The following is a 140,832-nucleotide window of genomic DNA, read 5'->3' as shown; positions in this document are numbered from 1 at the left end:
CCTAGCCGCCAAGACAATGCAGATGTGCACCAACGCAGATGCTGCCAAGCTGGTGAGGTTCGGAGCCATGTGGCATCACCCCCATCACTCCACTTGGGCCTCCAGAGCCTGGCAGACAGCACCCCTCCCCCTCATGGACCCCACACCCTTGTCCCTCACACCTTCCATCAGGAAATGAATCTTGTGCAAGCTTTCTCATTACAGACATTGATAAAGCAGCTGGATGCTGAATTCATAAGGAAGCAAAGCAGCAGCTTCAAGGAGGGAAAGGCTGGTGGGGCATGAGCTGGCCATGCCTGGGGGTCCCACAGAGAGAATCCCAGCCTCTCTGAGAGGAGGCCCCTGTCTTGGTCAGCGTGGGTGGGCATAACAAAGCACCTCAGATGGGATGGCTTAAGCCACAGACATTCATAGTCTCACGGTCGGGGGTGGGGGCGGGGGGGGGGTGGGGAGGGGGACAGGATGTCCAAGATCAAGGTGACACAAGGCTGGTTTCTCCCTGTGTCCTCACATGGTGGTTCCTCTGAGTGTCCGTCCTGATCTCATAAGAACGATAGTCCTGCTGGATGAGGGCCCATCCTAGTGACCTCATTTAACTTAATCACGTCTTTAAAGGCCTACCTCCAAATACAGCCGCATTCCGAGATGCTGAGGATCAGGGCTGCAACCTAAGGAACTGGGGGTGGGATTTCGCCCTGGTTCCAGGTGTTCAAAGGTGTGGTGGGAAGGCCCCGTTCCACACGCGTGCCCACTCCCACCCACTGGGCTCACCAGCCCCTCCCCATGGCCACTGACAGGCCCGCCCACCCTCTGCTCACCCTGCGTGTTCACCAGCTCCTCCTCCCCCAGCCTCCTGCTTGGCTGCAGGGGGCCCACACCAATGTTGTAACCACTTTTAAAATCATAAGAAAAACAACTTCCAGCTCAAAGAACATGTTTCACGTGTAATATTGATACAGTGGTTTTCATAGCAGCACAGTTATAACAGAATTTTTACTATTTTTTATAGAAGGGAGGAGCCCCTCACTCAGCCCTCAGAGCTCGGGGGGCCCACACCTGCTTCGTACCTCTCAGCTTTCCGGCAGCGGCAGAGGCAGCATGGGCCCCCTGGTTTCCAGAGCATCTACCTGCCAGACCCTCCCCCTTAACTCCCTGGTCCCTGGCACTTGGCAGGAGCCTAAAGCCCTGTGTCAAATTGAGTTTCCCCAATTCCTGTTGAACCGAGTTCAGGAAGCTTCCTGATTCGGCGAAATCCCTTGTGAGAAGAGGCCACAGCTGCCCATTCTTGCCTGCAAAAAGGTGCAAATTACTCCCTGGTCCCATCGGGAGGTGGGCGCAGCTGGCAGGGTTCAGAGCCAGGGGCTTTGGAACAGAGCCAGCAGGCAGGATGCCGGGGCTCCCCCAACCTTCAGGGGTGGCAGGGGGTGCTGGGGAGCCAGCTAATGGACAGGGGGTGGCTGCACTAAGGCTGACCCTCCGAGGAGATTTACAACCGCTGGGCCAGAAGGAGGGTGGGCACTGTGGTCTTGCTGGGAGGGTGTGAGCTCTCGGGCCCAGGCCTCCACGGACGGGTGCTTTGCCAGCCCATGGAGGCTGCCTGTCGGCGAGGACAGGGCCTCTTCCAGGTCTCTGTTCCTGGCAGAGATGTGAAGCCAGCAGACCTGAGAGTGCGTGTCTACATTTAAGGAGAAATGGGTGCAGTGGAGACGGCTGGGGGACGTCAGAGCTTTATTAAAACAAAGCAGCAAGCCCGGCTGAGGAAGTGGGGGCACGCAGGTCTGACATTTGGAGTCTGGCCCCGCTCCACAAACATCATCAGCGATGCTGACTCTCGCAGGTCCTCTTTACTGGAAGAAGGAAGGCCTGTGCAAGTTCCAGGCATATGTGGGTGCTGACTCACCAGAGGCACTGACGTCCCACAGAGCTCAGTGATGTGTTATTGTACTAAAGCTGGTCCAGCTGGGCCTGGTCTGGGCAGAGGCGGGACCTAACCTCCCATCTCCCATCCTCGGTGAGGCCCAGGTGAGCTGGGAAAACACTCCTGGGTCTCCTTTACTCTTACACAGAACATCTCCTTCCTGACACCGCTGGTCACCAAATGTCGGGGGTTTTCCCCACCAAGCAATTCTCCAACTCCAGCTGGATGTCCCACAATTCAATTCAGTTCTGACACCATCTACCTGGAGTTACCTTCAGATCCCACAGGTTCAGGGCTCCGTCCCACAGGACTGCCCCCCCCCCCCCATCACTTCAGATGCCAGTCGAAGGCCCAGGCTGTCACCTGTGCTTCTGATCAACCAGCTATAGGTCAGAGGTCCCCCGACCGCTCCTCGGGTTTGATGAATTGGCCAGAGCGGGTCGGAGCTCAGGGAAATACCTGTATTTACCAGGATATTAAAGGATATAGTAAAGGACACAGGTGAACAGCCGGATAAAGAGATGCACAGTGGGAGGTCCCTGAGCACAGGAGCCTTTGTCCCCTTGGAGTTGGGGTGTGTCACCCTCCCCACGTGGATCTGGAAGCTCCCCGAGCCCGCTGCTATTGGGATTTTATGGAGGCTTCCTCACGAAAGCATGATCAGTCATTAACTCCATCTCCAGTCCGGCTCCCCTCCTCAGAGGCAGGTGGCCTAGAATGCCCACTGCACCTCCTTTACCTCATTGTCCCGGAAGGACACACGGCAGGACACTGTCCCCTCAGCCTGTGGCAGCTGCTGGTTGGTGCATGTGGGGGACAAGCAAGCAGGGAAAACACAGGAGGTGGGAAAGAAACCCGTGCGGGGCCACCCGGAGGCTTCACCAGCCCGCAGGCAGAGATGGCCCAGTTGTGCTTGGCTGTGTGAGAATGAATGGTCCCGGCAAGGAAGGAGGAAGCTCGGCCTGAAAGAAACCCTGGCAGAAAGTCAGGAGAAAGGAAGAGACAGAGATAACAGAGGGAGTGGGTGCAGGTGGGAGGTCCAGAGAAATTAAAATGCAAAAGCACGGGCTAGGTGTCGAACCAGATACTGTGGGAATCAGGTCAAGCGGGGTGACCGATGGCCTGCATTCTAAGGAGAAGGGAGGTGGTGGGTGAGGAGACACATCCCACTCAAGCAAGGACTGTAGCTATTTTTGAAGGATAAACAAAAACAATTTTATTTTACTTTTTTCCATTTTTTAAATTAAGGTATTATATGTGTACATATCTTACCATTGCCCCCAGCCCCCACCCCACTCCCATACATGTCCTCACCCCCCAGTGTTTTGCGTCCATTGGTTATGCTTATATGCATGCATACAAGTCCTTCGGTTGATCTCTTATCTCCCCCACCTCTCCCTAACCGTCCTGCTATAATTTGACAGTCTGATTGATGCTAACAAAAATAATTTTAAAGGAAGAAAAACAGAATCAAAGACATACCTGGGAATACTTCCCCTGGACTGAAAAAAGATCCGTCTACGCAGGTGGAATGATCCTGAGTTGGTTTAAAGCGTCAAAGCAAAGAAACCCAGATGAGCGTAGGGAACCAGGTTAGATTACAGGTGTTCTGAAAGCACCTGTGTGTATTCGATGAAGAGAGAAAACCCAGAGCTGGATACCAAAGGGCAGGCCAACGAGGGAAGGCCAGCCCAGCGGGCAGCTCTGTGCACCTGCGGAGAGAGACGCGTGGCGTTGGCTAGGCGGAGGCTCAGTGGTACCCAGCCCTCTCCTCCTGCCTGGGGACCCCTGCAGGTGGCCCAGCATCTTCAGGCTTGTCTCCTCTGCAGATGGAAGTGATGACATTCCCAACCTCATAATGTTGCTGGGAAGGGAGCTACTGCTGTGAAGACCTCTCACACTCGATGCTCCCCACCGTGGGGCCAGCCCCAGTATTATAGTTATTCTTAGTGTGAATGAACCAATACAGAATCAACTTCAGTGGCGTGAGAGGTCAACGTACCCTCTAGTTATAGAAAGTGTGCTTCCCTGTGCTCGTGCTAGATGAACCCTCTAAGTTCCAAGAAACAGAACAGTCAAGTCAAACTGGGTAAAATCTCAGATAAAGCGGGCTTCAGGCACGATGTGATCAGGTTTCCAGCATGTCTCTACAAGTAGCTTTTATGCAGTCCACTACCCATCCATCTGATCCTCAGGGTAACTTCCCTCATGATGTCAAAGTAGCTTCTAGTTCCAATACTCACAGAGAGAGAGAGAGAGAGAGAGAGAGAGAGAGAGAGAGAGAGAGAGAGAGAGAGAGAGAGAGAGAGAGAGACTGCTACCCTAGAGAGCAATGTGAGTCACCTGACCAGACCACATCCCTTGCTGGGGGAAGGGTGAGCATCCCCCATGTGGGCTGCTTGGGGTGGGGTGGATGCCCAGCAAAATTAGGGTAGTTACTAAATGATGGGGGAAGGTGGCTGGGCTGACAAACCCAGATTCCACACAATGCAGCCCCCTCCTCAGATAAGATGGCAGGAGTCCAGCCAGTGGGGCCACCAGGCCTGGTGGGGGCCTGGCCTCCTCCTGCTCTTTACTTTCACCTCTGTCCTTCCCAGGACCAGGAGTTGTCCTCAAAACATGTCCCTTACCCCAAAGTCCAACTTAAATTCCCCACCGCTGCTGAGGCAGCCCTGGTGCTCTCTATGGGGCATGCTGCTCCCCCCCACCCCCCACCGTAGCTAACCTCTGACCTCTGACACAGCCCATGCTCTCCAGGAAAGACTTCCTTGTTCTCCCCTCCCCTCCCCTCACCCCCAACCAAGCAAAACTGCATGGCTAGGGAGTGTCCAGCCTTGTATATTACAGAAAATTGGGGTCCTTCCCTTTTCAACTTCATGAAATCCTCAATCTGAGTCCACAGAGTCCTCCAAGGTTCCACCAGAGGGAGCCCTGACCTGCAGGGAGGAGAAGGCAGGGCCCAAAGAGAATCCATCACCTCTCAAGGTCGGGCAGCACAAACGGAGCCCACCTCACCACAAACGAATTCGTCTGCACAGCCTGGAGCACAGGCGTTTCCGGAGGTAAGGGGCACCCGCACACCCACCCTTCTCCACTTCAGGTGCGGGAGGAAGCGTGTGCGTTCAGAGACCCACCCGTGTCTGGGAGGCCGCCTGCTCCTTTGGGCAGGAGAGTGGCCGGCCTGGGAGCCCATCGGGTCATCCTGGGAGGCCTCTGGTCTTGGTTTCTGGGCAGAAGTGGCGGCTGGAGCACAGGGCCTGGTCTCACACTGAAATCCAAACGCCTCCTGGGGATGCGCGCCAGTTCTAGCCTTGGCAGCTGGGCGAACCTGGCAACCGGAGCAGCAGAGGCCCATTTGACAAATTAAAGACATGACGAAGGAAAAAACGTCTCTGGAAATTTCCATCTGAGTGCTGGGGACTAAAGCTGGTCACCCCCCATCGGGACGGCTGGGACCTTCCTGCCAAGGAGCAGCGGCTACGGAAACGGTAGCTCTTACGCGGCTTCTTTTTTAAACATGAGACATGTTCAAAGAGAATTCAGAAGATGTGTGTTTGTCTTAAAAGTTATGACTTCCTCTATCCAAGCTGCATGCTGCGCAATGAGATTGGATGAAACTTAACGGCACAGCTTCTGTTGGTGCCTGCCAATTTAAATTATTTGTGCTGTGGGTTTGGGCATTTTCAAAGTATAGTTATCATTTTAAAATCCAGACAGAACGTTCACACACTTGGAGGTAAATGCAAGAGGCAGCACTGGTCTCCGGCTCCCCATGCTGTCCTCTTGCCTCTAACACCGACAATTCAGATTTTTAAAAAATACTATTTTTTTTATTGATTTCAGAGAGGAAGGAACAGGGGAGAAAGAGACTAGAAACATTAATGATGAGAATCATTGAACAGCTGGCTCTTGCACGCCCCCTACTGGGAGTCGAGCCCACAACACAGGCGTGTGCCCTTGACTGGAATCGAACCTGGGACCCTTCAGTTCCCAGGCCGATGCTCTAGCCACTGAGCCAAACCAGCTAGGGCGACAATTCAGATTTTACCCAAACCCACGATTCCAATTTCTTGGATTGCTATGAGTTTTCCCCTGCAGGTTTATTGGGAACACAGATAAACTGCACAAGTTAAAGTGAACAGTTGATTTCACGCACTTGTGAAGCAATCACTAAAATCACAATCAAGAACGTACTCACCCAAGTTCCTTCCTTCCCTATTGCCACCGCCCCTCCCCAGGCCACTGCCAACCTGCTCCCACCACCACTGACTGATCTGCATCTCCCAGGATGTCATACAAATGGAGTCATCAGTTTGCTCACCTGTTAGCTAGGTGTCATACATGACTTGGCGTGACCACTCCAACGTCCCCGTGATGCTGTGTGGTCAGCAGTTCTTTCCTTCCTCTGCTGCACAGTCTCCCCAGTGTGGATGCAACATCCACAGTCCCCTAGTGACAGACACTGGTTGTGCTGATTTCAGGCAAGTACAGATCAAGCTGCTCTGGATGTACGCTTTGTTTCTCTTGGGTAAATGCCAGGAGTGGTATGGCTGGGCCACACGGAAGGTGTGTCTTTAACTGTGTAAGACAATGTTCGCTTGTTTCCCAAAGCAGTCCTGTCCGTTATCTCCCCATCATGGGGGATGGCAGTGCCAGTCGCTCCACCTCCTTGCCAACACCTCAAACGTTACTCTTGTCCATTTTAGCCATCTGGTGGGCCTGTAATGCCATCTCATTGGGGTGTTAGTTTGCATGTTCATAATGAATATTGACATCTTTTCATGTGCTTATTTGCCATGGGTAAAATCTTTGCTGTTTATCCTCCCCCCCTTAATATAGTTTTTCCTTTTTAAAAAAATAAAGCTTATTTTTATTACAGTCTTATATAGATAAATTGTGAAGATAATCCAAAGGTTTTCCATGTGGCACACTCCCAGTTTCCCCTTATAAACATCTTCCATTAGCGTGGTACACTTGTTACAGTTAATGAATCAAAACTAACTCAATAGAGTTAGTCAGTACTAACTAAAGTCCATGTGTTACTCAGACATTATTCATTTTTATTTTATTTTTTTCAATTTTTTTATTAAGGTATTATATGTGTACATATCTTACCATTGCCACCCCCCTCCCCACTCCCATATATGCCCTCACCCCCCAGAGTTTTGCATCCATTTCATTTTTAGATAATGTCCTTTTTCTGTCCAGGATCCCATCCAGGACACCACATGATGTTTGGTCGTCTTGTCCCATTAGATGGCCTGTGACAGTTTCTCAGAATTTCCTTGATGACCTTGACAGTTTTGAGGAGGGCTGGTCAGGCCCTTTGTAGGATGCCCCTCAATCAAGATTAGCATGGTGATTTCTCATGACTGGACTGGGGATACGGAGCGTTGGGAGGGAGACCACAGAGGTGCAGCGCCCTGCTCATCACATCCTTTCTAGGTCCTGCTGTCAACATGACCCGTCCCCCGTGGTGTTGACCATGGTCCTCTGGTGGAGTTTGTCTGTCAGGCTTCTCCACTCCACATTACTCTTCCCTCCCACACTGTCCTCTGTTGGGCGTCTGAGTTGTTGGCAGATGGTGCTATATGCTGCTCCTCTCTGTCCTGGGCCACATGTAGGGTCCCCAGGAACCCCAGCAGGCCAGCTTCATGGATGGCCACAGCCTGTCCTCAGGCTCCAGAGTCCCAGCACCCATCCCATAATCTTGGTGGGTCTGGGTGGGCCATGTCACAGCCCTCAGAAGGGGTGGATTTGGAAACCACCATGATGACAGTGGAATTAACCACTAAGACAAGGCTGGGAGCAAGGATGTGGCAGCTGTTTAAAATATCAAGCCAAGGTTGCCATTAGATTCCCTGTCAGAGCACATGCCCAGGTTCCAGGCTCCATCCCCAGTGGGGGGCATGCAGGAGGCAGCTGATTGATGCTTCACTCGCATCCATGTTTCTCTCCCTCTCACTTTCTCGCTCTTAAAAAAAAAAATCAATAAAATTATTTTTTAAATATATACATCGAGCCAAAACACACTATCACCTCACACCGGTTAGAATGGCTGTTATAAAAAAAGACAAGAGATAACAAGTGCTGGCCAGGATGTAGAGAAAAGGGAACTTGTGTGCGCCATTGGTGAGAATGTAAATTGGTGCAGCCACTATGGAAAGCAGAATGGAGGTTCTTTGAAAGATTAAAAATAGACCTACCATATGATCCAGCAATTCCATTTCTGAGTATGTACCTGAAGAAAACAAAAACACTCATTTGAAAAGCTATGTGCACCCCTATGTTCATCGCAGCATTATTTACAATAGCCAAGATATGGAAGCAACCAAGTGTTCATCGATAGACCATTGGATAAAGAAGATTCCATACATATACACAGGTGGGGAAAAAGTAGGTTTATATTATGAGTATGCAAAATACAGTTTATTCTCATATTATTTTTAAATTATTGTATTGTTTTTCCATACAAACAACTGTAAATCTACTTTTGTCTGGCTCTGTACAATGGAATGTTACTCAGCCACAAAAAAGAGTGAAATCTTACCATTTGCCAACAACGTGGATGGACCTAGAGGGTATTATGCTAAGGGAAATAAGTCAGACAGAGAAAAACAAATGCTGTATGATCTCATATGTGAAATCTAAAAACACAAAACAAAAGAATAAACAATACAAAACAGAAACAAACCCCCAGATACAGAGAACAAGTTGATGATTGTCAAAGGGGAGAGGATGGGGATGAGAATAAATTTTTTAAAAATTGTGAGGGGTAAAGTGAAAGCACCTATATATAACAGCCTAATATGCAAAGTGAGTTTGGGAGACCGGGAGTTTGATCACTTGCTATGACGTGAGCTGACCACCAGGGGGTGGCGTGGAACAAAGGAAGACCCTGGCAGGCAGCCAAGGAAGGGAGGCCTCGGCTGGCAGCTGGCAGCCTCTAGGGACCCTACTCGTGCACGAATTTTGTGCACTGGGACTCTAGTGAAATATAAAAAGAAAAGAAAAGAATAAAGCTTATAGTAGGAAAATAGTACAAATAAATACATAAGTAAAAAATTAAGCCACTTAGCAGCCTCATTTTGAAAACATGACCCTTAAACTGTCCTTAATTAGGTAGCCTCATGGAAATAGTGACCAGCCTCCTCTTCATTAGACACAGGAGCCTTCACCCTAATTCTCCTGCCTGGGACTCAGGGGGTCAGGCTGAGTGGGTGACGTCACCACACACACCGTTTTTCTCGAGGGGGCAGTCTCTGTTGGTGCTGAGAGGGTCTGTGTTGTTAACTGAGCTCCTGTCCTGAGCTGTGATGCGCTCTTCCCTCCTGTCACCCCGAGAATCATGAAGTTCCCCCAGGAAGGAAGGGGGCAGAGGCAGGTGAGGATGACTGTCACAAGGACCCTGACTCCTCCCAGGGAGGGCAGTACCATGCTGTGTCTGGTGGTTCACCCCACGCCAGCTTGTCCCTACCTGTGCCAGGTGAGTCAAGATTTAGTCACTGGAGGGAAAAGGCACTCTCACAGCTCCATCCCGCAGTCAGCCCGAGGTGCACAGAGGGGCACCAGGTGGGCAGAGGGCCCTGGGCAGCAGCAGTAGACGTGGCTGGGCTGAGGGAGGTCGCTTGGTATTGAGGCCTTTGTGGAGGGCCTGGCCTAGGAGGACAACTGTCCCAGAGAAGAGACAACGGTGTGCGCAGGTGGCCTGGTGCAGGGACCACCCATCTGCAGGTCTCCCCATGGTTCCCACCCCATCTCCAGCAACTCCAAAGCGACCTGCTTCTGTCTGGTGGTTCCATTTAAATATGACTGGTGGTGTCCGTTTAAATATGTTGGTGTGGCCAAGAGGCATCAGTAACAGCTGCACTGAGTCCTTGCTTTTCTATCTCACTGTCCTGGGCGCTCAGGCCGGTCCTGGCTCAGGCCCTTGGGTCCCCCCCACAGATACCCACCTGCCTGCCCATGGCTTGCCAGCTCATGTGGTGTTGGGTGGTTTAGTCAGCATGATATTTTGAAAAGAATTCAATTAGTTTTAATTAGTACAAATTTAGTCAATTTTAATTAGTTTTAACTAATTTAAATATTTTTAATTAGTTAAAAATCAGGGCTTTCAAATAAAAGTGTCAGATTTTCAGGCTTCCCTTGAGAAATGAGCAGCACCAACACAAGCCGCATCCCAGTGGGGGAGGTGGGGTCAGCGGAGCCAGCAGGCAGGGTCATCCAGCGGAACTGCAGGTGGGGCAGCCCTGGTCCCGGCTCTATCCAGCCTCCGGTCCCTGTCACCCCTGCAGCTGGAGACTTCACAGTTTTGGGTGGGGCCCAACAGTTTCATCTGGGCTGAGTCACTGCCACAGACAGAGGGTTGTGATGGATGCCGGACAAGTGACAATTCGTGTGCAGAAGGCACCTCCTCTGGGGACAACTAGCGAATTCTCCCTCTCTTCAGGGGAGCATGGATGTGGCCTGAAGGCACACTTTGGTGGCTGCCCAGATCCCCTCTCTGTGACCCCATTCCAGCTTCTTAGAGGTTTGAGGCTCTGATCTATGACCCGGATGCCCTTGGGCACAGGCTCCTGCCCACACAGAGCAGCAATAGTTCACCAATTCACTCTGCCTCTCACCTAATACTCCCCCCACCCCCGCAAAACAAACAAACAAACAAACAAAAACACAACTCAGGGGCAGCACTGCCTGAGTCTAGACAAGCTGTGAGATGCTCCCCTTGGGGTCATGAGGAGCTGGACACTGCCTCTGCCTGGCTTTCTCCTCCTCCCTGCCCTGTTCCCCCTCCCTGGCCCTGGCCCTGCCAGTTTAGGGGACGCAGTTACCACATAGACTCACCATAAAGAAGAAGTGGAGCCCAGCTGGTGTGGCTCAGGGATTGAGTGTTGACCTATGAACCAGGAGGTCACAATTTGATTCCCAGTCAGGCCACCTGGTGGGTGGCAGGCTTAATTCCCAGTGTGGCAGCCGATCAATGATTCTCTCATCATTGGTGTTTCCATACCTATCTCCCTCTCCCTTCCTCTCAGAAATCAATAAAAAAAATATTTTTTAAAAAGAGGAGGTGGAACCCACAGCCTCAGGTGGTGGCCACCCTCAGGGCCACAACTGCCTGGCCTGGCTGCTGTCAGCTCTGAGGGCCCCAGGGGCCTGGGCATCGAGCGTTCCAGAGCCAGAGGGCAGTGAGGACAGATAAAGGTCAAGCTCTCACCCATACGGGCAGGTGAGGGTGAGTGAGAGCAGATGAAGACGATGAGAACAGGTGAGAGCAGGTCAGAACAGATATGGGTAGGTGATGGCAGGTGAGGTGCAGGGAGGGCAGGTGAGGGCCGTGTGGGATTCTTCCAATCCCATGTCCTCCTGCAAAACTTGCTTCCACTACTGTAAGATACTGTCTGGTATCTCCTTGTAGATATATTTTTAGACACAGTTGCCAGGCACATCATCTCCACCACTGAGCAATGTTATCACCCACGGACCCCTCTGCTGACCGAATCTGGCCAGTGACCACTACCCCTAGGCTCCAGCCTGAAGGTCTGTGACCCGCCCTCATTTACCTGGACCTGCAAGGCTCGCCCACAGAGACCTTCACAGCAGCCCTGGGTTCCAGTGCAGCCCAGCGTGACAGTGTGGACCCTGTCGACTCTGTCTCCTACACGCGAACCTACACAGCTTGCTGGGCCCCTTGGTTCCCGGGGGAATCCCTGTAGGTCACTTTGTGCCACATTCCCTGCCGTTGAGTGGATCCCACTCTGAAATGCAGGTGCGTGGTGACGTGCCCCCACATCTGCACCCTGCCTGGCAGGTCTCTGAACCTGCCTGCCATGGGGCCAGGACTGGGTGCGGACACAGCGGGGGAAGGGGGACATGTAGGGCTCATCTGGGTGGCCCGAGGAATAGTGCCCACAGCTCTGGCTCAGACAGGTTCTGCCTCCATGCCCCCTGCTCTGGGCAAGGCACATGCTTCTGTCCTGAGAATGATGGTGATTTGATTGTCCCTCCACCAGGACCCTAAGGAGGTCCTGCACCCTGGGGCCAGGTTTCCGCACATTTGGGAATTGCCCAGCACCGGTCTTGGGCCAAATTCCAAGTGGGTGGCCTGTCCTCCCCAGCTGCGCTTCCTGGGCAGCTGTGACCAGCCTGGTGCCCAGTGGTCCTCAGAGAGTCCCCAGGACCAATGGCAGAGTCACACTGCCCCCAAGTGGTGGCTGTTCACCACCCTCAACCTGAGGCTCTTGCCAACATGGGTTCATTCTGGTTCCTCTTGTTATTGAACGGACTAGCAGACCCCATTCGCAAATAGCACAGGAACCAGATGCACTTGTCCTGAGCAAGGGAGTGTTCCCGAAGAGTCACTCACACACGTTCGTGTCTTTCCACAATGCCAGGTTTACTAGGGGCGACCTCTCCAATAAGCCAATAGAGTCACACGCAGGTTACACAGGGAATGTGTATGTGATAGAAGGGAGCAGAGGTAGCATCCAACACGAAGTCCTAGTCCCTGGCGATATCCGAAAGCAGAGAGGTGGGTCTCAAGCCAGGCAGCTGCAGTGGCGGCACGCGTCCGTGGAGTGCAAGTCGGGCAGAGCTCCAAACGAGACCCATGGCACAGCCAAGCTTGAGCATTGGGTGGTCGGAGCTCTGAGTTCTTAATGCCCACAAGGGGTGGAGTCCCATGCATATCAGTCCTGATGGAGTACTTACCCAAGTGTCCAGACTTGTGGTTGGGGCTCTCCCATTACACCCCATTACCTCAATCTTGACATAACACTTGACATAATTGTCATGGCCGAGAGTGACTCCATATAGGATTGTCAAAGGAGTCCCAAAAGTCTGCCCTCCTCTTGCTCTATACAGCACTCCATCTTAGGGCTTATCCTGGGGGCCAGCACCTGCTCACACATTCTGCATGTGTCCCTCTTCTGGGTCCCAGGGCCTGGTGGGGGATAGTCCCTGCCCTTGTGGGGCTGTCAGGGGGCTGGTAGGGGCCAACAGGTGACATGTAGACCAACCAGTGAGAACCAGAGTCAGCACCTGGGAGAAGGGAGACAGGGAGAGAGGGAAGGAGGAAGGAGGGAGTGAGGGAGGGAGTGAGGACTGCTGCCCTATGAGTCTTCGGGCTAGACCGTGAGTTCTCAAATTCTCATTATTTTACACACACACACACACACACACACACACACACACACAGGCATCTCACACACACATATGTGCACCTTGGGGTGGAAAAGTTGCTTTCTCCTCTTCTAAGTTCTTCCTGCTGGATTAATAATCACATTAACATTATGCAGATTAACAGAAGTGCCCAAATTCATTGTTGTGCCGCGCCAGCATGGCCAAAGGTGAACCTGAGCGGGGGCGGCTGAAAGGCTTAGAAAAGACAGACAAGAGAATGAAAGCTGAGTCTCGGTGGGACTCTACCTCTTGAGAGCGCCACAGGCTACAAGCCGTGTCTTTATTTTACAGATGCCACGAGGCAAAGTAAGGGCGTGGTCAAGATGTTTACAACATTCTCGTGAGTTTCGATCCTACTCAACTACATGCACCTGACCAAGCTTTGTTTACTTGCAGCCTCTATCACTTAGGCATGTGAGGCCACCTGTTTGGACCGTAGGTTCAAGCTGACAACTATAGCTGTTGGCTATAATTGTGCCAGGAGGGCTCTGCCCTCCAAGCTGGGACTTGCACGTGGCAATGAAAGGACTGTGCCCTCTCATCAGTCCATACTGGCTTGAACCTGTCCAAAACACTGTAGCCGCGCCACACACATTGTGTATATACATAGGGGGGGGGGGGGGGGTCCTAAAAAAGGTGGGACTTCAGGGCAGTTGAGGCTTTCGTGCCACCTGGAGGTAGGGGAGGCAGTTCTCAGGCAGACGGAAATGCCAATGTTTGGTAGGTAAATGGTTGCTGGGCCACTTTTGACCGTGGAACACAGAGGGGGCTCTGATCAAACTAGGTTCCTCCCTGTCGCACTAGTTCATCTGTGATGGTAGCTCCCCATCCTGGGGCAGGCCTTCTACCTAAATCTCTTTAGACAGTTAGGGAGGAGGTCAGAGTTTCTTCCCGAGTCTTTTGTTTCTTAAAAATAAGCAGCTTAAAATAATCAATATCCCAAAAGGTATGTGTGGGGGGTGGCAAACTCTGGCCCCCCTCAGCACATGCACGTACACACTGAAAATACATCATGGAAGGGTGTCCTGCAGTCACACTGTGTAATATTACACACTCGATGTTCCTGCCTCTTCCAGACACGGGCACAGCGGATCCTGCATACATGTCCTGGACTCTTCCACAGTCTCTGGCGTTTCCCTGTGTTGGGCACCACCACCCGAGGAGCCGGGGGCCCACCTGAGCTACACCTGAGTGGTGGTTGGTCACCAACGTTTCCTTTTAACCAGCACCGTGCTGCTGTCCCAATGGTAGGTGCCTCTGTTCAACTCTATGGGGTGTTCTCGGCCCCAGTGGTAAAGTCTTTAACTTAATTTTTAACACAAGCAGATAATGAGGTTCGTGCTTGTTTGCCCTCTCAGCATGGAGAAGTGCCTCTCTTCCTACCCTGTCACCCCACTCCCCCAGCTCTGCAGAAGTGATGTCTGGGTCTCACACCCCAAAATAGCCCTCTCTTTCCCCTGAGGGTCTGGATGCTTTGAAAATAACAGAGAGAGCTGCCCATGCGCTTGGTCAGTGCGATGGCCCTGATCCACTCCCCAACCCCCCCAGCTCATCTGACATGTTCTGACAGGCGGTGGGCAGCAATGAGTCTCAAAGGTCTGGACTGGAGGAAGGAGAAGGTTATGTGGGTTGTTGAGGGAAGAATGTCCAACCTAAGAAAAAATCTTTTAAGAGTTTAGTTGAGCCCTGGCTGGATAGCTCAGTTGGTTACAGTGTCATCCCCAATATGCCAAGGTTGCAGGTTCAGTCTCCAGTTAGGACACATAGAAGAATCCACCAATGAATGCATAAATAAGTGGAACAACAAATTGATGTTTCTTTCTCTCTCAAATCAATCAATCAATCAATCAATCAATCAATTTTTAAAGAGTTTATCTGAGACCATTGCTGGGAAGGAAAATCTCAATGGACTAAGAAAATGCTCCAGGGAATGGCAGTTTTACAGCTTATTTTTATTTTAAAAATATTTTTATTGATTTCAGAGAGGAAAGGAGAAAGAGAGAGAGAGAGAGAGAGAGAGATAGAAACATCAATAATGAGAGGGAACCATCGATCAGCTGCCTCCTACATGCCCCATCCTGGGGATTGAGCCTGAAACCCGGGCGTGTGCCCTGACTGGGAGTCAAACCCTGACCTCCTGGTTTATAGCTCGATGCTCAACCATTGAGCCACACTGGCTGGGCTTTTGCAGCGTATTTTATACATTAGAATCAAAGGAGGAAACGTGAAATTTAAGGAGGTTTACGTAAAATTTATTGGTGGTAGATTAGGGATGCAGGAGAAAGCAAAGCAGGGAAGTCCCTGGGATTGGATAAAAAGTAAAATGAAGAGACACATACTTCTTTTACATTGGTGGGTGCAGGATAATGAGTAACTAACATTTACAGCACAGAGAGGTGGTAATTGGGAACCAGGTAACAATGGGACGTTCTGTGACTTCCTGCTCTGGTGGCAGTTGTACCCTGGAGGGTCTGTAAAAGATGATTACTCTGACATTCCAAACGTGTGTTATCTTAGGTGCACAAAGATCATAGCTCATTTCAAAGGTGTTCAGGTAAGAAACGCCCAAACCTGTATGAGTTATGAGTTTATTTGAGCCAAGCAGATGACAATTACCGGGAAGCAAAAATCTCAGTAGGTTGAGAAATGCTCCCCCCAAATGGCAGTTTTACCACTTATTTTATGCATCAGACTCAAAGGAGAAGGCGTAAGGAGGATTATGTGAAATTGGTGATGGATTAGAGAGGCGGAAGAAAGCAAAGCGGGGAAATGTCTGAGATTGGTGGGTATAGGATGGTTAATAATTAACATTTAAGATGGACCCCACACCATTTACACGGACTCCTCCCCCAAAACATCCTAACAGTCCACTGTTACAAATTGATGGTTGAATAGCCCATCTAATGAGAGAAAAAGATCATTTAAACCTCTTGGGAATCACAGTGAAGTTGTTTAAAATAATGATGATGATGATGATAGCAAATAACAATAGGAAAGTGTTTAAAAGACATTCAAATAACCAGTGGCAAAAGGACTTCTGCAAGATGGAGTTTGAGTTGGGCCATTTCCGAAGCCTGACCTGCCTGGCTTCCATTTCCAGAACAGAGAAATGCGAATCCTCCCACCCTGCAGAAGCATTGGCTTCCTGGCCTTGGCTCCCCCGTGCAGTGACATTCTGACTCCATGAAGCCTCTGGGAGCAGGAGGGGGTTTTCATCCAGTCCCCAAACCATTGGCAGTGGATGCTGGTAGCAAACAAGCTATTTTTAAAAACGTACACGTAATGTTATTCTTAGTGGCAAAAGACTATAGATGCTTTGCCTCTTAGGCTGGGAATACAGCAAGGATGTTGGCTCTGTGAGATCCAATGTGATAAGGCAAGAAAAAGAAATAGAAAGTATAACAATCGAAAAGGATGCCATAATTGTTAGTGCAGGAAATACTAAAAAATCTATCAAAAAATAGCTGAATTAATAAGTAAACTTAGCAAGTTTATAGTGTACAAAGTTCATATACAAAAATCAACTGTGTTTTTATATAAACTAGCCACAAATAATTGGTAAACAAAAAATTTAAAATACCATTTACAGTAACATTAAAAGCATAAAATATTGCCCTAGCTGGTTTGGCTCAGTGGATAGAGCAACGGCCTGCAGACTGAAGGGTCCTCAGTTCAATTCTGGTCAAGGACACATGCCCAGGTTGGGGGCTTGATCCCCAGTAGGGGGCGATCAGGAGGCAGCCCCATCAAAGATTCTCATGATTGATGTTTCTATCTCTCTCTCCCTCTCCCTTCCTCTCTGAAATCAATAAAAATATACTTTAAGAAAGCATAAAATATCTAAGAATTCATGTAATGAAAGATGTGGATGTTTGTACACTGAAAACCATAAAACATTGCTGAGAGAAATTGAAGAGGAGCTAAAGAAATAGGGAGATATGCCATGCTCCTGGGTCGATAGGCTCATAATTAGGGTGAAAATTATCCTCAAATTGACCTATAGATTCAGTGCAATCCAATCAAAATCTCAATAGACTTTTTATTTTGTAGAAATTGAGAAGCTGGTTCAAAATGTATATGGAAATGTAAGGGTCATTCAATAGTCAAAACAATTTTGAGAAAGGAGCAGAGTGGGAGGGCTCATACACAGACAATCAAAGGGAAAGGATAGAGTCCAGGCGTAGACTCCCATGTACATGGACAACAGATTTCAACAGAGGTGTGGACATGATTCAGCTGGGTGGGGCAATCTTTAGATCAGATAGTGCAGGAACAACTGGGAATGCACAGGTCACTCACAAACAGTTTGAAATGGGTGATGGACCTAAGTTTAAAAACAAAATCTATAAAATGTCTAGACCTGTGTTGCCCATTGCGGTAGCCATTCGCCACACATGGTATTTACATTTGAATTAAGTTAAAAAATAATTTATTTTTTAAAATGTATTTCTTTATTGATATCAGAGAGGTAGGGAGAAGGAGAGAGAGAGATAGAAACATCAATGATGAGAGAGAATCATTGATCTGCTGCCTCCTGCACACCCCCTACTGGGGATCGAACCCGCAACCCAGGCATGTGCCCTTGGCCAGAATCGAACCTGGGACCCTTTAGTCCGCAAGCTGACGCTCTATCCACTGAGCAAAACTGGCTAGGGCTAAAAATTCAATTTCTAGCCACATTTCTCGTGCTCACATGCCGCTAGAGGCCACCAGGTTGGACAGCACAGGTATGGAGCATTCCCACCATTGCAGAAGAGTCCATTGGCTAGGAGCTGTTATGGATGAAAACACAGGAGAAAATTTCCCCAACCTTACAGTGGGCAAATGATAATTGGGATACAGCATTCTCAACTGACATTTGGAAGAATAATTGAACATTTTCAACTAGTTAGGCTGTATTACATATTTTTGTTTCATTAACATTTTGTTTTATATAGAGTTAAGTTCAGAGAATGTGGCCTAAGTGATTTTTCATTTTTTGAAGTTGTTTTGAGCTTCGCCTGAGATCCTTTAAACTTTTTCATGGGATTTTGGAAAAAATGTGTACTCTGTACACAGTGCATTTTATATGAAAATTCAAATCAAATCACCAACAGTAGGATTTGTCTTTCCCACCCTCATTTTGCATTTTCTATGCAATCTATGGCATTTGCCCAGAGTCCAGGTCTCCCGTGGCTGCACTCTCCTCTCATTCCACAGACTTAATTCTCACATCCTCAGGCATACATGTTTCACCCACGTAAGGTGCATCCCCTTACCCATTTCACTCCACTTTCTGTGGTATGAACACCGTGTTGTGCACATTCCTGGGCTGTGCTTTTCAGACCTTCACCCGCACACTTCCTTGTCATGTTGTTGCTGGTATGTCCCTCACCAGTTTGGCTTTTATGCACAAAAGCAGCCCACTCTGAGCTCCTGACCTTGTTTCCAGCCAGCACCTGCCCAGGTCACTCCGTGAGGCAGGCTGTGCTGGGCACCTGTGGCTTTGGCAGGAGGAGCCTTGATCACCCTGGGGGGGGGGGAGGGGCATGACGTATCAGAGGAGCCAGGCCCAAGATGGCAGGTCTGAATGCTGTGCCAGCCCCACACAGTACCACTGGCTAGAACCTTGGGAAGGCTGGTCCAGCGCTGGGGAGACCCAAGGGCCCTTTTGGGGAAAGGCTACCCACCCGGCTGACCTGCTGTTGGCAGGAGCTGGCCGTCAGAAGCCTGGTGGGCTGCACTGAAGGGCTGACCCACACCCATTTCTTCAAGTTCAGAGAGGACATCTGCAAGTTCATTTTCTTCTTAGTAGGGGCTCCTTTTCCCTTTAAAGTCAAGGCTGAAATTCCTGGCTATGATTTTGCTGTGTAACTTTGCAAGATGTCACCATTTGGGAAAACAGGGGGAAGGGGACATGGGCTCTCTCTGTTATTTATTACAACTCCATATGGATCTATAATTATTTAAAAATAAAAAAATTAATTAAAAGATGAATAAGCCTGACAGATGACAGATTATGTAATTAAAAAATAGCTACCCAGATGTAAGAAAGTCCAACTATGCAGTGCAGAGTAGTTTATTCTGCTTTATTGCTGTATCCAGGTAAACTGTTTATATACAATTGTTTGAATTCTCAAAACTTTTATTGACTGGTTGATCTCGACTCCTTCCCCACATCACAGCCAGCTGTTGTCTCTACAATGCCATTCATAGACAGTCCAAACTCAGTAGCTGTCAGGAGAAAGCATCCTTCCCCATCCACAGAGCAGTGGGTAGCCCGGGGGTTGGCCTGTCCAGCTGGGCTCTGCGCTGCAGGGGGTCCCACTCCTCTCTGGTCCTCCTTGGTCACCTTTAGAATGAGAAGCCCAGACTGGAGGGTTGGCCCCTCGCAATACCTATTCCAGGAAGGGTGTCCAGGAAAGAATGAGTATTGGGGGCACGGGGGATACTCTGGAAGGGGTGCCAGGAGGTGGTGAGTTGGGGGCGCCTCTTCAGGGTAGGGGGAAGCAGGGCTGGGTGGGCCAGGGTTGGGCGGAGTGCTGCTGCACACAGTACAACAGCAGAGACTCTCTCAGCTCCTTCGAGAGGGGACAGGGTCTCCGTGGGCCTGCACACAGACCCTGAGCACCCTGTGAGCAGGTGTGACTGGAGCCCATGGGTGGGGACGCTCGGGGGTCAGTACTGCTGGGCCATCCCTCCATACCATGGTCTGCCCAGGGACCAGGTCTTGCTCCCTCCATGACTCTTGCAGCAGCTACCCCCACCCTCACATGTCTGAGGAATACATTATTAAGCATAAAGAAACACTTAAAGCTACAGTGACTAAAACACAGGTTCCATTCCCCAAAGCGAGGCTCACTTCTAAACATCCGTTTCTGCACATCTCTAGATTTAGCGATTACACTATCAGCAGCACCTCCGGAGCCTCCTGAAGCCAACACCCTGGCTCCTGTGGCTGCTCCAGACAGCAGGGCCACCCACTCTTCCCTTGGAGAGCTGCCTCCAGGTTACAACGCCCCGGAGGCACTGTCACCCAGGCCTTGCCACGCCCTGTAGCCCTGGCTGGCTCTTCTGGGAGCAGTGGTGATCAAAGCCTCTCCACCTTCAGCCCTCCAGGCATACAGCTCCCGTGGGAACCCTGGGCCTTGTATGGCCAGGAAACTTCTAGAAGCCCTGCCTGGCATGGCAGCTTCTGTCAGCTGCGGGATTGGAGAAAGGCGTGGTCCAACCAGAATTTTATCTGACTCTACACATGCCAGTTAGAAACCACCAGGGGAGGGACGGGAGGGAGGAAGCCATGGGTCCTCAGGTCCTCATTGCGGGGGCAGGAGGTCATGGAAAGACTACTCGCTGGGTATCTGTGCATGCCTGTGCTTGTGGGCAGGACCTGACCTGTTCCAAGGCCGTATCATCCAGCCCAGCACCCAGCTCCTGTGGGCAGGGTCCTTCTCACTGAGCCCTCATGAGGGTCAGTGACCTACCTGCTCAGGGCCCTTGTGCCAGTCAGTCATCTTGCTTTCCCCCTCCCTTTTCAAATAGCAGCCCCCTGTTGCTCCCCTAGGGGCTGCACTGCTGGTCTGGCCCATCCCCCAGTTGGTCCCCAAGCCCATGGGCCAGATCCCTCAGGTGGGACCTATACACAGGCAAGGAGAGGAAAAGACAGAGGCCCTTTGCTTTGTCCCTTCAGTTTGCTGAGCAGGGCCTGTGGGGTTGGGCTCCCACGCACTTGTGGAGACCTGTGTGGAGGAGCCAGCACAGATTGAGGGGAACATGGGGGGAGTGCTCCAGCCGGGGGATGTGCTCTCTCTTCAGGTCTCCTTACCTTCAAAGAGCCGCTCCAGGCCCCACTTAGAAGCCCTTTTGAAGGCCTCGAGACAGTCCAAGGCTGGAGCAGCAGGTGGCCACTCATGCACAGGGTCCATGGCTGGGTTCCTGGGAGGAGCGGGGGTGGGGGGGGGCGGGGAGGGAGGGGAGAGTAGGGGCTTGGACAGGCACCCACACACTAGGAGGCCCAGTAGTCCTCACACAGCCCTGGTGGGTCTGCTGAGCACACACTAGTCTCTGGACAGATGACAACCCAGGCCCCAGTGCTCCTCATGTGTTATGGGCCTCACTGCACCATGGGCAGGCTCAGTCCAGAGGGGTGAGCTGGCTGTGGGGAGTAGGGAGAAGCACAGGCACAGAGACTGTGGGTGTCCTCACGTGGGACCTGCTATTCACTTCTGGGGGAATTCAAGAGGGCAGCCACCTGGGAGGGGTGCAAAGACGCACCCCTCCCCCCATCTGTCTTTGTTCCTCCAGATATGAGGTCTGGGTCCTGTGCACATTGGCCAGACTAAAACGACCTCCTCCTGCGTGCTGCGCATTGCAATGGAGTTCTGGCCTTCAGGGCCTCTCTAGATTAGCTGGCGCCAGCGGGCCCCTCCCTTCTCCCGCTGTCCTCCTCCCTGCATGCTTCCCACAGCCACCAGCTACCTGCCCAGTGGTTCAGCCTGGGACCTGCAACGCTGCTCTCCCCAATTAACTTTCCTTGCTGAGAGGTGGGGAGGGGTGTGGATAACCCTGGTCACATTTGAGCACCACACGCTCCCCACTTCCCCTACAGTCCCTCCGCTTCCTGCTGCTCTGCACAGAGGTTGACTGGTTCATGCTCAGTCCTGACGGGGCAGTGAGGGGATTCTGGGAAGCACCAGTTGAGCTGGGTGGGGGGCTTGCTGTTTGTGACCCCAAGAGCAGGTGTCTGTGCCTGGCTGAAGTCCTGAGGCAGCCACCAGACCGAATGTGGGTCAGGCTGTGCTTGTGACCCGCACAGGCTGCCGCTGGCTGTGAGGGGGAGGGAGAACTCGTCAAACCCCAACAGTCCTGCCCTGTCTGGCACAATGACCAGTGTCTCTGGCTTGAGTTTGGGGACTAGCCAGGAATGGAACGTTTTAAAAATGAGTCTAAAAGAAAAGAGGGCACGAACTTGCTTAGGATGGCAGGCGGGGCAGGCAGACGGCAGGGGTCACGCGGCCGGCACTCATCCAAGGAGCGGTCACAGCTGGGGTGGGGGTTGGGAGGGCCTCCCTCCAGGTGGGTAGGAGACAGCTACAGGACCGGGCGTCTTCCCCTTGTGACCCAGGCGCTGTGTGGGTAGGCGCGAGGGGACTCGGGAGGGGACTCCGGGAGGGATGGTCCAGCAAGGGCTGCGGCTAGAGGGGGCTGTGGGCGAGGTGGGGGTGGTCCTGTAGGAACTCTCAAGGGGGCTGTGGCAGGGGCTGTCCAGCGGGGGCTGCAGCCGGGGTGGGGGGAGTGGTGAGGGTGACCCAGCAGACTCCGGGAGGGGACTCAGGGAGGAGTAGTCCAGCGGGGAGGGGGCTGCAGCCGGGGCCCGAAGGACGCACAGGGGTGGGCGGGTGCTCCACATTCGGCGCCCAGACCTGCTCCACCAGGGAAATGCGCGAACTGGGAGGTGACGGGGGCGGGCCGGGTGGGAACCAAGACTCGAGACCGAACCGCACGCGTGTGTGGCCTAGACTCACCTCCAGGAGCGCGCCAAAGGGCACCCTCCCCGGGGCACAGGGGGCGTGGCCAGCTTCTCCCGGCAGCGCCCGCGCCTGCAGCCGCGGGGAATTTTGGTCGCTTTTCGTCCAGCGCAGCTAGTACGAATGGGAGCTGGTTCCCCGGCGCTACTGCCCACCTCTCAGGTAATCCACCTGCAGGGCCGGGGATGTAGGAACGCGGGCCGGAGACTGGCCGGGGGCGCGGGTTCCCGGTCCCAAGGGGCATGCAGGGGGCGCGAGTTGTGAGTCTTAGGAATGAATGCAGAGGGATGCGCGGGCCCGGGGCGCAGGGTAAAAGCAGGTAGCACAGGCTCTGGTTCTCAGGGGTGAATGCAAGCCGGGACAAGGGGATCCTGGTGAGGCGCCCGGGCTGCGGGTGCCTGCGGGTGCCTGCGGGGGTCTTGAAGTAAATGCGGCGGGAGGGGGGGGATCAAGCATGTCAGAGGTGAATGCAGGGGGCGCAGGCTGGGACCTGCGTGCAGGAAGCTAGGCGCACAGTGATACAGGCCCGTTCCCTCCAGCTGTGACTGGGCTCCACGCGCAGCACGCACCTCTGCCCCTGTCCACGTGTTAGCCCATCCCCCGCCTGCTGCCACCGCGGCACTTCTGTTCCGTGGTCCCGGCGCGCGCACGCTCTGCGATGCGGCAGGCTTACCTCGGATCAGCTCCCCACCGGGTCCAGCTCGTTGGTGCTGTGAGCGCTGCCGCGATCTTCCCCTGGCACGAGCAGAGAATCACGGGGACATGGCGCGCGCTCTGGCACCTTGTCGCCGCGTTGTGGCTGTGGAGCCCTCTGGGCGCGCGCTGGAGCTTGTCCCAGAACCTGCACGGCGTGCCTGCAGCCCTTTCCAGAGTGGGCCCTTCCAACCCTTGAACTAGAGACTATTCCCAAGGGTCCTGTTTACTTCCCCTGGAGAATCCAGCAGAGTGGCCCAGGTACACACTGTGTGGTCATATAGTAGGGTGCCCAAGTTGAATAAGACTTAAGGCAGGTGAGCCCCACCCAGGGTACAGGTTAGAATCTGAGCCAGCTCAGAAACCCAGAATGCATCTAGACGGAGCTATTTTCCACGCTGCCCAAAGTGCAGGAGGAATAAAGTTCATATAGCTGAGATTGGGGCACTCTGCCAAGAGGTGACCAGGTGCCCCTTGCCCCTAAAGGAGATGGAGGGCCCCCGGCAGCCCAGACTGAATCTGCAGAACCAGGAACCTCTGGCCCAGCAGAATTGCCTCCCTCTGTAGGTCTGGGAGCCCTGTACCCAGGCCCCAGCGTTCCCAGATGGAGTGTCACCCAGATGCCTCTGTCGGACTGCATCCCTCCACCCTTTGTCCTCGTGGCTTGGCACTGCTAAATTGCTCTCTTTCAGAGGGTGCCTTGGTGGATTTAATAACCCCAAATATTAGTTATCTGTGCTGGGCAAAGGTGATCAACACCTCCAGGGTGTTTTAAACTTGTAAGTTGGGTGACAGTGGGTTTAATTTTACTCCTTGGGACACAGAACTCTGTCATATAACCTGGGAGGGTGCAAAGATTTTGTTTCTTTTTTTACCAGTAGGTGTTTTTTAAAATGTGAGAAACCTCCCTGGGTAACCTGGGAGAGTAGTAGCTGGTTTACTTTTTTTTTTTTATTTTTTATTGATTTTTTAGAGAGGGAGGGAGGGGGGAGGAGAGATTGAGACATTGATTGGTTGCCTCTGGTACATGCCCCGACTTGGCATCAAACCTGTGACCTTCCGTTGCAGGGGTTGACGCTCCAAACAACTCAGCCATACTGGCCAGCGAGTAGTAGCTGGTTTAAAACACAAAATGAGAGAGGTGGTGTTTGCTTTTGTTTTGCTTTTGGGTCTCCAACTTTCCTAGGTGCTCGGAGGACAACGCCAGGGGGAGCCACTGGTGCTCCACACTCCCCCAGGGCAGGTGCAGAAAGAGTCCAAAGGGGAACTGAAAGTGTTCTGAGGTCAGACGTACAGGTCTTGGGGAGGCCGCCCCATGATCCTCTGGCTGCCCCTGAAGAGGCCTCAAGTTGCAAGGGGCTGGGGTGGGGTCAGGACACGTGGGGTCCAGGCCTGGCTTGCTGCTCACTGGCCCCGAGCGTGGGCACCTCACTTGCCTTCTGTGCCCATTTCTGTGCTGTGTCCCTTCCCCTCATCTTCCTGGAGCCCAAGGCTGGGCCGGGCCTGTGTGGAGTAGAGCAGTCTGGGCTTTTCAGGCCGAGGACTTTGAGTTTTATCCAGGGACGCTGACTCCCTGCTAGTGTTGGTGATTACACTCACGTGAGCTGAGTAAACTGACAGAATAAGACTTAAGGCAGGTGAGCTCCACTCTGGACAGCAGGGCCCAGCCTTGGTGACTTCGGGCCTGGCTTCTGAGTCTGCTCTTTTCTTAAAAAAAAAAAAAAAAAATGTTTATTGATTTCAGAGATGGAGAGAGAAAGAGAAACATCAATGATGAGAGAGAATCATTGATCCTGCTCGCCTCCCACTGGGGACTGAGCCTGCAGCCTGGGCATGTGCCCTGACCGGGAATCAAACCATGACCTCTTGGTTCATAGGTTGACGCTCAACTGCTGAGCCACACCAGCGGGGCCTGCTCTTTCCTTTGAACATCAGTCCCCACACAGGTGGCCTTTCCTCTTGGAGACGCCGAGTAACGGCTAAGCCGCCCACTGTGTCCTGGACTGGAAATCTGTTAGCATGTTTTGGCTCTGTGGTGCTCCACATTTTTTCCATAGTTAAAAATGGACTTCAAATAAGACCCTGGATTTTTGGCCACCGCTCCTGGGATGAGGCCAAGCTCCTCAGCATGACCCTTTTCTGCCCAAGCTCACTTTGCAGTTTACCCGGCCATCCAGTCTTCACTTTTTCCACAAGACTTTGCAAGAGTGTGTACAACAGTGTGGGAAATGCATAGGAGAGAGGCACATTCCCTAGGGCATATAAACCTCAGTCCCAGGGCCATCCTTTAGTTCAAAGACATGTAATCACTAACTGCCCCAGGGAGTCCCAGGGTGTACTTTTAGTTGTTCTTGCCTGGCCTGCTGTGCCGGCTCGTTATGTAACTCAGCAGGAAGGTGGGGGCTTGTGGTAATTATGTGACCCAGCAGGTTGAGCCCTGCACTGGGCAGTGTCCCCAGACTGCAGAGGTGGAACTGGAGGGCTGCCTGTGAGGTCAGGTGCTTGATGGGTCAGCCCTGGGGGTGGGGTGGGCTGGGAGGGAAGGGGCAGAGTTTGTAGGACTCTGAGGAGGTAGTAAGGTTGCTACCACCAGAGGCCCTTGTGAACCCCGTCCCTCTTGCCCTCTCTCTGTGAGGTCCACCCGTATTGAGGGCTTCCTGCCTCCCCACCTGCTCTGGGCTCTACCTCCAAACCCTATCTGCCCAGTCTTGTGCATGGAGTCCCCAGAGGCCAGTAGGACAGTGAGAGCAGGATGTCTCAGACACACCCCTCCTGGGGAGGGACGTGTGCCCTTAGATGTCTCCACAAGGCTGGTGGTTACCTCTGTTAGAAATAAGGCGAGCCCCCCAAGTCAGGGGTTCTGGTAAAATACAAAACACTCGGGAGCCAGGCAGCAAGGCAAACATATTTACTTCTACGTAGAAGGGTGCACACACATGGTCTGGAAGCGCGTGCACACCAAGCAGGCAGTCTGCTCCGATTTATAATTCCTTACGCACATGACCTGTCCTTTGCTTTTGATTGGAGCTCAGGCGCACAGTCTTTCACAATTGGCTAATTCAAAGGGAGGGGTTGGCCTTTGCTGTTTCAAGATGGCAGCCCCCAAGGGAGCTGCAAGCCATGCGGCCAACGTGGCGGCTGCCAAGTCACATGGTCCGAAATGGTGGCTGTCTAAACTGTTCTTTGACAGAAAAGATGACTTGTTTATTCTCACACCACATGGGACCCAGGAAGCTCTGGAGACTCCCTGGTCTGGGTGGATGTGGCATCTGGATTGTTGAGAGCCCCATCCAGGTTGAGAGCATGGGACTGGGGCCTGTGGGCCCCTCTCCCCAACTCTGTATGAATGTGGGATCCTGACTGAGTGAGAGAGGGAAGGTGGCCCTTCAGCCAAGTTCTGGGGAAGAGGGGAGGTGTCTGTGGGCTGCTGAGTTGCCCTGACTCTCTGCTCTTCCCTCCAGGGGCAGCATAACCTTCAGTCCCTCTAAGACCGTGTGGAACCTGGGCAGCATGGCATCCTCCAGCCAGAAGGTGGAGAAGCCAGTGTCCCCGGAACCCCAGCCAGAGCCTGGGCCGGGCCGCGAGCTTCAGTCCTGGCGGTGCCTGGTATTCTACCTCTGCTTCTACGGCTTCATGGCCCAGATGCGGCCCGGCGAGAGCTTCGTCACCCCCTACCTCTTGGGCCCTGCTAAGAACTTCACGAAGGAGCAGGCATGTGGACGTGGGGATAGTGGGCAGGGGTTCCCCCTGAATGGGGAAGCAGCAGGGGTTGTTGAGGTTAGGCAGCCATGTGGTGTCCTGGGTCCTGTTCCCAGTCCTTTAGGGGGCACTGAGGGGCCTGACTCTCACTTATTAACCAGGCCAGTTAAAGACTGACAGTGACCGCAGAGGGGGTCCGAGGCTGCCACGGGTCTCTGAGGGAGGAGTGCCAGGTGGGGAGAGTGAGCCCACCTGCCTGGCATCTGCTTCCAGCAGAGACTCAGCAGCTATTTGCCTAAGGAGATTATTGAAGGAATTTCCTTCACTCGCAAGGAGGACAAAGGACCTTGTTGATAGCTGACTAAGTAAGCTTATCCCAGAGGTGAGTGGTGGTGGGAGGAGGAGGAGGCAGGACAGGCTGTAGCCCTAGTGCTTTCCTTCTCCAGCGTTTGCTATTTCCTTTTCCATAAAATAAAACCAAGAAACTCAGAGGCTGTTGGTTGATGAGGCGCTCAGTCAGGGTGCCCATCCAAGCTCTGGTCACCACCCTGCTTTCCACCTGAGGACCCCGGCACTGCCCCAGAGCTGGTCCCGGTCAGAGCGGGTCCTGATCAGAACTGGTTCTGGGCTGTTCACCTCCATTCCCCCAGCCTCCTCTGCCCTTCCCATGTGGCCACCAGCCTCCCCACCCCCTGTCACCATAGCTGGATCTCCCTGGGTCCCACTGTGCCTTTGATTTCTTCGGGAAGCCCCTGCCTTTCCCTGGCATGGAGCGGGGCCCTTACCCCTTGCATACCCTCAGATTGTTTAAGTCCAATGCAGTGTCTGTGCGAATGAGGCCTGTCCCCTCCAAGTAGCCATCTTGGAGATAAGGAAATGGCCGCGTACTGACCCACACGAACTCAGAATCTGTCACTGCGTCTGATCCCATGACCAGTGCTGACTGCTGGAGCTGGTCACTTCCCAGGTGAGGCTGGGTAGGGGGCTGGGGCCTATGGGGCTGTCTCCTGTGCCCCCCAGACCCTCCGGGACTCCTCTGAGTAACCATCCCTCACGTCCCTCACTCACTGGGCAGCCGAGGGCTCTCTCCTTCCTTAGAACACTGATCAGATCTTAAAGAGGGGCCATCGTCTGCTGTGATCACAGGAATCATCATGGATACAAAGCTCTAGTAAGATAACAGGAAAAAATCTCTATAGCAAAAATTTTACAAGTCCCATTCACCTGCCCTCTCTGGTTGCACATTAAATGATTATATAGTAGGTTCCAGAAATGAAGCCATTCCCCCAAGCTTGGGTGTCATCAGAGAGACGACAGGCTTGTGTCTGGGCATGAGCCTGCCTGCCGGGCCTGGCTGGGGAGAGTTACCCACGTGGGTCAGAGACTGTCTTACAAAGGGCGCACCCTAGGGGATTCAACCCGGTGTGTCTGCTGTCAATGGGTCACCCCGAGGGACGATGCTGCCGTATCCTGGACACCGACACCTGCTCCCTCTGCCCGAGGCCACAGCTTCCAGTTTCCCTCTTGCCCCTGTTGACCTTCTGCCCATCTGATAGCTACATGAGTTTCCTCGATTTCTGCCTTGGCGTGTTTCCTGGCTGTTCCCATGCCAGGGCTGTGAGTAAGCCAGCTGGAGCAAGAGGGTCCAACCAGCCTCGCCGTGGGCCCCGCGTGCTGATGGGGCTGTACTCTGGCCCTTGGTTTCCCTCTGTCAAATGAGGCCTTGGAGCCTGCTGGCCTCTTGGGGCTGAGGGCTACCTGTGCTGGTCTTAGCAGACAGTCACGCTCACGGTGTGGTTCTGGTGAGGGGGCTACCAAAGGGCATTGGTGGCTACGGTAATGAGCTGCATGGGGTCACGAGCCTGCTGTCCCACAGGTCACCAATGAGATCACGCCGGTGCTGTCCTACTCCTACCTGGCAGTGCTGGTGCCCACCTTTCTGCTGACGGACTACCTGCGCTATAAGCCGGTGCTGCTCCTGCAGGGCCTGAGCTATATCTCTGTGTGGCTGCTGCTGCTGTTTGGCCACTCCGTGCTGCACATGCAGTTCATGGAGTTCTTCTACAGCCTCACCATGGCCGCCCGCATAGCCTACTCCTCCTACATCTTCTCGCTCGTGCGCCCCGCCCAGTATCAGCGCATGGCCGGCTACTCGAGGTCCGCAGTGCTCCTGGGCGTCTTCACCAGCTCTGTGCTGGGCCAGCTGCTCGTCACCGTGGGCAAGGTCTCCTTCACCACGCTCAACTACATCTCGCTGGCCTTCCTCACCTTCAGCCTGATCCTCGCCATGTTCCTGAAGCGCCCCAAGCGCAGCCTCTTCTTCAACCGCAGTGAGCCTGCCCACGGCGAGGCCTCGCCCTCGGAGCTGGACAAGATGCACCCTGGCCCTGGCCAGCCCACGGGCAGGAAGCTCCGCGGGACTCTGCTGGCGGGCTGGAGGGACTGGGTCCTCGTGCGCATGCTCCGTGAGTTAAGAGCTAGCCTGCGGCTGCCACAGCTGCGCCTCTGGTGCCTCTGGTGGGTCTTTAACTCGGCCGGCTACTACCTAATCGTCTTCTATGTGCACATCCTGTGGAACGTGGTCGACCCCACCAAAGACACCACCAAGGTCTACAACGGTGGTGTGGATGCCGCCTCCACTCTGCTCGGTACGCCCCAGCCAGCTCCGCCCGCTCCGCCCGCCCTGCCCGCCCTAGGAGGATGGCAGACAGTGACCGTCCTGTCTTCCCCAGGCGCCATCACCTCCTTTGCCGCGGGCTTTGTGAAGATCCAGTGGGCTCTGTGGGCGAAACTGATCATCGGAGGCGTGACAGCGGTGCAGGCAGGGCTGATCTTCCTCATGTACAGCACGAGCAGCATCTGGCTGTGCTACGTGGCCTTCGTGCTCTTCCGTGGCTTCTACCAGTTCCTGGTGCCCATCGCCATGTGAGTTGGGCTGTGTGGGGTGAACGAGAGGCTGAGCAGCGTAAAGCAAATTTGGTGGTGGGAGGAGCGGTGAACCCTGGACACCTTTAGCCAGGGACGCAATGTCCCCTTGTCCATAGCACATACATCCCAGCTGCCTGCCGTGGCCCTGAGACTTAGCAAGGAGCCCTCCCGTGCGGCATGTTCTCTGCTCCTCCCGCCAAGGCCACTTGGTGTCCACAGGGACTGGTCCTCGTGAAGTTTCTCCTCCCAGCCTCCCGCCTCGTTTCCCAGGCCCCAGGAGCTGCTGCGGTCCCATCTTGGGTAGCCCCATGGCCTTCCTCACCCTCTCTGTTCCCACTGTGGGGAACAGCAGCTCCTGGCCAAGGAGTGACCCGGTATCCCAGCTTACCTTCTGTCCAGGACTCTCTTGTTGCCCTCATGTTCCTCACAACCCTGGGGGCCCTCCTGCATCTGCCCAGGGACATCCTGAGACCTGCCCACCAGCTCCCCTGTACTTCCAGAATCTTCCCCTGCTCATGTTCTGCTTGCTCCTATGACCCTCTGTGTTCCTTTGAACTGACCTTTCACAAAGCCACTTATTCACACCATAGTGCTCACACCATATGTGCTAACACCACAAAGGCACACACCACACATGCTCACACCACACATGCTCACACTACACGTGCTAATTCCACACATACCCACACTACACATGCTCACATCATACAGGCACACTACACGTGCTCACACCACATGTGCTCATACCACACATGCTTACACCACACGTGCTCACACCACACAGGCACACACTACACGTGCTCACACCACACAGGCACACACTACATGTGCTCACACCACATAGGTACACAGAAGCCTGCCTCTCTGTGCCTCCTGCACCTGGTGGGTGTGTCTGTCACCATGGTCCCCCTGCAACCCCCAAAGTGGGGCACCTTCTATCCTCCTTCTACTCACACCCATGTTAGAAGATCCTTCCCCACCTCGTCTTCAGCTCGGACAGTATCCTCTGTCTCCTGACCCATTGCAGTTCCCACCTCCATGGAGTGGTGGCCTGACTCCCCTGTGCCATCTCACAGAAGCGCCCGGCACACGCTGCCCTGCCCACTTTCGGCCTGCACCTGCCCTGGGCTCAGAGCCTGGGTCAAACCTAGTGTCCTTCCTGTCCTCCTGAGGGCCAAGTTGCCAGACACCCTGACCACACTCCTGGCAGAAGACACCTTTCCATTTAGCTGGCCAAATGCAGGTGTAATTGGTCCTCTTGGTGACCAGTGACATGCCACATAGCTAATCCCCAACTGACGGGGATGACGCCTTCAGTATTTTGCTATGACAAGCTACACTGAGATCACTGTCCTCTCAACCTGCATTTTCCTTTCCAAATTCTGATGATGGCTTCAGATGTTCCTAGAAAGGAACTGGCCAGGTCAAAGGGCATGTGCTTTGGTAGAGAGGGGGTGTTGGTAGATACGGCAGATGCCTGCGGGCAAGCGGGCTACCCTGTGACCTGAGGGCAGCTTGCCTTTTCTTCGTGCTGCTGGGCTGGCTCCTCCCTGGTGTTAGTGGACACTTCACACCTGTGGGCTCTCTTTCTGCTGGGATTTCTTGTTTTCCCTCTTTATCCGTAGCACACTTGCATCTACCATATGTGGTAGGTATGTTATGCTTTGCCTTTCATCCTACTTACAGAGTAGGTGTGCCATGTGAAACACTCGTGCAGAGGGTGTGGCGTGTGGGTGGTGTGGCATTTGCTGTGCGGGTGGGACCTGACATCCTAGGAATTAATCTGTCCTCTCAGACCTTTGATTGACATGGCCTTTTCTCAGTTTGTGTGCAGTCTTTGTCATGGGATTGCTCATTCTGGCATTTCATATATTTCTTGCTCCTCGGACCTCAGTACAGCTCTTGGCCTCGGTCATTCTCTTTAAAAGCTTGTTGGGTATTTTTATTTGTTTAGTCTTCAGAACTTTAGAATATTTCTTTGTTTTGTTTTTTAAGAAATAATTTTTAAAAATATATTTTATTGGTTTTTTACAGAGAGGGAGAGGGATAGAGAGTTAGAAACATCGATGAGAGAGAAACATCGACCAGCTGCCTCCTGCACACCTCCTATTGGGGATGTGCCCGCAACCAAGGTACATGCCCTTGACCAGAATCAAATCTGGGACCTATCAGTCCGCAGGCTGAAGCTCTATCCACTGAGCCAAACCGGTTAGGGCTAGAATATTTCTTTTTTTTAAATTGACTTTAGAGAGGAAGGGAAAGGGAGAGAGAGATAGAAACATCAGTAATGAAAGAGAATCATTGATCAGCTGCCTCCTGCAAACCCCCCACTAGCAATTAAGCCCACAACCCGGATATGTGCCCTTGACTGGAATCGAATCATGACCTCCTGGTTATAGCTGGACACTCAACCACTGAGCCATGCTGGCTGGGTGAGAACTTTAGACTATTTCTTGTTTAGTCATTATTTTTAAAGGCACTTTGGGAATTTTAATTGGAAGTACGTTCAAATGTTAATTTCTTTGCAGAGGATTGGGAGCTCTGAGAATATTAATTCCTTCTTCTCTCCTTATTTGTTTAACTGTTCTTTCTCTAACTTATTGAATCACTTAATGACTTTAAAATCATTAAAGACTCTACTATCATTAAGGACTTTAATTCTAGAACTTTCCTCATGATGCTCTGCCCGTTCTCCTGAGGATGATTTTCTGAGAATGCTGCAGTGAATGAGTTACTCCGTGCCAGGGTTACTAGGAGACTTGTTAAATGTCTTCCCGAGTTTGCATTTGACACCATTTTGCACTCACTTTATGAGTCATTGAGGGAGGATGCAGTGGGTGGCCGGGGTGCTGGGCTGGGTTTGCTGGTCTCCAGTGGCCTTAGTAGGCATGGCCAGTCATCAGACCACATAGCTGTTTCTGGCAGCCAGTGGCAGCCTAGATGTCACCTTTGTACTTGTGGGCACTTCTTGTCCCTCCCAGCCGAGGCTGATCTTGGCCTGCTTTCCCTTTAAGTTTTCAGATCGCGTCCTCTCTCTCTAAGGAGCTCTGTGCCCTGGTCTTCGGAATCAACACGTTCCTCGCCACTGTTCTCAAGACCATCATCACCCTCATCGTTTCCGACAAGCGTGGCCTGGGCCTCCAGGTCCATTACCAGGTCAGCCCCTGCGTTGGGTTCGCTTCCTCAGGGAGCGAGGACTCGGTAATGGGTGTGGGGGGGTGTGGGTGAGGGTGGGGATAGGGGAGGTGTCTGGGCCAGGGTCTCCTGGTGTTTACCCAACCAGCAGCATTGTCCCTTCCATGGGCCCCAGACCACAGATCTACTGAGGTCAGGGGGCATGCACAGGGCGGGCCGGGTGTCTCCTGCTGGGTACACTAGACTTACTGAGTTGGAGCAGGAGTATGAAGTGAGAGGCCCCAGGCAAGGAGGGAAGGATCAGAGGACTGGCGCCAGGGAGCCATGATCTGGCATCCGCTGTGCCGGCCTGTCCTGCTGCCTCCTGGGGCCCAGGGTGGAGCTGTAACGCCGCCCGACTCCACTTGGAACATGAGGCCTCTTATGAGTCTGGATGCAGGTCATTTCTGGAGGTCTTCCTGGCCCTGGGCATCGCCCAGGATGGCTGAGGGCCTCCTCACGGGAAGGGCGGAGGTGTGCCAGGAGTGAGTGGTGCGTGGGGCTGTCTGGAGGGCATGAGCCCTGTGCCCAGGGATGGGCGGGTTGAGGTCTCTGGTGCAACATCACTACCAGATTATTGATTTGTTAGGGTCAAGAAACAGAAGCTTCCCTCCCATCGGGTCCCTCAGGCTGCTCTTCCATGTCCACACCACCAATTCCTTTCACTTCCCCAACCGCGCGACCACATCTGTACCCGCGGTTTTGCCCACTGCGTTCTTTTGCCTTCCTGTGTGGCAAGTTCTGTCTCGATCACCCCCTTCTGGCCCAGAGAACCTCCTTTAGCCGTTACTTTTACTCCTGAAGGCTTCTGGAGTGACAGGGTTTTCCCAACAGGTGAAAACTGTGCCACTTCCTTGTGGCCTTTGTAGTTGATGATGAAAAATTCTGCCATTCTAATTGTTCTGCCCCTAAGGTGTCATTTTTTTAAGTGGCTGCATTCAAGATTCTTTTCTTTGTCTTTCGCTTTCAGAAGGTTGACTGTGGGGTGGGGTGTCCTTGCCACTGGGGATGGGTGGGAGCAGGGGATGAAAGTCCTGAGTCCGCGGGGGGTGGAGTTGGGTGTCGGCACCAGCGGTGGGTGGGAGTGAAAGTCCAGACATTCCCTGTGAGCTCCCCACGGGGCCTTGAGCAACACTCCCCCATGGGGCAGGGGCCTCCTTACAGCCTGGGTGACGAGGGTGGTTCTAGCTGGAGCAGGGCTGTTCCATCTGTCACCTCCTGTCCTGCTGGGTGTCCCCCTCCTGGTCCTCTGGTAGAGAGAGCAGCTTTGTTGGGGCTTTTTCTCCACACATGTTGCCATTTCTGGGTTGCTGGCATCTTTCGTTTCAAAATACCTGCAGCAAAAAGGAAATTAAGCCCGAGACTCATCACACGTCACCATGCTGTGCCTTGGGCTCTGGGGTCCCAGCTGGGCTGCCCGCCCTCCCCCACCCCTCCAGTCACTTTCTGTTGTTACTCTGTGTGGCTTCCAGGGCTTCAGTCATACTGGGGAAGAATAGGGGAACCATGTGACTCCATCTTCCTGGAGCAAAGTCCTCCACGGTTCCCTTCCGGCTCTGCTTTCTAAATGAGCAGGGTTCCTAGAGGGCTGAGGGTGCCTGTGTCACCAGGGCCTCAGGGAGGGACTTGAGCCCGGTCTGGCCCACAGTCGCCTCCAGACCATCCGGACCTCCAGGCCCCCGGGTGCTCATGAGAATCGGGAGGGACATTTTTGTGGGCGGGGTGTGCATCTCTTTGTGTCACTACTGGTCCGTTTTGCCTGTCACCAGGGCGGCCACTGGCTCAGTGCGTGGGGCTGCCCGTCCTTGACCGGCTCCACCGCACGCACGGATGTCTGCGAGCCCTCGGCAGTGTGGGAACTCTGCCCATGGTGCGAAGTGCACACGCGTGGTTCACGCAAAATAAGCAAAGCACTGGGGGTAGATCACAGAGGCCACACAGAGACAGCAAAAGTGCCGGGGTTCTGTGAGAAAGTGGTGGGAGCTCCCCCAGGGCTGTGCCGTGTGGCGGCAGGAGCGTGGAGGGCAGGAGCGTGGAGCGTGTGCAATGTGTGACCTGCTCCTGGGCTGGCCTCTGACCCCTAGTGCCCACCCCACTCTTGCAGTGTTCCCGTGGCCTCTGAGCAGGAGGGAAAGAGAGGGAGGATACACATCCATGTGGGCTGCCTCCCAACTGTCCCTCCCCTGTCCCCCACCCACTCGTCTGCCTCCCCTTCCCTTTCCAAAGCCCCCTCATCTCCCTGGCTGCCCCTATTCCCCACCCCCACTTGCACCTTTCTCTGTTCCAGTTCCTGGTCTACTTTGGGTACTTTGTGGTGCTGTCTGTTGCCTACTTCTTGGGAGCTGTGCTGGGGACCCTGTGGCACTTCCTGGGGAGCCACCACCAGCCCCTGCCCCTGGGCCAGGAGCTAAGGAGCCCCTCGGAGGAGAAAGCTACTCAGGTACTGAGCCCGCAGGATGGGGCCCTCAGCAACCTGCAGCCCGAAGCCACAACCCTGGCCCCGGAGGACAGTGCATGGGCCGCAGCACCAGTCCTGAGGGACCAGTGCGAAGCCAAGGCCTGACCTGCCCTCTCTGTGAGTGGCCAAATTCTGACACCAGAGGCAATCTGCTCTGCATCCTCCAGCATCCTCACTGAGCTGGGCCCTGGCATCTCAGAACTGTCCATCCCTGGCAGGGTGCCGGTCCCTGTGAGCCTGGGTCCTGACATCTCAGAACGTCCATCCCTGACAGGGTGCCGGTCCCTGTGAGCCTGGGCCCTGACATCTCAGAACTGTCCATCCCTGACAGGGTGCCGGTCCCTGTGAGCCTGGGCCCTGACATCTCAGAACTGTCCATCCCTGACAGGGTGCCGGTCCCTGTGAGCCTGGGCCCTGACATCTCAGAACGGTACATCCCTGACAGGGTGCCGGTCCCTGTGAGCCTGGGCCCTGACATCTCAGAACTGTCCATCCCTGACAGGGTGCCGGTCCCTGTGAGCCTGGGTCCTGACATCTCAGAACGTCCATCCCTGACAGGGTGCCGGTCCCTGTGAGCCTGGGCCCTGACATCTCAGAACGGTACATCCCTGACAGGGTGCCGGTCCCTGTGAGCCTGGGCCCTGACATCTCAGAACTGTACATCCCTGACAGGGTGCCGGTCCCTGTGAGCCTGGGCCCTGACATCTCAGAACTGTCCATCCCTGACAGGGTGCCGGTCCCTGTGAGCCTGGGCCCTGACATCTCAGAACGGTACATCCCTGACAGGGTGCCGGTCCCTGTGAGCCTGGGCCCTGACATCTCAGAACTGTCCATCCCTGACAGGGTGCTGGTCCTCAGAACCAGGAAGCTGGGTGTTTGGCATTGTTTGAATTCCACTGTTCACATTATGGTACCAATGAACAATGGGGCCCCTATGACACACACCTCGAGGGCCACCTACCTCGGCCAGGGGTGTCTTAGCTTGCCCTGCGGTGTCCTCAAGCCCTGCGCCTCTCAGGCCTCACATCCACACTACGCTCTGTAGCCTGCTGGGGACACTGTGGCAGCTGCCGGGCATTGTGGGTTGGGTTGTGTCCCCTGCCTACACATGTCCAGTGGTGGGGTTCCACATGCCCACCAGGCCTCCCCGCCTTCACTCCCCTTGGGAGGCAGATCCCATTGGTCCCTGGGGACTTGGGAGATGGCCCCCTGTGCTAGCCCAAGTGACACCAGCCCCTGCAGGGTGTCGTGGGCCCTGTAGGGTGGCGGTGGGGGCCTGGGTTCCCTGGGCTCATGGCTAAACTGACATTTCTAGTTGCCCAGGTGCTCACGTTTTAAACACTGCTGTGTTCCCTTTTTTTTTTTTTTTTTTTAAACGGTCGTGAATGAGAACCCTTATTGGGCCTCTGTTTCTGTGGGAGAAGCTGGTCCTGGGGCAGGCAGGTGTTTCCCCGCTGGATGAAGCGGGGGTGCTGAGGTCTTTCGGAGCTGGCTCCTGGGCCCTGGGCCCTGTCGTCCTTCCGCTTCCTGATGTGGGTTAACCCTGGTCCGCCTCGCTGGTGATGGAGGCCACCTGGGCTGCCCACACACCAGCCCAGAGGACATGCCACCTGGGGCTCTAGGAACCAGTCATGTGAAAATGTAAGACCTGAAACATTAAATAAACCACATGACCTGTGAGGGGCTCCTGATTCCAAACTGGTGGTGTGTGTGTGTGTGTGTGTGGGGGGGGGGTGCTGGGGTCTATTGGGAGGCCAAGAAAGGGGACCAGCCCCTGTCCTAGGCACAGAAAGGGACCCAACCTGGGCCCACCATGTCCTTGATGTTGCTCCTCCCATGACCCTCTGTCCTCATGCCGAGTGGTGGGGTCCGGTGGAAAGGCCGCAGCTTGGAACCGGCTTGGCAAGGAGGGTCAGGAACACTCCTGGCCTAGGAAGGGCTGCTGGAGCTGGCTGAATGGGGCATCTCGGGGCACCATGAGAGTCGTGGAGAGTGCACAGGGTTGGCCCAAGACATGGCCAATGGTGTGGGCCAGACTGATGGATTGGTCCCCGGGGTGTCCACACAGGCCACTGCTGGCCCTCTGACCCTGCTAGGAAGGCAGCACGGAGCCCAGGGCCCAGCACCATTTCCCAATTGTGCTTAGAGATCGAGCAAGACTTCATGGATTGGTTGGGGGGTTGGGGAGATCTCCTCTGGTCACTGACTCCACAATCAGGGCTCTGTGCCTTTGCACTGGGATAACCCCCCGCCTCGCCCCCTACCCCCCCAAGCAAGAACACCATCAGCAGCTGGCTCAACTGCTCCCTCTGAGACCCTCCATTTGCACTGTGCTGCTCAAACCCGGAACCACCTTCAGGCTCCCAGAACCGCCTTTCTCTGCTCCTAAGCACCTTGGCCATGAGGCAGGGGTGGCATCTGTTCCCAGGGCACAGTGAGGCCTTCTCTGTGTAGTGTGCACAGCCCCTCGGGGTCAGACACCTCCCAGAGCCTGGCCGGCTGCAGCACCTGTGGGGAGAGCATGGTGGTGCTGGGTGTGAGCCCAGGGCAGGCCACCTGCATGGGCCTGGGAAGCCTGCTGCCCCAGGGAGACCTGAGAGGAGAAAGGTCATCCACATACACCTGGTACAACTGTGTACACCTGGGGATGTCCATACCCATGCACAGCCGTGTGTATCTTCATATTGCACACCTGGGCTCCCTCAGGGCCCACCCACTTGGGTGTGTGGGGACTTAGGCTCCAGAGAACTGGTCTCAGGACAGTGCAGGCCACCTGCAAACCAGTGTCTATGTACATAGATGTTTTTATTTGGAATCAAAATAGCTCCAGGACTAGCTCCTCTGGTTTATGGCTGCAGCGCATGGACAGCAGACCTCTAGGGGTTGGGCTCTGGCCTGCCATCCCTCCCAGCATGGCCACCAATGGGGACACCTACCAGCTCTCCCAGAGACACACATGCACCTCAAAATGTCTCCCGAAGTTCTCCAACAAGGACAATGATGTGGGTTTTGAGATGTACTGTTATGGATGGCGGTGAACAAGGCAAAACAAATGGCCTCATTCACTCATGAGCATGGAGCTAGTCTGTGGACATGGTCCAGTCCTGTCCTGCCCCTGCTGCAGCCCCTCCACCGGCCTCCATCCAGGGCTCAGCAGGAGGCAGTCTGGCCAGGGACTTGGAGTCCTAGCAGATGCTCCCAAGCAGAGCTTGGCCTGCATGGGTGTTGGGAACTCTGAGCCTGGAAAATGGGGACTGGGCCCGGCCAGTGTGGCTCAGCTATTGAGCATCGACCTATGAACGGGGAGGTCATGTTTTGATTCCTGGTCAGGGTACATGTTCAGGTTGCGAGCTTGATGCCCAGTGTGGGGTCTGCAGGAGGCAGCTAATCAATGATTGTCATCATTGATGTTTCTATCTCTGTCTCCATCTCCCTTCCACTCTGAAATCAATTAAAGCATACACACACACACACACACACACACTAGAGGCCCAGTGCATGGATTTGTACAGTGGGGTCCCTCGGGGGATGTCAGACTGTGGTTTTGGCCCAGTCCCCACAGGCCAGGCCGAAGGACCCCATTGGTGCACGAATCCGTGCACCGGGCCTCTAGTATGCATATAAGATCTTTGGTTAATCTCTTCCCCCTGCCCCCTCCCCCTCTGGGGGACTGGGGTGCACATACTGCTCAGGGGAGTGAGTACTAGAGGTCACAAGAGAACAGCCAGGGCGGAGCATTATCTCAATACGTTGCGATTCTGCTTCCTGGCAATTGTAGACAAGTGCAAATAATCTCACAAAAAGTCTTGAGAGAGAGAGAGAGAGAGAGAGAGAGAGAGAGAGAGAGAGAGAGAACAGGGCTTGGTGCGCCCCCTGGTGTCTAATCTGAGGACAGCGCCCTGCATGACCAGGAGAGGCCAGCTGGGGCTTGGAAGTGGGCAGGGCAGGAGAAAGAGTTGGCACCAAGCTTTCTGTTTTAAACTTTTTAAAAAATACACTCTTTGGCTTTCTTTTATTTCTGGAGGATTACATGAAATGTGAACCACACAGGAATGTGTCCCAGCCAGGTCCCCTGTCTGGAGTGCTGGCTGCCGCTCCCTGCCCGGCACTGGGGCCTCTCCGCTCGCCCTGCCGCTTGGCCTCCTCTCTGGCCGTCGGTCCATACACCACGTGAGCTGGCAGAAGCCCTACTTGGAGGAGGTCATGAAGCTGTTCTCAATGCAGAGGACGATGAAGGCGTTGTGGCAGCTCACGGCTTTCTGTTCCAACAGCCTGCCCGTCAGCAACGAGGAGGCCTGGCCCGTGGCTGTTGCGGCCTCAGTCCGCCACGTCTCACAGTAGCTCTCGGTCAGCCGGCGCCCGCTGGGGTCTGAGCCGTGCCACACACTCTTCTGTGGCCTGCAGGACACAGGCTGTCAGTCTCCCCGGGGCCCTCTCCTCCTGGGACAGAGGCCACCCTCAGGCAGAAAAGGGCAGAGGCTGCAGCTGGATGTGGAGGTGGTAGCAGGGACTCGGGCCATCCCTAGCCACCGGGCACGGGTGCGCCCCGTGCTGCCACTGTTTTGGGGGGCACAGTACGGGGAGCAGCCTCTGTGACCCTGATGACTGGTCCCTTGGGGCTGGGTGCTTCTCCGTGAGGGCGGGGCACCTACTTGTCTGACACATGAGCCACCTTGGAAGAGCATGCACTGGGGGAACAGGCACCCTCACACCAGGCCGGCAGAGGGACGAGGGATGTGAGGGCAACCTGACAGCTTCCACCGGTGTTTGAAGTACACACATCCTCCAACTGGGAAATGCCATTTGGGGGAATTTATAGGAGCAATCACTCCCTGTGATGTCTGCGTGACAGACAGTGAGAGCTGGGTGATCCTGGCAGTCCCCTGGGGCACCCACCATTGGCCAGGCTCCCAGACAGCAGTGTGGGGGGTGGGGAGGCCTGCCCAAGGAGCAGACTGGTGAGTGTGTTCGTACAGCACACGAAGAATGCTTTGTATCATTAATGCTCGTCTGGATCTTGTGAGTTTTAAACAGTGAGCACGTATTAGGTAGAGGGTCAGGCAAGTCAGGGAGGTGCAGCGTCAGGGGCCTGCACTAGGGCCAGTAAGATCCAGAGGGCGCCCCCCTCCCCCCGCCCCAGCTACTGCACTCACGTGGGGGGCACTTACCAGGCGGGGTGCTGCAGCACGTCTCTGCCGTCAAAGGAGAAGATGCGGGCCCCCGGCTTCAGCTGGCCCTGGGAGCCCGAGAACAAGGCCTCCCAGTTGGGAAACAGCTCCTCGTCCTGCGGAGGGAAGTGGGGCGGTTTACCCATCTCTGGTCACCCCCCGACAGACGACCATTGGCTGGGCGCCTTAGCAGACCAGGCACCTCCCCGACCCTGGACCCCGGGTCTGGGACGAGTCCACCACCTGTGGTCCTGAAACATCAGGAGCATCGGCAAGCACACGGTGGTGGCAAAGAGCCATGAAATAAAGCCACGTGAAGGGCACTGTGGTGCAGGGGCCTTGCTGGGTTCTCAGGGGTGTGGCCAGCCCAGTGCCCTTACGCCCCCCCCCCCCCGACTCCCAGGTCCCTCATCCCAGCTCTGGGAGCCCCACACACAGGGCAGTGCACCCACCCTGAGGTTGACGATGGGCACGGTGGCACGGTCGGCACGACGCACAATGCTGTAGAGGTCCTGTAGGCGCGACGACAGGAAGGCACGGAAGGTGCCCGCCAGCCCCGCCGCACGCGCCTGCTGAAAGCACTGGAGGTCGGCGCCACGGATGCCACGCAGGCCGCCAGGCTGTGGCCCGTTGAGTGCGACCAGGTGCAGCTGCAGGAGAGTGAGTGGCAGTCAGCTGCAGTCAGCCGCCAGTCTGGGCGCCCCCTCCCCGCCGGCCCTCCCTCGGCCCCGGCCCTGCATAGACAGTAGGGTTGAGTGTCAGCACAGACAGGGCTTGGGAGAGCTGAGTGCACCCACTGGGGCCCTGGAGAACCAGCCTGGGGCCCTTCAGCCCAGGGCAGCAGAGGTGCGGGGGCCCAGAAAGCAACGCCCAGCCTGGGAGTGGGCGGTGGTCAGCTTGAAGCGGCCACCTCCTCCATCTACCTCCTGAGCAAGTCCCTGTCCTCGGGCCTCGCCAGCCACCTCTGTGAAAAAGGCTCTGCGGGGCCCCATCCCCAGGGACCTAAGCAGAGACTGGCCTCAGAGGCAGGTGCCAGAGGGCAGTCCCAGGCCCCGAGAACCCTCCCTGGGAGCTCAGGGGCGGGTGGGCACGTGACCCCGGGGCCACTCACCACCGGCTGGAAGTCCTGGTGGGTGTGGGCGGGAGCGCCAGTGGGGTGGGCTGGCCGGGAGTGCACGTAGGAGCCGTGATGCGGCACTCCAGGGTAGGGCTGGGGGTCCAGCAGGCGTGGGGGCCTGACCAGGATGTCATCTGCCCGCCAGGGTCGTGCGGTGGAGGGGGGCAGTTCCCACCGGGGGTGCGGGTTTCCCTCGTGCAGCTGCACCAGGGGGGGCTGCAAGGCGGCCACTTCGTTGTCCTGCAGATTGAGGGGTGGAGAGTAGGTGGGATGGGGGCTCCGACACCTGTCAGCACCACAGGGAGGCCCCCTGGTGCCCCTCAGGCTCCGCTCTCCTGCCTGGGCCTAGGTTCCTGGCTACCCGTCCCAGAGCACCCCTGTTCCTCTTCACCCCAGCTTGTGCTCTTGGTGGGGGAGCCCGGCCATCCTGTTCATGCCTAAATCAGGTGGATGTCCTCTGCTCACACACCCCTGGCTCCTGCACACCCGAGCCACCTCCTTGCTGTGGCCTGGGGGGCCTCAGGCGACCACGTCCCCTGACCTCGAGGCCGCCTCCTCGCTGTAGCTCAGATGCCCGGTTATGACACGGCGGGCCCCTGCTCTCAGTTCCTCAGGCCTTTGCTCCATCCCCACCGCAGAGACAAGGTGACCTTCAAATCCCAACTCCTGCGCCCCCACCCACTTCCCAATTATTTATTCCCACAGCGCCAAAAGCCTTAGGACACACCCTATAATGTATTACTGTTACCTATATGCCTATTACTAGGTACTTAGTACCCATAGATAGTTTATATTTATAGTTCATATAATTAACATATACTAGTATTTACATAAAAGATTTGTATCTGTATAACTATACTTCATATCATGCTTCAAATATTGACAAACCTGTTCTCTTTACTGCCCGTCTCCCCCATGTAATGTAGCTGCAGGGGGCAGTGGCTTTGCCCCTTTCCTGCCCAGCTGTACCTCATGCCTAGAACAGTGCCCAGCGTATGGGAGGGACCCAGGACTATGTGCTGAATGAATGAATGAATGAGAGAATGGACTCCCATTCATTCATTGGACTGGGCCATATGAGAAGTCATGCTTTTTCAAAGGAGCCTACAGCTGTGAGACGTAAACTCAAGTACTCACTTCAGCCCATTCATCCCCTATCTCCGTCTCCCGTTCCCCCTCCGTCCACCCTAGAAGGGTCTGTCCGTGTGCCCTACTCTCTGGATGGAGGACAGCAAAGCCTCAAAGGAGCAGCGGATTCTGGCCCCAGGAGCCTGGGGAAGATGCTGGGCACCATCTCCCCAGCAGGGGAGGCCCCAGGATGCTAAAGCACTACTGGTAAGTGTTGTTCCAGAAACGTGAGGCAGAGTGCAGCCACCACTGCATGCCCCACACGCCCTGGCCATCCACCAGGCTCGAAGGCTTGCACCCCAAAACTGACAGCTGGGAAAGAACAGGGCTCCTTACCGTCCCACGCGGGAGTGGCGTCCGGGCCTCCAGCTGGAAGAAAACACGGGGTTTACTTCAATGACCCGATTCACCAGCACCCACAGTGGACAACCCTCCCGAATCCACGTGCCCAGCCTGGGCCTCCCTCCCCATGGAAGCCAGCACGGCTGCATCCGGGGCCTGCCCGGTGCCTGGCACACCACACGTTTTCAAAAGGGTGAGGGCTAATTCTCTGTAAGCCTAGAACTCAAGAAATTCTACTCATTAAAAAAAAAGTAGCTGAGGAGCGCGGGCTGTCACTTGTCCCTGCGGGGTGTCGCCCTAACAGGATGGTCCTGACCGTGGCGGAGGGGGCTTGCTGTGGGTGCGGGCAGTGGCCTGGATCCCTGTGCCCCTGCCCATAGGCCTGGGGCCTTCCTCCTCCATGCAGCGCTCCCCACCTTCTCCCATGTCCGACCCCCACGCGCGAGGACAGGAGGTGCAGGAAAAGGCCACCCAGAGAACTCACCAGGACCTTCCGGAACCCATTTCGGACGCGGACGTACAGCTCCTCCCTGTCAGCCACGAAGATGAGCCAGCCCTCGGGCACCTCGGGCACCTTGTCCAGCATGGTCTGGTACGTGGGCCAGATCCTCACCTGCTGGAGGCCCGGCCCAGTGGGGCCCCACTGCGCTCAGAGGCGGCACTTGGGCTCACCAGGGGAGTGGGGGGGGTGGGGGGCTGGGGACAGGGACAGCAGATGATCCCGACAGGTGTGGTGTTCAGGGGACCGCATTTGGACATTTCCAAGTGATGGGGTGAGGACATGGACACCCCGGACAGAGGACAGTCCTTAAGACTTAACTGGGCACCTTCTTGTCAGGCTGGCCCCAGGGACTCCCCATGAAGGCGGGGTGGGTGAGGCTGCCCTCGGGAAGGGGGAGAGGGCACTCCGCACGGTCTCTCGGGGACCCACGAGTCCATGAGTCCCTAGGCCTCTGCGCATGGTCCTGCCCACCAGGACCTCCGCCATGGCTGTCCCCTTCCCCCTGCCCATCTCAGTCATGGCCCCCAGGCACCCCACGTCCACTTCAGAAACCACATTTTAGGGCAAAGCAGGGTCCCTGTGGGGTCTACCCAGGACTCATCAAGCAGCCCCACCCACAGGACTCCAAAGGGAAGGGTGGTTGGGCAGGCAGCCAGGCAGTGAGGGACAGGGGAATGCTTACCCCTGAGGAGGTGCCCAGGGTTCCAGGGGGGCCTGGGGGCCCAGGGGGGCCTGGAGGGCCAGGAACGCTGATAGCTACAAGAGAGAAGCCAGAGTGGGAACACGCCAGCCCCAGCGGTACGAGGCTGGAGCCCAGACCACTCCCCACCCAACTTACTCTGCCTGTAGGGGCCAGGAAAGGAAGGCGGCCCTGGGGGCCCTGGGGGGCCAGGCGGTCCCGGAGGCCCCTGGCGCCCTTCATAGCCAATGCCAGGGGGCCCCTGAGGTCCAGGGGGGCCGGGCTGGCCCCTGATGCTCTCTCCTTTAGGACCCTAGGACGGACAACAAGACATGTGCTGATGTCAGCCAGGGCCCTAGGCCAAGGGCACTGGAGTCTGAGGGGCCAGGAGGCATCGCCAAGAACCTCTGCAGGAAGCACAGCCTCTGAGCCATAGCACCTCCCTGCCCGTGCCCCAAGGCCTGGGAGGACACCCCACCCCTACCCCAAGTCCCTGTTGCTGGCGTTTGACCCCAGCTGGTGCACCAGAGCAGTCCCTGAACACAGGTGTGGCCCCCAAGGGCCCCTAATCTCCCTCCCATCCCAGGAAGAAGCTGGCCCACTGTTCCCTGGAATCTTTCAGGGCAAAGGGTCTCCCTGAGGGGACTTGGTGGGGTCCCGATTAGGAGGAACCTGCAGAAGATCAGGCAGGAGAGCTGTCCCCCACCTCCCTGCTGGAGACACTCCCAAGGCAGTGTGCCCACCCTGGTAGGGGGCCAGTGACTGTGCACCCACTGGGCCTGCCACATGCCCCCCATAGGGCAGAACCAGGGTGGAAGTGTTCGGGGCCGTTTGTAGGGCGCAGCCTGTGGGTCTCATTGGGTGTTCATGACCAGACTGGCCCTATGCTCGGCTCCTGGCCCCAGGGGCCTCTGGGAACACGCACAGGCCTGGGTCTGTGTGCGGGCACCTACACGGTGGCCTGAGGCCCAGACTTACCGGAATGCCGGGGTAGCCTGGCGGGCCGGGGGGTCCAGGCACACCAGAGCCGAAGAATCCGCCACCCCCGGGCTCCCCCCTTTCTCCTTTCTGCCCGGTGTCCCCTCGGTCACCCTTCTCCCCCTGTGGATGGAAATGCTTGTTTCAGACAGGCCAGCTCTCGTTGCTGGTGTGGGGAGGGGTGGTGCTGACCCCCCCCCCCCAGCCTGGAGGGGGCAGGGTGAGGCAGCTGGGAGCGTCTGGAGCCCAGGCCTGGCAGGCCTTTCGTTGCACCCCAGGGAGTCCCCACCAAACCAAGCCAGGGATGGCCAGTGCCCCATGCGGGGTGGGCAGAGGGGAGTGCTGGGAGGGCCAGTAGACGGAGGAGGGCTCAGCGCAGGGATAAGGGGTCACCCACCTTCAGTTCAGCTTCTAGCTGGAGGAAGTCGAACGGGAACTGCCCTACAGGAGGTTTCGAATGGGGCCTCAATGAGACGGCTGTACAGCCTCTTTCATTTATACACGCCCCCCCCCCCCCCCCCGCAACCCCACCCAGACACACGCACCCATCTGCATCTTCTTTCATCTCTTTCTATAAGTTTTGTATTTCTGTAGATTCTTTGCCTATTTTATTACAACCTATTGCCAGTTTTGTTTTGTTTTGTGTGTTTTTTTTTTTTTGGGGGGGGGTATGTGTTTATTAATGGTGCCTTTTTACCCCTTTCAGTTTTATTGCTGTAACTGACACACAGCACTGTTGGAGTGTAAGGCATACAGCAGGATGACTAGATTTACATATACTGCGAAGTGATCAGTAAGTTTATTAACATCCATCATCTCATACGGGTACAAAAAGGAAAAAGTTTAGCAAGTTTGTACCCTTTGACCCTCTTCGTCCAATTCTCCCTCCCCCCACCCCCCAACCTCTGACAATGACCAATCTGATATCTTTCTAAATGGTAACTTTTTAAAATTTCCATTTTGTTTATGACTGGTCATGGATTTTGTAAATTGCCCTCATGACCTTGATTAACTTCCTTATTAATTCTAACAGTTTATCTGTGATTCCTTTTGGGTTGTTGATCAAAAACATGTTGTCTTTGAAAATGGCAGGTGTATTTCTTCCTTTCCAAAAATGTGCACCATGTATTCCCTCCCTGCCTCTCCCCTGGCCAGGCCCTGCGCCCGCAGCAAGGATCACAGACATCCCACCTGGACCCCGACTCCGGAGCCGCACAACCCCACTGAGGGTGGTGGGTGTCAGTTCCCATGGACGCTCCGCCAGCTGCAGGGTAGCCCCTTTCCCAGCACGACGCTGCACCTCTCTCCTCCTCCCCACAAGGCCCCTCAGCATCCCCATGGGAGGGCTAGGTCGCCTCTGGGAGACACACCCTGGGTCCAGCCCTGCTTCTCAGCAGGCGGGTGGTAGGACGTGCTGCCCGGCCACTGTCTTTGCCGCCCTGGGCCCTGTGGTGGCGATGGGGCCAACCAGGTGTCCTTGAGCCCAGCCCGTGCCCTACAGCTCCTGTGAAGGCCCCCCGAGCCCAGAAGGGGCTTCCTTCCTTCCGGAGGGCAGGACAAGCCACCCCAAGAGCAGCCCCTCAGCCCAGGGCCGCCCAGCACTCTCACCTGGTGGTCCGGGCGGGCCCACTTCTCCTTTGTCCCCCTTTGGTCCAGAAGGCCCCTGGTGCCCTGGAGGGACGGAGACCCCAGCGCCCATTATGGAATGTGTGAGCGGAACATGCCCTCTGGAGCCCAATCTACATTGTGGGCAGCAAGTGGGTGGTCACTGAGTCCACTCCCACCCAAGGTTAGGTCCCCAGGGAATTCATGTGGCCTCAGAGCCGGGTGAGCAGGGGGTACCAAATCCTGGCGCATCCAGCACCCCAGTAAAGGGCCGCCCACCCCCAGCTCTTCCAGGGCCGCCAGGAGCCCTCACCTGGCAAACCGGGAGGTCCCGCGGGGCCGGACTCCACAAATGCCTGCAAAGAGTAGGCCAAAGGTAGCTGTTGAGGGGGACACTGGGAACTGAGGTCACCACCCACCCAGGGGTCTCTGAGTCCAGAAGCCCCAGCACCCTCTTCGAGGGCACAGAGGCACCCTCCACCCCCACCCCGAGAACTGGGGAGCAGGGAGGGGGAGGAGAGGACACGGGGTTTGGAATCAGGAGACCTGGTCATGACAGGAGGAGCCCCTCATGAGTGTACTTCACGTCTCTGAGCCTCGTGAAATGTCATGTCCACCTTCCCAGGGACAATGGGTCTTGGGGCTTAGGTACCCAGATCCAGAGAGCTCCCCCCGTCCCGCCGCCTGTACTTTCATGGGGGCTTATCTTCTAATTGACTGTGGCCCCCAAGGCAGGCAGCCTGGTGCCCACCACAGGGCTCCCTCCCAGAAGGACCCCATCTCCCTACTCAGAGGGGAGGAAGCCTCCAGGGGCTTGGGCTACCTGTCCCTGGGGTCCATGGGGGTTGGTGGTGGGAAGGTGGCAGCAACCGAGGACTCTGTCTAAGGACTGGGGAGGGGTGAGCGAGAGGTGCCAGGCGACTTACGTTGCTGTCATAGACAGGGGTGCCGGGAAGGCCTGGCGGCCCGGGAGGTCCTGGAGGCCCAGGGAGGCCAGGTGGGCCCTGTGAGGGACAGAAAGCTCGGGTCAGTCACGTCCACAGCCAGGGCAGACACTGGCCGGGGCGGCAGATGTGGGCAGCAGCGTTTCTGAAAGTCACAGTGGTCCTCCCTTAGCCACTGTCCAAGTGTGGCCGAGGAGGGAGAGACAGAGCAGAACCAGATGTGGGACGCCCCTGACCAGGGGCACATGCGCAGCCGTTTCATAGCCGCCTTTAAAACTCAACAGCTGCCTGGCCAGCGTGGCTCAGTGGTTGAACATCGACCTATGAACCAGGTCATGGTTCGATTCCAGGTCAGGGCACATGTCCGGGTGGCGGGCTCGATCCCCAGTGCGGGATGTGCAGGAGGCAGCCAATCAATGATTCTTTCTCATCATTGATGTTTCTATCTCTCTCCCTCTCCCTTCCTCTCTCTGAAGTCAATAATAAAAAATGTATATATAAAAAAATAAAATAAAACTCAACAGCGTAAACAGAATTCAAGAGCCTCTCTTCCTTATTCACAAATGTGACCTATTGTTCCATCACTGCGTCAGAACCCTGAAAAGTGTTGACTTCTAGTCTTAATTTTTCACAACGGCCCAGTCTTCGCCAACAAGAGGGAAGGAAGCTCCCAGGAAGAACCAGCAACAAATGAAAAACCGGAAGAGCGACTGCCTGGAGCACGGGCTCAGGACCACCGTCCTGTCCTGCTGAGCTGTGGGAGCTCGGGACAGGGACCAGGGAGGGGCGGGAGGGGCCCCAGGCTGAGATTTGGGGTGGAGCTGGGCTTCCCAGGGAGAATGCACGAGTGTGGCAGGAGGGGCACTGGGTGCCTGGTGTGTCAGAAGTAAAGCCCAACTCTCAGGACGAAATGGCTACATGCCCTACCCTGCTAACATTGCTAAAATAAAACCCTTGGCTCAAACAATGGCAGAGTTACTGCTAGTAATAACGTGGTGTTGAGTGAAGACAACCCTGGAGCTCAGAACCCACGCTAACCTGGATGCCCTTCTAAGAAAGGGTGTCTGTGCCCAGTGTGCTAGAGCTGTGTGCGTGCGTGCGTGCATGCGTGCACGTATGCGCATGTGAGTGAGAGGACAAGCATAGCGTGGTCGCACCACAGGGCCCCTCAGAAGCAGCCTCCTGAAGACGAGCCTGGGACCCGAGGCTGCTCCCCCAGGCCATTCTGGGTGCTGGGGGCCCCAGGCGTGCCTGTCTGCCGTGCAGGACACTCACCTGTGCACCAAACCCGACGCTGGTGTCTCCTGGCTCCCCTTTCTCTCCTTTGAATCCATTCATCCCAGGACGACCCTGGGGAGAGTGTAGGGAGCTGCTGGGTGCTGGCCAAGACTTCAGCCTCAGCTACCATCTCAGGCCCCACCAGGACAGACCCAGCCCACCTCCAGCCTCACACCACCCCAGCCCTCAGGCCCCAGGGGGCTGGGCCCACACGCTCCTGTCCCCACCCCCGCCTCCTGGGGGCTGTCAGCCCCTCCTGGGTCTGAGCTGTCCATGAGCAGGGCCTCCTCACCCGTGTCCCAAAGAGAGCCATGTTCAGGCAGGGGCCACCTTAGGTGGAAGGCAGTGGGAAGGATGGCAATCCACTCCCCTCAGAGCCCACTGCCCCCCCGGGGCCTGGGCCACACTCTACCTGTTCCCCCCCCCACCTATACCCAGCCAGACCCTCGATCCATACCGGTCGCCCAGGGAAGCCAATCTCTCCTTTGTGCCCAGGCCGTCCATACGGACCCTGCAGAGAGGAGGAGCCACGTGTCAGGTGAGCAGAGGTAGACCCCGCTGTGGTCTCCCACCAACACCTGTCCTGCGCTTTGAACGTGAAGCTGGGATGTAAACTCTGGTCACTCATGCTTTTCAGTATAGCCAGGCGGGGACAGGTGCTTTTCAGAGCACAGCACACGCATGTGCATGTCGGGGAAGTAGGGCCTACTCACCGGAGGTCCTCGGAAGCCGGGCTCCCCCTGAACAGAAACCAGAAGCACTGTTAGGTGACCGCACAGGTCATTCCCCCCAGACAACCCCAAGGGGTCCCTGTGCCCTTGTGGATGCCCCTTAGGCAGCCCCGCAGGGTCCCTGTGCCCTTGTGGATGCCCCTTAGGCAGCCCCGCAGGGTCCCTGTGCCCTTCTGGATGCCCTCCGGGCAGCACTGAAGCACTGATCACCGAGGAGGGAAGGAAACAGCAGAGAGAAGGTGCTGGATGGTGTCCTGTCCCAGGGGGAAGAATGGGGCGCACCCTGAGAGGCCTGCAGCTTGGGAGGCTGCCCTGCAGTGTCCTGGTTAGAGTCACCCTGGTCCTGACCTCAGGTACAATGGCAGGTGGGGCTGGCAGAGTATTCTCTGGGCATGGGACCCAAAGTCCCGCGGACATCCCCAACAATTCTGAGGGCTTCCAGGCCCCTGCAGGCCTGCACCTACAGCCACCCAGTCGGGGTCCAGTTACTCCCAGGACCCACCCAAGGGCCCGTCTGGAGAGTCATCCGCTGTGGGCAGGGGACGCAGGGCACGGGCCCCTCAAGGAGCCCAGGCCTGACCCCACCAGGCCCTGCTCCCTCCTGAGGAAGGAGGGCCAGGACCCCAGCAGCAGTCCCGAGGCCGAGGGGCAGCAGACACAGCAGGATGGGCAGCTCCCACTGGGCAAAGCGGGGGGCTCCATCCCCTGCAGGTGAGGCCAGGCCAGGGCGTGAGCCTAGAGCCGTGGCCGGGAGTGCCTCCAGGCCCCATGCAGGGCTGGCTCAGCCAACGGAGGCAGGCTATGACCAGGGCCAGCTGGGCCGCAGTGCATCTGAGCTGCAGAACCCTCCCAATGTGGTTGTGAAAGAGGAACAGACAGGGAAGGGCAAGGGGGCCCAGGCTGTGGAAGGTTCCAGAACCCATGCATGGACAGGAGTTGGCCCCTCTCAGGAAGCCACCTCTCCCTCTCCCCCGCTCTCCCCCGCCCCCCATGCTGGCTCCATGGTCCCTGGAAATCCCGCTCCCCAGCTGGTACAGGAGAGAAAAGCAAGGCCCGGTGGCTCACCTTGGCTCCTTTCTGGGCAGGGGGCAGCACTCTGCCGTCGGGACTGAAGACCATGCCGGGCTCACCCTTCTCACCCTAGAACCCGAGCAGCGCAGTCAGGGAGGGCAGCTCCAGGGAGAGGGCCCTCCAACCACCGCAGCAGAGCCCCAACTCTGGGGTCCACACAAACACCCACAACGGGTGCATGTAAGCAGGCCTGCTCTCTGGGCTCTGTGGTTGGGAGTCTTGGTGGGTCCCCCATGGGTCACACTGAAGTGACGAAGAGGAGAACCCAGGTCAGAATCTGTCCCAGACGTCAGGTAGGCCGTGCGAGCGCCCAGGTCCCCCGCCTTCCCAGACAGTGACCACCTGGGGGGATCAGGACTGCCCCTCAGGGTTCACAGAGGGGGCCGTCTCTGAGCAGGTGTCATCCAACTCCTCACCTTGGGTCCCGGGGGGCCCTGCTGGCCTCTGAAGCCCATGTCTCCCTTCGGCCCAGCTGGTCCCTGCAGGGAGACAGGCGGGAATGAAAGGCGGCTCGAGCGACCAGTCCCCGTGCCGGCCACTCACGCTCTCTCCCAGCATGGCTGCCCAGGAGGCACCTGCCTCGTGGTCCTGACCAGTTACAGGCCCGAGACCTCATGCTAGACCCCGGGGCTCCTGCTAAGGGGTCAGAAGGTTCTTCAGCCTAGCGGGCGCCCAGCCTGCATTGGGGTTCCTCACAACATGGAAACCCTGCTCCCTGCCAGGGCGGGAATGGGGCTGAGGCTACTTACGGGGAGGCCTGCGTACCCCGGCTGGCCCTGTGGGATAAAGCAACAGTGTCACGGGGGACGCCGACCGGCGCGGTGCAGCCAGACCGCGCTCCAGGCAGGGCGGCACGTACCTTGACTCCATGGGTCACGGACACTGCTCTCTGTCACCGAGGCGGCAGAAACACAAAACCATGAAAAGAAAACCACGTTTACAATTACAATCCCGCTCTCATCCCTGTCACAAGACAAACAGGACAACTCTAGAAGTCAAACATGGGACAAAGTATTGCTTTCAACCATCCTGGCTTGTGCCTCTAGGTCCCTCAGAGGAGAAGTGAAGCCACTTCTGGGAGCCGCCTCCTGGTCTGGAGAACCGTCCAGTCCTCTGGGACCAGTGCCCCCGCCTCCCCAGGTGTGCGATGGGGGCCGGAGGGGGTAACTCAGCCTCCAGAGGGGGTGCAACTCGGAGGGGGATGCTGGAAGGCCTGGCTTCGACAACGAGAAACCCCGCAGAACCAAGACTGGAAACCCCGATGTCCTTGGGGGTCATCCTATGGGGGGAGGGCTGCTGGCTCTGACCAACGTCCTCCTACATTGGAATCAGAGCGTGGCCCTGGCAGTTGGGGGGGTCAACCCTGCACTGGGAGGGTCCAGGCAGAGCATGTGCCCACCCATGCAGTGTCCTTACGTCCTGCTCCTCCGACACGTAGACGACGGGCCCCGGGAGTCCGGGGGGCCCGGGGGGCCCTGGCTGCCCCACTCCGTCCTTCCCTGGGTCACCCTGGAAGAAGAAGCCTGTGTCCAGTGCTTGGGTCGCTTGTAGGGGTAGAATTGTGTTACAGGGGCTCTGGCTGGGACCCCAGAGCTGACAGGGTGTGAGGAGAGCCCTCAGATTTGTGGGTCTTCACCTCAAGTCTCTAAGAACAGATGGGGCAGAGGGCAGACTCCCACATGCACCCACCACCCCACCTGTGCACCCAAGCCCCGCCCCCCCCCACTCACTTTCTCTCCCTGAGTTCCTTTTTCTCCTTTTGGTCCCTGCAGAGACAGGAAGGAAATGTTTCATTATAAACAGACCCCGAGCCACCCTCCCCCACCCCAGGACACCCCGGATGGCTGGGACCCGCTTTGAATGAGGTATGGAGAGTTCTTTCACTGACCAACTGGCCGGGGGGTGGGGGAGGGAGCAGGGTGGTAGATGAGCCGGGCAACCACAGGAAACTCCCTCAGGCAGCCTGGACTCCCAACTCATCCCAGGGAGTGCAGTCTCCAGGCCGCTTGGCACACAGAGAACTAAGTTGGGGGACCGCCTGAGAGACACACCGGAGTGCCAGCTCTCACTTTCGGGGTATCACCCCCCTGGCAGCCCTGGGTGGTCACCTACCTGGGCTCCAGCTACGCCCTCTTTGCCGGGAAGGCCAGGAAACCCAGGGGGTCCATCTGCACCGACTTCTCCCTGCAAAGGACACGAGGAGCAGACCATGCGTCAGACACAGCCCAGTGAGCTGGTGTGGGGGGGGTGGAGACAGGCTGGGGCGCAGCCTCCTGGAGACACTTAGGGGTCAGGAGGGCAGGAGGGGGCTGGGGGCCAGGGGTTGGAGGAGGGTCAGAGGACACGTGTGGTTCCCATGATTTCTGCGGCAGAGCCAGTAAGCAACAGGCGAGTCTAGGGGAGAGGGGGTGAGGTGGAGGTGAGCGCCCTTGGGACAAATAGGACTTAAATTCTGAGGAATGAAGTCAGGGCCGAGACGGCACGGGATGAACCAGGGGGGAGTGGGAGAATGATATGATGCTGGGCCGGGCCTGGAGGGGAGCCTTTCACTGAGGCTGCGAGGGGACTGGGCCAATGAGGCCAAAGGAGCCAATGGGCGCAGGCCAAGGACCCCTTCCTGCCCCCACACCAGGGCTAATAGAGATCCCCAATTTCTAGGACCCGAGGGAAGGTTCTTACCTTGGACCCTGGTGGGCCAGCTATTCCAGGATCCCCCTAAAGTGGGTAAAAGGTTCTGTGAGGGCAGTGTTGGGTGGGCAACATCCACCCGCCCCCGGAGAAAAGTAAGAAAGGGTTAGTTATTCAGGTAGCTTCTCACACTGCTCCCCTCCCCCAGCTCAGAGCTGAGTGTCCAGGGGACACTGAGCACCATGTGCAGGGACTTTGTGGCCGGCACGGCTGAGGGTTGGCCACATGCTAAAGGCACACGCCTGGGGCTGTCCTGGAGGCCAGGCCATCATGTCATTCTATGAGATGGCTTTATTTTTTACAACTTAATCTAATAGATAGGTACTTCTAAAAACTCAACTTCTGAAATGTCGCAAAGTTTTGCAAATCAAAGCAAAACATTCTGGAAGCAAGAGGTGGAATAGCAGGGGCTGATCCCACAGTGGGCCCCCCACACCTTAGAGGCCTTCGAGGAGTGAGCAGGAGCACAGAGCAGCCCAAGGGGCCACCCCTTCCAGGGCTCCTCTAGCCCTCATTACCCATGGAGAGGGGGGCAACCGCCTCAGAGGGGCAGGTGTCCTTCAGGGATAGGCTGGAGAGCAGAGAGAAAACAGGAGAAAAGACGAGGTGGGGGAAGGCCCAAGAGAAGCCCCCAGGGTCTCCGGGGCACCATCTGCTGCCCTGGAGGCTGTAGGGGTTCCCCCCGAAGCCCTTTTTCTCCCCAAGTCAGCACACACTTCCGATGTGTGAGGCCAGGGATCTCAGGTCACGCGGCTTTAGAAAGATGGACCAGAACCCCCAACACACCCCAACACGCAGGCTCTGGGTTGGAGTGATTGACCATTGTCCCCACATTTCCCATGATGACCCGGGGCGGGAAGTGGTAACTAACTCCTGGCTGGGCGGAGTGCGGCGGGAGCATCGCTCACTAATCTCATGCTTACCTTGGCTCCAGGCTTGCCGGGCGCTCCCTGTGGGGGCAGAGAGGAAAGAGGCCCTCAGAGCCTGGCTCTCCTGGGAGTTTCTCCCTCCCACAAGGAAACAAGCCCTTCCCAGAACTACCCGCTCCCAAGTAAACAGGAAAAAAAAAAAATCAAGTTTGTCAAGAGGAGCCAGCACCCCACCCTTAAGATCCCACCAAGAGGGTGGTTTGTCCTTGACACCAACTAGGGCCCCGCAGCCATGACGCCAACTAGTTGCAGTGGGCGTGCCAGGACCCGTGCCAGCCCCCCGGGAACATCAGCTCAGACCACCCCAACACAAGTAAATTTGCATTTTATCTAACTAAGAATAAGGGCATGAACTTAACAATAAGCACTGTGACCACTGAGGGTCTCCATCACCTCACCTCTGAGGCCTGAAACAGTCCCACAGACCCCTCTAAAGGTCAAGGGGCCTTGGAGCTGTGTGCTTGGGCCTGGAAGCCTGAAAGAGGGGACCCGTGCCCACAGACCTCGCTGCCCCTGCCCACGGGATCCTTCCCACCTCTGTGTCACAGCAACGATTCTCACCTCCTGGCTCACACCTCACCTGAGCCAGGGCAGCGAATTGCTACTGACAAGGACTGAGATGTTCTAATACACAGACGGCGAGGCGCTGAGCCGATTGGGACAGCTGTCCCAGCTGACTATGGACGTGGTGTCTGTCCGGCCGCTCCCTCTAGCTGAGACGGCCGGGGCGCCAAGCAGGAGAACTCAGTGACTGAGATTTCGCAGGAAGGAGCATCTTTCAGGGCTCATTCCACCCCGCACTCATTCATCTCGACCGCCAGGGCACGCTCCCACGTGGGAGAGCCTCCAGGGCGGACGGTACCCCAGACTCAGCTCGTCTCACTGGCTCTGCAGTGCTGCTCTTGGTCCCCACTCAGGCCTGTCCCAGGGACGCCCCTCCCCCAGGTGCCCCTGCACCCCAGAGCTGACTAAGCCTGTTCACAGGCAGTACCTGCAGCCCATCAGCGCCTCGGGCTGTCAACCAGAAGGGTCCCCCGGAGCCTTCCATGTCATCCTGGAAAACACAGTGACTCAAGTCTGTGTGTCTTCTGAAAGAAAGAGACTCTCTCTGAGGCCGGCCACTGCCTCAAGGCGGAGATCCGGCCATGGCTGAGCAGGGCGGACACCAAGGGCCCGGTCGCCTGGCAGCAGCCATCCTCGTCCTCGAATAAGAAGGGTCTGGCTGGGGGCAGGGACCTGCTGGATGGGGGCTCGTTCACAGAGCCTCGTAAGTTTAGGTCATTCATTCTTGCTCCGCGCGTGTGCCAGGGACCTGGCTGTGTGATGGCGCTCAGTTTCTGCTTTTGCCTCCCTGCAGCAGCCCTTCAGCATCACTCGTGGGTCATGGTCCCCGAGCAGAGACCATTTGAGCCTGTTCTTTCTCAGCGGCCATGGCTCCACCATGAGGCACTTTTCCAGGCAGTGATGGGACTCAGGAGACACACCCACACTCACTGCCAACCAGCCCATTCTGCTGAGCCTGCCCAGCCGCTCACAGCTCACACGTGGGGACTCCACTACGGGCAGTCGGTGAGGGATGCTGGGAGGGAGCCGTGGGGCACAGACCGAGGCTTTCGGGGGCCAGGAGCAGCTGGTACTCACAAACCCTGGGGGAAGTCCTGGTCCTGGAGGCCCGGGGGGCCCTGGAGGTCCTGGTGGTCCTGCTGGTCCGGGGGCTCCTGCCAAGCCGTTCTCTCCAGGAGCACCCATGGGACCGGGGTCTCCCTTGCTCCCCTACACAGGTGGGGAGAGAATGTCATCACTCTGGGCCATCAGGGTGGGTGTCGGCTGAACCCTGAGGCAGTCACTGTGTCCCCAACAAGCCTACGTTTCTTACAAAGCTTTTTACAAATCTGCAAAGCCATAGAGATAGAGAATGTTCCATGAAGCAAGCAAACCCTACTGCACCTCTCTTCTGAGTTTACGAGAGGATTCCATCCACTTAAAAATGAAATAACTGAGATGTTCATTCCAGGGGAGTGAGATGCTCGATGCTCATGGTTTGGGGTGCACCGTGCACAGAGCATGCTGCACAGCTGGGGCTGGTGGGGATGGAGAGCCAGGGGGTGCTGTGGCAGGTGAGGGGGAAGGGTGCTGCTGGAAGGAGCCCAGGGAGGAGGCAGGGGGGCTTGGAGTGAGTCTGGAAGGCCTGGTACCCCATTACCACTGCAGCGGTTGGTGTGTGGGTGGGTGGGACGGGACATGAGGCACAGCCTAAGGGAGGAGCAAGAGCCAGGACGCAGGTACAATGTGGGGTTCCAGTCTCAGACACAAACCTACTGCTCAGAGCTTGAGGATCCCTAGGGTCAGGCAGGAGCCCAGTGCAAGAGAGAAGGACACTGGGACCCAAGACAGGGAGGCCCTTGTGCCAGTCCAAAGCTGGACACAGTGCTGCCCCCTTGTGGCCACCTGACCCCTGAGCTCAGTTTCCTCATCTGTACTAGTAAATGGAGATGTCCAGATTTGGGACCAGCTGTGAAGGACACTCCAAGCCCACTGATACACAAGGGCACAGTGTGACCACTGCCCTATGCTGGCAGCACGCCCTGCCTACTGGCAGGAGGGCACCTTTCTCTGGCCCAGACAGTCCTGACCACAGCAGGATGGACAGAGCCCATGATCAGCACCAAGGACAGCTCCCTGGCTCCTGAGCCTGCCTGCCCACTCCTGTGCCCTCGTGGGGGGCGGGGGCTACTTCCACCCAGCGGCCAATCCCGATCTGGAAGTCTATCTTACCTTAGGTCCTGGGGTGCCCACTTTGCCCTGCAGGAAAGAGAATAATTACTATTACAAACAGACCAGTGAGCAGCCAAAAAGAGAAAAGCACGCAGGGTTTCATTCGTTTATCCCGGCCCACAAACCACTATTTTCCCATTTCTGTGGACTTACTCACTTGTGATTTTCCTCTCTTCTGGACCTGGGAGCTGGGATGCCTAGCTGCTGCTCCCACAAGACGTGCATCTAAAACTCCAAGTGCCCCTCTTGGCCCTGGTGTACCTCTCTGGCTGTTCCCACCACTGCCAGTTTCAGGTGGGGACAGAGGCCCCAGGGGAGGCTCGGCCGTGGGGGCCAGTACTGAACCACTGCCGAGAGCCCGTCCCACAACCGTGTGCCAAGTAGCGAATGCCCAGGAGAGCCCTTCTAGCTCAGGTGGCCAAAGCGAGGAGCCCTGAGCAGAGGGGTTCTCTTAACATTCACCCCCTCGGCTGAGCCCAAAGAAGCCATGTGCTCACAGAAGGTGCCACATGGGAGTGCCTTCAAATGGCTGCGGGTTGGCACTCCCCCCAGCCCCGCATTCATTCGCAGAAAACCAGAAGGAAACCACAACCCCAATTAGAGGTTTGTGCAGCCTTGAAAATTTCCCCATTACCGATGCAACCACAATTGAAACTTGAAATAAAATGTCCAAATCAAAGGAAGTGTTAATATTCTTTAAAAAAACATTAGTCCAATTGTCAGAGAAAGTGGTAACGAGGCCCTGAATGTTCACACGAGCCCCAGCTAGCCGCGGCTCTGAGCGAATTCGCGGCTCTGAGCGAACTTGGGAGCTGGGCCCCCGCTGTTGCACTGTGATGACTCGTGATGGAGGCTGCCTGTTGGAGTAAAGCCACCCACAACCTTGGGTGTTGCCACCTTATGGCATTTCTCCTCATGAAGTCACCAGGGCCAAACCCCACACCCCGGGTTTGGTCACCCTCTGGCCACACTATGGCTGCAGGACACACCCACCCCGGACACCTGGACAAGTGACTTACGAGGCTGCCTTTCTGGCCGGCCTCTCCTGGGCGCCCGTCTTTTCCTGGGGCTCCCGGAGGTCCCTAAAGGCGAGAAAGCAGAGTGTGGGGCCGGAGGGAATTCAGCAGCCGAGAAAGAGGTGGGTTAGCAGAGGATCTGGGTGTCCACAGATTTCCTGAGGATCCAGGACACACCCAAACCCCGTGGCTCACAGTAACCCCACAGTAACCACAGGTCAGGAAGCTCATGCTGCTCCGCTCAGATTTTAAATTTCTTTCCTTTTTTTTTTTTGAATTGCTGGTCAAATTGAGGAGCCTCTGGACCCCTGGTGAGAGGACTGCCTCACCCACGATGGTGGGGTGGACTCTCACTGAAGTGGGAGGGCGTGCTGTCAATAGGATGACTCCACACCTGGTGAATTACGCATCCAGAGCACGTTATCAAGTGAAAGCCAGGCTCCGCGCACCTGGTTTCTGAGACCTGATTGCAATAGTGGCATCTGTGGGCATCACCAGGCCCTGTATTTGTTCCCAGTGCCAGGAGCAGGGGAGTAGCCGGGCTCCGAGACCCCTGTGAATGGTGAGTTGGCCAAACATGGGCCCCTCACAGCCCCCGGTCCTCGGGCAGTGGGGCCCACCCTGATCCCATGAGAATCACCCCTGGAAACGAACTCTGTGAAGTCGGCTGCCCACTGAGGGACAGAGAGGTGACTGGCATTGCATGCGGTCACCCAGCGGGTCAGGGCCCAGAACCATCAGGTTCCTCCCCACCGAGAGTGGGGATACCTCCCTCCTTGAGGACTCAGTGGTGAGGACGGAGTAGAGGCAGTGAGGGGAGCTCCTGCCCAGACAGGAAGAGGCCCCCATACTTAGTGTTCCCCCGCATTCCCAGCCGACCCTGATGGAGACAAGGGCAGCTGAGGGGAGGCAGGTCTTACTGGGGGGCCGGGGATCCCAGGGTGTCCATCCCGCCCAGGCACACCAGGAAGGCCTGCGGGTCCTGGGATGACGGAGCTGTTCACCCCGAATCGGCCTGGCTCTCCGGGAAGGCCTGGGACGCCGGGGGGCCCAGGGGGGCCAGGGAAACCTCTCGGGCCCTGGACACAGAAAAACAGAACAGTCATGTGCAAAGCATCTGCCAAAGGACAGTGCCCCTCCCCGCCCACATCATCCCCCCCTCATGCCCCCCCCCCACAACCCCGTCCACTTGTGCATGGAGACACCAGGCAGAGGGACACTCACCCGAAGGCTCTCCAGGTCACCGCTGAACCCGGACCCCTCCATGTCAATGAAGGTCTGAGGGAAAGAACAGACGCCCGTCACCCGGAGCCCTGACCTGTCCCCCCGGCCCAGCCCTGCCTGCAATCGTGGGAGGCCCACCCACCCCTGCACTATGCTGTCCCCTAGCACTTCCCATCTCACCACCAGGGAAAGACGGGAAGCAGAGAGAGAGTGAACACCCTGCCCTCTCCACTGAGTGAAAGAAGCTTGAAGGAGGCCCTTCTGAGGCCCAGAACCACCGGGAGGGCCCCTGCCCGACTCGCTGGGCACCATAGGCCCGGACACCTGACTCCCCTGGTCCCAGAAACCCCCAGGAAGGCTGGCTCCAGATCTGAGGCCAAGTAGGGGATGAGAGGGTCCCTCCTCTGGGACAGCGGGCGGACCCCGTGGTGGAAGAGGCCCGTGCAGGACTCACCAGCTTGTCGTGTCGGAAGGAGGGTCCTGGTGGCCCCGGAGGTCCTTGGGGTCCTGGGGGTCCTCTTGGCCCAACCCCAGGATCCCCCTGGGAACAGAAGATGCCCGGTCACACCTGGGAGCACAGCCCTGCTATGGATCAGGGGTCCACCCACAGCCCCAGCCAGGTTGGACTCACCTTCTCACCCTTGGGGCCCACGTCTCCTGGGGTTCCCGGGAAGCCCTGCGGGCCTATGTCACCCTGGAAGACACAGGCAGGCAGCTTAGGCAGGGAGAAGGCCTCTCTGTCCCATCACGTCTGAGCCACAGGCATGCAGCTTTGTGGCTGTGAGCCCTGGATGTCTGCTCCCGCTCGCAGCACCGAGCAGCGAGCAGCGAGGAGGAGCAGAGCTGAGCCTGAGCTGGGACCGCAGGTGGGCAATTCTGACCCTGGGGGTTCCTGACCCCGTCTTACAGACAGCACCTGGGAGAACCTGCAGAGCTGCCTGCAGCATGCTGGCCATCCCCAACGGAGTGTGGGCGCTCTGCCCCTTGTGCGGGGTCGTGCCATGTGCGTACAACCGTTCCTGTCCGGGTTGGTCATGCGCCACTCCCTCCCTGCCTGCTGCCCTTTGCCGGTCTGTTGCTTCCCAAATCTTTATTGGTGATGACTCTCTTGTGTCCTTTTATTGTGTTTTTTGGGACAAGTATTTGTTGGTTTTTTAAAATCCAAACGAAGAATTTTAAGATAAAAACTACATGGATTGAGACGGCAACTAATGAATCTGTAACTAACACCTGCAAATAACCGTCTCCTGCTCCGTGTGTGTGCTGCCTCCGACCGCGGGCAGCCTTTCGTTTCTCTGTTATGCACTTTTTCCCTCTAAGGATTTGGAAGCTATACCTCCTCCCACCCCCCCGCTTTTTTACCCCTGGTAATTAGCCTAAACATCTCAATATATACACATAACTTTATTATTATTTTTTAATCCTCACCAGAGGCTCTCTCTCCATTGATTTTTAGAGAGAGTGGGAGGGAGGGGGAGATACAGAGAGAAACATTAATGTGAAAGAGACACATTGATTGGTTGCTTCCTGCACATGCCCCAACCAGGGCCAGGGATGGAGCCTGCCAACTGAGGTATGTGCCCCTGACCAGAATCAAAACCCAGACCCTTCAGTCTGGAGGCTGATACTCTATCCACTGAGCCAAACCGGCCAGGGCATCTATACTAACAAAAGCATAATATGCTAATTAGACCAGACGTCCTTCTGGATGACCTTCCAGATGACGCTGGGGCTGCGAGGGCCGAACCCCTTGCACGAATTTTGTGCATCGAGCCTCTAGTAACTTTCTACTTTTCTACCAAGAGTTATACTTGTGTTTTTTTAATTTGTATTTTCTTAACAAAGTTAAGTTGCATTTTCTAAATGGCTTCATTTTTAAATCTCTTCACCGTGTTGAGCCTGAGGAGCGTCTCAGGATAAAAAGTACGGAGGGTCTGACACAAATGTCACAGGTAATAGGCGGCTCAGAGAGAAAAGCACACTTACGGGTCTTCCGTCCTCCCCAGGGTCGCCCTGGAACAGGTGAGAGAAGCGGTTAGTGATGGACTCGCGGGCTCTGGCCCCACCCCACCTGGTGTGGAATCGGACCCGGGCTGCACGCCTCCACAGACCTGACTCCCATGGCAGAGCGGTCTGTGTGGGAGTGAAGCACCTCCCACCCAGCGTCTGACCACCTTCGTCCACGGTGGGCTGGCCTCAGCTGGCTCTGCCCGCAGCCTCCCGGACACCCTCCCGCTCTCCCACAGGGAGGGGAGCAGCCCACACAGTGCCTACCATCCTGGGGTCTCCACTGGTCTGCCCGATCAGCCGCACCCTCTCCCCTTCCTGCCTGAGCCCCCACCCCAGCGGGACCAAATGTGTACTCACTGGCTCACCGTCCCTTCCAGGGGCGCCATCCTTCCCTGGTGGCCCCGCGGGTCCAGGGGGCCCCTGCGGCCCAGGGACAGCCCGTGCATGGGGGCTCTGCACCACTGAGCCTGCGAGACCCTGTGAGAAGGAGAGGGCAAGGCTGGGGGCCACACACACGCTTACCTGCCCACCCCACCACACTCCTGTGTCCTGGGCTGGGTCAGTGCCACACAGAGACTCAGGGTGGACACACACAGGGGACACGAACAAGCGTGGACATGCACAGGGTTCGGGCTGGTGGCACTGACTGGGGCCTGCCCAGTGGTCCCCTATCCCTGCCCACATGCTCTTCGTGCTCTGGCCAGGGCCTCCCAGCCGTGCCCAGCTGGTGCCAGGCGTAGGAACACAGAGGAAGGGTATGGGCTCAGAATTCGGCCGGGTCACCAGTGAGGGGACCAGAGGGACTGACTACTCTGGGGCCCCATGGTTCTGGGCCTCACCTCTTCCAGGACATCGCTTCTGTCCCAGGTGATGACTGTACTTGAGCCAGGAAGGGTCTGAGCTGGGGGTGGGGGACAGAGGTCAGGCCCTGAACGTGGCCCAGCCTCTGCCCTCAGCTCACACTCCCCTCCAGGGCCGCCCATCGACCCTAAGCACACACTCCAGTTCTCTCTCTCTTACACTCACTGTTCACACTCACACACACACTCCACTTCTCTCTCTCACACTCTCACACACACACACCACTTCTCTCTCACTCACTGTTACACACTCATGGTTATACACACACACTTTACTTCTCTCTCACACTACTGTTACTCACACACACTCCACTTCTCTCACACTCACTGTTACACACACACACACACACACACACACTCTACTTCTCTCACACTCACTATTACACACACACACACACACACACACACACATTCACTGTACTTCTCTCGCCAAGCCCCTAGAGAATCCCCTGCATAATCATGACCCTTCCCCCTGAATGCCACGTCTCCCAAGAACGAGTACGTTCTCGAACAACCTGATGGTCTCATTGGGGAAACAGCACTGTCACATACAGTGACCTAAGGCAGCCGGATTCAGGCTTCCCCACTGCCCAGTGGTGTCCTGTGTGACTTCTTCTTGGGAAGTGGTGACAGTGGGGAAACCAGGCCCCACCAAGGATCCTGCCCAGAGGCCAACTCTGGCACAATCAGCCCTGCCTGAGCTGCGCATGTCCCAGAGCTGTGCACGCACCGCCCCGCAGAGAGGAGCGCCCCAGGCCAGCACCGTGCGTGTGCGTGTGCGTGTGCGTGTGTCCCCGTTCCCCATCACCCCTGCTCTTTGCTTCTCCCATTTGTCAATTTCCTCACTAGCTGCAGGGTGGGCGCCTTACCCTCTGTGCTTGACACGTAATTTGTGGGTGAATTTTGAGACTGTTCCCCAAACCTTTCACCCAATCATTCCAGCATCACAGAGTCAATGAGCAAACACAGGGCTCGTGCTACGTTGAAATGTCCTGGGCACTGGGTGACCCGCAGAGGCCCCGTCTTCTGAGGGAAGTTCAGAGGCGCATCCGACCCTCCTGGGGTTTGATCGGCCCAGGGACAGCCTAGCAGCAGAGCTGGGGGACCGGGTGGATTTGAGGCCCTTCATCCCACTGTGGACCCGACGGCTCCCGAGGGAGCTCTCACTGCCATGGCTGCACAGCATCACCCGCGTGCAGAGCTCTGGGGGGCTCCTGTCCTGTTCCCAGCAGAAACCAAAGCTGCACCCATGTGAGGGCATCTCCCACCCCCCCCCCCCTCTGCTCTGCTCAGAGCCCTGCCTCCTGGCCCAGGTGGATGCCGCCCAAGCAGCCCTGACGCCCCACCCGTGGGACCCACTGAGTCACACGTCAGCCAGGAGGGCTGCCCAGCCCCTTCCCCGATGGTGTGGGGTGGAAACCTCCCAGGATGCATTCTAAGAACTAGTGTGATTTAAGGCAAATGTAAAAGCCCTGCCTACGCGAACATTTAAAATTGAAAACCATCACTAAGAGAAGAGGAAAGGAAGACCTCTGTACAGGGAGAGGGACTGTGTTTCTGGGTCAGGAGACTCCGTGCTCTTTCTTCTTTCTTTAGACTCGGTATTCTTGAGCTGTCCCGGCCCCTCCCCCAATACCGATTTATGGGTTCAACGGCATTCCAACCCAATCCCCAGCAGGCTGTTCTTAAAAACACACACTGACAAACTGATCCTAAAATTCATAAGAAAAGGCACAGGACAGAGAACAGCAAAGCGGTTGTGTCAAGGACGGGCAGATCCGGGAAACAATAAACAATAAGGACCTGATCTCGGGCCTCCGCACAAGGCCGCATACACACTGCAGTGCGTCCCACTGTCAGGACAGACAGACCCACGGGCACAGGGGAGTCCAGAGACACAGGGCCACACAGACAGACGGCAGCTGGCGCTCGGCAAAGGCCCCAAGGCAGCTCGGGGGGAGGAAGGACACGCGTTTTGATAAATGGAGCTAGAAAAACTGAACCTGTGTAAGCAAGAAAATAAAAGAACTGAGATCCACACTTTATGCCCTGACGGCCCCCGGACACACCGGACAGTGAGGCGGGGGCTGGGCTGCCCCGTGGCCCAGGTGGGCGTGCGCCCCTCACTCAGAACTCCTGAGGGGCCAGGCGCTCCGCCCACCTTGCCCATCCTGCCTGCGCCTGGGGAAGCACGTCCCCGACAGACGCCACACGCACCACGTCCTCAGCCTCTGAGGGAAGATCCTGGGGGACTGCGGACGGTTCTCACTCATCCGTTCTTTTCTGTTTCTAATTTGGCTGCACTGACCATGTATCATTTTATGAACTTAAGAAGCAATCAGTGCTTTTGTTCTAAGTGAAAAAGGTCTATATACTTTTCTAAAACCTCGACATAAATGTGCAGACAGAACTGGACAGAGTCCCCTTGAGATTCCCATTCCCTGGTTATTCAGCCCGGACACTCATCCAGGCACCGCTGTGAGATGTGATTGGCAGGTGACTAATTAGCGGACTTGAACGCAGGGAGGTTATTCTGGAAATTTGGGGTATGACCCGATCCTTACCCAAGGTCCCACAAGAGGAGAGGAAGGCAGGAGAGGTGAGGCAGACGGGGCCCCGAGGAGGAGCTGAGGAATGTGGGCGACCTCTAGAACCCGAGAACGGTCCCTGGCTGACAGCAGTGAAGCACCTGACTCTCCATCCTGCCACCGCAGCGAGCCGGCCTCCCCGGGCCTCCTGCAGGGAAGCAGCCCTGCCCACCGCTTTCAGGCTCCGAGCAGGACTCCTACCTGCAGAGCCCTGAGGCGAGACATGGCGCGGCTGGATCTGTGGCAGTTCGTTGTGACGCAGCAATGAACTATGACACGCTCCGTTTCCCATGCATTCCGGGCACTCTGCCCCTGCTCCACAGGCCTGTGCTTGTGTACTCCCTCGGCCAGCGCACCTCCCAGGCCGCCAGGGGACGTCCCCGCCTCCTCCCCCTCCCCCCCCCGCCCCCGTGCTGATCCCAGGGTGGACCCATCTCACAGAGGCTCTGGGCAGAGAAATCTCTGCCCTCACAACCTACTCTCATGTCCCCTAGCAACCCCCTGGCCCCCAGGCTGAGCAGTGGCATGGCACTCCGGTAGCACACTCCAGACAGTGCCAGAAATAAGACACAAGAAACAATCCCTGGGAAAGAGAAGGACGTGTCCCAGCAGCCGCTCTGCCCGATTTCTCCTGGGACAGCTTATTCCCACGGGTGGCCCTGCATGTGCCAAGGTGAAGGGGCAGGTGCTGACCACTCCCCAGTCTGGGGGTTATGTCTGCGATGGACAGGAGACCCTCACCCACCACACACATGCGCATAGCACTAACACGCACATATACCACGAACACACACACCACGAACACGCACAGCACTAACACGCACAGCACTAACACGCACACACACACACACCCACAAGAGCTTTACCTCCCAATATAGACACAGTGGTTTGTTCCTCGATTTCTTCTGTTCTGGAATCTTCTGAGTGGCTGCCTCCAGCCAAGGGAGGAGAAGTGACCGGGGGAGCCTCGGGGGGGCTGGGTTTTAGGGGTGCTCCCTGGCAAGGTGAGAGTGGGAAGACAGCTCCGTTAGTCAGCAAACTTGGATGTCCTGTGAATGTGTGTGCTGGCAAGTGTCAGGTTTAGGTTTACTAGTATGCGGTTTGTAAAGTAACATCTTTCTAGACTCTCAGAAAGACAAGAAGCCATCAGGACTTCGTCTCAGGCAGGAGGAGGTTCAGGGCCCTCCAGAGCTATTTGCTTCTAAAGAGCCCGTGGGGTGGGGTCCCCTCGCCAGGTAGCCCCACCGGGAGAGCCCAGGAAGTGGCTGAACTCCCCAGGCCCACCAACTTCCCCATGCGAGGGAGGGACCAGCACCCACTCCCCAGGCTCAGGGCGGCAACTCGGGGACACTCCAGGGCCCACACCTTCCCGTGGGCCCCACAGAGAAGGGCCGTGGTCAGCACTGTCACCGATGCCCTTGCGGGGGACCCGGTAGTTCACTGCACACGCTGGTGTGGCTGTGGCGTGTCCTTGGCGAGGGCCCCACCTGGCACTCCATGGCTGGGTGACTGCCACCCACCCCGCCCGGAGGGCATAGGGCCACTCTGCTCTGAAAACCGGTCTTCCCTGTTCCCAGAGGCACCATGGAGTCGAGAACGTGGGTGCAAGTGGATGTTCAAATACGCAGGCAAGACACTTCCTGCAGCCGGCCACCCCCCATTTGGCATGAACTCCCTGGGGACCCTGTGAGTGGGTGATGGTCACCCTGGGAGTCTTGTCTGAGTGCTCCCACCCCCCCCACACACCCCGTCAGGCAGGCAAGCAGCAGCCAAAGCCGGGACACCAGGCCTTCCCTGTGGCTGGGACCTCCACCTGGACCAGGCCCGCCCACCCCAGAGAGGCTTCTGCCCAGTCCCTCTGATGGTCAGCAGCCTCGCTCATCAGTGGCCTGCTAGTGGGCATAGCCAGGGACAGGCTGTGGGCTCAGGGTCAACCTGTCTAAATAGGGACCCCATTTTTGGTCTTTGACCCTCCAGGCCAGCGGTCGCCAATAGGTCCGTGAGGTCCAAAAGGTTGGCGACCGCTGGTTTAAGGAAACCTTTGGAGCAGCGGTCACCAACCGGTGGTTCACGGACCACTGGTGGTCCGTAAGGTTGGCGACCGTGACCACTGTTGGTCCGTGAGGTCCGAAAGGTTGGCGACCGCTGCTCCAGGCTATTAAGCGGACGGATCACGAGAATTCTCGCTTCATATTACACAGTGTTTTACAAAGTATCATACTTTAAAAAGCTATTAGCTTGTAAGAACATGTAATAAATAACTTCAAAATGCAATGGGTATTTAATTTTAAAGCGTGCCTTTAACATTTATGTAAAACGTTTTTTGTACTCGTTCCATAGAAACTTATCTGGCCACTGGGTAAAGCTAGCGATAAAACTACTGGTCCGCAATGTGTTAAGAGAGGCCACCAAGCTGTGGCATTTCACGCTGTGGTCCCAGCACAGCTCACACACCATGGCTCTGTGGGGTCACTGCATCCCCAGTGGCTGGTGTGTGGCCCAGGCACCCGGGTAGAGATAGGAGCCTGGCGGGCAAAAGCGCGCGATCTCCAATCCAGCCGTGTCCGTGAGGCTTAGTTAGTGGCAGAGGGACACACAGGCAGCCTGACCCTTGGGGGGCTGTTCTGGGCCACCACCCACTGACCCGTGTCCAGGAGCCCACCATGCAGGTGGGCGAGCCACCTGCCCCACCTCCACCCTGGCAAGGCCAGGGGTCCCGAGCCCCACCTGGGGGAGGGTGCTGACCGTCCATCCCAGGGCAGCTCAGCACGCCTCCTGTTACGCCCTGGATGCCCGAGCCCTGGAGCAGACAGCGTGAGACAGATGATGGGAGCGGAGGGGCCCAGCCCCTTTCATGTCCCTGAGACACCCTCCCTCCGGCGTGTCGTATCAGGCAGCGGGAGCTGGGAAACTCACTGAGTTGGCCTCGTGCTGCCCTGCATGGCCTTCCCCTTCTCTGACTTACTCTCTAGTCCCTTGGGGCCCTACCAGCCAATGGGAAGGCACAATCAGGAAGTCAAGGTCACCTGAGGGACTCAAGGAGCGTGTAGAATTAGAAAAATGGATTTTCTAATGAGAGGGAGCATGGCGCCCTAGCCGGTTTGGCTCAGTGGATAGAGCGTTGGCCTGTGGACTGGGGGGGTCCCAGGTTCAATTCTGGTCAAGGGCACGTGCCTGGGTTTTGGGCTCGGTCCAACGTGCAGGAGGCAGCCAATCAATGATTTCCTCTCATCATGGATGTTTCTATCTCTCTCTTCCTCTCTAAAGTCAATAAAAATATATTAAAAAAAAAAAAAAAGAGGGAACATGGCCCAGGCTGGGATGGGGCCCTGGGCGGAGACCCTGCTGGCACTCACCTCTTCCTTCTTGAGAAGCTCCGGGTTCTCCGCCAGCCCACTTCCGAAGTCCCCTGACGCCTGCGGGTTTACAGAAACGGAAGAAGCTGGCGACTAGAGCAAACCAGGCAGGTCCCGCCTGGCCCAGACCCATCCCAGGCCCGGGCGGGAGGGAGAGGGGAGATGGGAGGGGGCGGGGTGGTTTTTGTGGTCACCAGGAGGGAGCTGGCCCTCCGAGGTGTCAGCCGGTCATCGGTGAGGCATGCCCGGTCAGACCCATTAGAACGACCCATTGGAAATCAATTAGGTTCCAGGCCAGACACACAGAGAACCATAAAGAAACATGTTCCTTTCTTCCCACGTGTCATCCTGTACCCGGGTCACTGTCCTGGGAAACGGCCCAGAGGCTTATCAGCGCACAGGCCACACGGTGGACACGGAGCAAACAGAAGGCAGCTGAGGGGCCAGGACCGGACGACCTCACTCTGTTCACAGCTGTGTCTACAGGGGCAGGTTTGTGGCCTGGAGCCTCCCCCAGGACATGGCTTTCTTCCTATCTGTCCACACCCAAGAACAGGGGGATGTGCCTCCTCGGGTCCACCTGATTGTGTGCACGCACACTCACACCACTGACACACGTTTGCGGTGCTGACTACCAACTATCACCCCCTGGCTGTCCTGGGGCCCTGGCTGTCCTGGGGCCAGTGTCCGGCCAGCATTCACTGTGCGTTCCACGTGTGTTTTGAGTGGAGAGTTCCAGGGAAGGCGAGGCTATAGGGCAACTGAAAATGTACCAGGCTCCTGGTACCTGAGATGGCATCTTTCAGAGAGACCTTTCTAGTCCCATCACTTTGGGGTTCCTGGGGTGAAGGTTGGCCCCTGCTGGCTGGGGCTCTCCTCCCACAGGGTGAGGGTGGGGGTGGAGGAGGGAGACTCACCCCGTCATCATCATCGTCGTCATCGTCCTCCAGGCAGTGCATGGGGCTCACCTGGGGGTCACTGCGCACCCTCAGCTCCGCGATCATCCCCTACACGCAGAGGGAGAGAGGGGTCACGGGTGGTCCCGAGGCAGGCGGCAGGGGCACAGAGAGACTCTGACTCACGGAGCCTGGCATCATGAGGTCAAAATTTCAGGTGACATAAACCAGCGTGAGAGGGGCCCTGTCCTGGGTCAGGCCAGTGCTGCTCCTGGGCAAACCTCAGGCACAGCAGGACACAGAGTTGGATTAACTGGTCGGAATCCAGGTCTTAAATCTCTTTGCAACGTCACCTTTTAAAACAAGTGAGAAGCAGAGGACAAAACAGCCCACAGCGACGGGAGCGAGCTCTTGGTTCTCTCTGCACATGGGCCACTCAGCCGGCTCAGTTTCACCCGTTCACTCACTCATTCATTTACTCACTCACTCACTCACTCACCCTCTCCATCCCTCCCCACACAGGCTCCCTCACATGCTCTCAGCCCTGCACCGGGCACCAGAGCACCAGGGCACGGCGGTGAACAGGGCCCTGCCATCTTAAGGCTTAGTGTGGATCTCAGAGGCAATGATGCCCAGGTAAGAAAAAGATGAGGTGTGTCCCTGAAAGTGGTGCCCCTGAGGGATATGAGGCAGGTGGCACTGGGTGGGGGAAGGCCGGGAGGGCAGCAGACACAGGTGGGGCAATGTCCTGAACTGGGAGTACAGAGGGTCTACCCTGTGGAGAGGACATGGGGCACCTACTCAGTAGGAGGCCCTGAGCATGAGGCTGGAAGCCAGTTGGGGACAGGACAGATGACGAGGACTCAACCCTGGCTGCACTGGGGCCTTCTCTGGTCTCCAAAGGGTAGAGGAGCAGGGGTGGCACCAAGTGCAGTGTCTGGATCTCAGCGGACTTCTCGGAGCCAAGTAGGTGAAGCTGGGGCCCAGGGTCCTCCAGAGCCAACGGGGCGCCTACACACCCAGGAGGATCCTGTGCCTGCGACATGTGATGTCCCGGGACACAGCACAAGCAGGCTCTGCTGTGCACTGCGAGTTCTGTCTTTGATGCCACCTCCTAAAAGGTTCCCCTACCTGGAAATCTGGAGTGTTCTCAGAGCTTTCTCTAGCATTTTCTATTTTCTACTTAACGTCTTTTTTAAAATATATATATATATATTTTATTGACTTTTTACAGAGAGGAAGGGAGAGGGATAGAGTTAGAAACATCGATGAGAGAGAAACATCGATCAGCTGCCTCCTGCACACCCCCCACTGGGGATGTGCCCGCAACCAAGGTACATGCCCTTGACCGGAATCGAACCTGGGACCCTTCAGTCCACAGGCCGACACTCTATCCACTGAGCCAAACTGGTCAGGGCAGTTTCCTACTTAACATCTTGACCCACTGGGATTCACTTCAGTGCAATTTTTCCTAAACAGAGACCATAAAGAAGCATGTTCCTTCCTTTCCACGTGTCATCCTGTTCCCGGGTCCCTGACCTGGGAAATGGCCCAGAGGCTTATCAGCACACCGGCCACACGGCGGGCACGGAGCAAACAGAAGGCAGCTGTTCAGTTCTAAGAAGATTATTTTAACCACCCTTCAATAGAAGGCCTAGGTCAGAGGTCAGCGGACATTCTCTGGAAAGGGCCAGTTGGCCAGTATGTCCAGGCCTTTGTCACAAGGACTGTGTTGTACCAGGAAATCGACCAGGACGGTATGTAAAGGATGGGGCGTGGCTGTCCAACCAAACTTTTGGGACACCAACCGTTTTACGTCATAAGACTTTCACGTGTCACAAAACATTCTTCTTTTTTTTCCTAGCCATTTAAGCATGGAAGGCTGGCTAGCTTACAGGCTGTATGAACACAGGTGGCAGGCTGGCCCTGTCCGAGGGCCAATGCAGACTCCGGCCTAGGTCATTCTGTTTATTCCTCCAAATGCCCTTCGGACTCCCTTTATCAGCTGACCCTTGAGCTCATGACCTTCCTATTCTGTACCAACAAGGGACATGTGACCACAAACCACCAAACACTCAGCTGAGTCCTCACCTGGAGCTCCACTCATCTTTCTTGGCTCCGCTCAGGCTGCCTCCTCCAGGAAGTACCCCTGGACTCCCTCCCCAGGCCGGTTAGCCTCTCTGGAGGCCAGTTCTGCTTGACTCCATGTTCCCCCACCCACCTCCACTGCTGACGATGAGGCCTGTGGGACAGTGTACCTGTGTGTGTGTGTGTGTGTGTGTGTGTGTGTGTATGTGTGTGTGTATGTGTGTGTGTGTGTGTACACATACATGCATGTGTGTTATGTGGATATGTGCACGCATGTGGGCATGGGTGTAGGGGAGGCACACCCCCAAGTGTCCACCACCACCCAGGCTCTAAGGGTACCATCACCCAAAGGAAGTGTAGGCCAGTCTGGACTTAAAATTGCGGGGGTCAGCCTCTGGGGTCAGCAGCAGCATCACATTTGAGATGCAAACTGTTGGCCCACAAGCCCTGCTGAGGGAGGGGCAGGGAGAACCCCAGGTGACAGTCACCCAGATTGAGAACTCAAAGAGACGGCAGGAGGGGCCAGATGTTAAAATTCTGGAATGCCCCTAGGTGGCGCTTTGTGTGTGAGGGTTGGGCAGGGGTGCTTCTGGCAGGTAGGGGGTCAGGGTGCTGTATGTCCCCCATGACCATCCATTCACTGACCCTGCCTGCGAGGCTCGGAGCCTCCGAGAGACCAGGCCCACAAAGGCCTGAATGACGAGGGCGGAAAAGCTCAGGTCCCAGCCGCGGCTGGGGCTGGCAACTTCCCAAGGACGGAGTTAGTTGGGGAAGACATCACTGGTGCAAAAGTCACAAGACCCACTGCAAATACTGAACAGACTTAGAACCCCGTTAGGAAATCCAGAGATGTCGTTAATAAAGATGATTTAAGCTATGTCCCACGGGCTACCTGTCTTAAAGATGCGTGTGATGATCAAAACCTTACACTGTGAGAGCGTGTCACTGAGGTTGCTGGTGTTGGGGCTGCCTCCCTGGGACCCCGAGTATTCTCTGGGGATGGCTTCTGACCCACCCCTTCTGCCCCTGCCTGTAGGGCATATACTGCCAGGCAGTGGGACCAGATAAGCCTGGATGGAGGGGGGAGAGCGATGACGCAGAACTCCCAGGCCTGCCTCACCCCCACCTCCCAGCCCCTCCCTCCTCTGCTTGTCTGGCCCCTTGTCACCCACCCCAGCCACATCTGTGACCGGGCCACACCCTCACCGCCCCTTTTCCTTGTACTTCAGACCATCTCACTGAGATCCTGCCAGACTCCCTATCTACATCAGCATCTGGCTGCCTCGAGGTTCCTCCCGGTGGGGTCACGCAGGGACTTGTTCCTCCATTACAAACACCTTTCCTGCCCTCCATTCCACGGAGTCAGGACATCGCATGGTGGCTGCGGCGCTATGTCTGCGTTATATCCATGTACGCCACTTCCCATGAGTGACAGGGTTCCAAGCGTTTGGTCAGCATGACCTGGGGGGCCCCAGCACCCCCTTGGTCAGGAGTGTGGCCATGGTGGGGGGAGGACTGTGGGGGTTGGAGACGCTCACACCCTCCCTGTTGCTCCGCGCCATCCTCGGCGTCCAGCCTGCCCCGGTGGCCCAAGCCCAGGTGGCCGGTGGGCAAGCTCCTGGCTTCCGTGGGCCAAGCGCTGGTGTGTATGTAATACAGCCGACAAAGCCGCAGGTGAGCAACGGTGACGATGTCCGCACTTCTCACTGAACACCTCACAGAGTGACCGCGGGATGTGCCAGGAACAGGTCAGGCCCGGCCCCGCCCGCCTGGAGGCTGCGGACAAGGGTCCAAGGGATTCGAGGGCAGTTCGTCTGACAACAGACACTGAGGCCGAGACAGAACCATAAAGGAAACCCCCGACTAAGAGGAAGGTGGCATCACCAAGAACAGGGAATGAGCAAATGGGGACACTTTCCCCAAAGAGCAAGGACACGAAGAAAATGTGAGCAGAGCATCTGAACCGGTAAAAAAGGGACAGGTCCATTGACACTGAACAAGAGTCGGACGTAGCATGTTAACAAGCAAAACACTGTAACGATTGCGTGGAACAAACCGCGTCCAAGGGATATTTATAACCAAATCTGACAAGAATAGACCTGAAAAGACCAAGGAGGTTCCAGAATTTTCTGTCAGGAGAAAAGAATAAAGGTTCTGTAAGGAGCCATGGGGACCCATCGGGAGGACGCCCCCTGAGCTTTCGTTTCTGCCAAATCATATAAATCACTCGACGTGAGTGATTCTTTCCTAAGAATCTCAAGGCGAACGTCTGAAACACCTTGTACTCATCAATCTTGTCAGACAGCGGGCTGCTCCTCTCACCGAGCTGGAATCTGACCAGAAACCCACACAGAACACGCCTGGAACTTCTCGTCTGCGCAGACACGTGAGTCAGGCCTCGCCTGGACTGAACGTGGCACAGCGGACAGGAGGCAGGGCCGCAGCCAGAGCCAAACAGCAGCCTTAAAGTCCCCACTTCTGTCTGTCTAACCTCAAAGACCTGGCCAGGATGCAAAGTCATAGGAGTCTTCCCCGGGCCAGATTAAACCACACAAACACTTTAAATATCCCAATGGTCTTTAACCAGTTAACTGCCATGATATTTTGAATTTAATTTAAAAAGGTCCACCACTTGCATCTATAGATGCTTATTATGGCATACAAATGGTTAAAAAATGCAAGGTAAAAAGGCAAATGACAGCCCAAGCTGGCTTGGCTCAGTGGATAGAGCGTTGGCCTGCGGACTGAAGGGTCCCAGGTTCGATTCCCATCAAGGGCACATGCCCAGGTTGCGGGTTCGATCCCCAGTAGGGGGTGTGCAGGAGGCACCCGATCAATGATTCTCTCTCATAATTGATGTTTCTAACTCTCTCTGCTGCTCCCTTCCTCTCTGAAATCAATAAATATATATATATACATATATATATATATACATATATATAATATATAATTAATATATAATTAATATATAATATATATGTGTGTGTGTATATATATATATATATATATATACATATATATATACTTTTTTTAAAAGGCAAATGACAAACTGGGAAATAATATTTGCAGCACACAAAACAAAGGATAGGTTTCTTTCATATGTAAAGAGTTTGTAAAAACCAACAGGAAATGGCGTGAACCCACCAAAACAGAAATGCAAAGAACATGAACAGGCCAGTCACAAAGGAAGAAATACAAATAGCCAATAGACGCGTGAAAAAAAATCAAAGACTGTCTTCACTCGCAACAAGAAACGCCCATTAAAACCCCCAGGGGCAGCTTGCTTTCGCATCCAACTGGCAGCCATGTTTTTGCACAAATGACGGACGTGTGGCCCTGGCCAGGCCTGGGGGGAAGCCCCTCCCTGGGCACCCCGAGCCCTAGGCAGCCCCCATCCCCGGCAGCACACGGCCAGTTTTCAGTTAGACCGGCAGAGACATATGGAACAATGGCACACTTTTCCGTCTAGAAATGCCCGGGAGGTCACACAACAAACTGCCAGCGAACACAGCCCCTCCCGGGATGAGACGTGCCTCTGTGACGCCTTCCAGTTAATCATGTTTGAGGATCAAAATGAAAACACAAAGAGGCCCAGTTTGGTACCAAAGTCCTGCTGGCCCCCAGACCCCACGGGTGAAAGTTGCTGCCAAGGGTGAAAGGCCAGCTTTCAGAGCCCGAATCGCCAGGACTTAGAACAACTTTCATCAAGCAGCTCTTGTCTGGGTAATAATTAACTTTCTGTCCCCTGGAGCACGTCCCCCGTCAGCACACACAGGGACCCCTGTGCGGGGCGTGCCAGCTGCAGACCGGCTGTAATGTTAGAATTGAGTCAGCTCGAACCAAGGGTGCCCACGCCGGGTTCCAGCTAAAGGTTCCAAGTGTAGGGGCCAAGGGCTCGGGACAAAGAACCCACCCAAGTTCTGGGGTTGGCCACCCCCCCAGATGAAGGCCGGGGTCCGGCCCAGGGAGTGGGGACCTCCTGGGGACACAGTGGAGACAGCACTGCTGGGGAAGTCCTGCCCACGGCGCTCTGAGTGGGCCGCTGAGCAGTTTGGTAAAATAATAACAGCAGCACAATTGATGCTGGCACTGGGCATGAAGCCCCGGCCCGGCCCAGCGGGTGTGCAGTGTGCATGGGGTACAGCTAATCCCCAGAAGGGCCCATGCCTGCTTCTACCCTCTGCTGCTGCCATCTTTAAAATTCTTAATTAGGGACCCCGGGGACCTCCGCTTGCCTCATGCAGATGGTGGCAGTTAGAAAGATGGTCAAGGGGGCCTCAGAGAGACCCCAGAGGCCAGAGCACCAGGGAATCAGGGAATAAGCACGTTGGGGCCAGGCAGACCCTGGGGCCTGAAGCCAGGTAGGGACCGATGGCCACTCCCCCAGGGCTGGTCCAGTCCTCAAGCAGCAGCCACAGTTACCTGGAACTTGTCGGGGTCCGCTTCTCCGGCCTGAGCCACGAAGAAGCCGGAGCCGGGCTCCAGCTCCAGGCCGCGTGGGGACCGCGCCAAGGACACCCCCTGGATCTTCTCGCAGTCCACAAAGAGCGTCACGGAGTCACCGTCCACACTGAGGGCAAAGCGCGTCCACTGGCCGGTGAAGGCGGGCAGGGCAAAGCTGGCAGCCGTGCGTGTCCGGGCCGCGCCCGGCTCGGTGTACAGAAGCTGGATGTGCTGTTGGCCGTCACTCACGCCCGACAGCTTCACGCCCACGGAGACCACTGCCTGGGCTGCATCCGTGATGGCGAACAGCACCCCCGGGGCCTCGGTGGCCGGCTGCACGTGGAAGAACAGCGAGAAGTCACGGAAGAACGGGCTGGGGAAGTGGTACCGGGCCACCTGGCCGCTGTTGGCGTCTGGACCGAAGACGTAGGCTGGTCCCACGTCGGGGTCATCAATCCGGGTGACCTGCTGGGGCGGGGGATCCCCGAGCAGCTGGAGGAGCCCCACCTCTGTGACCACTCTCTCTGTGAAGAAGAAAAAGACACCTTGTGAGGCTGCGTGCAGAGCACAAAGGGGAAACCGAGTCATGCACCTGGCACCTGCTCTGCTCCTCTGGGCTCTGCTGGCCGGGGAGGTGGACGGATACCCCATCTTATCCAGACACGCGCTGGGCCAGAACATGGTGGCCATAAACCACTAAACCATCCTCTCAACAAGCTTACAGGCCCGGGGGCAGGGGGGGGGGGTGGGGAGCAGGACGCAGCAGGGACCATCCCAAACCAGCGTGGCAGGAGGAGGGGCAAGGAGCCTACTGTGAAGGGGTTGGGGGTTCTGAGCTTACCTGCAACCTTGCCCCGCACCCCGTCCTCATCCCATGCTTAGAACATGTCCTCGCCCCATCACTCATCATCCCCACGCTCGGACCCCACGCTGGGATCCACAGGAACAGTGCAGGGCACGGGCAATAGCATCCCTCACACCCTCACAGACAAGGAAAAGAAGGCCGTGCACCGGGCTGTCCCCTGCAGCGTTAGCCTCATCAGAACCGGCCCGGAAACACACTCCTAGGACCGCAGAAAACGAGAGGGGCTGTGCCTCCTGGAGGACTTGGCTTAGCCGGATCGGTCCTGTGGTTTCCACGTCTGTGCTGACACTCAATACAGCAACTCACACCCAGCACCCCAGGTTGGCTGGGGCTTAGGAGATGTGACAGCTCGGCTGAGGCTGTTGCATGGGCTTCTGGGAACCAAGTCAGCTCGGACCAAGGGTGCCACGCAGTGTTTCCAGGAGGCGGGGGTTCCAGCTTAATTCCAAGTGTCAGGGCTCTCCTCCCCTCCTGGTGTGTCCACACTGGGGTGACCTGGAGAGCAGCCTCATGAGGGGGAACCACCGGGGGGAGGTCCGCTTTCTCAACCCACAGATGCTCAAGCTGGCACAGCCCCACCGGCCCCACCTGCCTTCTAAACACCCGGAGGCTCATGCATCCCTTCCATTCACGCCCCTCAGGAGCCAACAGTCAGAGCCGCTCGTGTGTCCTCCTCCTGGACCATCAGTGTCACAGAGCACGAGTTCTGACTGACATCCCAGCATTTGGAGGCCCCTCGGTGGCAGGAGCCCAGGCAGGGACACAGCCAGGGTGCTGGGTTCTCTCCCCTCATTTCTTGTCCAGCAGGAGGGACCAGAGGCCCTGCTGTCCATGATGCTGACCCTGGGCCGGAGCAGGGCCTGACCTGACCGTGTGCCTGGACCTGCCCAAGCCCTCGCATGCAATACGGAGCATGTGGGGGCCACTAGTGTCAGGCTCCCATGCCTTAGGGGCCAGGAGTGCTGAGCGTTAGGGCAGAGGGCCCAGCTACGTCCCCACGCAGTGAGTGTGGTCACTGCCGGACACAGGAGAGGGCAGGCACCAGCTCAAGGAGAGACCGGTGCATGCATGACTTCCCGCATATCCACTTTGCCCAGCAGAGCCTGACTCTGCGGCCAAAGTTGGCTAAGAGCCCTGACCCTTGGCAAGTGCAAGTGTGTGTGTGTGTGTGTGTGTGTGTGTGTGTGCGTGTGTGCACACGCACATACGTCTAGTACGTGCATCTATGTGACTGGTTGTGTGTGATGGGCACCTGGGTCTGGCCTACCAGCAGGGCCAGGCTGACCTGGGGTCTTCTGGGGCCGGCAGAGGGAAGAAATGCTGACCCCAATCTCCTAAGGCAAGTTGTCTTGTAAGAGTCCCTGAGGAAAAAATAAATAAAAACAGGAGAAAGGGCCTCTGCAGGGGGACATGCACTGTGGGTACTTGCCAGGGTTGGTTCCCCAGGGTCAGCGGCGTGGCTCGGAGTGGCCCTGACGGCCCGCCATGTGGCAGCACTGCCAGCCATCAGGGCTCCCACTGATCTCACCCTCCCTGAGGGTAAGACCCTCATGCAGACGGGAAGTGGGGGACAGCCAGGAGCAGCGGACAGCAGCCTCGGTGGGACAGTGGCCTGGCCTCTGCTGAGGGCGAAGGGCCCCTCCTGAGAACAGGGGCCTCAGAGGAAGACCCTGCCTGTGGAGGTGAGTGGTCACTTGCTGCTCAAAGACAGACTGCTGTCCACCAGGAGGGCGGTTGCTATGACAGTGCCTTGTATCAGAAGGACCTGGGGCCTGAGTGTCCACTCAGGGGGATGTTTAAGATTGGGAACCGGACTGTCACCAGTTTGGGTGCCAGAAGCCATGGTGTCCTGACTCAGCTGTCCCCAAAGTTAAACACGGGTATGCTCCACCACCACCCTTCCTCATTCGGGGCTAGAAAATTTTCCAAATTAATTAAGAAGGCAAGATGCAGCCCTGGCCGGTTTGTTCCGTGGTTAGAGCATCGGTCTGCGGACTGAAGGGTCATGGATTCAATTCCCGGTCAAGGGCACATACCTTGGTTGCGAGTTCACTCTCTGTCCCCCTCCACCCCTCCCACCCCCGTCGGGGAGCATGCGGGAGGCAACCAATCAATGTGCCTCTCTCACATTGATGTCCCCCCGCCCCCCGCTCCCTTCTCCCTCCTTTCCAATCTCTCTCTCTAAAAAAAAACAAAAAAACCCCACACAAACAAAAAAACAAAAACAATGGGAAAAATATCCTTGGGTGAGGATTTAAAAAATAATAAAAGAACTCCTGGGCTGGAGGACAGCAGCATGGTACCCGGGCAGCCTAGGGAGCCCAGAGATGGATGAACAGCTCCTTCTCCAAGTGCTCCCACTTCCTCTCCATGGCACCTCAGGTGCCCGTTGGAAGGAAGCCTCCGAATGCCAAGGCCCTGAGCTCACTGACCAGCTCGCCAGTTCCAGGCACCGAGAGCGTGAGAGGAGGATGCGGCCACCTCCCTGCAGAGCTTTGGCAGCTGCTGCGCTGGGGTCAAGGCCCACGGCACTGGCCCTGCTGTCTTGGGTGGGAAATCAGCATCTCTCTAAAAAGCAAGCCATGCCGCTCTCTGAGAGCTCAGAGGAATGCCTTCCCAGAATGCCGTGTCCCGGAACGCAGTGGGTGACACCTTTGGCAAGCTGGGGCCCATCCCGTGGCCCACACTCCCCTCAGATCAAGGAATCGGGGGACTAGCCTTGTTGAAGACACGTTTTCCTTTCAGCAAGCAGGCCAACCACGACCAAGTGGACTTATCCCAGGCATGCAAGGCTGTTTTTTAATGAATTAACATACTCCATCACATCACGGCTAATGAAGAAAAATCACAATATCCTGTCAAAATTGCAAAAAAGCACTTGACAAAGCCCAATACCCATTCATGATAAAAACTGTCCGTGAACTAGTACAGCAGAATTTCCTCCACCTGATAAAGAATATCTACCAAAAAAACCTACAGCCAACATCATACTTAACGGCGACAAACTTGAACCTCTCCCACCAGAATCAGGTACAAGACAGGAAAGTCCCCTCTCTACTTCTTTTCAACATCATACTGGAAGTCATAGCTAATGAAATAAGACAAGAATTGGAAATAAAGTACACAAATTGGGAAGAAAGCAATAATACTGTCTGTTTGCAGATGATATAATCATCTATGTAGAAAACTCAAAAGAATTAACAAACAAACAACCCCCCCCCACACCCACACACACATACACACCTCCTGGAGCTAATAAATGATCATAGCAAGGATGTGGGATACAAGATTAATATACAAAAGTCAACTGTTTTCTACCTACCAGGCAATGAACAAGTGGAATTTGAAAATAAAAACAGAATACTATTTACAGAATATCAAAATTAAATACTTAGATATAAATCAAACAAAATATATACAAGATCTCTATGAGGAAAACTATAAAACTCTGAAGAAAGGAATCATAGAGCTAAAGAAATGTAGATATATTCCATAAAAAGACTCCATATTGTCAAGATGTCAGTTCTTCCCAACTTAATCTATAGATTCAAAGAAATCTCAATCAAAATCCCAGATAGTTACGGTATTTTGTGAATATCGACAGACTCTAAAGTATATATGGAGAGACAAAGACCCAGAATAGCCAATGCAATTCTGAAGGAGAAAAACAAAGTTTTCTAAACCTACAGTGATCAAGACAGTGTGGTATTCTTCAAACAACAAAGTGATCAATGGAACAGAATAGAGAACTCAGGAATAGAGCCACATAAATATAGTCAACTGATCTTTGACAAAGGAGTAAAGGCAATAGAATGGAGTAAAGATGATGTTTCCAACAGATGGTGCTGGAACTGCTGAACACCAATGTACAAAAAATTAAATCTAGACACAGACCTCATACCTTTTATAGAAATTAACTCACCGTAGATCACAGACCTAAAAGCAATGTGCAAAACCATAAAACTGCTAGAAGATAACAGGAAAAACTCTTGATGACCTTGGATATGGCAATGACCTTTTAGATATAACACCAAAGGCACAATTCATGAAAAAATATCATTGATAAGCTAAGCTTTATTTAATTTTTTTAAGATTAGAAACTTCCGTTATGCAAAAGGCACATTAAGACAATAAGAAGACACACCACAGACTGGAGGGAATATTTTCAAAACATGTATCTGATATAAGGAGATATATCTAAAATATTCAAGAACACTCAAAACTCAACAATAAAACAAACAATCCTATTGAAAAGTGGGCCAAAGATCTTAACAGGCACCTCACCAATGTGAGAATCAACAAATCATCTTTTCTGTCAAAGAACAGTTTAGACAGCCGCCTGGACCGCGTGACTTGGAAGACGCTATGTTGGCCACATGGCTTGCAGCTCCCCTGAGGGCCACCATCTTGAAACAGCAAAGGCCAGCCCCTCCCTTTGAATTAGGCAATCGGGAAAGACTGTGCACCTGAGCTCCAATCAAGAGCAAAGGACAGGTCACGTGCATCAGGGATTATAAACCCGAGCACATCGCCTGCTCGGTGTGCGCATGTTTCCAGACCATGTGTGCACACCCTTCTGCATAGAAGTAAAGTTGTTTGCCTTGCTGCCTGGCTCCCAAGTATGTTTTGTGTTCTACCAGGACCACTGACTTGGGTGGCTCACCTTATTTCTAACACCAAAGAAGAGGGTAATATGGCAAATAAACATATGAAAAGATGCTCCACATCACACTCACCAGGGCAATGCAAATTAAAACAGCCATGAGACACGACTTCACACCTATTAGAAGGGCTACAATCAGGAACACTTGACAGCCAAGTGCTGGCCAGGGTGTGGAGCAACAGGAACTCACAGTCACATGCCAGGGGGAATACAACCCGGTGCAGCCACTGTGGGAGACAGCTGGGTGGTTTATTACAAAACTAAACACACTCTTACCCTACAATCTAGCAATCACACTCCTTGGTATTTACCCAAAGGACTTGAAAACTTATTTCCACACAAAAACCTGCACACAGATGTGTACAGAAGCTTTATTCATAACTAGAGGCCTGGTGCACAAAATTCATGCACTTGGTGGGGGGTTCTTCAGCCCGGCCTGCGCCCTCTCATGGTCTGGGAGCCCTCAGGGGATGTCCAACTGACAACTTAGTGCTGCTGTGGAGGCTGGAGAGGCTCCCACCACCCCCACTGCACTCGCCAGCCATGAGCCCAGCTTCTGGCTGAGCGTGCTCCCCTTGTGGGAGCACACTGACCACCAGGGGGCAGCTCCTGTGTTGAGCGTCAGTGGTCAGTGCACGTCATAGCGACCGGTCGTTCCGCCGTTCGGTCGATTTGCGTATTAGCTTTTTATTATATAGGATTGCCCAAACTTGGAAGCAACCAAGATGTACAAAAAATTAAATCTAGACACAGACCTCATACCTTTTGGTGCTTTCAGCAGGTGAATGAGTAAATAAACTGTGGAACATTTAAACAATGGAATATTATTCAGTGACTAGAGGCCTGATGCACAAAATTCGTGCAAGGGGCTCGGCCCTCGCAGCCCAAGCTTTGTCCTGAAGGTCATCAGGAAGGTCGTCTGGATGGTCATTCTGCTGTTCGGTCTAATTAGCATATTAGCTCTTTATTATATAGGATAAAGAGAAATGAGCTATAAAGCCATAAAACAACATGGAGGAAACGTTAATGCATACTCAGTGAAAAAAAGCCAGTCTTTAAAAAAGCTACATCATATATTATTCCAACTCTATGACATTCTAGAAAAGGCAAAACTGTGGAGACAGTAAAACGTTCAGTGGTTGCCAGGGACTGGGCGAGGGCCGGATGAACAGGCAGAGAAGAGGGGGTTTGTTTAGGGCGGGGAAACTACTCTGTGTAATACTGTAATGATGAACACATGCCATTACACTTTTGCCCAAATCCTCGGAACATACAACATAAAATGGAGGAGGCTGAGCATGTTGGGGAGGGGAGGGGGAATGGGGGCATATGGGAAATCTCTGTACCTTCCCCTCAATTTTGCTATGAACCTGAAACTGCTCTTAAAAAAAAAAAAAAAAAAAGTCTTTTTTTTTTTAAAAAAAAAAAAACAGGCAAATGACAGCAGAAAGTAAGCAAACATTGCAACACGACTATCAGGTAAAACAGAAGTCAAGTTGAAGCCATTAAGTGGGACAAGGGGGTGATACTTTCAGTGCACTGACATGTAATGGGCCTGGCACCACCCACATGCACCCGACCCCCCAATACACACTGCACATGGTGAGGGGGGTGGGAAGTTCTCTCTCAGGATGCCGACCCAAAGGCAGCTGCCTGCCCCACTCTCCCATTAGAATGGAGCACACTCGGAGAGACTCCCCGAACCTCCGAGTGAAGAGCAGGCCACACCTGCCACTTCATTACCTGCAGCAGCAATTCCACAGGCAAGCGTCTGGGGCGGGTGAAGAACCTCATCTCAATATCACAGAGAACAAACCCCTCAGGGACATCTACTGCTCAACACTTGACTGAAAGACTAAGTATGATGGGCAACTGGAGGCACCCATGTCACTGGGTGGGGACACCATGGACACGTGACACGATTCTAATGTCCAAATCTGACTTCACATCAATGCCCCCCACAAAGGCCTCCGTGAACAATTTCTGATGGCCCCAAAGACATCCTCATCTGGAACCTGTGACTATTACGCCACGTGGCAAACACAACTTTGCAAACGTGATGATGGTGATGGCCCTTAAGATGGGGAGTTTGTCCAAATCTAACCGCATGCACCCTTAAAAGAGAGAACCTCTCCCACTGGGGCAGAGGAACCTGTGATGAGGGAAGAAGACCCGGAGATGGCAGCCTGAGATGGGCCTGGCTGACCTTGCTGGCTTTGAAAAGGGACAAGGGGCCACGGGCCATGGGCCACAAATGTGGGCAAGGGTGGGAACAGAATCTCCCTGCAGCCCGAGGAGGAACCGGCCCTGACACCTTCATTCGAGCCCAGGGGGAGGACCTCTGACGTCCGACCCCAGGAGTTAAGGTAACACAACTGCGTGTTGTAAGCCACTAAGTGTGTGGTCATTTGTCACAGCAGCCCCAGGACATGCCTGCACACACATCTATACCAATACACTGAGGGGACGGAGGACGCCCCATCCTGGCCGTGAGGGGCTTGGGCTGTGTTCAGCCCTCTCTTGAGTAGCTTGGATCCTGATGACAGTGTGTCCACAGCTAGTTGTGGGATGAAAACCTGACACAGGAGAGAAGCAGCGAGGGCACGATGTGGGGAGAGTGGTCCCAGGGGTGAGGGCCGAGGAGGAAGGCAGTCCCCCACAATGCAGCTCTGCAGAACCTCCCCTTCCAGGAGGGGCTGCCTATAGACACCTCTCCCTTTCGCCCCCAACCCTGCCCTCTGACCTGAGCTCCCTCCTTGCTAAGGGGCAATCCCCTACTAGCCCTCCCAGTGTGGACAGTGAGGACCTGGGACCTGCGCCTGCCCTCCCCAGGGTGGGGCCTCACCCACTTTTCTCTGTGGCCTGAGGGACACGTTCACAGATGGCAAGACCCTGAACCGAGTGCTCAACAGCCACCTGACCGACCGGCAGCTCCAGCACAGGGCTCCCAAGGTGGCCTTCTCCCTCCTGACCCCCTCCCCACGCCCAGCCACTGGCTGGACTGCCCCAGCTCCTCCCCACCCCACTCTCCTTAGGGGGGCAGAGAGCAGCAGGTACAGGGGAGGCCCTTCCGGAGGCTGGACAGAGCTGTGGCCTCAGGCTGGTGTGCTGGGACCAGGTGACCCATCCACACCCCACTGGCCCAGCACGAGGGGCGTGGGGGCCGCTCTGCCAGGGCCTGCAGCCACCCTGCAGGGCACCCTCAGGAGGAAGGATGGGAAAAGTGGTGGGGCAGCTGAGACCCGATGGGCAGTGCTGGACAGGTCCGGGGAAGGAAGCAGCACCCGGGCTCAGGTCTCCCCCTCCCCCACAGAGATGCCCCCCTCCCCCCACACACACACAGCCCAAGGACCTCACGAAGCCAATGATGGTTATTGCATCCCAGCACCCCCACTTACCAGCCTCCCTGGTGATGCTTCCCCTGGAGATGGGCTCCCTGGGAGCCACTCACCAGGGGGATATTCACCAATACAGGAGAGGCGCTCGGGCCTTCCTGGTCCCTCCGCTCCCCACCTGGCCTTCCTCCTCCTCCACCTGCCCCCTCACTCAAATGCCAGAGGAGGGGGGAAACACCCAGGGGACCCTCCCCAGCCAGGCCACACCAGGAAGGTCCCCGGTGAGATGAGCTGAAACCCACCACCAGCCCGAGGGGGGGCAGTGAGCAGTGAGTGCTGACGGCAGATTCCCCCAGGACCCTGCTGGGAACACGGCCTCCCTCCCACGCGGGGATCCTGCCAACGGTGCAGATGTCCAGTGAGGAGTCCTCTTTAGGCCACGCGGCTGACCAGGCCAGCTGCGGTCAGAGAGATTCCCCGTCCCCCCACCCACACCCTCACCCACAGGAGACCCGGGCCTTGTCCGAGGCCCAGCAGGTCTGGTGTATTCAGGCCCTGCCCCAGCCCCTGGAGGCGGAGGAGGAGGTGGAGTGGGGAGCGGCCAGGCTCCTCTACATGGAACCTGGGCCCCCGGGCAAGCCACTCCCTGGGGGGCGGCCCCTGCCACGCACTCTCGGAGGGGACAAGGTGAGGAGAAGGCCCCGACCAGCCCAATATTCGGGTGTTCCAGGCACCGCATGTGTATGGGGCGCGGGAACGTGCCGCTCACTGTGGCCCCCAACCCTGCACGTACTGGGCCTCCCAGCGCAGGCCCTGATGGGCTGTTCCTCTGCCGGACACACTCCGGCCACTCCTGCTGGCAGCAGGCCCAGCCCCGTCGCTGTCCGCAGCAGCCGTCCTCCCTCCCGTCCAGCCTCTGGTGTGCCCCTTCCGAGGGGTTGGGCACCACCCATCATTGGCACTTGCTCCTGCCCTGGCTGGGGCCTGGGTGCTAGCAGCCCTGTTCACTTCACCCCAGGCCTGGCACAGGGTGCCAAGGAGTCACCCATACAACCCTCAGGGGCCCAGTATGGGGACACCCCCTTGAGATCCAGTGCAGCCACCCCACCCCCACTGCCCAGCTCCAAAGCCCAGTGCCTGCAGGGACGGATGAGTGGGCAAGACTGCTCCCCACAGAGAGGAAGGGGAGGGGTCACGCAGAGCCCGACACGGATGGGGCCTCTATGAGCAACCAGGGAGCAGGCTGTGCGCGGGGGCCGGGCCCCACCTGAGCGCCAGACTCACCGCCTGCTGGCATGGCTTGCCCCTCCCTGTGACACCCACCCCCAGCCCCCTCCCCCCAATCAGACTGGAGCAGCAGCCAGAAGCAGGTGGGAATGCCGGCTCCCCTCGGCACATCATGCCCGTGCCCTCAGCCTCCCTTCCGTGACGGGGTGCCTCGGAGCACCCATGAGTGAAAATGCTTGGGCAGGGGCCGCTCCCCACGCACTGCCGTCTCGCACACAGAACCTAGGGTCGCGTGCCGTTCTCTCCAGACCCCAGCCTCCCCCCAGCCGAGGAGGTGTGGCACTCCTGCCTCCCGAGGGCCCACCAAGGCCAGCACCGGGGGGCAAAGGGGCCTATGCCAGGTTCACACCAGCCCTGGCCAGGCGTTACCTGCAGCCGGCCCAATGGACACACAGTGCCCGTCCTCCCAGGCCGGGAGCGAGGCGCAGGCGACTGGCAGCCTGCCCCCGTCCAAGTGGCTCCAGCACGCGTCCTCCAGGGCCTCGCAGAACTGGCGGCAGGGTGGCGGGGAGGGCGAGGGGCCAGCGCCGCAGGGTGGGGCCAGCAGCAGGCAGAAGAACCAGGCGAGGAAGCGGTGGCAGTGGGTCCGGAGAAGCCCGCCCCAGGCCCGGGCAGCCGCCAGGACCTCCTCTCCACTCGAGTGGTGGAGGTGGTTGGGCAGCCAGGAGCGCCCGATGCCCAGGCTGCCGCAGACGGGCAGGGAGGGCGGCAGGGGCAGGCAGCGGCCGGCGACGTGGCGGACAGGCTGCACCGTGGGGCTCGGCCGGGGGGACCTGAGCAGTGCGACGTTATCAGCAAGACCAGGCCCCACAGAATTAGCCCCGTGAGGAACCCAAGCACCACGGTCCCCAGCTGAAGCTGAGAGTGAGGTCTGAGACAGATTGGCGGGGAGGGAGTCAGAGGAGGCAGCCGAGGGGGCAGCGTGCGCGCCCAGGGAGCCCATCACCAGGGGAAGCAGAAGCGGCGTGCGCTCGAGGATGCCGGGCAAGAGTCCTTTGCCATCCAGATCCGGGGGCCAAGCTGGGGACTGCTGGCTTCCCCAGGGAGGGGCCCCGCCCCGCATGGAGGAGACAGCTCTACCTGGGGACTTCTGTGGCACCGAGGGCTCCCTGAGCAGTGCCCGGGGCCTGTCCGGGGAGGGCAGTGGCTGGGTGGGCACTGGCAGGCTGCCAGCCTCAGTCCTCTTCGTGTCCGGAGAGCTCAGGGCCCCACTGGTCGGCCAGGGAGTGGTCCCATTCTCCTGGGGGGCACTGGAGGGCCCTGGGAAGGTGAGGGGGCCCGTCGGGGTCGCAAGCGTTGGCATCTCCATTCCGGTAGCGTTCTCGGCGGAGGTGATATTACCCCACAGCTGGATGAAGCTCCGGATACCCATAGCCACGTTCAGGATCATGGCTCCGACGCCAGTAATATTCTCCCCCTTCGTGTCCGGGCTTGCCAGGGAGGGGGGACGGGCAGTGGAGGCCTCTCCCTGGCCGGCCTCCAGACTCTCCAGGGGCAGCTCGGGGCTGGCGGGCGCTGTCCCCTGCTCGGTGGGGCCATCCTGAGGGGCTACCTGGGTGGTGGTCTCCTCTGTGGGCTGCACAGGTGGGCCGCCTGGGGCCGCGGAGACGGGGGAGGTGATGGGCTGATCCGTGTTAGTGGACCACAGCCATTCCAGCAGCTCCACCGGGCCGGCGGCGAGGCAGCAGGTGAGCAGCAGCAGCAGCAGCAGCAGGGGCAGGCCCAGGCGGCCGCTGGGGTTGGGAGCCATCAGGCTGTGTGCACCGCGGAGGAGGGCGGGCAGGCGTCTGCCCTGGGGAGGTGGGGCCAGCCAGCTCCCGCCCGGCTCACCCTCCCCGCCCACGGCCAGCAACCCCATTCATGTTCCCGGCGGCTCTTTCTTTTCCCTCTCATGGAAGAAAAAAGACAGAAACTTCTATATCACAGCGACACTGAGAGGGTCTCACACCTCCTTAAAACACCCACAGACCCCAAGAGGCCCAGGGGACATTCAAGCACGTTCACTGGAATTCCTAACTCGCTGAGCTGTGAGCTGCGGGCCTCGCTGCTCCTCGCCGGACTACCGCCGATCCCTGTGCTGCTGTGTGTGAAAAGGGGGTCTCCAGGCCAGCACCCTGACCCCCAGGGCAGCTTCTGGAAGGAACCTCTCGCTGGTCCAATAGCCTGAGCATCCTACACAGAGCCCAGCTCCAAGAGAGGGTGCCTGGCACAGCCCCCTCGGGGTGGCTGCTCGGGACGGGGCTGGGGCCATGGGACACCAGGGGCAGCCCCCAGCCCTGCGCGCAGAGCCCCTGCAACTGAACAACAGTGGGGGTCCCCGCCTGCGCAGCATGGGACTGCACGCCCTGCGTGAAAACTGAACCCCGGTGCAAGTCCAGCTCCTCAGTTGCAACTGTTGCTTCTGAGAAATTCAACATCCAAGGAGGAGCCGGGAGGGACCTGGGCTTCCACCTGCTAGGAGGTGCAGCTCCTCAGCCTGCTCCCCGACCCCCGCCCCCATTCCGTCCCCTCTCGCAGACGCTGGCCTGTCCTCACCCCATCTCACCAGAGACCTCAATCTGGGCTCAAACACTGGTGACTGGTGACCTTCTGTAACACCTAACCCAGTGGTCGGCAAACTCATAGTCAACAGAGCCAAATATCAATAGTACAACGAATGAAATTTCTTTTGAGAGCCAAACTTTTTAAACTTAAACTTCTTCTAACGCCACTTCTTCAAAATAGACTCGCCCAGGCCGTGGTATTTTGTGGAAGAGCCACACTCAAGGGGCCAAAGAGCCGCATGTGGCTCGCGAGCCGCAGTTTGCCGACCACGGACCTAACCCCTTTCTCACTGATCGGAAAGGCTCTCTTGGGGCTGACCCTGCTCGTGCCACGTTCATCACACGTCTCAGTCCTGCGGGGGTTTCTGGTTAAACCCTGAGAACTACTTGGAAGGGACAGGACACGCAGCAGGGGTATGACACGGAGGGAAAGGAGGGTTATGGGACATACTGAGACTGCCGCTGCCGCTGCCAGCAGGTTCCACAGGGACAGTCGTCCTCCCCTGCCACCACCATCCCCCAGATCTCAGTCTCTGTGTGGACGGCAGGAACTGCCAGGTCACCCCTGCCCACAGCCTGGGTGCCAGCCCTGCACAGGGCCCCACTCGGCATCCTCTCAGTTCTGTCTTCACCAGGCACCTCTTCCGGGCTGTGTCTCAGGAAAGGACGGGATCTGGGCACTGCCACTGCTCCAGAGGGCATGAGCCAGGCAGCCCGCAGCTGGACATTCCCATGTGCCCCCGCTCCTTCCCTGGAAGAGCCTCAGCTAACACTTCCTTCATCCAGGCCATGAAAAGGATGCTGCTGTATGGCCGTAAGCTCTGCCCGTGCTGGCTTTGGGGCTGCTCGGATTTACCACGTGTGCCGGTGTCTGCTTTGATTATGGCCGCCACCCTCCCTTTGCAGCCAGGCAGACCCCACTGCCCAGCACCCACCCTCTGTGCTGCCCGCCAGAGTGGGGGGTCCCAGTCATGGGCAGCAGCCGGAGGAGTGCAGGTGGGGGATGTACCCATCCACACAAGGACCCCTGGTTGGACAGAAACCGCTCTGAGCTCTGTCCCATCCGGCACCTCCCAACAGGGCTGCCGGTAGCACAGAGATGCCCAGCTGACCAGGCACGGTGTCCAGTGCCCGCCTTCATTCTGCGAGCCTGTGCCCATCAGCCAGCCTACGAATAAAGAAACGGAGGCACAGAGACCTGAGGGCTGGCTCTAGATTATAGAGCCCAAAAGAGGAGAGCCAGAATGGGACTGCACACCCACATTCACCCGCTCACATAACCACACGCACATCCACTCAACACTGCTTTAGCCACCACTCTACACTAGATCCCATGTATGCTCTGCACACCAGCTGCCCATCCCTTTGCCTGAATGCCCTCGTCACCCCGTCTTCTCCAGGCTGTGCTGGGGGTTTCAGCCCACCTTCCCCTGGGCTGCATTCAGCAGCGAGAGCAGCTCTGTTCAAACAGCCCTGAAGTCAACAGCCCCGCCCCCCGAACCCCTAGGTCCCCAGCTGGGAACAGCCGAAGGAATCAGCACATCAGCACGCTTTAAGACAGCTGATGAGTACCGAGCCCCCTCTCGAAAGGTGGGGGATCCATATGCAAACATCTGTGTCTCATCGAGGCCCTGTTACCAACATAATCCCCTCTACGCTCAGAAGTCTTAGAAATGCTCAGAACAATAGTCTTGAAAAGCCACTGCCGCTAATGTGATTTGATGCCTAAAGTGTTCCTGGAAAATCTCAGGACAGAAATTCCAAAGGCCGTCCTCCTTCTCCTGCCCGGATGGGAGAGGGAACTCTGGGCTCATGTGTGGCACAGCCCGACGCCCTGATGGGGGGCTGCCCCCTTGTCAGTCCAATGTCCTGGGCACTCATTACTCCCTGGGCCACTTGCTCAACTCACTGTTTCCAGGCAGAGCCAGGAGCGAGGAACCAAGGAGCCGTGGCTGCAGAGCGAGATGGCAGCTGCTGCCCGGGTGAGGGGCAGGCTCTACAGGAGGGCAGCAGCGGCCCCACCAGGCTGAGCCAACCCTGCGATGCAGCAGGGCACCCCTCCGTCCTAACCTCCCAGACCTCTCCCTCCCTGCCCACCGCGGGGCCTGCGCCGGCCCCGAGCCCTTGCCGAGCATCACATGCCTGCAGAGCGCCTGGTGACTGTCACATGCGGCTGGAAGAATACGGCATCGGCCTGCAGGCCCTGGGGCGTCACCAAACAGTGAGGGGAGTCCTGGGCCCGAGTGCAGACAGGTGAACGGCACTGAGTCACGGGGTGGCTGCCGCCTTTACGGGGTTCTCAGGACATCCTTGGGGCAAACCAATCAAACACGGGCTGTGTCTAGTGGGGGCCGCTGACTCCCAGCAAAGCAACTTTCTCTGCCTTCCCTTCCCCTCCTGTCCTGCCTGAAACGCCCTCTTCTCCTCTGTCCACGACACACAGCTCATGGCCCCAGTCCATCGACCCCTCCACACATTAATCCACCCCCATAACTCCATGCGTGCGTGCGTCTATGTGTGGATGTGTTTGTGTCTCTGTGCACATGTATGCATGTGCATTTGTGTCTACATTTGTTTGTCACTATGTTTGTGTGCATGCATGTGTGTGCACATGTGAGATGTGTTTGTGTGTGCACATGCACGTGTGTTGTCTGCTCCTGCACATTTCCACTTACTCCCATGCAGGGAGCTTTCTTGGGATTCCCGGATGCCTGGGAGGCTCCAGGTCCAACTTGGGAAGTGCTGCCAAGCCGGGCTTGGTCATCCTGGCCCTTCACAGCAGCACAGCATGTGCCCTGGGGAGGGGCATGAGCACTGCACCTGGAAGGCGAGCACACACCTCCGTCCGCATGGCTCGCACTCTGAATGATCCCGAATCCACAGCCTTCCGAGTGCCGCCAAGCCTCTCGGCTCCCTCTGGCCGGTGTGCTGACCGGGTCTTCCACGTGCCTGTCTCGTCCTGTGTCCAGAGCACAAGGGCACCACCCTCACTCAACCCCAGGATCAGTACTCAGGATTGCTCCCCTCCAGCACCGAGGGGTAAGGGGATGGCCATCCCTTCCTTAACCTCCAATCCTACAACTATACTGAATTTATGAGTTAGTTTTAAAGTTTTTTAGTGGATTCCTTAGGGATATATATATATATATAGATATATATATATATACACACACATGTACACATATACACACATATATATCCTATATAATAAAAGCATAGTATGCAAATTGTCCCCTCAACCAGGAGGTCGTCCAGGAGTTCAACCACGGGGCAGGGCTGGCTAGGGGAAGGGAGGAAGTACCGGGCTGGCAGCCAGTAGCTGCTAGGGACCCTACCAGGGCACTAATTTTGTGCACTGGGCCTCTAATGTGTATGTTCACGTCATCTGTGAACAGAGCACAATGCTTATTAACAGATGGTGGGAGTGGACATCCTCGTCTGGTTGCCCGATTTGGGGGGAAGCACCAGCCTTTCACCAGGAAGCCCGATGTTAGTGTGAGCTTTCTGCAGGTTGAGAAAGTTCCCTTCTGTTCCTGTTTTAATCATGAAAGGGTGTTGACTTTCGTCAATTGCCTTTTCTGTGCCTAAGATGATCATGTGGTTTTTATTTTTTATTCTACTGACAGGATGTGTTACATCAATTTTTGGATGTTAACCAGCTTTGCATTCCTGGGATAAAGCCCACTTGCTCGTAAGTATAACTGTTCTATGTTGCTGGATTTGTTTGCTAGTATTTAAGGACTTTTGCGTCCACATTCACAAGAGATACTGGTCTGTAGTTTTTCTTTTAGTCTGTGATGTCTTTGTCTGGTTTTTGTATCCAAATTATAATACTAGCCTCATAAAAGAGTTGGGAAGTGTACCGCCCTTTTATTTTCTTGAAAGTTTGCTAAGAACTGGTTTTAATCCTTCTTTAAATGTTTGGTAGAATTCGTCCGTGAAGCTGAGCTTTTCTTCACGTAGTTTTTGGATTATTAAGTAAATTTCTTCACTTAAGATCTATTCAAATTATCTATTTCTTAGAGAGTTTCAGTAGCTTATATCTTTTTTTTTTTCTTTTTCTTTTTAAAAAATACATTTTTATTGATTTTAGAGAGGAAGGGAGAGGGAGAAAGAGATAGAAATATCAATAATGAAAGAGAATCATGGGCCGAAACCGGTTTGGCTCAGTGGATAGAGCGTCGGCCTGCGGACTGAAGGGTCCCAGGTTAGATTCTGGTCAAGGGCATGTACCTTAGTTGCGGGCACATCCCCAGTGGGGGGTGTGCAGGAGGCAGCTGATCGATGTTTCTCTCATCGATGTTTCTAACTCTCTCTCTCTCTCTTCCTCTCTGTAAAAAATCAATAAAATATATTTAAAAAAAAAAAAGAAAGAAAGAGAATCATGGATTGGCTGCCTCCTATATGCCCTCTACTGAGGACCAAGCCTGCAACCCAGGCATGTGCCCTGACCAGGAATCCAACCACGACCTCCTGGTTCAGAGGTTGACATCAACCATTGAGCCACACCAGTCGGGCAATAGTTTATATCTTTGTAGGAATTTGCCAATTCCTACGCAGTTATCTACTTTGTTGACATACAATTGCTCATAGTACTAGGTTGGAACACTTTTTGGGGTTAGAACAAAGCTGAAGGACTCACATTTCCCAATCTAAGTAGCCACGACAGTGTGGTACTGGCACAAGGATAGACACACAGATCAGTGGAAGAGAGTTGAGAGTTCTGAAATAAACTCATACCTCTATGGTCAACCAGTTTTTGACAAGAGTGTCAAAACCATTTAGTGGAGAAAGAATAGTATTTCGACATGGGTGCTGGGACAATAAGATTGCCACAGGCAAAATAATGAAGTTAAGACTCTTATCTCACACCACACACAAAAGTTAAATTAAAATGGATCAAGGGCCTGAGCTTCTGTTCATGCCAAGGTTGAAACCTCGTGATGGCTGGTACCATGGATCTGTCTCTCGCCCAGTGGGGTGAGCTGGGCCTCCTTGGAGAAGAAACCTGGGTTCCACAAGATATGTGATCGGTGCTGGGACCCTGCCAGCGGGCGAGGGGATCCCAAGGCGGGTGCTGGGCGTGGAGGCCATGGGGGCATAGGCGACCAAGGAGACAGAACTAAACCTCACATCACCCTGCTTGGCCCCGGAGGATGGCTGGTTAGCCAGAGACGGGTGGGATTCCTCAGGGAAGGAACAACCTAAGACAGGCACAGTCGCATAGGGGCCATCAGGAGAGAACTTGGGGGTCAACAGAGGTGGGGCACAGACCTTCACCCCCCCAAGTTTGCAGGGGCCTGAACCCTCACCCCTGCTGAGGGAGATCTCCTGCCCCCATGGCTGCTCAGCTTCATATGACCAGCTCAAATCGGGACCCAGGTAACAGAGACTTGGCCGACAGCAGATGCCCTCTCACTGCAACAAGACTTGATAGAGATGTCTTGCACCCATGATCCGGGGAACTGGGGTCTATGATATCTAAATCCAGCCTAGCACCAGGAATGCTCAGGACCTACTCAAGAAGGCAAATAATCCTCTCCACTAATATTTACAGGGTAAAACAAGATGGTTGTTAGAGTATTAAATTTGACAGTAAAATAGTAGTCAAGTTTTCAGACTAATTTAAATTGGCCAATCAAAATAAGAAAATTCTCTAGAAAAATCAATTGTACTGGACAAAAAAGCTGTTCCTAAAGTGTTAACTAAAATTTTTACTGGTAGTTCATCTCATGGTAAAATTGTGTAACATATAATGAACCTAAAGCAGTCACATTTTAGTGCAAAAAAGTAAAATTTAAAAGCTATCAAGATTACAGCATAAAATTTCCAAAAGCCTCCCAATATTTAAACCAAAAAAGGGGGGATAGTAGAAGAATATCATGTAAGGAAAAATATCCTGTAAATAAATTACATCTAGAAAATTTTTACTTTAGAAAATTAACTTTCATTTGTAATGCTAACAGCAAGACACCCAGGTAAAACATACATGGTGTCAAAACAAGCCAAAGGAAAATCGTTTGGGCAAAAAAAAATGAAAAAGGATCGCAAGTCAAATTTATAGAAAATATTCCTTTATTAACTTTTGGTCGAGAATATGTTTGTATATTTTCAGAAAGCAACTCCGAGACCACGTGGATTCCTGCAACAGAGAGGAATTGACAGGAGTGCTCCAGCCATGAAGACAGAAGAGAAACAGTCCAGAGATGGAAGACGCTGACGATGCCTTGCCATACTAGCAGTCAGCAGATGTGCGTCGCTGCAGATTGCCCAGGACCAAACTAGAGAGGGTCGGACCTGCATTACCACCATTTGTCCACCATGCAGAACTGAAATATCATTGCTGTTATGTACACATAAACAACTGTTGGACATAGAAATCGGGACTCAAAAGAACTGTTGGCCCAGAAAGAAACTCACTATAGACTGATTCATTTGCCTCTCAGCATAACCATTATTGCTTGTCTCATTTTCGGTTCCTATTAGTGTATTCCTAGTATCACATGAGCTCACTCATCTAGGGGAAATGATGTACAACATAGACTGAAGAACAAGAACAGCATTGATCAGACTGTCGGACCTCGGGGGGAAGGTAGGGGAGAGTGGGGACGGGGGAGATAGATCAACCAAGGGACTTGTGTGCTTGCATATGAGCCTAACCGGTGATCGCGGACAGCAGGGGGTGGGGGCATGCGTGTGGGGGGGTTTGGGATGGGAATGGGGGGGTGGGGTTGATGACAAATGTGGGATACCTTGGTCAATAAAGTAATTTAAAAAAATAAATAAAATAAAATGGATCAAGGACCTAAATGTAAGAGCTAGAACTATAAAACCCTTAGAAGAAAACATAGGAATAAATCTTCATGACCTTGTATTTGGCAAAGGGTTGTTACATTTGACAGCAAATGCCTAAGCAACAAAAGAGAAAAATAGATAAATTGGACTTCATCAAAATTTAAGTTTTATGCTTCAAAGGACAACATCAACAAAGTGAAAAGACAACCCACAGTCGGGAGACTATATTTGCAAATCATATACCTCATAAAGGACTTTTATCTATAACATACAAAGAACAACAACTGAACAATAAAAACAATGTAATTAAAAAGCAGGCAAAGAATCTGAATAGACATTTCTCCAAGGAAGACATACCCATGGCCAACAAGCCCATGAAAAGATGCTCAACATCACTAGTCACTAAGGAAATGCAAATGAAAACCACAATGAGACACATCTCACATCCACTCGTATGGGCTAGAATCAAAAAGCCAGATAATAACAAGTGTTGGGGAGGATGTGGAGAAGTCAGAACCCTCACACCCTGCTGGTGAGAATGTAAAACAGGCGGCCACTTAATAGTCTGGCCATTCCTCAAATTGTTCAACATAGAATTATCCTATGTCTCAGAAATTCCACCTAGGTATATATACCTAAGAGAAATGAAAACATGTCCCCCCCAAAAAAATTATACACAAAGGTTCATGGCAGCATTATTCACATTAGCCAAAAGGTGGAAACAATGCAAGTGCCCACCAAATGCTGAATGGATAGAATGTGGCCCACCCATGCCATGGAGAATTATTCAACCATGAAAAGGAGTGACACACGGACACACGACAACATGGATGAACCTTGAAGATGCTATGCTCAGTGTAAGAAGCCAGACACTAAAGGCCACATACTGTACGGTTCCATTTACATGAAATGCGTAGAACAGAGAAAGCCACGGAAAGGAGGTGAGTGGCTGCTCCCGGCTGGGGGTGACAACTAAAAGGTTTCTTTCTGAAGTGACGAAGACGTTCCAAAATGGTCCGTGATGGTGGTTGGCCAAAACCACTCAACCACAGACTGTGAGTTAGTGAATTGCATGGCATGTGGATTGTATCTCAAGGGGGACCGTGTCAGATTTCAAACTACACAATCCTAAATGCTGCTTCGTTTGCATGTATTTGATTGTTAGCATGACTGATGTTTTAAAAATACACTTGATGCGAGCATTTCTTTCCTTTTAAAATTCCTGTTCACCTTTATTCATTTTCTTGCCGTTTTTTTTTTTTTTTAAACAATAGGGATTTGCACCCTGGTCACCTTTGCTGCTAACAGAGTTTGTCAGGCTCATCACTGGCCTCTTTCAGGAAACACAGGGCCTCCTTCCCGCTCCCAGTCTGCACCCCAGAGCTGCTGCGATCGCTGCTGTGCGCGCGAGGCTGACATTACTGGGCACTTCCTGTGTACAAGGCACGTGGTGGGAACCGCACTCCTCAGCTGCCCGGAGAATGCGAACCTCACACCTGCCATCGTCAGTCAGGAAGACGGGCAGGAGGTGGCTGGCCCTGCAGCGGGAATGGGGCAGCGAGGGGTCCCTGGCTCAGACCCCACACTAAACCTGTCCCTGTGCGTTATTTCTTCTCCTTTCAGGAACATACTTTCTTTCCTGCCTTCACTCAACAAATATGTATTGAGCTCCTCCTGTGTGCCCAGCCCTACTCTGGGCACTGAACTGCATCAGCCACAATGCAGGAAGAGCCTCCACAAAGTGGGATGAAGGAGCTAAAGCAGGGGGGCGAGAGCAGAGGACGCCTGGGATGACAGCCCCAGACAGGATGTGGGACCGGGGCCTGAGCCTCTCGGAAGACGATGGGCAGTAGCAGCAATGTGTCCTCCCATCCCCCCAGGAGGCCGGTTCCCCACCACATTCCCGTGTGGTGACGTGGCCTTTCCCTCGGAAGGGCCAGCCACCTGCGTGGCCAGCGGGACGTGGACAGAGAGCTCTGCGGGCCGGCAGAAGAGACGGCCCCTTTCTAGGACCAGTGTCACCCCAGTGTCCCCATGAGACCTGCTTAGCAGGTTCTGTACCAGGTGCAGAGTCCAGGTGTCCTGCCCGAGAACAAGGCCACACAACGGGCACACAGGCGACGGCGTTTCTTTCAAATAAAGGTTCTTGACCCGGGAGGTTAATGTTTAGCCAGTGTTTGCACCAGAGCCTCCCGGACACCGGGCACCACTGAGCATCCTCCAGAGGACAAGTGAGCTCTGCATGTGGACTCATCCCCACGACCTCCAAATACGGGCACAGCCTGCCCCCGTGACCTTCTAGAACTCACGAGAGCATGTGGGGAGGATGGCAGGCCTTGGCCAGGGGGGGTCCCAGCACCCACACAGGGACACCACCACCACCCAAACTCAGCTGCACTGCTGAGCTGGGCTTCTGAGGGCGGCGGAGACGGGGACCGGCCAAGACATTAACAAGTGGACGGTTCAGTTAGGCTTTAGGAGCCTGGCAGGTTGCTCATTAACTGGATTTCACTGGAGGCTAGAGGGCCAGCTCACGCGCCAGGTTCCCACGGGGAGGGGGGAGGGGGCAGCCGACCTGCTCAGCCCCCCACCTGGGATAACTGTGCTCCAGTCTGGTTGGGGTCACGGGTCAGGCACCTCCCATGTGCCAACACCCCCAAGGATCCGCACATGCACGTCCATGTCATGCCACCGGGGCCTGGGGGGCGGGCTCAGAAAGCAGCAGGCTGAGTGTTGGCCCTAAAACGATTTGCCGAAACCCATGGCACCTGCGAACATGGCCTTAGCGGGATAAAGGGTCTTTGCAGGTGCAACCAGTTAAGGATCCGGAGATGAGATCATCCCGAGTGGCCCTGAATCCCATGGCAAGTGTCCTTATAAGAGACAGAAAGGGAAAGACTCGCAAAGGAGAAGTCACGTGTGACAGAGGCAAAGCCTGGACTGATTAGGCCAAAAGCCTGGGGTGTCTGGAGCCAGGGAGGCTGGAAGAGGCAGGAAGGACTCTCCCCAGAGACCCTGGAGGGAGCCTGGCCTGTGACACCTGGACCTCAGACGTCTGGCCTCCAGAACGAGAATCAATTCCTGGTTTTAGGCCCTCAGGTGTGATCATTGTGACGCAGCCGGGGAACGTAACGGGTGCTGAGGTCAGGGGCTGAGTTGGAAGGGCAAGGAGGAGAGAGCAGCAGAGCCTACCCCGAATCAGGGCTTTCCTGAACAGGCGGGGTGCGGACCCCGAGCCCCAAGCCCCAAGCCCCGAGCCCCGGCAGTGCTGGGTCCTCGTCTGCAGTGGGAAGAGCCCTCCTTCGGCCCTGGGCCTGCTGGGGACATGAGCATCTGCACGAGGTGAGGCAGCATGGAGCGAGAAAGGCCCTCCGGAGGGGGACCGGTGGAACAGCCACCTGTGCCACATGGGGCAGGACAATCGGAATCGGTCTGGTCACAGCTGCCCCTTAGAGGCCACCCAGGCCCCTGGACGGAGTCCCAGTGTCACAGTGGCCTCCCACTGCTGCTGACCCGCCTCATAAGAAGGTGACCTCGTATACATGGTCCGTGCAATGGGGTCAGGGCAACGGGCCCTTCACCTTTCTCTGGCCTCAGTCCCCTGCTCCGGCCCTGCTCTGGGCTCAGGAAGCGGAGGGAAGCGTGTGCCCCGACCCCCTGGGGCTCCAGGGCCTCGTCGGCTGCAGACAAGGCTGTGATGAGTTCCGTTTTCTCTCCCCTGTGAAAACTTCCCAGCAAGGAAGTGGGCAGATACGAGAGAGGAACAAATGAAGAACACCTGGGCCCTCACAGCGGCCTCTCCGGGTTCGGTTTAGATTTTGCGGAGAGGAGCAGGGAAGCAGAGGGGGGGTGGCTTGCCCAGGAGGGTGTGGGAACATGCAGACACCCGGGTGCAGTGTTCTTGTTTTAAAGCATCAAAATGCCCAAATGCCCATTCCTTCCCTCCACGCCCACAACTGTCTCCAGGCGGCCCCGCCTTGGCTCCCTCTGACGGGCTGCTGGGCTCTCACCTCACGCCTCTCCTCCTCGCCTGCCCTCACCGTGCAGCTCACGGCTTTCATTGCTCTTAGCCCCTTTCTATTTGCGGTCTGTGCTCAGAAAAGCTGATGTGTATTACATTGGGGGCCAGAGGAACCAGCAGAATCCCACACAGCTCACAGGAAGGACTCCTGTCTGCAGCTGGCATTTTATTTTATTTATTTTATTTTTAAAAAATATATTTTATTGATTTTTTTACAGAGAGGAAGGGAGAGGGATAGAGAGCTAGAAACATCGACCAGCTGCCTCCTGCACACCCCCTACTGGGGATGTGCCCGCAACCAATGTACATGCCCTTGACCGGAATCAAACCTGGGACCTTTCAGTCCGCAGACGGACGCTCTATCCACTAAGCCAAACCAGTTTCGGCTGCAGCTGGCATTTTAATAACACGTGACAGCAGGTCTCCTCATTCTGACCTCGCTCTTCATCGCCAGCAGGCTTCTCTCTAAGCTGAGCTGGGCTCGAGACATGTGGCCTGGGTCCCAGCATGGAGCTCAGCTCCGCACCTGTCTCCCCTCACGTGCCCGATGCTGGGAAACTATTTCTGGGAGAAATTGTCCCGTTCCCTTAAAAGTATGGAGCAAACTGCAGGCGACGTGGGTCTCTCCCTAAGGGAAGACCAGCCCTCTCCAGAGAAAGGACTCGTGTGTCTCACACACTGTCTGTGATGGGGGAGGGGAGGGGCCCTTGGCCAAATCCACTCACCACACTGGGCAGCTCTGCCAGGACCTGTGGGAATGGGGAGGGGGCACACCATCTTCTGCTGGTATCACCCCCAACCCGAGAAAAATCAAACTGTATTTGTTCCGTGGAATAAACCAGGGGGGTGATAAGGAGGAAAATGTGCCTAAGAGACACGGGGAGGGGGGGGCATCTGATGGTCCACCCCTCACCCTCAGAAAATGACAAAGCTTGATTCTGACAAAGATGGGGTGAGAGTCCCGGGGGTCTGGGCAGATTCTGCCAAGAGCAGTGCAGGGAGGTGGGCTCCCTCGAGGACGGTCTGTGTAACCCCCAGGGCGGGGCCCGCAGGGGGATGGCAGGAGGTGCCAGGGTCCATCTGGGGACACAAGGCCGCCGCCCACTGCAGCCAGAACAGCCACAGCGCATCCAAATGCGTGTGCCCTCTTTGACCCACACACGTTAATTCAGAAGAAGCTGTGGCTCGCCCGGCTCCAGCCCTGCTCCCACCTTCCAGTAACCTGGGGGCTTAGAAGGCGCTCAGCCTGGGCCTGGCCGGGGTCCCCGTGTGCTGGGCATGCCCATACCAGGGGTGCGTGGGGGCCTTAGCATTTTGAAAAGCTCCTGGGTAATTCCTTAGGGCAGGTGAGTGTGCAATAAATTAGGCAGACCCAGGCTGCTTCCGGGGACCTGGGACAGATGCCCAAGAGGTCAGCCCTGATCCGACCTTTGGAGTCACCGCCCCAGCACAGACCCCACTTATGAGCCAAAAAGTCGGGGCACCTCAGAGGCCCAGATCCTTCCATAACCTCCCCGACCCCACGGAAGGGCACAATCAACTTCCCCCAGAGTCCAGGGAATGCGGTCAGGACGGTAAGCTGGTGCCAGAGCAGTCATGGAACAGACAGCCATGGTTCGAGCTCTGCTTCTCCTCCGCCTCCCAGACGCTGGGAAAACCTAACGGCCGCCCACCCGCACCACCCAGGCCCCCTGTCCATGGCAACATGGGAGGGGCGGAAGGAACAGGGAAGCGAGCGACCAGCTGGCCCGGGGCTTCTCAGTTCGCTCTCACAGGAAGTCACCCAGACCCACTTTAGTCCAGTTTTCACTGCTGGCTGAGCACACGACTGGAGGCCGTGATTCACTTCCCAGGCTCGTACCCAGCGTCTGGGGTGTTCATGCAGGGAGGGTCCTTCCAACGCCAGGCTCAGTGCCGTCCCTTCAAATCCCAAACCACATCCGCTTCACGCGTCCCAACGTGCCCGAAGTGCCAGTCACTGGAGGAGACCATGCTGAGTGTGACCAGGTTTGCAAATGCTGATGCTACCTATCTACACCGTGGGTGGAAGTCGCCCCGGGTCCCTCCGGATGCGACAGGCTGTCATGTTGGCAAATGACCACCAGGGGGAGCCACACACCCGGGGTTTCTAACCGAGGCTCCGTGCTCTGGTAGAAGGAATGAACCCAAAGTTCACATTTGTTCTTCACTTAGATTTTTAAAAAATTAAATCAATGTACATGTTGTAATACATAAAGACCTAGTAAGTAAGGTGAATAACTCCCCCGGCCCAGTGACCTCTGCATACTCTGAGCCTCTGTCACTCAGGACTCCCCAGGCCAGGGAGGGCTGCGCCATGGGGGGTAAGCAGGACCCAGCCCTGTCCCCGTGCCAGTGCCGGTGGTCCTGGCAGAGCAGGTGCGTTTCCTCCCTGGGCTTTGTCTGCCTGGGTCACTCTAAGTGATGCTGAGCGGATGTCCAGACAAGTGGGTGCTTTATTCCTGGAGCACAGATTCCCCAAACGGGGTCACCAGGTCAAGGGGATGAAATCCCAGGATGTAAGGAACAGAGAGGGCCGAGTCCCCTCCCACAGGACGCCTGAGCATGGGTCCCAGTGCACCAAAGCAGCCCTCCCTCCGCACTGCCCGCGGGTGGGAGGAAGTGCTGTTTTGGGGGGTTTCATTTCCTCTGTGTGGATACTGGCATGGGATGGATGTGTTGCATGTGGAAGGGACATGAATCTTCGGGGCCAGACGTCAAAACAATGTCCCCCCGCACCCCCCTCCACGTCCTACTCCCTGGGGCTGTGAGTGGGTATGTTTCCTGGCAAAGGGGGGTGAAGGGTGCAGGTGGATGAAGGCTGCTGCTAACCAGCTGACCTTAAATAAGAGATGGTTCTGGATTATCCGGATGGGCCCACTATACTCACAAGGGGAAGAGGGGGGCAGGAGAACCAGAACTAAGGCTGAACTGGTCACTGCTGCCTGTGAAGATGGAGGAGAGGCCACGAGCCAAAGACAGGGGCGCCTCCAGAAGCAGGGACAGGCCAGGAAACACTCTCCCCCGGAGCCGCCAGGGGACCCAGCCCTGCTGACCCCAGACTTCAGCCCAAGGCTCCCTGGTCTTCTGACCGACCTCCACTCGTACGGACGAATCTGTGCTGCTCTAAGTCCCTGACTTTGTGGTCATTTGTTACAGCGGCCCCGGGACACACGTCCACCCTGCTCTCCTGCCTTTTCTCAGCGGACCTTCACCTCTGACTGCCGGCACCTGCGGCTCCTCATTCAAGGGGCCCCTTCTCCAGCGTCGCCCCAATACTCCAGGGGCTCCTCTGGCAGCTCTGTCAAGGTGGCCTGTTTTCAGAGCACACGCTTCCTTCTGGCCTGCCCTCGTTCTTCCACCACACGTCCATTTTCAATCCCTCGGTCCCTCACCATGCGCTGGGGGTCCTGACCTGTCCCCTCAAAGCCACCGGGTAATTCCTAAACAGCAGCCTAACGTGTCCCATTTCCTTTGAACATCCGGACCTTCAGGCTGTTGCCTCTCAAACTGCGGGCAAGGACCAGCCACCGCCCCCCAACCCGTGGTGGCAAACACTTTTGTAAAACGCGATAAAAATGTCACGGCGATGCCGAATGGCTATAAACACCGCTACACAGGTACTGCCACTCCGTGCCCACCTCAGCGCAGACGGGGCCACTGCTGTGTGCACACCGGCCCCAACCGCTCTGAGCACTGGTCAGCGGCTGGAGTTCACCGTTACTCCCGTCACGGCGGGCGTCTCATCGTGTGCTTCCGGCGGCGCGGACAGCCCTGTGCGTGCCGGCGAACAAGGAGGCTGCTTTCCACGAGAAGGACATTTCGGCCTGGCGCCCGCCGTCCTGCGTGGCCAGTCATCGAGCGGCCATCGGAGGGCCCAGCGCAAACAGGGCCTCGGGCAGGCTCGAACCCGGAGGGCCCCGCCTTTCCCTGGGGAAAAGCTGCCCCGAAAACCCAGCCCCACCAGCCCCACAGACGGGCCCCCCAGCCCTGGACCAGGCAGGGGCCTGCCTGGCGAGGCTGGCAGGGAGGAAGGAGAGGTTGGCAAGAGAGCTTGGGAAGGAGCAGGCAGGGAAAGGTGCGCCCACCCCCACTCACCAGCCAGCGACAGCGTCGCCCCAATACTCCAGGGGCTCCTCTGGCAGCTCTGTCAAGGTGGCCTGTTTTCAGAGCACACCCTTCCTTCTGATCTGCCCTCGTTCTTCCACCACACGTCCATTTTCAATCCCTCGGTCCCTCACCATGCGCTGGGGGTCCTGACCTGTCCCCTCAAAGCCACCGGGAGCCCACCTGGGGATGGGAGTGTGTTACACCTGCTGGTGTGAGACCGCGTGTGCGTGGGTTATGTATGAGTGTGAAAGGGAGTGAGTGTGCGAGTGGGTGACACACCCACCTCCAGAACTCGGGCACGTGAGCCAGCACAAACCTCAGAGGGGACAGTGAGACGCGCTGACAGGAGCCACGGGGGCTGGACGCTCGGGGGACAGTCCATGGGTCCTCACGGCCCCTTCCTGTCTGCAGCCTGGGCAGCTCCGTCCTCGGCCTCAGCCCAGCCAGCGTCCAACAGTCAACCCTTTCACCTAATTAAGAACCCATCTTGTTCCAGATACAAGCTGGAAATGGGTATCCCAGTAAGCTTTTAAATCACAGGAGCTGTGGTCCGCAGGAAGTTATAGGAACGAGCATTGGTTCATCTGCAGACCGGCTGGTTTTACGGGGCCCCCGGCACAGCCCCTCTTCATGCCCACCCAGCTCACGGGGCCGTTTCCCCTCAACACGGCTGGACCGGGTCCCGACGGAGGTGGCGACTTCCCAGCCACGTCCCAGAGGAGGAGGGAGGCGCGGTGTGCACGCTCCCCGTCTCGCAGGGGGCCGGGGTCACTTCTAAACGAGGTCCCCCTCAGGGACGACAGACTGTTAAAACCCGTGCCACCCAGGGGGGCATTTCACTGAAGAGAGAGGGAGTGAGAGGACCCCGAAGGCAGGATTTAAAAAAAAAAGAAATTGTATTAATTTCAGAGAGGAAGGGAGACAGAGAGATAGAAACATCAATGGCAAGAGAGAATCACTGATCAGCTGCAGTGATCACACTGGGGATTGAGCCTGCCACGCAGGCACATGCCCTGACCAGGAATCGAACCGTCGAACCGTGAGTTCCTGGTTCACAGGTTGATGCTCAACCACTGAGACACCCCGGCTGGGCAAGGCAAGATTTTAGATGGATCCCCTGTTCTTTCTTGGAGATGTCACTGTCTACAAGGGCCCCAAATGACCCCAGCCCAGGCAAGACCTGACCCCTTCACCCCGAGGAACCTCCTCGGGGCCTCAGCCCCTCTCCGTGGGCTCCGGTGTGCAAGGTCACCCACCGCCAGGACCCTGGCCAGGATGAGGCGGCGCCCCACCTCTCTCCCCCACAGCCGCCAGCCTGTGCCCTCACACTCACCCAAAACCACCCGGCTAACAGTCACGTGGGAACAAGGAGGTTGCTGGCAGAAGGCCCGAGCTGCAAATCCAGTCTCTCCCTCGCTCTGGGTTTCTTCTCCGCGCTGATGATAAATGTAGTTGGAACCGCCCTGAGTACAGATGCCACAGAGTCCAGAACAGTGGGGTCACCCGCCAGTCCCCTGTCTGCAGGGCGGGCTGAACGGAAGGACCAAACTCTCGACGGGGCCCCGTCCATCCACGTGGCCAGGCTTCCGAGTGGAGAGCAGAGGTTTCCGGGCCCTCACAGCTGTCCCCGCAGGAGTCACCCTGATGCCCTGCTCCTGGGCTGGTGTCAAAGAGCAGGGATGCCGCTGCACCCCCCCTCCCCCCAGCCCTCCTGCAAAAGCACCACTGTCCCCCCACCTGCTCCATAAAGCCATTCCCTCCAGGTTTCCAGAGAGCTGGCTCGTGGGCCTGGGGGTCCCGGAGAGGCTGGCCAACATCGCCTGGCGCCTGTCCCCAGCCTCATGTTTCTCAGCACCTTTCCGACACCCTCACGGTGCCTCCTGCGGCCCAGCTCCGTGAGCCCATTTGCAAGAGAGGAAAACCGAGGTGCAGAGAAGACCCAGGACCCCCTGGAAGGGCACAGCTGGCCAGAGGCCTAAAGGAAGCAGACGTTGAGGCGCACGGGGAGCCGGGACTCAGGAATGCATCTTGCTGTGGCTCCCCCCAGGTCCCCAGCCTGTTCTTGCAGGTGGCACTTTGGTAAGTTCAAGCCGGACGGAGGCCAGCCGGGTTCGGTGAAGGGTCTGCTGGGGACCCGCCTGCGCAGTTCACAGACCTTCTCAGCCCCCAGTCCCTCCCAGGGCATCGCCCAGCCCAGCTCAGCACCTTCATCCCCCAAACGGGACCAGGATGGTCCCAGCCACACATGCGGCCGGTAGCAAGGACCTAGGATTTGCAAGGTTTTAAGGTTGTACCTATTAAAGACTTTTTTCTTTACTTTTAAGATTGGACGAAATGTCCCATCCCATCATCCAAACTTCCCCCCGACATCTGTACAAACGACGGCTTCTTTCTCCTCATTCTCCTACGATACTTATAGGTCAAGAGAAATTAAACATTAAAGGGAGTCCGTGACCCCTTTCAAAGTGAAACCGGTGTCATTATTTTCTTTGGCGAAACGATCGCGCCGTCTCAGAGAGGATTAACATCTGTGCGATCGCCGTTTTCCTCTGGAGCCCACTGGGAGCGTTCTCGGTCGTCACAGGGAAAGGGGACAACGAGGGTGCTCTGGAGGGCGGACAATGGGGTCCTTCTGACAAGTGAAGCAGGGAGGGGGCTCCGGCCGGAGGGGCCTGGGCTGCCCCTTCCCAGCAGGCACCTGGAGCAGGTCCCAGCCACAGGTCCTGTCGCAGCCCATCCTGTGGGCTGACCCTCCGCCAATCTCAGAAGAGGCCTTTGGGGTGCTCCCAACCTGTAGGTCCCAGACGCCCCCAGATGCCCTCCCAGCTCGAGGTCGCGGCCCTCGGCACAGGGAAGTCTTTGACCGATTCAGACCTTGACCCCAACTCGATTGGACCAAGTCAGCAGAAGACCTGGAGGCTGGGTCCTCGAGGCTCTCTCTGTGCACGCCTCCCGCCCGCCATGGACGCAGAGCCAGCCGGGCATGGCTCAGGATGGCCTCACACCTCCCCTTCCTTCACGGCCCACGCCTGCCCCAGCCGGCCCAGCCCTCGCTGCGCCTGCACTAGTCCTGGGTCCGGGTCTGAAATTGCGTCCGTGTCTGAAACTGCCTCAAGTACCAATATGGAAAGCCACAGAGAGCAGCGGGGAGTCCTCCTGGGGCCTCGGGGAGGATTCTATGGGATCTGGACAGGTACCCAGCACAACGACTGGGGCCCTGAGAATGTCACCCTCTTCTGGGGCATCGAGAGCCTCCACTGGAATGAGTCCCCCTCCCCCATGCCATCAGGGTTGCCTCCCTGCACCCTATGGCTGTGTGTGGGGTGGGTCCTGCCCACCTAACCCTCCCTCCCCTGCTGTGAGCAATGGGAGGTCGGGGAACCCAGGGCCCAGCACTGTCCCTGCACACAGTAGGTGCTTAAGGGAGGTCTCTGTAAACACCTCCCTGCTGCCCTTAGACCCCACGGAGGGAATGGAGCGGGGAGAGACCAGCAGAGCTCTGTTCTGTCTCAGACCCCCTCCCGGGCCAGCCTGACAGCCCAGATAAGCTGTTATGATTGGAATGTGACCTCCGGGGATGTCAGCCCCCAGCCCTGCAAATAAATCACCTGCAAGACAAATGACCAGGCGCCTGCTGGACAGCAGACTGCGGGCGTGCCCATTCCCCCCACGTTCCTGTTGGTTCCTCCTGATCCCCTGCCTCGAGCCTGCGCCACCCGCAGACCTGCCTTGTGTGTGAGGTGACCGTGGCGTGACCGTCCTGCTGGGGCCTCGCGACCCCCGCTTCCTGGGCTGGCCCGTCCCTGCTAAGGGCCTGCTGATGAAAGGCTGGGGCCGGGGGCTTCTGCCCGAAATCTGCCACAGAAGGCCTCCCGGGGGGTCTCTGCCTTAAAATGAAAGCAATCACCCGAGGACCACGAGACCTGAGCCCAGGGCCAGCCCTCTCCACATTCTTGGGTTTCCATCGGCTTAGGCAGCCACCCACGTTCTCTGCCCGCCTTTGTAACTGGACCCAGGGTCACCAAGAGTGACCCTGCGCCTGCCCTGGGTGGGCCCAGCCCCTCCTCTGGGGAGAGGCGGAGGCGCCCCACCTGGAACCCCCTCCCCGGCAACCAGGCAGGTGGCTGAGGGCCTCGGGGTGTCGGGAGGCCCCCCTTCCTGCCATGTTAATCCTTTCAAGCAGCCTGCCCTGCCGGGGGGCAAAGGGACCCACCACAGAGTTGCAGCACAAGCAGGGACACCACCAAGACCCCCAGGGCCCAACCCCCATGCCTTGGACACACATTCGGGCCCCCGCATCGGCGTAGGAGGAGGAGCAAGGCAGCCAGGAGCGGACCGCGGGGGACCCGCAGCTGAGGGTCACATGGCAGCCGTGACCAACTCACAAAGGATGCCAAAGCAGCAGCAGAGACGGGTAAACGGACCCAGCAGGACTGTGTCTGCTCAGAACCCCAATTAGGCAGCCACTGAGTAACCCGCAGGATGGCCCGCAGCCCAGGGAGCGCCTGCTTCCCCTCCGCCTGCCCGGGGTCCTGCCTGGGTCACCTGCTCAAAAGCCACAGCCCCAGTCCAGAGACGTTCCCTTTACATAAAAATTGTTTCAGCCCGGCCGGTGCAGCTCAGCGGTTTGAGCATCAACCCAGGACCAAGAGGTTCAATTCCCGGTCAGGGCACATGCCCAGGCTGCTGGCGTGCCCTGCGGGGAGCGTGCAGGATGTTTCTCTCTCACTGATGTTTCTATCTCCCTCCCTTCCTGTCTCTAAAAAATCAATTGAAAAAACATATTTTTAAAAAGTTACTTTAAAAGTTAAAGATTTTATTTTATTATTATTTTTTAATCCTCATTCAAGGATATTTTTTCATTGATTTTGAGAGTGAGTGGGAGAGAGAGGGAAAGACAGAGAGAAACACATCAATTGGTTGCCTTCTACATGTACCCTGACCAGGGCCTGGGCCTGGGAGGAGCCTGCAACCAAGGCACATGCCCTTGAACGGAATCAAACCCAGGCCCCTTCAACCCGCAGGCCTACGCTCTATCCACTGAGCCACACCAGCTAGGGCAAAAGTTAAAGAATTTACAGTGGAATATTACGCAGCCAGGAAAAAGAGCGAAGCACTGACAGGCTGTAGTATGGATGGACACATGATGCTCAGTGACAGAAACCAGACCCGGAAGGACACACAGCGTAGGATCCCATGTGGGCAAATCAGTGGCTGCCAGGCGCTGGGGGAGGGGAGGGAGGGGCTGACTGATAACAGGCAGTGTTTCGGAGCTGAGACAGTTCTGCAACTAGAGATAGGGATGGGTGGATAACCTTGTGAATGCCCTAAAGGTCACTGAATGGTTCACTTTAAGATGGTTAATGTTTTGCTGTGTGAACTTCACTCCAATGAAAAGGAATCCGATTGTTCCCCACCCAAGGAGAGGGAGCACCGTATGCACATGAAAACCGCCCCCTCGTATCCTGGAGTCTCCGGACCTCCAGTCCCCAGCCCTGGCCACACCCAACCAGTCACCACCTGCACCCAGTGGGCTGAGGGTGGTGGCCCCCCATGCAGCACATTGGAGGTGAACAGCCTCGCTCACCCACTCACTGCTCACGCCCCGAGGGCACCTGGGCCCTGATCCCACGCAGCACGGCAAGGGGTGCTCACAGAGGGACAGGAAGGGCAGCAGGAGGGCTGCACAGGGGAGGGGACACGAGCACAGCCACCCTGCAGGACTCGGAGAAGCTGCCAGGAAGCAGCTGGGAAGCAGCCTTCGCTGTGGAGGAGCTGGAGCCATTGGAGCCCCAGGGCTGTGAGTCACAGCTGCTCGGCTCCTCCTTAGTCAGAGCTGTTAGTCAGACCTGAGCTCATGGCTCAGGTGCCAGTCCAAATTCCTGAGCCCGATCCCGAGGCCTCACCTTGCTCCGTCAGCCCCGAAGCAGCAGCAGCAGCAGCAGCAGGCCCCGCGCTCCCCGAGCTGACTGCCAAGAAGTCAGAGCCAACCGTCTACTGAGCGCAGGAATCAGAACCCGGAGCCGGCAGGACTCAGGGCAGCTAACAGCGCTGGCTACTCTGGGCCCGTGGGACCTCACTGCCCAGCAGAGGAGCGGAGGCACCAAACCACGGGTCCAGCGGACCACAGCCAATTTCGTCCACACGTCAATAACGGAGCCCAACCTCAGCGCAGAGGCCCGCAGCCCTGGCGGCCGCCCAGAGCCTCCCACCGGGGAGGACGGCGGTGCCCTGACACGCAGGCAGTGAGGTCAGGCTGATGGGCCAGGGGCAGGAGGGGGCCTGCCCAGGAGGAGGCGGCGTCCGACCCACACCCTCACCAAGCAGCATCCCGGCCAGCGCCTGCGGGTGGGAGGAGGGGATGGGATGCCTCTTGGGGCTGCCAGTGAGCGGAGGGAGGCCCTGTCACTGGAAGCGCCTTCCACCACCGGGACCCCGAGTGAGTCTCAGCAACTCATGAGGCCTGGGGTCTTCCCACGGCCCCAGCCGCCCTGGGACCCCCTAACACTGCAGGAGGACATGACAATCATTGGAGTGAAAACGAAGTCATTCTTCCAAAAAACTGGTGAGTGTGTGTGTGTGTGAGAGAGAGAGAGAGAGAGAGAGATCTGGCCACTTAAATGTTTGGTCAAGTCTGAGCGAGCGAACTACCTCAGCATCAACCTGGTGACTCACGGCCCGGGCCCCGCAGCAGGAACAGGGAGAAAGTGCTGCCCTGGGCTGACCCTGCGGAGACAAGATCTCGGAGAATGAGGCTGACCCACTGTCCTGAATGGAGTCAAGTGAGCACACGCACCCTGGTCACCCAGGCTGGTCTGTGCACTTGGACTTGACCTCCTGTGGTCCTGTACCCACCTGGGAAACTCCCAGCGGGCGGCAGCTCCCACATCTTTCTCTCTCCAAGTCACCTGACCACATTCTGGGAGGAAAAGGGGAGGTGACAAACTCTCCAAGGCACACACACGAGGAGGCGTGACTCGCCAAGTTTCCAGGACCTGGGTGACATCACTCTCAATCCCGAGCTTAGTGACGGGGCTTCCCAACTCGAGCTCCTACAGAGACAGGAAGGCCGCGATGACAGCCGGTCACAAGCAAGGACACCTACAGCCTCTTGGGCCTTCTAGGAGCTGCCCCCAGGGCAGAGGAGCTCCCCCCAGGACAGCCGCCTCCCAGGAAGGACAACGCTGGCTCTCGCTTGGCCCGTGAGCATTCACTGCGCCCTGAGACGTGTGTCAGCCCTTCCTGCCCCCACCTGGCCTCCAGCCTCATGACCATCACGGCCAGCTGGTGACTAGCTTCCACCGGCAGCTGTCGAGAGGGGCCAGGCCAAATGGTGAAGGAGGTCTCTCTGCCCGGCTTCCCACATCCCCTTTGTATTCCTGCAGCTCCATAGCAACCACTTTCAGAACCCACCCGGGAGACCCTCGTGACCTGGAGGTGCGGGAATGCCTCTGCATCCCGCCTACCTGCCACTGACGCCGTGGCCTGCGCCCCTCAGACACGCATTTATAGCAAGGAACCGAGGACACCTCTGGCCTAATTCGTGAGCTTTTCATAAAACCCTCATTCAAAAGTCCCTCCATCCATCCGTTGGGAAGCATTTATTGAGCCCCTGCTGTGTGCCTGGCACACCAGGTACCAGGAGGCTGCAGGCCCTGCCTGGGAAGGTGGCCCCGTCCTGTTGGGAGGACTCAGCCAGGGCACTGATGCTCAGGGCACCAGGCAGGCAGGGCAAAGGCCAGCACCTGGAGCAGAGGGTGCAGGTGCCAGGTCCAGGTGGAGGGGTTTGCCAGGCAGCATAATGGTTCGTGAAGCCAGTGCAATCTCAAATCAGAGTTTCAAATGGTAGGGGGTCCCCTAGGGATAGGTCCCCCAGTGCCCCTTGGACCACCACCCACAGTCTCTTTCCCAGGAGGCAGGGAGGCGGAAAGGGAGTTCGGGGAGGGGGCCCGGAGGGGTCTGCAGCCTCTTCCGTCTAGGTGGGACCAGTGACCAGCGAAGGAATCCCTGCCTGGGCTCCCAGCTGCAACAGCACCTCCAAGGACAGGCAGGTGAGGTCAAGAGCAGGGGTGGGGGGTGTTGTCTGGGATGAGGGGGTTATGGGGGAGCTGAAGAGCATGGGAGGAAGCTGAGTTCAGCAGGGAGGGGAGCGTGCAGGGGGATAGAGGGGATGCGCAGTGTGGCCTCTGAGCCAATTCCTGGGGTGCAGGTTCCACTCCAGTTAAGCCTCAAGGTTGGCTTGTGTTAAGTGTGTGTCTGTGTGTGAGGGCATGTGTATGTCAGCATGTGTGAGCATGGCTGTGTCTGTGTGTGTGTGTGAGCATACTGGAATGGGGGTGGGGCGACCACCACCAAACTGTGGGAATAAAGGGAGCAGTGGCCCCAAGTTGAAGGCCAGGGGCTCCTGCACATGTAGTCGGTGCAAGTGCTTGGAGACCCCAAAGGCAAGCCATCCCCAGGAGGACCCTGTGGAAAACACTCGTGTGGTATACTTTGTCTCCCCTAAAGCTGGTCCCTGGCCTTGGTGTCAAGATCTAAAAGGACCCCCCAGCTCCCCCATCGTCCCCAATTCCTGGGAGCTCGCAGGAGTGAGGGTCTCCCTATCAGGAAGGCACCACGAGTGCATGGCCGACCTGAAATGACCTAAGTTCGTGTACCTGCTGGCCCTTACGTCTCACGCAGGCGGGAGGCAGAGAAGGGCCTGAGAAAGGCAGATGTTTCCCCATCCGATGAAGAGCAGGACAGGCAAGGAGAGAAGAATCCACCTCTTGTTTGCTAACTACCAATGATTCCGTCCCTAAGGCAGAGGGGTCTGTCTGGCAGGCAGGCAGAGCGGTAGCCCAAACCCCACAGCGGGGAGGGGCACCTCCCCCTTGCTTTCAGGAGGGAGGGGGGCCATGTGCTCAGCCACATTCTGCACCCCCAACCTCAGGCCTCCCCCAGGGCTGCATGGGGGCACGTGACAGAGCCAGGACACAAGGGAGTATAAGGGGCCCTGACTGATGCCTCCCTAAAACAGCCTTGACAGAGAAGGCCCTGCAGACCACCTCGAGCTGTCTGCCAGGCTAGAGAGAAATGGGGAGCCCTGTTACTAATTGACCCCCAGCTTCCACTCACTGGAGCCTCCCCCTGCCCCCTTCCAATTGCTACAACCCCTGTGACCATCACCCCCTACTGCTCCTCCCAGCTGGAGGGCAGCTCTGCCTCCCAGGTCCCTTTGCAGGGAACTGTAAGCGCTCTCTGCACAGGATTAAATTTTTGGCAAAAGCTGCAAATGCTTCCAGGACACCGTCTGCCCAGCAGAAGCCCAGAGGGTGCTAAGCAGGGTACCCCAGGCAGCAACTAACCTAACACAGTAGGAACCAGTGTAGATGCTACTGGGGACCCTGTGGGAGCCCGTCTGGAGCTGCAAGGGCTGGCGTCTTCCAACTTGGGCGGGGGGTGGGGGGGTGGGGGGGGGGTCGGGAGAGGCACAAGGGTAAGGAGCTCAGACGGGGCACTAGCCAAGTGCCCTTCCCGGCAGAAGGCAGGCACATGTGGCAGGGCTGATGGAACTGGGCTGGGGAGCAGGGCACTCAGCACACACAGCTTCCAGCAAACACCAGGGCTCCCCTCACTGCAAGGCCTCCCTGACCCCAGCCCAGCCCAGGGCCCCTTGGTGACCAGCCTAAGAGCAGCAAAGGCCTTCTCCATGCAGCCTTCCCTGCCCACACCCCACTGCTGGCCCCAGAAGGTTCCGGAGAGCAGGAGGAGTGGGGCCCCCACTCTCACAGGGCCTGGGGAATGCCAGCCCCCCGCCTGCCATAATCCTGTTGCCAGGAGACAGGCCCAGGAAGAAACGGAATCGCGCTGGATTAGTGTCTAGACAGCACGACCTTTCCCCTCCTTCTCTAGATATAATTGGGACCCAAATCGTCAGGCATCGTGAGCTGATAGCACGAATAAAGGAGGAGGTTGTTTGCGGTGCCTCCTGGGGACATTCCTGCAGCGCGAGGGCCATCCACTACCTGCTCTGGGGGTGCGTGAGAGCCGGCCCAGGACTTCAAGCTGCGCCCAGGCTGGGCACAAAGGGGCTTTCATCCCGGGGGACGACCCGTCTTCAATTGGCAATTGGCGATGAAAGAACTCCCAGATCCTGGCTTCCCAGCGCCCCTCACGCCCGCGGGGAGGCGCCCATTAACTCTGTGCTGCCCATGCTCCCTGCAGGCTGGGGTGCCAGGGGCTCCGTGTGCACCAGTGGCTCCCCCCATCACCTCCTGCCCAGGGGCCAGTGTGGGACTCCCGTGGCCCCGGGGTCTGTGGGTGCCTAAACACATGAGAACCTGTCCCCACCGGTGGCCTAGCCCAGGGCTGTGCTATTTGTGTCCAATTTCATTTTTTCTCCAGAAGCTGATCTCTCATTTTTCTTTCCACCCATCAAAGCATCTAAACGGCTTCTCAGAGCCCCGTGAGCCCAGCCCCCCAGCGGAGTATCTGAAGTCTGGGGCTGTGAGCTGGGTGTGGAGGGTGACCTCCGGGGAGGCAGAGGGGCCGTGCGTCCTGTGTTGCTTCAGACACGGTGTGCTTTCCTGCTTGACGTGCATAATTTCACAAATAAAATTAAAAATCATGAGAATTGCACAACAGAACCTGGTGGACCCGATCCCCTCCCTCAGCACGGGGCTCAGCAAAGGCTCTGAGGGGGTCCCACCTGTCCTGGGGACCAGCCTCCCTGACCTCCACCGTGCAGTCTCTCCCACGTGCTACGGGCCCAGCACGGTGATGGCGTTTTGAGGTGTCCTCCACCCAGAGCCACCTTCTCTCTGGTTAAAGTTCTGCACGGCTTCAAGTTCTGGTGACGATGGTGCCGGTGGCACAGGGTGTGGCTGTCCTTGGAGGGCGGGGTGGGCTACAGCACTGCCGTCCAACTCCTCTGCTCACCAGTGAGATCTAACAGCCCAAGTCATTGGTGCTTAAACCTGCTGGCTGGGCCATTGGGCAGCCAGGGTGACCAGACTACGAAGGAGGGGGATGCAGGAGGGGGTCGCGTGGCCCAGAATCACCAGGCCTGTCCTGCAGCCCTGGATTTCTGCTTCTAAGCAGAGAAATGCCGCCCTGGGGCTCCCCCACCCCAAGACCCCGAGGTGGAGCTTCACACCTGCCCTCCCCGAGGCCCCTCAGGCCTATTTCACAAAGGACCCCCGGGTTCCCCATGGCCCCCGTCCTCTGGCCTGTCCTGCTGGGCCAGCCCTGGTGCTGCTAACCCAAGATGGGCCCAGGAAGTGGGGGGTAGGAATAAGAGCTACCTGTACCCAGAAAGCCCCTGGGCAGCTGCCAGTTCCCAACCTCCCCCCTCCACACACACACACACACACACACACACACACACACACACACGCACACGCACACACGCACACGCAGCCCCTGCACTGCGCTGCCCTCCTTGTCCACAGGACCAAGCTGAGCTCCTGCCCCCTCGCCGGGATGTCCTCTGCTTCTGCTAAAGGCATGAGCGCAGAAAAGGTCCCCGCACCAAAAACAGGTTAAAAATGTCCACTCTATGGAGGCAAAGGACAGATGTAACTTAAAAAGCCTCGGGAGCACAGCCTCCTGCATGCGGCCAGCTCGGCCATTTTCCTAAGTAAGCCAGCCTGGCACCCCGTTCCCACTCACCATCCAGACAACAGAGGCCATCGCAGCCTCCGATGGCCGAGGGCTCACAGCACCCATCCCCTCGTGCCCTGCACACCCGGTCAGCTTGACTTCATACACTCTTTCTGGGGCCTTGGCCATTTGGTACTTTCTGGGAACCTGCTTTTGTACCATTTGTCTAATTCTCCAAAAACAGAAGGGCAGGTCACTGTCTGACCTTGCGGAGGATAACACTCCAGGCCGCTCTATCCCCGCCCCCCCCCCCCCCCCCGTCCCGTCCCAGGACAGCCCCCACACCAGGGGCCTCATTAACAGTCAGCACTGCACCCGCAGGGCCCCCTCCACTGTGCCATCTCCACTGGCTGGGCCCCACTCATCGCTCTCAGTCCAACCACCTCCCTCCCTGGTTCAAGCCTCCCCCCCCCCTCCAAGCTCACTGTGGCCCCATGCTTGGGGTGACAGAAAGCTGTGTAGCTGAAATAGTTACTATTTTAGAAAAAGCCTCTCCCAGCTCCACTGATGGGTTGGCTCCACGGGATACCTGCCTGCCTGGAACCAAAGCCCCTTCAACCCGACCCTAGGAGAGCTCTGGGGGAACCTGCCTTTTCTGTGTTTGTTGTTGTTGTTAATCCTCACCTGAGGATATTTTTTCCAATGCTTTTCAGAGAGAATGAAGGGGAGGGGGAGGAGGGAAGAGAGAGAGAGAGAGAGAGGAACATCGATGTGAGACACATTGGTTGGTTGTCTCCACACACACCCCAATCACGGGGGGAGGAGGGGTGTGAACCCGAAACCCTTGACCAGGAATCAAACCCTCAACCCTTCAGTGCACAATCCGGTGCTCTAACCACTGAGCAGCACCAGCCAGGACAAACCTGCCTTTTTAAAACCCTGAGAATGCACGTGAGGGGAGAAAGGTGTCTGAGCCGGGGCCCCTGGGGATGGAGCCTGAGGGCCGTGGAGTAGAGGCAGCCGTTTGGACACCCAGGGATAGGTGAAGAGGACCCCGCAGGTAGGGATTAATGTCACCTTTCCTTCTTTCTGGTTGGAAGTCGATGGGACAGGTGACAGGAAGGAAGCTGAAGGCTGTCCCTGACGGCGGCACATCAGGCTCCGTCCAGATTTACAAACCGCAGGCCACGGACAAGCCTGTTTGCCGGACGGCTCCCTACCCAATCAGGGAGGACAAGAGGCCCGACTTCTCAGGTGTCTCCCGACAGCCTCGTGGAATCTCAACGGGAGATTTTATGTTTAAAAGCACAGCAGCCCAGTAACCAGACCCAACAAGCAGAGGCAGGTGTGTGCTCCCCGGATCCCGGCAGTGTGTGGGGTGGGCGTGGCCATGCGGCTGCGCGGCCCAGGACACCTGGAGGACTCGGTGACGGGAGCTAGTGGGCTCCGTCCCATGTATGACGGTCGCAGCGGGCACAGCCCACAGCCACGTGCCGGTCACGTGAACCCATTTCCAGCTCACAGCGCACACGGGCCCTGCCCTGATGGCTGGGTGAGAGCCTTCCCCATCGTGTGTCCTCAGAGCCCAGTGAGGGGTGGTCAGGATGCACCCCAGAAAGCCACATCCCAGGAAACCAACAAGGCGGTGTGGGGTCCCTACGGTTAAGCCTGGGAGGAACCACCATCCTCCCCATTCACAGAGCAGAGACAGGGTTTCGGGCTCAATCCCCAGTCGGGGGTATGCAGGAGGCAGCCAACTGATGTTCCGCCCTCATCGATGTTTCTATCTCTCCCTCTCCCTTCCTCTCTCTTTAAAATCAATAAAAACACATTTAAAAAGTAAAAAGATCACAGCTGACATGTAGTGTGTGCCCGCCCCCCCCAACATGCACTGCTCACCAGCCTTGCACACCTTCGCTCACGGAATCCTCACTACCCCTCATCATCCCTGCAATACAACAAGCCCAGCCGTGGTCCCTGAGCCGTGCTCATCACCTGTGTGTCCCCTCTAGAGAGACAGGCCATAAAGGTTAAAGAGAAAAAAACAAAACAAAACAACTCTAATGCTTTAGGAAGTACCACATCCCCTGTGGAAGGCTGCTCACAAACTCGAAAAATATGGAAAACCTGCCACTGCAGAGATGACACCACGAGCAGACGGAAATCCTCGAGGAAAGACCCAGAGTGGACGTCAGGGCCAGGGAGAACCTCAATGACCAGTGAACACATTAGAACATCACCCTCGACACACAGCAGGAGAGGAGGAACCAAGATGGCGGCATAGTTAAACAACTAATCTGCTGCCTCACACAACAATTTCAAAAATACAACTAAAAGACAAAAACGTCTACCACCCAGAACCACGGGAAAGCTGGCTGAGTGGAAGATTTACAACTAAGAAGAGAAAGAAGCACAATCGCTGAAAAGCTGAGGTACGGAGGCTCGCAAATCGGGCCGGCGGCGGGCGGCTGGGTGCGCGGCTTTTCTTCAACCCGCAGGGAGACAAGCTCCCGATCACTCTGAAATCCAGTTTCTGGGGACACTCGGGGGACCCAGGCACCTACGGGGAGAAGCTGGACTCTCGGCCATCGGGTCGGAAAGTGAGAGTGACTTTTTTGCAGAGGTGCGCCCAGCAATCATTGTTTACTGCGCTGGAGCGCGGGGCGCAGGGACTTGGAAACGTGGAAAGGCAGAGACGGCTGACGGCAGCCATCGCCGTTGGCCACGCCCCAGCCTAGTGACGCCCTGAGACCCCACCCAGCCCTGAGGCCCCGCCCTGAGGCCCCGCCCCGCACATTCTACAAACCCGCCCCGGCTCCACACAGCGGCTTTTGCATATAAATGGCCTGTTCTGGAGCAGCTTAACCAACTGCAGCTCCAGTCAGACTGCTCCAAAACCGCCCAAGCAAAGGAGGAGAAAACTAGCCCTTGCTGTAGCTCCTGCTGGGGGACACACAGTACACAAGGGTACACCAAGAGTGTCCACCTCAAGTAACTGGGAGGCTGACCCGTTGAACCAATAGGACACCTAGTACACAAAACTACCCTACCAACTTAGGGAAGCAGAGAATATGAGAAGGCAAGGAAACAGATCACAAACCAAAGAAATGGAGGAGAACAAGCGACTGGACATAGAGTTCAAAACCACGGTTATAAGGTTTTTCAAGAATTTCATGGAAAAGGCCGATAAATTCCATGAGGACCAACTAGAAATTAAACATACACTGACTGAGATAAAAAATATTATACAGAGACCCAAAAGCAGACTAGAGGATTGCAAGAATCAACTCAAAGATTTGGAATACAAAGAGGCCAAGGACACTCTTCCAGAGAAGCATGAAGAGAAGAGAATTCAGAAAGTTGAAGATAGTGTAAGAAGCCTCTGGGACAACTTCAAACGAACCAACATCAGAATTATGGGGGTACCAGAAGAAGAGAGAGAGCAAGATGCTGAAAACCTATTTGAAGAAATAATGAACGAAAACTTCCCCCACCTGATGAAAGAAATAGACTTACAAGTCCAGGAAGCACACAGAACCCCAAACAAAAGGAATCCAAAGAGGACCACACCAAGACACATCATAATTAAAATGCCAAGAGCAAAAGACAAAGAGAGAATCTTACAAGCAGCAAGAGAAAAACAGTTAGTTACCTACAAGGGAGCTCCCATACGATTATCAGCTAATTTCTCAACAGAAACCATGCAGGCCAGACGGGAGTGGCAAGAAATATTCAAAGTGATGAATAGCAGGAACCTACAACCAAGACTACTCTACCCAGCAAAGTTATCATTCAGAATTGAAGGGCAGATAAAGAGCTTCACAGATAAGAAAAAGCTAAAGGAGTTCATCACCACCAAACCAGCATTATATGAAATGCTGAAAGGTATTCTTTAAAAAGAGGAAAAAGAAGAAGAAAGATAAAAATGATGAACAACAAATATATATCTATCAACAAGTGAATCTAAAAGTCAAGTGAATTAAAAATCTGAGGAACAAAATAAACTGGTGAACTTAATAGAATCAGGCATAGAATGGGAGTGGATTGATAATTCTCAGGGGGAAAGGGGTGTCTGTGTGGGGAGTATGGGAAGAGACTGGACAAAAATCATACACCTATGGATAAGGACAGCGGGGGGTGAGGTAAGGGCAGAGGGGGGGTAGGAACTGGGTGGTGGGGAGATATGTGGGGAAAAAGGAGAAACAATTGTAATCTGAACAATATTCATTAAAAAAAAAAAAAAGAAAAAAAAAAAAAAAAAGAACATCACCCTCACTAATGAGCGAAAACACAAAATAAAACACTTTAAAGAGTGTTTTCCACCTGTCAAATCAGCAAGATGTTCACAGTGATGGTGCCCAGATCAGGGAAAGCCAAGTGTAAATTAACAAGCCCAGCTGGAGGGGTGTCCCCTGAAGTCCCCATCCACAGCCCCCCACACTCAGCCCCAACGCTGGCTGCGGGGGCTCCCGAGGTTAGGAGCGTGAGGACTCAAAGCACTCAGGGAAACCCAGACCCCACCATGGACGCACTTTGCCCGCCCGGCAGGAATCGATCTGCACCGCCTTCCTCATCCTCCGCTCATCGCAGGACCCCCACGGGGGAAACTCGGTGGTCTCCCTCCTGTTCTTTGGGGCGGGCAGGGCACCTTGCACAATCATGCACACAGGCAACAGGTCAATGGCCAGAGAGACAAAGCGGTTACACGACGGGACTCACCCTATGGGACCCAGCAGGGAAACCAGCCAGGCCGCACCCTCATGTCCCAGCCCTGGACCAGCCAGGAGCCGACGGTAAGGCCTTCCAGCAATGCTGGCCCGACACCGGCCCGTTTCAGCCCCAGCTTGGAAGAGGTCACAGGCATTGCCTCCATGGGGTCAAGAGGACAAAGGGACCTCAGAGAAGAGAGTCTCAGATGGTCTCCCTCCTCTCCCAAGCCCACCCTGCACCAGGCACCCTGGGGGGCTGGGTCTCTGCTGGCTGGCCAGCCTGTCGAGGGTCCTGGGGTGTCACATCCTATCTTCTCATACCCTCCGCCACACACACACCCACACACACACACACACACAGCACAGGGCAGGGCCACTCTTGCCCTCACAGGGTCAAAGCAGCAGCATCCACGTGCACCACCTGATTCCTCCCAACATGCAGTCCCCTGGTGTCTAAATGTTCGCGAGGAGAAAGCTCTCCCTTCACCCTGGGGCCGAGAGGTGTGTGGATTCGGGGCCTGGCAGAGGCCATCCAGCCTCCAGCCACCGAGCAGCTGAACCAGCTGCGTGCTCCCAGGAGCGCACTTCTTCTTTTTTTAATATATTTTTATTGATTTCAGAAAGGAAGGGAGAGGGAGAGGGAGAGAAACATCAATGATGAGAGAAAATCATTGATCGACTGCCTCCTGCACGTCCCCTACTGGGGGATCGAGCCCGCAACCCTTGACCGGAATCGAACCCAGGACCCTTGAGTCCACAGGTCGACGCTCTAGCCACTCAGCCAAACCGGCGAGGGCGCTCACTTCAGATGGCGGGCAGCGCGATGCGGTTAACGGACACTGAGATGCGCCCTCCCAGCACTGCTCTCACACCAGCTCCAGGCACTCCAAAGCAGAGGGGCTCCTCTCTCAGTCAGAGAACGGCCATGCCAGCAGGTCCTCTGCAGGCAGGAGACTCCGCTGCCCATGCCTGGCACGGTCTCAAAGGGTTCTGAGCCTACTCAAAGGAACAGTGCAAAATGTAAAAGTGAGAACTTCAGACCCAAAGAAAGGAAACACTGAAAGAGTAAAAATTTAAATAAATCGCAGACTTTCAGCCCAGGCTCTACCCAAAGCAGTCAGTCAACCCATCGACAGCACAGGGTGCCTGCAGCTCAGACCCAGGCCCTGCCACTGCAACCCATCGCTGAGCGTGTTCGTCACACAGGCCCAGCCACTACCTTCCCAGCCCGGTCCCCAGCCTTTGGCTCTGGTCTGATGTCCCTTCCCAGGAAACACCCTAGAAAGGTCTACCCTGACCCACAGCCAGGGTCTGGGCCAACTGGACCTCACACTGGCTCATGCCCACCACATGAGCCTCCTGGTCTTCCAAACACCAGGAGTGGCCAGAGCCCCACCAGTCACTCAGCCCAGCCCTGGGGGTCCCCGCCCTGCCCAGCCTCAACACAGATCAGCCCAGGAGTGACCCCGGCGGCCAGCGTGGAATTCCAGAAGGATGAGCGGGCCTGCACACAGGCTCTCCTTTCTGGGCTCTCACCGAGGCCAGCCAGAAAGGCCATGCTCGGGCCTGCCTGTGCCGGAGGAGCCGGCAGGCAGGACACGCTCCTGCAGGCGCAGCGGGTGGAGCAGACACTCTGCCCTGCAGCCTCCAAATTGAATCTGACTCAGCGCATCCGTGATCAAAAGCTCCTTCTGACAGCCGTTCTGCAGCGGCCCAGACCGCCAATCTAAAGTATTAGGTATGCCCTCGGCCAGCCAGCATCCCTCTTCCACCCTTGCCAGCACTGGGCAGTGCTGGGGAGCACAGAAAGGCACCCTGCCCACTGAGGGCTTCCCGGCGCTTTGAGACACACCACGTGGTGTATGGAGACACAATGTGTGGATTAAAACATAATGCACATGTATTATACACACTGGGTGGCTTTACAAAGTGACCACCTGCTGCTCATGTGGGGTGGGTGGGGGGTGGGGAGAGTAGCCCCAGATAGCCTTGGAGCAGGGTCAGGCACAGGTTGCCCCAGGGGGATCCAGACCTGCACTGAAATGCTGGCTCCTTCCTGAACTGAAGGGGGGCACGAAGGGGCCGGGGCCCTGTGGTATCTGGCAGGGGGCTGGTCCCAGACCTAAACCATCAGCTACGGCAGGTCTAGGGTCCAGAGAACCACGTGACCTGGCCAGGCAGCTTCTGCGGCGAGAGCATGGGTACGTCTCCCATCTGTTCTCATTGTCTTTCTGGGCCACTGTTGTCAAATGTGTCAAAATTAATAATGTTATAAGCACGCCAAACATGTCTTGTAGTTTTTTCAATATTGTATCCCCCCTCCCCACAAACTGCATCAAATTTCAAGGAGTTTTACGTGTCAGGTCCTGTGATGCCCACTTTCAACCAGGCTGGTGCCTGAAGCACGGAACAGCTGCTGCTTAGCCAGCTGTGTGCTAGTGGGAGGGGCTGTGGTTCTGGGCAGCATCTGGTTCCCACAGCTAGCAGCTAACCCAGAGCCTCCTCAGAGAGGAGAGGGTCACATCTGCAGGTGGGCCTTGCGGGAGGGGTCACTGAGGCAGACCTGGCCTGGGGGCTGCTCATCGGTCAGGGCTGCAACGAAGCCAGCTTGCTCCAGCCACACTCTCATCGGACCCCTGATGAGCTCCCATCCTGGATGCTACCTCTCAGCTGACTGGCCCTTCCTATTTAGCCCTGATGCCATGCGGGATGAGGCAGCTCGCTGCCACCCTGAATCAGAAGACTGGGCTTTGCCCTATTTCCTTCACTGCCTCATGGAAACAGTATCAGGGTGGACCAGGGTCTCTGACACACGCTCCAGTGCCAAGGCTTGCAGGGGCTCAGTGTGCCCTGACCTCAGCAGCATGGAGAGCCTGACAGAGCGCCCTTTGGCGCTGGGTGGGCAGCACCCTCCTGAGAAGCAGCTGGGCCACCCAACTCTGGACGGACAGCTGAGTCGTGGGCATCGAGGGACTCCTCTCCCTGTGCTGCACATGGGCTGCAGCCTGGAGCTGTTCTGAGGCAGTGCCACTGCCCACACCAGAGCAGGACTGACACCCCACACAGGGCCCCTCCCGCTCTCCCAGGGGCCCAGAGAACCACGCCTTTCAACAGTCTGGATGAAGAGAGAACCAGACACTTCGGTGGAGAGAAATCAAGTATATGTGTGTGCAGGTGTGTGCATACATGTGTGCATGTACATTTGTGTGTGTGAAGGTGTGTGTGTGTGCACTTGTATGTACATGTGTGCACCTATGTGCATGCACATTTGTGTGTGTGCACATGTGTATTTTTTAAGGTGATGCGAAGGCAGGTGGGGCAGGGCTCTCCCAGAGTCCCACGTGCACTCTGTTTGGAGTCAGTTTCTAGATGGAGTCGGTTTTGCTCCTTCTAGGTTTCCTTGCTCAGGACTTTCCTCCCTCTCCTTTTAAAGGAAAACAGGAGTACCTTGAAAAACAAGTTTTGCTGAAATTCAAAACTATCTTAGAGGTCCCACACCTGAACCCTGAAGACTCCCCAGCGGGTGAGCTCTGGTGACAGCTTTACCTAGAAACACGCCAGCCTGGGACTAAACCTCTTTCCCATCAGCCTCGGTGCACGATGACAGATGCCACCAACACGGGGCCATCAGATCTTGGCTGTGTCTTACAAGCCCAATCCAGCAGCTCCCCCAAGTAATGGGGGGTGGGGGAGCTGGCAGAGCCTGATGCTGAGGTCACATGTGGGAGAGACCAGGCTGGACACTGTCCTCTGCCTCACCCAGGCTTGACTCTGACTCCCAAACACCTCCCAGGGGCCAAGGCCATTTTAGTACCAGTGAGTCCACACACTTCCACCTGCAAAGCGGTGGGGGGGGGGGGGGGATGGGAGCGCGCAACACTGCACGTCCAGAGTCATCAACACTGCTCAGCCCCTGCTTCTGCCAGGCTTCCTCGTGGGGGAAATGCACAAAATGCCACTCCAGAGCATCAGAGTCACGGAACCAATCCTTGCACAAAACAGCAAGACTTTTTTTTTTTTTTTTGTCAAGTGCAAGACAGAGACATGGAAAAGTGCATCATTTTTGGTCAGAAAAAAAAGTGCAAGTCTGAACACTGGGCCTAGAATGATTTTTAAGGGTTTCTAGAACAAACTGAGCCCCTGCCACGTCAGGACTTCACACAGGTTAGTTCTTCTTTGGTAACACCTGCGGGAGGCAATTACCATCCCAATTCCAGGGGACTCAGTCCCAGCTGGGTATGGAACCTGTGTCCTCCCTGCCAGGAGGGGTGGGTGGGGGCAGGGGAGGGTGGGTGGGGGATGGGCAGCCCACAGCCCCCTGCCGAGCCTGCTTCCTGCTTTAACCTCCAGGTTCAGAAAGCCGCATCCCATTAGCCTTCCTTCCTCCCTTCTGCAATAAACCCCACTGCAGCCCTGGTGGTGGGACAGGAGGTCAAACACACACCATTTTCCAACCTCCAGCGTCTTTACTTTTCTCCCTGTTACCTGCTTATAAATGAGGGTTTAGGCTTACAAATTCCTGCTCCAGCAGCAGGAGTCTGGGCCTGTGGGTGTCCTTGTCCTTGGTAAGCTGACGGGAAGGCCCCTGAAGCCATGACTATCACCACCACCCCCAAGTGGCCCTGAGGGTCAGTAGGAACTCAATCATGAAAGGTCAAACGTCCCCCAATTCCCTCCTGGAGTAAATAAATTATCTGCTACCCACGAGCAGGTGCCTTTGGAAGATGTTTACAAAATACTATTTAAAAAGGTCTGCCCTGCTAGTTAACCTAAACCGGTTGGGAAACAATTTAACAAATTATATTATTTTTCTCTCCCCAGAATGACTTCCCTCCAGTCAGGTGCCTCCTCCCTCAAGCACTGGCAAGCAGGTGTGTTGCTTCGGCGGTGACCAGTTAGAGTCTCCAGTTTTCAATGGAGCCAGGAGGAGGGGGCTGACGAACGTCTCCGCACAGCATCCTAGTCTACCAGTGGCAACACAGGGGTCCCTGGGGCGGGGGCTCCCCTGGGGTCTGGCATCCCTCCACTCCCGCAACACCGCCTCTCCCGGGCCACTGTTGGGCGTGTCAGGAAGAGGGTCTGGCAGCCGCGTGGTCGGGAACCGGGTCCCAGAAGCTGGTGGCAGAGGGAGCGTCCGCGCGCCTGGAGCGGCGCCCTCGGCACAGTGCGCGGCGCACGCGGGAAAAGCGGCGAGCGCAGCCGAACAACGGGCTTGTGCGCATTGTTCTCCGAAGGCTCGGCAGCATCAAAGGGGGCCGCGCGCAACCCGACACCGCAGCCACCGCGGGACCGAAGCCGGGCGGCCCCGGCGACGCACAAAGGCTGGCCCCGGGGAACCCGAGCAGTTTTTGCCTCAACAGGTTGGAAACTAAGTGGTTTCACTCCAAACCGCACTGTCTTCCCCGGGGACCTGCCAGCCCCGGGGCGCGGTCCCCCCCGGAGCCCAGAGGCGCACCCACGGAGGCCGCTCGGGAGCTGGGAGGGGACGAAGCCAGGGACGGCGACACAGGCCCCCGGGCGGTGGATGCGCGGGCGCCTCCAGAGCCACCGCGAGTGGAACAACGGTCCCCGCGGCCACAGCCCCGGCCCCTCGGTGGCCCTCGGCCGGCAGGACGGACCGCCGAGGGCACCAACTTCCCTGCGGAGTGGCCCAAGTTTGGTCACGAAGTTTGGCGCCGAAGGACTCACGGCGCGGAGGGCCCGCACCACCCCAGTCCGCTCCCTGGACCCTGCGGTGGCGGGGGCAGCGCGCACCCCTGAAGCCGAAGAATGAATGGCCAGCGCGGGACACTCGGAACTCGGAGCCGCGGCCCCACCCCGTTCCTCCGCCTGCCGCCCGCGAGCCACCAGTGCGCGTGGGCAGAGCCGGGGCCGCCTCCCGGGATCAAACCCGAGATGGGCTGGAGGTGAGGGGGCCGGCACCGCCGCAGACCCGCACACCGCGCTGGGGTGCGGGCGGCCTGGAGGCCCCGCAGCTCTTACCTGGCTCCGCCGAGGCCGCGCGCACCCGGAGCAGCAGGGCCAGAAGTGGGAGCGCGTCCAAGAGGCATCGCCGTAGCGGCCCCAGACCGGGCCACCTGCGGGCGACATGCCACAGGTTAGTTCTCCGCACGCGTCCCCCGCCCGCCCGCGCGACCCCGCTGCCCCCGCCCGCCTCGCGGCCCCGCGGCCCGCACCTCGGCGCCATGCTCTGCGGGCCGGCCGGTCTGCTCAGCGGATCTCGCACCCTCCGCGGCGGTGCGCCCGCTCGGCCCTCACGCTCCGGCCGCCACCGGGACGGGCAGGGGGCGGGGCGGGGCGGGGCGCGAGGCGGGGACGGGCAGGGGGCGGGGCGGGAAGGCCGGGAAGCAGGGCCCGGACTTGGGGCTGAACCGGGAGGTGGGCTGGGTTGAGCTGGGGCTGGGGGACGGTTGGCCAAACCCCCGGCTTGGAGAGGTGACCGGCCGCTCCCTCGGGTCCTAGCACCTCCCTGCCCCAGCGAGCGCGGTCCACCCGCGCCCCCGCCCCGGAGAGAGCCAGTCCTGCCCCAGCGCGGGGCGCACGTGGGATCCGGGCTCCCAGCCCGGGGCGAGGTCTGGACCGACGCCACCGGCCCGGGTTTTACTCGGGAAGGTGTCTTCCTCAGGCCCCGGATCCGGCGGGGCAGCGGGAAGACGGGCGATTGGAACAAAGGCGTTTATCGCCGGGGGACAATGGGTGGAGGGGGAAGAAGCTGGGCCCCTGCCCAGCCTCTGAGCGCATTAGCCGCGAGGTAATGGCTCCAGCCTCGCCGCCGGGGCAGGCCCAGGCCCAGAACGGTAGCGCCCCCCACGCTGCGCCCCCCGCCGCCTGCTGCGGCCGCCCACGATGACCCTGTGCCCCACGAGGCTTCAGGTGGCCGTCCCCACAGCGCCGGCCGCGACTCCCGCTGGGTCCCGCCCCACTTTACAAAGAGGGAAGGACTCCGGGAGGGTCGCTGAGAAGGCCAGCCCACTCCACCCGTGCGCCCCTGCCCCCAGGGCCTGCGCCCCTCTCCCTCCCGATGGTCCAGCTGCCCCTCAGCAGAGCCTTCCCAGCCTCCCACCCGCAGTGATGTCCACTTGGTTTCCATTGCCTCGGCTGGTGCTCCTGACCCGGCCTCAGCTCTGTCCTCCGGGCAGCTGTGCGTGGGATCCTGTCCTCACACCCACCCAGCAGGCCTCTCCACAGAGAGCCCCTCATACCGGACCTCCTACACTACCTCGCATTGTCCTGGACCTCGTCCCACGCCTTGCAGGAAACAGAGGCCCCAGCGCCATCACCCTTGGCTTCTAACTTTCTGTGAAACCCACTGGATCACTCCTAAACGCCCTGCTCCGCCCCGCTTCCCTTCCTGGCCCGGTCATCTCCTGCCTGGACCCCCCGCAGCATCTGCAGCTGGATACCTGCCTCCCCCACCCCACTAAGACTCTCTACACCTCTGTTGCGCCCCCACCCCCAGCACATCCTGCTGGACAATCCCAGACTTCATTTCTCAACCAGCCTAGAGACCTTGTCCCTGGCAAGGCCCCAGCCATATGCCCTCGGGAGGCAGCCTTCCCCAGGTGCCCCTCCACCACCACCTCCCTGGGCCCACCAACCTGACAGCTGCCCTCAGCACCTCCTCCTGCCCCTGCTCTCCACACTGCCACAGAGAGGCCTGCCTGGCTTCCCTGCAGCCCATCGTCCCCCCACCACCACCCAGGCCCTGCCCGCCCACCTGCCCCATACCTCCACCATTGTCCTGGAACCTGGGGTCTTTCTCTAGGTTGCATGACAAGGGTACAGGGTGGGCAGAGAAATTAACTTAGAGGTCACCCACGTTTTTTTTAAAAAAATGAAGAGAATTGCATAGAGCCGAGGATTAGCACACTCTTTTGCAAAACTTTTGTTTTTTTGTATGGATGGAGGGGTAGGGCGGGGGCCCCTGTGTGTGTGGGGTGTCTGTTTCTGACGGGGTGGGTGAATCTGTGGGTGCTTGTTTGTGCCTATGTTTGGTGCGTTTCTGTAACATGCACGTGTATGGGCTGTGTTCATGCGTGTGGTTGGCATGTCTTCGATCCTAACGGCACTCCTTAGAGTGGTTCCTGTCCATCTGCCTGACCATCAGTCCATCTGTCCGTGGCCTGAGCCCTGCTCTGGGGGAGAAATCTGAAGGGCGGGAGCTCTTTGGTCTCTTCCATCTCACCTGCCCTCAGGCCCATCCTGCTGCCACCCAACCCCACCCATTCTTAAACCTGCAGTCAGAGGACTTGCCTCTGCAGGCGTGACTGGCTGATCTGCAGCTCTGGGAGGGAGCGGCTGGGAGGGGGAGGGCAGTGCACATGGGGCCTGGGATTCAGTACCTCCCTAGTGTCCCTCCTGTCCTCCCCCCCTCGACCCGGAGTCATCACTTCTCTCCCGTTCGCCCCCTTAATCACCACCTCTCCAGTCTCTGGGTTGGAGGCCCCAGGGCAGGGTGAGCCCACCTTTAGGGGCTTTGCAGGGAGGGCTAGCTTCAAAGACCCTCGTGTAATGAAAAGTGCTATCAACGACAAAAGTACTAAAATAAGGCTTTTTACTATGAAACACTCATGAAGACGTGTATTTAAACAAGACGCTTGACGTGAAGGGAAAACTCTCTAGGATTCATTTCTTTTTAGAGTAATTTATCTCTTCTTCAAGACAGATTGCCCTACATGTCACAGCTACGTACAAAACGTTATAAAATTGTTCTTGGTTATACCATGATAAATGAAAAACATTGAAATTCTCCAAACAAGGTGTGCAAGGATTTTTAAGTTGTTCTTCTTGTGTTAAACAGTGAGAGCAAAATAACGCACTGGAATATAAAGATGAGAGCTGAATGAATGAGCTTCCACGCATGGAGAAAGAAGGGGTTTCCACAGAACCAGTATTTCCCCCACCCATCTCCGTTCGATGTCGATCAGAACATACCATGGGCCATTTAGTGTTAAAGAAGGCAAATGCTTTGTGCACGTATATCAGTTACTTCATGTCCAATAAAGGAATGGGAAGGGGAAAACAGAAGAATAGAGAAAGGTATACGGTAGCCGTCAGATGCGTTGAAACCAAATTGCGGTGTTCTCACTGAGAATGTCTGTAGGAACCGAGTTCTGGGGTCAGGTAGCAGGTTCCCTAGTTAGCTGACCCCTCCTGCCTGCTGCTGGAACACGTCACTTGTACCTTCACCCTCCATGTCCAACTGTGCAGTGTTTCATTGATTGGCTGCCCGTCAAGTCGGAATCTGATCTGCCTCGTTGACAAACCCTGTCGTTCACAATAGGCTTTCATTAGTTTGCTAGGAAGTATGCCTCTTAATTTTTTAAAATATGTTTTTATTGATTTGCATTGACTTCAGAGAGGGAGAGAGATAGAAACATCAATGATGAGAGAGAATCATTGATCGGCTGCCTCCTGCATGCCCCCTACTGGGGATCGAGCCCACAACCCAGCATGTACCCTGACCGGAATCATAGGTCGACGCTCAACCTCTGAGCCACGCCGGCCAGGCTGCCTCTGAATCTTAAACTGCACCACAGAACCACCCTGCCCCGCCACCTCCAAATTCATATGATCGTTGTTCTCAGTCGTGACTCCTTCCTTGGGCTTTTCGTCCGCCATGGTGAGCGCCAGAGCCTCCTCGGCCGGTGCTTCACAAAAGAGATGAGAGGTCCGCACCCACCAAGCAGCCCCAGGAGCGGCAGGAGGAGGCCACGGTGGAGGAGGGAGAGGGTGCGTGCACATTGTCCCACATCTCCTTCTTATGAGAATTCTATCTTTCCCTTTATTTACTGTAGGGGTTCAGGACAAGTCCCCCCCCAAGAAGTGCCTGGGTGGTATGCGGATTATTATGAGTGAAAGGCAACCCAGACCCTTTGGGCTCTAGAGAAACTTCTGCACCCCCACCACCCCCAGCTATCTAGAAGAATTTAAATTAGGGAGGGACCTTGCCCATAAGAAGAGTTATCACCAGAAATAACTTTTTGGGCCTATCTATAGGGGAGGGCCTATCCTATCTATAGGAAGGACTGGATATCTGATCTTCTTATCATCCTGCAATGACCCCTCCCCTCTGAAGCCCCAGGTGCCTTAGCTCAGAATGTCATATGCCCCTCATTTCCCCTGTCTGCCCCTGAACCTCTCCTGTATGTGGGGTCCCCGTATGCACATATATATGCATGAAACTTGGTTGTTTTCTCTCGTTAACCTGTCTCATGTTGATTTAATTATTAGAGGGGCCTGAAGAACCTGGGATGGGAGAGGACAGCTGCCCCCCCCCCCCGCCCCCATGGTCCACAGGGACATGTGATCACTGTAGGATGGAGATGTACATGTAGAACCAGAAGACCCAAATCTCCCTCAGCTGACACTGCTGTGTGTTCTCCCACCCTCGTCCACAGAGACCGCCCCCCCCCCCCCCCCCCTTTGCCTTGGGCGGGGCGGACACCGTCAACTCATCCCAAGGTCTCAGAAGTCCCAGGGGTGCCAAGGGACCACAGCAGGTCTGGGCAGCAGGGGGCCCCTCCACTGGGCTGAGGAGGCAGGTGGAGATGCCCAGGGTGGGAGGGTCCAGGGCAAAGGCCCCAGCGAGTTGGGAGGGTGTCCTGGGGTAGAAGGGCCAGAACTCCGGCTCCAGCCACGTTTCTTGTCCGTTCCTTGTGTTGAGTTCCTGTTTCCTCTGACGCTACGTGTCTCACATGCCCTTACCCAGGAGAAATGACAGAGTGCGGGGCTTGTCCCCAGCGTGGCCTGTGAAACAGACAGTGGCCCAGCAGGGACCAACTTGCGCTGCCCAAAGGCTTGGCTGACGGTGCCCCCGTGGCCGGAAACGGAGGCTCCCGGTCCACTCACACCCGATGCTGGGCTTGTTTTTAAATTGCTTTTGTTTTAAATTGGCAGGGTTTTCCCCAACCACAGTGGATTCCCTCCAGTTCTGCTCCATGGGCAGTGGGTCCTGGTGTGGGGGGCTGTGCATTTGTGAAGGGAGAGAGGTGGGACAGGCAGGAAGGCGTCTCAGGGCCAGCTGGGAAGGGCAGGACGTGGGGCATGGAAAGGGCAGGACGTGCGACCTCTGCCCAGATTGTCCCTTCTCCCTGTAGCACCAGGGAGCTCGCCATGTGCTACAAGAGTAACTTCTCACCAGGAGAGGAAGACGTGATGGTGGATGGAGCTGGCTATGAGGAGCACAGTGTATCCCAAAGTGTATCTGGTTCCACACCAGGCCACACACTTCAGTCCTCAGGCCCTGGTCACATGGTCCACCCCAATCTGTGCAACTGGGTCCCGTCATGTCCTGGCCACATGGATGAAGAGACGGAGTCCCATCCATGGCCCTACACTCTGGCCTCTGCTGGACTCTGTCAACCACCCCCCCCACCCCCGCCAACCTACCCACCCACACACAGCTCCCACATTCCCATCATTGACTCCAGGGCCTTGGTTTATTCTTCCCACCGCATTTACCACAATAGGAATGCCAGTTTGTACGTGCTGGTCTTCCTGCCTGCTGCCTGCACCGCTGGTTCCCTCCCAAGTGCTCAAGCACCACCCCAGGTGTGTTGTACCTTTCCTGTGTTTGCACCTGCAGCCCCTGGGGTGATGCCTGCCTCTGGTAGATGCTCACTGAACACATCCCGAGGGAAAGACCGCACGAGTCCATGGCTCTCGACCCCTCCTGCCCAGCCCTGCCCTTGGCTGGTGGCTCAGCTGGATGTCAGCCTCTGAGCAGCCGAGGCATGGGCACCGGGCAGGGCAGCCAAGGGAACCGATGCTCACGAGGCACTTATCCTAGCAGGATTCGGAAACAGCAAGTGGATGATGAGATGTCCACGAAATGGAATACTACATCCCCATGAAGAAATCTAAATAAGAAATGTTTGCGTGGAAAAGCTTTGCCCAGCAGCACGCATGAGAGGGGGTGGTCGGGATGAGATACGCCTGTGAGGAAGGCGGACCCCGGCTGGAGAGGTGGTTTGCTCTGAGTGCTGGAATTACCGGTGAGCTCTGGTCTGTTCTCCATCATTTCCCACATTTTCAAAGGTTCGTAACAAACATTTGTGCTAATGTCAGAGCCATTTCCTCATGTCACTGCTGCAGGGAAATGCCTGAGCTCACAGTGAGTCAACCGGTGGCAGAGGGGAGGAAGGAAGGGGGTCCCTGAATTCTCCAGGCAGCATCCAATGCCCTGGGCCACCCCATTTCTCAGGAAGGCCTCATCCCCACAGAGACCACTCCGAGCGGCATCAATACCCACGGAAACACCGGGCTTTGTGTGTGGTACGTGGGCCGGAGCAGGAAGTCCAGGTGACTGCCTCCTGCCTGCCTGGCAGCTTTCCACAAACAGCACCGCCGGGTCCCTTTCCTTCCCGATCGGGGCCACGTCACAGCCTCCCGCGGGTGAGTGCATCAGTGGGCCTCCCTCCACTCCTGCTCACCCATCTGTGTACACACCCCCAACACCCACACTCTCACACGCACAGCCTGGCTCTGCTCACACTCGAGATCAGCGTTAAAACATTTCCAACCCTATCAGTTCCGACCCCACTCAACGAGGGGTGTGGGCTTGGGTCTCGGTTCCCCCACCCTCACTGTCTGCAGCGCCGTGGTCCTCAGAGCTTGCTCGGGCGGCCCAGTCTCACCAGGAGCCCGGCACTTGCTACCACCCAGCTAGTTTACTTTGCTGCAGAGCACTTACCGCTGTTTAATATTCTTGTTCCCTTATTTGTTCATTTGCTCATTTATTTGCTCATGGGCTTCCCACTTCCCTCTACACAGGCCCCTCCACACCGCTTTGCTTTGTTCACCAGTGAACAAAAGGAAGGAAGGAAGGAAGGAAGGAAGGAAGGAAGGAAGGAAGGAAGGAAGGAAGGAAGGAAGGAAGGAAGGAAGGGAGGGAGGGAGATAAGCATACTACAGCTGAGCCAGGCTGTATATCAAAGTGCCCCTTCCCCAGCATGAGCCCTTCAGGGCAGAAGATTTGCAGGTAACCACCGCCAGCCCCCTTTGCCTGGCACCTTATATTCCAGCAGTTTGTGCACCCCTCCCCCACGCTTCCTCACCCCCAATCAAAGCCTGAGCCATTTAAACATATGCAACTGACATGATTACAACTCGGTGTAAAAAGTCCAAATGTTAGTAATAAAGCTGAATTCCCACGTGGCCTGCCTCCGCATCTCAGTCTCCTGCCAAGCATAGTCCCCGTTGTTATCCTTCCGCTGGTTTTCATAAAATGCATTTTATAGGTATTTGTTACTCCGGAAATGTAGAAAGTTGTTTTGTAAAAATTTTAAAAGCATACATGTGTGGACGAAAAGGGGTCACGTGCTCAACCTGACGAGCTCAGGGAAGGCCTGCATGGCAGCCTTGCGGATTCAGAGACCTAAGAGCAACCACAAAGGAGGGTCTGAAATTAAAACTCTTTTAACTAAAAGCAGTTTAGGGTGGGTAGTCATGTCCTAGGCCGGTATCTTCCCTGACAAAGGTCCATCTTTACCTTAACTGAGCCTATCTATTGGCATTTGCATCTGCGATAACGTTCCTTTAAAAGGTCAGGGTAACTCCCCCTTTTCCAGACCCCACAGGGCACAACCTGTGCACCAGGGCGGAGACCATCAATCCCCTCATTGTTTTATCATGTTAATTGTTGACTGTTCGCTACCTGTCCCCATCTATGTGAAAGGTGTATGTGTGCGTCATTTTACTTTTCATCCAGTCTCAGAGGTTTCCCCACTTTGCTTTCTCCCACTTCCCTAATTTATCACCAACTGCCATTCTCCAGAGCAAAATCTGGCTTCCCAACGATTGTCGACGGTTTGGCTACAATAAACTCACAAAAATTCTTCACAGGGTTGAATGCTTCTTACATTGACACGTGAGATCATGCTCATGGTTCTAAAACTTACTCTTTTTAAAAATTTATTGTTGAAAGTATTACAGATATCCCCTCAAAACTTGCTTTTTGTTGTTAATCCTCACCCGAGGATATTTTTCCATTGATTTTTAGAAAGAGTGGAAGGGAGGGGAATAGACAGAGAGAGAAAAAAACATCCTTGTGAGAGAGACACATCCATTAGTTGCCTCCCACACAAGGCCTGACCAGGGCTGGGGATCAAGCCTGCAACGAAGGAGGTATGGGCCCTTGACCACAATCGAACCCCGGGACCCTTCAGTCCATAGGCTGCCCCTCTATCCACTGAGCCAAACTGGCTAGGGCAAAACTTGCTTTATTAACACAATACCTGTTGTTGCTCTTTCCATGTCTCTCCATATACATTTACCCAAATGACTGCACATATATTCCATGCCATGGAAATAGCATACCTAGTGATCCCACCGTAATGAGACTTGGCTTGTTTGCTTTTCTTTTTATTTTTTTGGTTAATCCTCACCCAAGGATATTTTTTCCCATTGATTTTTAGAGAGTGGGAGGGAGAGGGAGAGAGAGAAACATAGATGTGAGATATCTCGATTGGTTGCCTCCCACACATGTCCCAACCAGGGCCCAGGATCAATCTGCATCCCAGGTACTTGCCCTTGACCAGGGATCAAACCCGCAACCCTTTGGTCGGGAGGTGGTGGTGGGGGGAGCATGCTCTAACCACTGAACCACACTGACTAGGGCAAGACTTGGGTTGTTTTCAATTTCATTTTGCTTAGAGTAATGGACTGCCTTAAAAAAGAGATGGAAACTGTGAGAGCGTACGAAATGGGAATGCTAATGGTGAACAGCCCAGGAAAGGGGATAGAGAATGGTTTGGACAGGCTCATTAGCAAACTCACGTTAGCCAAGGAAAGACTCAGCGAATTTGAAAGCAGTGCTACAGAAACTATCCAAATGGAAACAGAAAGAGAAAAGAGGATGGAAATAAAACAGAGGTGTGCATCCGAGAGAGAGAGCTGTGGGACAGTATCTCACAGCCTAAGGCACATATCCCTGGAATCACAGAAGGAAAAGGAGAGGGTGGGGGGCAGAGGATATATTTGACAAAAGGCTGAAAATTCTCCAGATTAATGACAGACACCAAACTATGGATCAAAGAAGCACAAAGAACACACAGCAAGATGAACGGCTCCAAAAGGTTGTGGACAAAAAAGGGGCCACATAACAAACCTGACAAGCTCAGGGGAGGCCTGCGTGGCGGCAAATTCAAAGACCTAACCACATAGGACAGTGATGGCGAACCTATGACACATTTCTTACACTGTCAGCACTGAATGGTCCCAGGTTCAATTCTGAGGCGGCCGCATGCCGAGGATGAAACATTTGCTGCTCCTGAGGATGAAACATTTGCGAAATAATGTTTTTTCCTCAAAGTGACACACTACCTGAGTTATGCTCAGTTTTTTGGCGAAGTTTGACACACCAAGCTCAAAAGGTTGCCCATCACTGACATAGGATGTTCTGAAATGAAAACTTTCTAACTAAAAACCGTTCATGGCGCGTAGTCCTGTCCTAGGCCTGTGTTTTTCTCTAACAAAGGTCAATCTTTGCCTTAGCTGAGCCTGCTGTCTATTTTTCCCCCGCATCTACGATAACAAAATTGATAACATACCTTTGGAATATCAACATAATTTCCTTCCCCACCCCACCCCTCGAAGGATAACCACCCACCAGAGCGGAAACCACAAATCCCCTCATTGTTATGATCAAGTTAATTGTTAACTGTTAAAATCCTTTACCCACCTTTGTAAAGGAAGTGTCTATTCCTTTTACTTTTATCCAATCCCAGACATACCCCCACCCCTACCCCTCTTTGCTTTCTTCTGCCTCCCTAATTTATCACCAATGAATTTCAGGTAACCTCCTTGCATTGCAGCAGAGCCTGAGTTATGACAAGCTCTAGGCACTGCCTAGGCCAGGTCCACACCATAGACCAAGAAGCAAACAGGCTACAACGTTTGGTCTGGATGCAAATGGCCAGGTACCAGACATCCATGTGCATCTCAGGAGCCGCTTGGTACTAGGGCAAAAGGGCAGGGAGGAGCCAGATTTAAGTAGGGCTCCTGAGCTCCTAACCACATAGGTGGTTAGGCCGAGAGAAGCTCCGTGTGTGTGTGTGTGTGTGTGTGTGTGTGTGTGTGTGTGTGTGTGTGTGGAGGGGGGAGTTCTGCAGCTCGGAACCCCACCAATATCTCCTAACCCCTTTGTTCTGAAATATAAAACAAGGTGCAAAACTGTCATTCTCTGGAGCCTTCTCAATCCATTGAGATTTGGCTTCCTGGCAATTGTTATCAGTTTGGCTCAAATAAACTCATAAAACATTCTCTACAGGGTTGAATGTTTCTTACATTGACAAGGTAAAACAAACAAGCAAACAAAACCAAACACAAAGCCCATCTGTGTAACACATTTAAACTGAAGGGGGGGAAGAGAGAGGGGATAATCTCTAAATCTCTAAGGCAAGCAGAGTACAAACACAGATACATTCCCTGCAGAGAAGCGAAGGGAAGAATCAGAGCAGAATGTCCTTCAGAAGCCATGCGTGCTGGATGACAGCGAAGGGGTGTCTATAGCCGTGAAAGAAAGAAAAAGTGTCGATTCAGAATTCTATACCAGTGAACATGTCTTTTAAAATTAAGGATTAAAAAAAAATACTATCTTGGAGAAACAAGAACTATGGGAATATATTGCTGGCATACCTACTCCCCAAGGAGTGATAAATGACTTCCAGCAATCAGAAAGAAAATGAACCGAGGCTGCCAACTGGATCTTCACAAAGAAATGAAGAATCTTAGAAATGGAAGAAATGAAGATCAGATAAAATTCTTTTTCCCTTATTTTTAATTGCTATATATGATAGCTTTTTTCTAAAGGAAAAATAGTAGCATTGTAGTGGGTTGAGAGCACACGTAAAAATAAAATGTATGCTAACAGGAAGGATGGGAGATTGGAATTATATCATTGTAAGGTTCTTACACTACATGTGAAGTGGTCTGATACTATCTAAATGTAAATTCTGATTAAGATTTATATTTTAAACCCTACGGCAACCACTAAAAATTTTTTTAAAGAGGTATAAGTAATAAGTCAAGATGACATACAACAGTAATATAAAAATTGCTCAGTTAAGAGAAAGCAGAAAAGAGTAAAAGAAAAACAAGACACAGATGAATCAAATAAAAAAAGATCTAGCAAAATTATAATCCAATATTATCAATAATCATATTAAGTGTGAATGGTCTAAATACACCAGTTAAAAGGTAGAGATGGTCAGATTGGATAAAAAAAAAAAACAACTAAATTATGTCTACAAGAAATTCATGTTAAATATAAAGACATATATAGATTTTAAGGATTAAGATATGCCATTCAATCACTAGCCAAAAGAAAACCAGAATAGTTATCTTGATACCAGGCAGATTTCATAAAAAGGAATATTTCATAAAAATGATATTCCTTTTTATGAAATCTTCCTGGTATCAAGATAACTACTGATGAAGGAGTCAGTTCCCCAAAACATATAAAGCAAAAACTGATTGGACTGAAGGAGAAATAAACAGATCCCAATTTATAATTAAAGATGTCAACACTCAGCAATTGCTAGAACAAGTAGATAGAAAAATCAATAAGGGTATAGAAGACTTGAACAATGCTATCAATTACCTAGATCTCATTGATATTTATAGGATACTCCACCCAAGGATACTTCTTGAGAAGAACATATTCTTCTCAAGTGCACATTGACATTCACTAAGATAGACCATATTCTAGGCCATAAAATACACCTTAACAAATTTAAAAGACTAAAAATCATACAAAGTATGCTTCTAGAACATAACAGAACAAGAATTAAAAATTAGATATCTTTGCCCTAGCCAACTTGGCTCGGTGGATGGAGGGTTGGCCTGTGGACTGAGGGGTCGCAGGTTCAATTCCGGTCAAGGACACATGCCTGGGCTGTGGGCTCGGTCCCCAGTGGGGGGTGTGCAGGAGGCAGCCGATCAAACTCATCATTGATGTTTCTATCTCTCTCCCTCTTCCTTCCTCTCTGAAATCAATAAAAAATATATTTTAAAAAATTTAGAAATCTTTGAAGTCCCAAACTATTTGGAAATTTTAAACATTTCTAAATAAGCCATAAGTCAGAACAGACTCTCAGAGAAATAAAAAAATGTATTTTTTTAATTAATTGAAAATGAAAATACAACATAAAATTTGGGGGAAGAAGCTAAAATAGTGCTTAGTGGGAAATTCATAGCACTGAATACTTAAATTATAAAAGGAGATCACAAAGTGACCTCAGCTTCCATCTTACAAAACTGGAAAATAAGAGCTGATTAAACACAAAGAAAGTAGAAGAAGGAAATAATACAAATCAGAACAGAAACCAATGAGATAGAAACCAAACAATAGAGAAAATTATTGAAATCTAAAGCTGTTTTTGTTTCCTTTGTTTTTTTAGAAACTTGAGCTGGACTAATCAAGAAAGAAAGAGTTTGGGCATAAATTACCAATATCAAGAATGGAAGAGCAGACATCACTACAGACCCTACAGGTTTTTAAAAGCTAATACAGGAATACTATAAACAATTCTATCTTATGCTAATTTATTCTATAGCTTAGATGAAATACACAAATTCCTTGACAGACAGATTATCCATACTGATATAAAAGGAAAGTTTAAAAAATACAAATAGCTTTATATCTGTTAAGGAAATTGAGACATAACTAAAAATCTTACAAAGAAAACCCCAGCAAATAGCTTTATACTGAATACTATAAAATGTTTATTGAAGAAATAATTGGAAATCCATATAGGCTCTTTCAGAAAATAGAAGAGGGAACACTTCCCCCATTCACTTCATGAGGCCTGTATTACCCTGGTATCCAACAAAGACACTACAAGAAAACTGTAAATCAATATTTTCCATGAATATACTAGTATGTGCAAAAATCCTTAACAAAATTATTAACAAAAAACTAGAGACCCGATGCATGAAATTTGTGCAAGAGTAGGCCTTCCTTCCCCTGGCTGCTGGCACCGGCTTCCCTCTGGCACCTGGGATCCAGGCTTCCCTCTGGCCGCCAGCCGGCACCCGGGACCCGGGCTTCCCTCACAGCCCTGGCTTCATCATGAAGGTTGTCCGGAAGGATGTCTGGTCTAATTAGCATATTATGCTTTTATTATTATAGATTAAATCCAATTACATATAAAAAGGATAGTACATCACAAATGTGTAGGATTTATTCTAGGAACTCAAGGTTGGCTTACCATTCAAAAACAAATTATAATCTATATATATAAAACCCTAATATGCAAATAAACCAAATGGTGGAACAAACAACCAAATAACCAGTTGCTATGATGAGCACTGACCACCAGGGGCGCTTGCGTAACATGGTGGGCGTCGGCCACGGTGGGATGGTAGAGCAGGTGAGCGAGGATGCCAGACCAAGGTGGGGCACCAGTCACTGTCATCAGGGCAAGCCTCTGGTGGTTAGAAAGCTAAAAAACAAAACAATATCAAACCCATCCATGGAGATGATAAAGGGTTACGTTAATCTTTTACTCACCCACCAGAATTGGCTAAATAGACAATAGCAAGTTTCAGAGAGGATATGGAGTCTATGCCACCTTCCTCTCTCCACTGCATCCCTCCCAGCTCTCTTGATTTTGTCTCCATAGCTTCATATCCACCATTACCACTCTAGTCTAAACTAGGGAACTCACAAGGCCACTCCATGCTCTCTCCCCTGATCCAATCTGTCCTCCCCCGAGGGAGTGAAAGATGACTTCAATGATGCTGAGTGGCTGATGGTGGCTGTCACTTTTACAGCTTGGTGTCATGGGCTGCAGACCATGGCTGCTGGTCCTGCTCTCTCTTCAGTTTCATTTTGAACCTCTTTGCATCCATCTCCCACCTGCTTCCCACCCCTCATTCTGGCCATGCTGCCTCCTCCTGAGACTTTGCTCATGCTGTTCCCTGAGCCAGGATGTGCATCTGTCTCTCTTCATGAGGTTACCATGCTGGCTCCTCAGGCCTCATCCCAGGAGCCCCCTCTGTCTGCCTCATAACACCCTAGTCCCATCCTGACTAGAGCATGAACTTCTCTGTCCCCATCACCCACGTATGCTGGCCTTTCCCGGCGGCCTCTGGCTGGGAGGTCATTCTTGTCTTCTCTCTACAGCTTCTTCAGGCACCTTTTTGTTGCCTGGATTTTATTCCTGAGTCGTAGGTTCTAGAAAACCTCCTGGATGGTTTTTTTTTGTTTTTTCCCTCCAAGTTCTTTCACGTTTGACAACATATGCCAGTTGCCTTATGTCTGAGTGACAACCTGCTTAGTGTTGGGTGTGTGTTGAGTGCAGTGTGTTTATAATGTGCTTTGCTGGTGTGTTTGCTCATCAGTGAATGTGTTGCAACGTGCCAATGTTCAGAGGCTCCTGGAGAGTTTCGGAAGCAGGGCCTCTTGTTGGGTTTCATTGCAAAGGTGGGCATCACCACGATCCTTTCTTCTTAGATGGTGCAGACAAACGGTTCACAGCTTGACTCTCACTTCATCCTCTCCCGGGAGCCTCCTCTGCTTGGCAGCATGCTGGTTCAGAGGCATCCACACCCATGCGTGCTAGATCACCGTCCGGGCTCAGAGGCACCGTGCGTGGGGAGGAAGACACCGCCTGCGTTCATGAGAAATGGGCGCTGACTCACCCCGGACTGAGGGCCTGGCCCTCTGGCTGATGACTTTGTGCAACAAATGATAACCAAGGAGCCTGTACAGGAAAGGAGTCAACATGAGCAAGAAGAGGGGCCCACGTTCGTCCAACTTGCTCTTGCGTCTGAACACCATGTGACTGGACCACGTGGGCTTCTCTCCTCAAGAATTTAACCAAAAACGAGCACAACTCCTCTTCCCTGTTGGCAGAACTGAGCAAAGCCCTGATGTGAATGTGAGCAGCAGGATGTCCAGGGCAACTGAGCCCCATCCTTCCCCA

At 55.6% G+C, this 140,832-nt stretch overlaps 2 protein-coding genes, 1 long non-coding RNA gene and 1 pseudogene across 5 annotated transcripts; 1 reads left to right on the top strand and 3 right to left on the bottom strand.

Moving 5' to 3' along the window:
- Nucleotides 1-19,178: 19,178 nt before the first annotated feature.
- On the bottom strand, nt 19,179-22,271 carry LOC114233023 (uncharacterized). Its single transcript, XR_003619131.2, has 3 exons — nt 22,047-22,271; nt 20,904-21,013; nt 19,179-19,430 (listed from the first exon to the last, which is right to left on the bottom strand). It is a non-coding gene; the product is annotated as an uncharacterized LOC114233023 (long non-coding RNA).
- A 340-nt stretch (nt 22,272-22,611) lies between these two features.
- SLC19A1 (solute carrier family 19 member 1) lies at nt 22,612-42,846 on the top strand. Of its 2 annotated transcripts, none has more exons than XM_054713623.1 (6): nt 22,612-22,767; nt 26,760-27,009; nt 28,874-29,645; nt 29,730-29,922; nt 32,940-33,081; nt 42,769-42,846. In XM_054713623.1, the coding sequence occupies exons 2-6, from the start codon at nt 26,809-26,811 to the stop codon at nt 42,820-42,822; spliced, it is 1,362 nt and encodes a 453-aa protein (XP_054569598.1). In that variant the 5' UTR covers nt 22,612-22,767; nt 26,760-26,808; the 3' UTR covers nt 42,823-42,846. The 2 variants fall into 2 exon arrangements, with proteins under 2 accessions (XP_054569598.1, XP_008143871.2); XM_008145649.3 differs by lacking the exon at nt 42,769-42,846 and adding an exon at nt 35,387-36,016.
- COL18A1 (collagen type XVIII alpha 1 chain) lies at nt 39,536-126,170 on the bottom strand. Of its 2 annotated transcripts, XM_054713622.1 has the most exons (42): nt 126,079-126,170; nt 125,885-125,979; nt 75,953-76,497; nt 69,464-69,553; nt 68,547-68,606; nt 66,057-66,186; nt 62,582-62,643; nt 62,100-62,219; nt 61,719-61,745; nt 60,364-60,426; nt 60,187-60,273; nt 59,733-59,786; nt 59,429-59,587; nt 58,512-58,574; nt 57,493-57,519; nt 56,359-56,490; nt 55,709-55,771; nt 54,712-54,738; nt 53,780-53,815; nt 53,213-53,284; nt 52,831-52,866; nt 52,517-52,609; nt 51,960-51,989; nt 51,850-51,876; nt 51,517-51,579; nt 51,095-51,169; nt 50,012-50,038; nt 49,756-49,809; nt 49,296-49,370; nt 48,003-48,080; nt 47,390-47,432; nt 47,080-47,142; nt 45,869-45,912; nt 45,472-45,594; nt 44,653-44,806; nt 44,497-44,570; nt 43,797-43,925; nt 43,307-43,339; nt 41,837-42,082; nt 41,178-41,375; nt 40,726-40,841; nt 39,536-39,955 (listed from the first exon to the last, which is right to left on the bottom strand). In XM_054713622.1, the coding sequence occupies exons 1-42, from the start codon at nt 126,087-126,089 to the stop codon at nt 39,745-39,747; spliced, it is 3,915 nt and encodes a 1,304-aa protein (XP_054569597.1). In that variant the 5' UTR covers nt 126,090-126,170; the 3' UTR covers nt 39,536-39,744. The 2 variants fall into 2 exon arrangements, with proteins under 2 accessions (XP_054569597.1, XP_028007566.2); XM_028151765.2 differs by lacking the exons at nt 125,885-125,979; nt 126,079-126,170 and adding an exon at nt 86,493-87,873.
- A 2,871-nt stretch (nt 126,171-129,041) lies between these two features.
- Nucleotides 129,042-129,523, bottom strand: LOC103289867 (small ubiquitin-related modifier 2-like; annotated as a pseudogene).
- Between the last annotated feature and the right edge of the window lie 11,309 nt (nt 129,524-140,832).

Source organism: Eptesicus fuscus, chromosome 3, assembly GCF_027574615.1.
Source record: "Eptesicus fuscus isolate TK198812 chromosome 3, DD_ASM_mEF_20220401, whole genome shotgun sequence".
NCBI classification, from domain to species: domain Eukaryota; kingdom Metazoa; phylum Chordata; class Mammalia; order Chiroptera; family Vespertilionidae; genus Eptesicus; species Eptesicus fuscus.
The sequence above is the reverse complement of the archived record's forward strand: the minus strand, read 5'-3'. Positions and strand labels throughout refer to the sequence as shown.

What these genes read in the sequence shown, in the direction of transcription:
- SLC19A1 (XM_008145649.3), top strand. Translation starts at nt 26,809, where the DNA reads ATGGCATCCTCCAGCCAGAAGGTGGAGAAGCCAGTGTCCCCGGAACCC. An exon ending in AGAACTTCACGAAGGAGCAG is followed by an intron (nt 27,010 to 28,873) that starts GCATGTGGACGT and finishes GCTGTCCCACAG; the next exon opens with GTCACCAATGAGATCACGCC. An exon ending in TTCCTGGTGCCCATCGCCAT is followed by an intron (nt 29,923 to 32,939) that starts GTGAGTTGGGCT and finishes TTTCCCTTTAAG; the next exon opens with TTTTCAGATCGCGTCCTCTC.
- COL18A1 (XM_028151765.2), bottom strand. Translation starts at nt 87,873, where the DNA reads ATGGCTCCCAACCCCAGCGGCCGCCTGGGCCTGCCCCTGCTGCTGCTG. An exon ending in CGGACCCCGACAAGTTCCAG is followed by an intron (nt 69,554 to 75,952) that starts GTAACTGTGGCT and finishes CTCTGCGTGTAG; the next exon opens with GGGATGATCGCGGAGCTGAG. An exon ending in CTGGCCCACCAGGGTCCAAG is followed by an intron (nt 53,285 to 53,779) that starts GTAAGAACCTTC and finishes TGTCCTTTGCAG; the next exon opens with GGAGAAGTCGGTGCAGATGG.